The sequence below is a fragment of the Micromesistius poutassou genome (genome assembly GCF_964030765.1).
Source record: "Micromesistius poutassou genome assembly, chromosome: 10".
Lineage (NCBI taxonomy): Eukaryota > Metazoa > Chordata > Actinopteri > Gadiformes > Gadidae > Micromesistius > Micromesistius poutassou.
In genome coordinates, this window is record NC_140280.1 from 3,855,321 (window position 1) to 3,992,333 (window position 137,013).

The 137,013-nt window shown below is 47.8% G+C and overlaps 8 protein-coding genes across 10 annotated transcripts; 3 read left to right on the forward strand and 5 right to left on the reverse strand.

Annotated features, from left to right (window-relative positions):
- Positions 1-1,622: 1,622 nt before the first annotated feature.
- msna (moesin a) lies at positions 1,623-18,925 on the reverse strand. The gene is made up of 13 exons (XM_084474754.1): positions 18,621-18,925; positions 11,539-11,622; positions 10,637-10,732; positions 10,239-10,513; positions 9,870-9,953; positions 9,171-9,317; positions 8,715-8,811; positions 8,166-8,329; positions 7,471-7,601; positions 6,770-6,930; positions 6,329-6,421; positions 4,800-5,027; positions 1,623-4,313 (listed from the first exon to the last, which is right to left on the reverse strand). Exons 1-13 carry the CDS (start codon positions 18,630-18,632, stop codon positions 4,149-4,151), a joined length of 1,737 nt encoding a protein of 578 aa, XP_084330880.1. The 5' UTR covers positions 18,633-18,925; the 3' UTR covers positions 1,623-4,148.
- Positions 18,926-23,174: 4,249 nt separating this feature from the next.
- On the reverse strand, positions 23,175-30,821 carry zc3h12b (zinc finger CCCH-type containing 12B). The gene is made up of 6 exons (XM_084474096.1): positions 30,476-30,821; positions 29,461-29,963; positions 29,209-29,348; positions 28,331-28,565; positions 27,976-28,082; positions 23,175-27,882 (listed from the first exon to the last, which is right to left on the reverse strand). Exons 1-6 carry the CDS (start codon positions 30,614-30,616, stop codon positions 26,420-26,422), a joined length of 2,589 nt encoding a protein of 862 aa, XP_084330222.1. The 5' UTR covers positions 30,617-30,821; the 3' UTR covers positions 23,175-26,419.
- A 6,601-nt stretch (positions 30,822-37,422) lies between these two features.
- On the reverse strand, positions 37,423-42,647 carry LOC311354174 (APC membrane recruitment protein 1-like). Its single transcript, XM_084473974.1, has 2 exons — positions 42,553-42,647; positions 37,423-41,749 (listed from the first exon to the last, which is right to left on the reverse strand). The coding sequence occupies exon 2, from the start codon at positions 41,627-41,629 to the stop codon at positions 38,774-38,776; it is 2,856 nt and encodes a 951-aa protein (XP_084330100.1). The 5' UTR covers positions 41,630-41,749; positions 42,553-42,647; the 3' UTR covers positions 37,423-38,773.
- A 461-nt stretch (positions 42,648-43,108) lies between these two features.
- gab3 (GRB2 associated binding protein 3) lies at positions 43,109-53,839 on the reverse strand. Of its 2 annotated transcripts, none has more exons than XM_084473856.1 (10): positions 53,484-53,839; positions 51,139-51,442; positions 48,764-48,938; positions 47,912-48,342; positions 47,765-47,814; positions 46,910-47,141; positions 45,665-45,752; positions 45,253-45,334; positions 44,798-44,911; positions 43,109-43,625 (listed from the first exon to the last, which is right to left on the reverse strand). In XM_084473856.1, exons 1-10 carry the CDS (start codon positions 53,553-53,555, stop codon positions 43,512-43,514), a joined length of 1,662 nt encoding a protein of 553 aa, XP_084329982.1. In that variant the 5' UTR covers positions 53,556-53,839; the 3' UTR covers positions 43,109-43,511. The 2 variants fall into 2 exon arrangements, with proteins under 2 accessions (XP_084329982.1, XP_084329981.1); XM_084473855.1 differs by having other exon boundaries at positions 43,109-43,628.
- A 1,558-nt stretch (positions 53,840-55,397) lies between these two features.
- On the forward strand, positions 55,398-68,386 carry aifm1 (apoptosis inducing factor mitochondrion associated 1). Its single transcript, XM_084473803.1, has 17 exons — positions 55,398-55,642; positions 56,141-56,277; positions 57,004-57,115; positions 57,393-57,629; positions 61,442-61,560; positions 61,659-61,789; positions 62,282-62,372; positions 62,478-62,562; positions 62,694-62,770; positions 62,862-62,970; positions 63,227-63,334; positions 63,638-63,726; positions 63,841-63,981; positions 65,396-65,538; positions 66,506-66,630; positions 66,950-67,140; positions 67,774-68,386. The coding sequence occupies exons 1-17, from the start codon at positions 55,549-55,551 to the stop codon at positions 67,843-67,845; spliced, it is 2,061 nt and encodes a 686-aa protein (XP_084329929.1). The 5' UTR covers positions 55,398-55,548; the 3' UTR covers positions 67,846-68,386.
- A 992-nt stretch (positions 68,387-69,378) lies between these two features.
- Positions 69,379-81,847, forward strand: glra4b (glycine receptor, alpha 4b; the record flags this gene model as incomplete). Its single annotated transcript, XM_084473661.1, has 10 exons — positions 69,379-69,494; positions 70,133-70,260; positions 71,485-71,552; positions 72,590-72,813; positions 74,761-74,843; positions 75,268-75,405; positions 75,797-76,011; positions 78,164-78,322; positions 80,459-80,554; positions 81,575-81,847. The coding sequence occupies exons 1-10, from the start codon at positions 69,436-69,438 to the stop codon at positions 81,845-81,847; spliced, it is 1,443 nt and encodes a 480-aa protein (XP_084329787.1). The 5' UTR covers positions 69,379-69,435.
- A 6,322-nt stretch (positions 81,848-88,169) lies between these two features.
- On the forward strand, positions 88,170-96,028 carry nufip2 (nuclear FMR1 interacting protein 2). The gene is made up of 4 exons (XM_084474651.1): positions 88,170-88,500; positions 90,609-92,159; positions 92,990-93,022; positions 94,099-96,028. Exons 1-4 carry the CDS (start codon positions 88,347-88,349, stop codon positions 94,149-94,151), a joined length of 1,791 nt encoding a protein of 596 aa, XP_084330777.1. The 5' UTR covers positions 88,170-88,346; the 3' UTR covers positions 94,152-96,028.
- Positions 96,029-108,647: 12,619 nt separating this feature from the next.
- On the reverse strand, positions 108,648-130,256 carry LOC311354823 (uncharacterized protein). 2 transcript variants are annotated; one of them, XM_084474685.1, is made up of 4 exons: positions 128,073-130,256; positions 122,534-122,688; positions 117,986-118,050; positions 108,648-115,502 (listed from the first exon to the last, which is right to left on the reverse strand). In XM_084474685.1, the coding sequence occupies exons 1-3, from the start codon at positions 128,341-128,343 to the stop codon at positions 118,009-118,011; spliced, it is 468 nt and encodes a 155-aa protein (XP_084330811.1). In that variant the 5' UTR covers positions 128,344-130,256; the 3' UTR covers positions 108,648-115,502; positions 117,986-118,008. The 2 variants fall into 2 exon arrangements, with proteins under 2 accessions (XP_084330811.1, XP_084330812.1); XM_084474686.1 differs by lacking the exon at positions 117,986-118,050.
- Positions 130,257-137,013: the final 6,757 nt, after the last annotated feature.

Genomic DNA, 137,013 nt, shown 5'->3' on the forward strand with positions numbered 1-137,013 from the left:
CTAGTCCTGGTTGTCTTATGGACAGTCCAGTTCTCTGAAGATACTGCTCAGATGAACCTTTTTAAGATCAATGGGTCGATGTTCGATTGATTCAATGGGCTGGTTGATTTGACCTCCGGGATCAGGGGCTATGGATCAGTCTGTTGTGTGCAGACCTTAAAACACACGACCACACCGATTTCTCTGAACTTCTTGACCATGATGTGTAATTATAACGGTTTTCCGGCCCCTCCCCTGCGGATTGAGGAAGTGTGAGATAAAGAGGAGCTGCGGTGTTGAGAAAGAGACAAGGTTACAAACCGGGAGTTAATCAATCCCCGCTGGGCGTCCTGCTGATGGACACACCGCTGTTCAGCCTCATCGTGCTAACACCATGCTAATGTCATGCTAACTCCACACTGACACCATGCTAATGTCATGCTAACTCCACTGACACCATGCTAATGTCATGCTAACTCCACGCTGACACCATGCTAATGTCATGCTAACTCCACACTGACACCATGCTAATGTCATGCTAACTCCACGCTGACACCATGCTAATGTCATGCTAACTCCACACTGACACCATGCTAATGTCATGCTAACTCCACACTGACACCATGCTAATGTCATGCTAACTCCACACTGACACCATGCTAATGTCATGCTAACTCCACACTGACACCATGCTAATGTCATGCTAACTCCACACTGACACCATGCTAATGTCATGCTAACTCCACACTGACACCATGCTAATGTCATGCTAACTCCACACTGACACCATGCTAATGTCATGCTAACTCCACACTGACACCATGCTAATGTCATGCTAACTCCACACTGACACCATTCTAAACTCATGGTCTTGATAACACCATGCCAACAACTTGCTAACCTCAGTCTGACATTGATGTTGATCCATGTCAGAATGTTCCGGGTTCGAGCCCCAATTTGGGCCTTAAGCTTGTTAGCGTGTAGCGAGAGTACAGTAGACTCTACTCTACTCTACTCCAAACTTCTCTAAGTTTGGAGTAGAGTACAGTAGAGTTGAGAAGTATAGAATAAAGTATAGTACAATAGAATATAGTAGTGTAGAGTACAGAGTATAGAGTAGTAGAGTAGAGTAGAGTAGTTTGAGTTTTAGTTGTTAGTGTGGGTTATACTCCTTTTTCAAATACTCCAGCAATGTATTCTATAAATGTCTCATAATGCTTTTAAACTTCATGTCCTGATAGCTCACGCTACATTAGGTTATACTGCCACCTAGTGGTTCACCAGGACAGGTTCCTGTTATGACATATTACTACGTCAGGGGTGCTCCTCCATTTGGCCATCAGGTCGTACCTCATTTCAACCTGACCATGTGGGGCCTTGTTGGGTTTGAGACAATTGTGTTGATGACATCATTCTGGTGACCAATGGCAACTTCTACTTCTAAAATAAGCAGTATGAAAGTACATGAAGGCTTAATGTAAAGGACTTTGAGGTCCTTGAGAAAAGTGTTCCATAAATACAGTTAATTGTGTCAAATGTATGACGTGTAGTTTGTGTATTTGGGGTACAGTGGTGGTTGAAGCGTGTTATTTGTGTGTTTTCAGGACAAAAAAAAAAAATTCAGTTGAGAGATGAATTTGCAGTCTTATCAGGAATTGATGTTTATTGAAAGTCTCGACAGTCAACAGTTTAAAGCTTTCATTTGTTTGACATCCCAAAATATACAGTATCCAATTGCAGTCTTCAAAACAAAAATGCAGAAAAAATGAAAACCCTTCTAAAGTCTATTTCTGAGAAGAAATTCTATCTTGATAAAATACAAATATATTATCAAACCATCTCAGATGAATCTCCATACAAATGACCTTTTGACACCTAAAAAATCCAAATTACAAAAATACACAAAAGCAAATACAATATACATTTCAAATATATGTTTTGGAAATACTGCCAGCCTGGCAAATGAGTATATTTTGCTTTGTCTCTTCAGTAAACAAAGCGCAAATATAGTTCTCCAGCACATATTTGAATCCTCATTATACTGTATGTAAGAAATACTGTCTTTTTTTCAATTGGTATTAACCGTAAAAAAAAATGGAAATACTGAAATTAAAATACAACTTTACAATAACTTTGTTAACCTTCATTAAGTAACTACGCCGAAACTCCTTAATGTCTACCACCTCTGTCTCTCTACAGGGGAATTGTATCAGTTCAGAACTAAATGGATTGATTCATTATCGAGAATAATGATTCATAATCCCAATAAAATGAAAAATGGAACGAGCCAATGCACCCTGACAGCCACCAAATCAAACGTCACTCTTTAGAATCCTTCAGATTGATCATTTATTAATATTTAGTTATTTTGGTCATATTTTGGAATCGGGGGTCAAATCAAAGTCACATTAATGTAACATAAAACAGTCAAACCGGTTTCAGTTCCAGTAAAATGTTTACATTAAACTGGTTTCAAACCAGTTTCAGTTCCAGTAGAATGTTTACATCGAACTGGATCAAACCAGTTTCTGTTCCAGTGGAATGTTTACGGCAAACCAGATCAAACCAGTTTCAGTTCCAGTAGAAGTGTTTACATGCAGAGACTTCTCTGTTCTAATTGGTTGTCAGTATTAGCTTGCGAGTTCTAGCTTAGCATTAGTTAGCTGAACCATCTGCTAATGTGGCCTCCCTCCACTTAAAGTGCCATCGGCAGAGGCTGTTATGGAACTAGATGTCTTTAATACTGAATCACATGCTTTGAGTTATTATTTTGGTTTGTTGTTCTAACAGTAAAGAGGTTCAGGAATGTCACATGTGTAAGCACTAAATGCTAATGTTGCTAATACTAATATTGCTTTTTTTTCTTTCTTTGCTTTCTACACCTAACACAGTAAGACAATAGCAAATAATCCTCTAAAACAATGCTACTAATGAGCTATTGCTAGCTTGCTACAATAAATCATGTTGGCGCAATAAGATGCTAACTGAGGCAACTTATTCCTCTTCAATATCCATATTAAAATTGGCAATAACTTTATTGTATTTTGGCCACAGAAATTATTTTATATTAATATTTTATGCTGTGCGTACAAAGAAGTAAGGCAAACTGTTAAATCAAATCAATCAAAGCCAAGAATTCTAAAACAAGATAAATAAATCAGTGAAATATTAACAGAATGTCGGCTACAATTTCCTGGTATAACTGGAAGAAAACAAGATTGTTACACTGGATAAAACTGATGGAATAAAACCGTTGGCATTCAGTAGAAAATCACAATTTTTGCGTTGATTTTAGAATTACTTAGAAGTTGATAATTTGCTACATTAGCTGTTTGAAGCCCAAGTTTGTTTCCGACCAATCAGGCAACCTTTCCTGTGTGACAGGTGGGTAAGTGAGCCAGCCGGGACATTCACATAATTAAACGAAGACAGCTATTACTCGTTCTGCCAGATTTTTAATATTTGAATCAAAAATGTAAAGAAAAAGTAAATGACAGCAAGGTGCGCTTGCTGGTTGGCTGAGGTTAAATTGTAAAAACAGCAGAAAGAAAAGTTGTTTCTTTGTCTCACAGATTGCGAGAATTGGCACTTCACACATGAGGTACATTTTTTGAATTTACTAAATTTGAAGTTGAATTTGCCGCGGTGGTGGTGATGATACATCACATGATGGAAGACATTTTGTTTTCATTTGTTGAAGTTATTAATTGTTAGTCAGCCTGGCCTAGTGGAAAATCCTTCTAGATTCATTCATTCATTCCTACATGCAAATCAGAGTTAAATCGTATTGGGTCATGTTACACAAATGTGACACAAATATCTCAAGAAATTGTAAATGCTGTCTTCAGTTAGCATCAGTTATTGCATAAGCTAGTTATTAAAATACCGAAAAAAAGTATCAAAATGCAAATGTTGACTACATTCTGTCCCTTTTGAAAAAGGTTCATAGGATTTGAACCTGCGACTTGTGGCACTTTCTGTTTGTCATCGTATCTTTTAGCAGTCACTCAAATGTTTGTGTGTTGGCTTTATCTGGGCATGCTCAGAACGCTTGTGTTGGTCTGGGCATGCTCAGTGCCGTTGTGTCGATCTGAGCATGCTCAGAGCGCTTGTGTTGGTCTGAGCGTGCTCAGATGGCTGTGCTCTCAGGGGGCGGGGCCTGTGCCCCCTTACATACATTCAAACTCGTCGATGCGCTGCTTGGTGTTCCCTGAGCGGATCTGGCGCAGCGTCTTGTACTTGTCCCGCCCGGCGCGGACGTTCTCGGCGTGGATCACGTCGTTGACCGTCTTCTTGGTCTCGTCCCGGGCGACGGCGAGCTCCGAGCTCAGCGCCTGCAGGGGCAGAGGGAGCATGTGGACCAATGAGGCACTTGCTCACAACGTGATCCACCAATGAGGATCAAGGATTTAAGACAGCGGTGGTATTCAGATAAGAGTTGTATAAGTGAACGCATGGAGAGTAAATGTCTAATTTTAAGGTGTTTTATAGTTCAGACCTGGTGAGTTTGGGGCTCACCACTCAATGTTCTACTATTAAGACTAGAACTCACCAGCAGGTAGTTTAAACCAGCTCTAGAACCAGCAGGTAGTTTAAACCAGCAGGTAGTTTAAACCAGCTCTAGAACCAGCAGGTAGTTTAAACCAGCAGGTAGTTTAAACCAGCTCTAGAACCAGCAGGTAGTTTAAACCAGCAGGTAGTTTAAACCAGCAGGTAGTTTAAACCAGTAGGTAGTTTAAACCAGCTCTAGAACCAGCAGGTAGTTTAAACCAGCAGGTAGTCTGAACCAGCAGGTAGTCTGAACCGGCCCCAGGACTCACCAGCAGGTGTTTCTGCACTCGCTCGTTCTTGTCCGCCTCAGTCATGCGCTCCTCCTCGCTGCGGTCGTTGGCTCCGGCGCCACCGGCAAACTCGGCGCTGGCCTCGGCGTTGCTCTCGTCGTTCTCGTCGTGCTCGTTCTCCTCGTTCACCGGCTCCTGGATCTGGGCGGCCATCTTGGTCCTGAGCTCGTCTTTGGTCTTCTCCAGGTCCTCCTGCACCAGCTCGGCCTGGGAACAGGGGACAGGGGACCCCAGCTGTTAGGAACCTCGAGGTCACTGATGGAGCTTTAGTGACACCACTAATGGAGCTTTAGTGACATCACTAATGGAGATTTAGTGACATCACTGATGGAGCTTTAGTGACATCACTGATGGAGCTTTAGGGACATCACTGATGGAGTTTATATGCGGCGGTAACATCAGATCTTCATCAAAGTGTTACTCTCGAAGTGTTTCATATTCTAGTCTTGTTATTAGGTTATGTCAGTTCAATGTAGTTAAGTTAAGTTAAATCTTTACTGCTACTTGTTGAGTTAGTTTGTATGGCTGATAGAATTCAGAAAGTTAATGTTTACCTAAAGAATACTTCTTACTGAAATTAACTGAATATCTTTAACTGTAAGCTTTCCCCATCATTTATGCGTTTAGGACATTAAAGTCTTTCCGCTTCACCAAAGACCAGAAAATTTATCTTGGGGTAATTGCTTCAGCATATTTTCCCCCAGCGTTCTGCGGCAGCTCTGCCTACAGAGCCAGTAGAATAAGAGTCAGTTTAGACTGTTTCTCCATAAGACCAGATGTTCACAGAAACCTCCTTCTTACAACCCTGGTCATAACACCCTGTTAATCACACCCTGGTCATCTCACCCTGCACATCCTCACACCCTCAAACCCTCAAAACATTTCATAGGCCGAACATTTTCATGCAATGGCGTTGTTTCCATTTTCTGTGTTTCCGGTGCAATGTGAATAAGGTTTCTTTCCTCTTGAGGCAAACGTAGTTGACAGGATGCACAGGAAACCACAGTGTATACAGAATACATTTAGAAATATTCTTAGCAACAGATGATGATGAGAAGGTCTAGTGCTGAGCCTTGCTTCCTCTGTCAGGTATGGTGTGATATGTGTTGGTCATAGATCATGATGCGTTCAAGTTCATAGCAAGGTGAGGAGCCTAGAGGACCACCAAGTGCACACCGCCCAACCCAAGAACCAACACCCAGCTACAGAACATTGGCCGAGGTCCTCCCAACCATGTGGCCAACACAGAGCCTCCTCCTGCTCCACCTGCCACCAACAGCAGGTACTGGAGCAGGTTGCACTTCCTCCACAACCTCCACCCCCCTGTGGAGACCTCACCTCCACCCCCTCCACTACCTCTACCCACCTGTGGAGACCTCACCTCTACCCCCCTGTGGAGACCTCACCTCCACCACCTCCACCCCCCTGTGGAGACCTCACCTCCACCACCTCTACCCCCCTGTGGAGACCTCACCTCCACCACCTCCACCCCCCTGTGGAGACCTCACCTTGTCCTGCCACTGCTGGGCCTCGTCCTCCTTCTTCTTCTTGGCGTCCTCCAGCAGGGAGATCTTGGAAGTCAGGTCAGCAAGCTCCGTGGCCTGAGGAGAAACCAGCAGAACAGAGCTCAGTGGAGACACCAGCAGAGCAGAGCTCAGTGGCCTGGAACCTGTCTGAGGTTCTAGCGGTAGAACCTGATGGATGTTCTAGCGCTAGAACCTCAGATAAGTTCTAGCGTTGTTTTGTCGGCATAACCATCATGTATTTGTTGGAGGTTTGGACCAGATTAACTTGGTCTAAGAAGTCCTTGGTACTAGTTGTACATTGGACCAGAAGTGCTTGGTACTAGTAGTACTTGGTACTACTACAACTCATTGGTCCCACGATGGTTGGGTACCAGAGGAGCTTGATACCAGTGTTGAGCGAGGAGAGAGGAGCAGCCCACTGACCAGGTGCTCCTGGTTCTTCATCTGGTTCTCCGACTGGTGCAGCAGCGTCAGCCGGGCCTCCTCGGCCGAGCGGAGGTCGCCCTCCAGCAGCTCCGCCGCCTCCTCCGCCTTCTTCCTCTCCTGCTCCAGCTCCAGGGCCTTCTGGGTCTGCTCCTCCAGCTCTGGGGAGGAGAAGGAGGAGGAGGAGGTGGAGGGGGAGGAGAAGGAGGAGGAGGGGGAGGAGATGGAGGAGGAGGAGAAGGGCGAGAAGATGGAGGAGGTGGTGGAAAAGGAGGGGAGGAGATGGAGGAGAAGAAGGAGGTGGTGGAAGAGGAAGGGGAGGAGATGGAGGAAGTGGTGGAGGAGGTGGTGGAGGAGGTGGAGAAGGATGTGGTGGAAGAGGAGATGGAAGGAGAGAAGGAGTTGGCAGAGGAGAATGAAAGGATGGAGGAGGTGGTGGAAGAGGAGATGGAGGAGGATAATGAGTTGACAGAGGAGGAGGTGGATGAAAAGATGGAGAAGGAGAAAAAGAGGAGGTGGAAGAGGAAGAGGAGGATATGGTGGGTGAAGGGGTGACGGTGTGGGAGATGGAGGAGGTGAAAGAGGCAGAGGAGAAGCAGAAGGAGGTGCGTCCACAGGGAGAGAAGAACACATCTTCAAGAACACATTCAAACCTTATGGATGTATTACTGTAAAAAGGAAAGGAAGAGACGCTCCTGTACCTTGTTGGGCCCTCCTGGTCTGCTCCTCAATCTGTCTCAACCGCTCCATCAGCTCCTCCTTCTCCTTCACAATCTTCTCCTTCTCCTTCTCCGCCACCTCTCGTTTCCTCTTCTCGTCCTGCAGCATGGCCCTGAGGAGACGGAGACGAGGGGGAAATATGAATAACAAGATAAATATTCCTCTAGATCTAATTTATAAGGAACTAAATCCAATGCTGGACTAAATCCAGCATTTGGTCTAAAGTGGGGCAGGAGAGTCTAGTGGTGAGGGGGTTTGAATCCCAACCAAAAGGTTCTGGGTTCAAACCCCAATGTCCCATCCTTGAGCAGGACGCCCTAACCCCCACATGCTCCTTGTGTAGCTGAAGTGGCTCTACTTCTCAGGATAAATGAGTCTGCTGAACCTTAACCACTAAATGGTACATCTAAAGAGGGCCTTCTGTGATGCAGCATAATGTCAAAATGTGTATGCTTTCATATTCTCTCATAGAACAAACTCATGTGAACCATAAATCCAGAAGCAGATGTCACTTCCTCCCAAAACAGGAAGTGACCCAGTGTGTCATCAAAAGGAAAATTTTGACATCCAAATTGAGGAAGCGCCGTGTTAAATTTAACCCTTCAGATCCATGAGAACGAGGGGTGGGGTTTCAATCTGGAGTGGTTTCCGTTCCCATGCTCCGACCGCGCCTCACCGCTCCATCTTCTTCTGGTTCTTCTCCTCGCGGGCCTGGGCCTTCATCTGCTGCACCTCGATGGTGTCGGGCTTCCTGCGCCGCATGTACAGCTCGTGGTTCCCCATGCACAGCGCCAGGATGCGCTTGTTGATGCGCAGACGCGGCGCGTAGAACACAAAGTCCTGGGGAGCGGAGAACGAAGCGTTGGTGAACTGAGGAGGGCTTCATGGTACAGAGATGAACTGCATAGCCTCCCCCCTTACCCCCCCCCCCCCCACACCCCTCTAAAGCACTTATTGTGTGTTGTACGTCCTGGCACTTAAAAATAGTACTTAGCATTGTGGTGCATCTTAATCTTATCCTAGCTATCTTTGTTGTATACGGGGAATGGGTTAACATAGCGATTGTTAGTGCTTGGTACTTGTTTCTATGAACATCCTAACTGTACCGACAGAGATATTGTTACTCTTTCTTCTGACAAATGTACTTATTGTGAGTCGCTTTGGATAAAAGCGAACACACAAGAATGAATGTGGTAGTGCAGTAGGAGGGATTTCATTAACGTACGGGCGCTTTCTTGTCTATGGGCTTGATGACAAACTTCTTATCGTTGAAGGAGATGTTTCGGATCTCACTCCAAGGGAATCCAATTTTGGGCGTCATTCTGTTGAAGGGGAGACAAAGAAGAAAACAAAGAGTCAGCTGACTTGTAAAACACTGCTGAGTACTGAGAGCAGTTGTGTTTATGAATACATCACCCTTCAAGCACAGGCCAGTCCATACACCTGACTTGTCAGTATTACACTATAATTGTATATTGGGGACCCCACTTTTTTGACCCCCCAAACCCTCAGCCCTCTACAGAGAGACCTTGAGGAGAACCCAGGAGATGGCCCTCCTCCTAGAGACACTAGGAGGTGATAGAAGCTGGATGTACAGGTGATGTCCACAGATGATGATGGTAGAACTAATCAAAGCAGTAAGTTAGCGTGTCAGTGGTGAACGGAGAGGTCGGCGACCCACTTGTCGTTCTGCTCGTAGATGTTGAGGCCCAGGGCGTCCACACCCAGGAACAGTTCGGAGCCCTTCTTGTTCTTGATGTTGAAGTAGTTCACCCCGTACATCTCCAGGTCCTGGGCGATCTTCAGGTACTCCATCATGGACTCCTCTCTGAGACGTGAATACATGATTCATGTCAACGTTAAACCTGCACTGTGGTACCTTTCTACTGCAAGACATCTGAACTAGCTGTAGCTTTAGCTTCAACTCAAGCAACTAGGGTTATATAGCTGTAGCTCCAACTCAAGCCACTAGGGTTATATAGCTGTAGCTCCAACTCAAGCCACTAGGGTTATATAGCTGTAGCTCCAACTCAAGCCACTAGGGTTATATAGCTGTAGCTCCAACTCAAGCCACTAGGGTTATATAGCTGTAGCTCCAACTCAAGCCACTAGGGTTATATAGCTGTAGCTCCAACTCAAGCCACTAGGGTTATATAGCTGTAGCTCCAACTCAAGCCACTAGGGTTATATAGCTGTAGCTGTAGCTCCAACTGCAGCCACTAGATGTTGCTAATGGGGAAACATATTCCCGGCATTCCAGTAAACCTATCTCTGAACAGGAAGTTGATCTTCCTAGCTTCCTCCAGAGTCAGAGTTTTAGAGAACTCAGGACCTTAGTCATAGAGGACCTGTGTGTGTGTGTGGGCGTGTGTGTGTTCACCTGAGCATGCCCTTGTGTTCTTCGTGCCACACCTGGATCCTCTCTTCCCACTGCTCCTTGTTCAGCTTGTGCTGGTCCAGCACTCTGAGGACACAATGCATCATGGGTAATACAGAACACATGGGATACGCAGCATCATGGGTAATACAGAACACACAGATCCCGAAGTGCATCATGGGTAATACACAACACACAGATCCCGAGGTGCATCATGGGTAATACACAACACAAAGATCCTGAGGTGCATCATGGGTAACAAACAACACACAGATCCCGAGGTGCATCATGGGTAATACACAACAAAACAAGTTCCGCGGTGCATCCCGGGTAGGAGGGGAGGAGCTAGTAGCGAATGTGGGAGGAGCCTACCTCTGTGGGAGGAGCTTGTCCCCGGACAGGTAGCCGGTGGTGTGGGTCTCCTTGTTGTAGTCGGCGTACTTGGCCTGCACGGCGTAGGAGGCCAGCAGCACGGCGGTCTCGGGCGGGCAGTAGATGTCGTCGTTCAGGATGCCCTCCTTCACCTGCAGGAAGAATAGCCGCTGCGTGGCCTCCTGGATCAGCTCCTCAGACACGTCCTCCGGGAAGAACTTGGCCCGGAACTTGAAGAGCAGCGGGCTCTCCTTCCTCACATCCTGGGCCGTCACCTGTTAGCACGTTAGCACAGTAGCCGTTAGCATTCGCACAATAGCATTAGCATGGGTTGTTATGAAGTGGACTTTGGATTTGGAGGCTCGTGGAGCTGAAAATCGGGGGGGGGGGGAAATCACCTTCTTGTTGAGCTTGAGCCACGTGGAGAAGCCTTTGGTGTCCTGGTACTGCAGTCCGAAGTACCACACCTCCCTGAGCCCGATGGTCTTGACCACCTGCAGAACAACCAGATACCTCAGAACGCTGCAGAACAAGGAGAACTCCTCACACCGGTTTGGGTTGGTGAGCGCTGTGGGGCGTTGTTAACAGGTCTGTCTGAGCAGATGACTGCATTGTGTGACGGTTGTAGCTCCGTATATTATATTACCGCGCTGGAGTACAGCATTGTAGTCCAGTATTGTGTCGTGAAGTGCGCTCTAAACAATTAAAGGCACAGGTTAACAAGACTTCTATGAGGTTTATTTACTTTCAACTCTACCCATTCATCGTCATAATACTTTCAAACGTTCTCAAATTTCCAGAACATATGAAATACAATGCGAAGCGGATGACGATGAGATGAGATTAAATTCTGGAGTTACATTACAAGTCTGCTCCAGGCTCTTAAGCTTGAAAATCTCGAAAAGCTCTTTATCAACTTTTTTATTGACAGTTACGTGAACGTTACTCTACAGTCACTTTCACAAATCAAAAACGGTGATGTTTGTGTCCCTCTGCTCATCACTCGTGGATGTATAAAAATAAGTTATCACTACGGTGTTAAGCTAGGAGCTAAGGAGCTAACGTGTCTAGTTGTCATAGCAACAGTAAACAATGCATGGAGAGCAGGGAGATGTTCAGGAGAAGGCTGGTTGTGGTTAAGGGCTCTTATTTACCTCACAGCCACGTGGGCGCCATTTTGGATCTAAATGCTAGCTGGGTGGAGTAGGCAGCATGCGGTTCCTCTACCCAGCTAGCGTTTAGATCCAGGATGGCCATGCGTTGCAGGTGGCCAATGCAGGAGTGTTGACGTCATGGTTACCTGGTCGTACAGCTGCTTCCCCGTGGTGCTGGGCTGGATGGCAAACTCCAGCTCCGCATCCATGGTGGTCACTCTCACGCTAATCTGTAGGGCAGAGAGCATTAGCATTAGCTACACAGCTAATCTGTATGGATGAGAACATTAGCATTAGCTATACAGCTAATCTGTATGGCTGAGATCATTAGCATTAGCAACCCTTCTAATCCATAGGGCTGAGTGCATTAGGATGGGCAACACAGCTAAGGGTTTATCTGTAGAGCAGAACACTAGATATAGCAACACTGCTAACAGCTCATCTGTGGAGCAGAGAGAAATAGCATGAGCACACTGATAACAGCTAATCTGTAGTGCAAAAATTAGCAACACAACTAACGGCTCATCTGTAGAGCTGAACATAAGCATGAGCAACACCAACAATTTGCGATATTAACTCATTTAAACTCTAAAAAAGTAACACGCCAGTGTCACTGTGTTCACACATAGTCTAACACGATACAAATCTGAAATTCGTATTAACAAGGAGTTAAAAGATTGTTAAAAGGTTTGGTTCAATTGTTATGTTGCATTCCTTTCAGCTTGTGAACGTGTTGAAATACAAAGTAGGAAACAAAGGAAACATTAAATATTCGGTTCAAATATTTGTGATGGTGAAACTCCACAGGGAGCTGAATAGATACACAAACACCTACACCTTAGTGACCTCAAACCAAGTCACCCATGACTGACATTTACAAATCCAAAACGACTTACAATAAGTACATTTGTCAGAAGAAAGAGAAGCAACAATATATCGCTGTCAGTACAGTAAGGATGTTCATAGAACCAAGTGCCAAGCACTAACAATCGCTAGGTTAACCCATTCCCCGTATACAACAGAGATAGCTACGATAAGATGCTACACAATGCTTAGTAAGTACTATTTTTAAGGGCCAGGACGTACAACATACAAAACGTTCGTAAGCGGGGTTTGTGGGGGGGGTATGCAGAGTCCAGGTGAACTCTGAACATGACTCTCACAGCTCTGTATCTCTGTCTCTTCTTTATACCTTCATACATGATTCTGAGGTTGTGCCACAGCGACGAGGGTAGAATCTTTCTACAGGAAGTGACCACATCCTCTCTCTGCTCTGCTGCCGAACTCAGAGTGCTACTTCCTGTGTTGCATCAGCATTTAGAGACATCTAGAGACTGGTTCTATTCATCTGTACGGTAATATTAAACTTAATTTGTTAAGCACCAGCGCCTTAGATTACACAATAAAAAAGGATTTCCTATATATTTAATTAATACAATTAAATATAATAAAATAGGATATCACAGCTTTGAAAAATCGATTTCACCGGATAAAAAAAGACAAACAAAATAATAGATAAATACAAATAAATACAAATACAGATTAGAATATAAAGATAAAAAAGTCCACCATCCTCTAAAGGGATCTCCAGGGGCGATCTGGAACCATCCCATAATATGCTCGAGGCGGGAAAACTCCCCGAGAACAGGAAACGCAGGACGTGGAGGGATTCCCCTTTAGCACGGTACGCTAACAATAGTACATATTTTCCACTAAAACTAACTAATTAAGCTAACTCATAAGTACATATTTCCCGTCAACACCGCTAAGCTAACAAACAATAGTACAAATTTCCCATTAAAAACCACTACGCTAACAAACAATAGCACATATTTCCCATTAAAGGCCGCTATCTGACAAACAAAAGTACATATTTCCCATTAAAAACTGCTACGCCAACAAACAATGGTACATATTTCCCATTAAAAATCACAAAATAACCAACAATAGTACATATTTCCCATTAAAAATCGCTAAATAACAAACAATTGTACGTATTTCCCCCCAGGTTTGTTGAGCTAACAACAATAGTACATATTTCCCTTTAAAATCGCTTAACCAACAACAATATAATCTAAGCCAGAGCAGGACCACACAATAGATCTATTCACACTCGATAACTATCAGCAGTACATTAGATATAAGAGGCCTTTAGAAAGACAGCAATGCAACGCTGCAATGAAGTCACACGTTTGATAGGGTGGGGGGGGGGAACCGTACAAACAAATCCTCCAGACAAGACAACCACCCATTGTGCCCCCTCTGCCCTAAGGAAGCCATGTCTTCACTCTGCACTAAACCCAGCAAACTCTCTGCCTGCTGAGACATTTCCCAGCCGCCCAGCACGTCATGGGCCAGCTGGGGAATAACTCCTGCTGCCCAGGCCCACGCCACTCGCCCTCCACCACAATGGGGCGCTTTATCTCCCCTGATTAGACCTGCGTTCTTTCCATGGCTGTCAGCGCAACCCTGTGCAGGGCCCAGGACACATCCTGTCATCACCAGCAGCAGCAATCCTCACAGATAGCCAGCTGGGACCGGCTGGAGGGGGACCAGGGGACTTCTGAGCTACGGGGGGGATTCTACTATTGGCAACAACGTAAAGAGGAAATGTCATTTTCGAAAGAAATTGCTTCAGATGCAGGTTTTTTGTAAATCACAGTCCTGACATAAACTCAGTTTCCGTGAAAGATTTGCTGACAAGTTGAACAATTGACGTCATCTTTCCAAATTGGACCCATGGAGAATGAACTCTGGACTGGACCAATGACATACGTTCATTCAATCCAACGTTTGGGGGAATCTTTCTCAGAAACTCAGATGATGCTGCAGACTCATGTGCTGCCAAACATCTCGGATCTGTGTCGGAGTTGTGTTTGGCCAACTTCAGCCCACATTCTCTAGCTCTGAGTTGGAGTAGGGCAGGGTTCAGAACCTTTATGTATCAAAAATAGCGAGTGGTGCTCCATCGTTTGTACGCCTCCTTCGTTTGCGGCCCACAGACCGACCTCGTCTTTGCCGGCTTCCTTTGTGTTTTGTGTCGGCCTGACCCGCCATACGATGAGGTCATGAGGTTATCTGCGCACGCGCCCGGCTAAGAAGACATTTTGCTGACTTCCTGGCCATGCGGAGACGGAGAGGATTTGAAAGAGAAGTTCACGGCTGCGTAGAGAGGTGATCTAAATAGGTCTGGCTCGGTCGCTCAGGGAGTGAACCCATAAAAACAGGAACCAAGACTATGAATGTTCTGGTCTGGGTGTGTCTGACATGACCAAGCCCTAGGAAACACTAACACACTATTATTAGCCCTCAACTCGCTCGCTCTCTCGTTGGCAGGACCTCCGCTACACAGCCTTGTGTTCCCCTGCAGCTGTCTGTTGCCACACATCTGTTTCTAAACCAGAAAACACCATTTAAAGCAAGCTACACTTCTGGTGTCACGGTCCAATCCAGATTTAGACTTGTTCTTAGTGTGGGAACTCCTTCTGTGAGGATTGTCGCCCCCACCCCCTAAAAAGTAAATGTTTAAACTCCCAGCGACGACCTCAGACATAAACTACAGTCTGTGTTGTAACAGACCGCCTCCATCAAGGTCCCACAGCTCACAGTAGCTATGAGGGGCCCGATGTGCGTGTGGAAGTGTAGGGAAGGGGCCACACAGGGGCCAAAGTCAACGACAATCCGATTGTTACAGTACTTTGTCATATAAATAAAAGTGATGATTGTATTCAGATTGATATGGTTTGTAAGAAACCCACATTACATAGCCTTCACTCAAAGGCAAAAACTTTGAAGTAAGGAGTAAGAAAGTCAGTCCTGTTTTCGGCCAATCACCATCAGCGGCCAGCCTCCCTGCCCTGGGAGGCACTGGGAGCTGGGGAATGTGTACCACAGTAGGAAACATGCTGGAATGTTCTTATCGGGGAGCCTGGTGCTGTCATTCCCTGTTTAAGGCCTATACCTCACCCAGCCTCCGAATCACAGGGTTCCTTCTGCTGCAGTTGCCGTTGGTTACAACCTGCAACACCAAATCTCCCCCCGGCCCCACCCCGATTTCCCTTTAAAAACACTTATGCTAATGCTACATGCTAAAGCTCCTCAGCTGAATGTAGGCAACGAAGGACGGAGAAAAAGCTGAGTTGGGCAAGAATGAAAGAATTAATATAAAGTAGGAAAGTAAATCAAGCTTTGACCACTTTATTTTCCAAACGGAACATATTCAAACCTAAGTACTTTCGTTTGGCTTCCTCTTTCCACTTTCCCTGCTGCAGCACTCAGTAGAACTATTCCACATTTGACTGAACTAGAGTAGCATTGCAGTTTGTATTGGTGAGCGAGTATTGCAGTATTACCTGATTGTAACCAGAATACCTAGGCTATATCTATAGATATATATTGCAATCCATACCCAACGTAGTAAATACCAAGAGATCAAACCACGAATAGTTTCTGGTTGATCTTAGCTCTGCATCGCAGCGGGGATACCCACCCCAGAGCTGGATCAATATGCGATCAGCGATCAATAAGAACAATAGCAACACACTTACTCTCTAGTTCTGTCGGTCGGTTCTGCTCCCAGGCAGTTAGTTCCCAGTAAACGTCCCTCATACGTCTGGACTCCAGGTTGTGGTTGTGTTCTACAAACAGGTTAATCCACTGCGCACCGCGCTCCATCAAGACCCCTAATCCCCCCGGTCCACATACCTCCTGGGTTCCCAGTCCCGTTCCCACCATGTCCTGCAGGACCTCACTTATTTTCGCTTTTCACTTATTAATAAACTGGAGTCAGTCAGGACCCAGCGGGGTGAGTTACACGGCCATGTTTTCTATGGGGTCTTTGTAACGGTTTTGTTATGCATCTTACTGGTTTACCCAAGCCAACCCATGACCACACAAAGGCTGGTTATGTTTGAGTTTCCAACACGGCCTGAGGTGGCATGGAAACCTGGTCATTTTTCTTCTTCCTTTTTCTGGGATTGAATCAAACAAGTCTTTAAATGGTTGTGTTTCTCAGACTCCTTGACATCTTGAATAGTAAAAGAAGTTAGTTTCTCTGATTGTATTGTTGTATTGAAAGCATTTCAATGGAAGGAAAGGTCATGTTTTAGTGAGGACACACTCTCAGCTTAAACGTCTAGACGTTCTGTTCAGACTGAAACACAGCTCTAGCACATCTTTGATACAGTTTAAAACAACATGACTTGTTGACGCGCCAACTAAGATAATGAACAGGGATTAAAGCACAATCACTGTCTTTAATGTGTGGCGAGGGAGAGGGAGGGAGAGAGGGGGAGAGAAAGGGAGAGGGAGATAGAGGGAGTGAGAGAAAGAGGGAGTGAGAGAGAGGGGGAGAGCAGCTGAGGCCTTTTTTGCGTGGGTGAGGAGGGGGACACACAGAGGGCCAGAACGTGATGGGAATCTCCATATAAGGTTGTTGGGCTGCAAACCGCCAGAGAGGAACTGATGTAATAGCAGAAGCCTTGAGTCACAACGCCACTTCCTTAGATACTAGATGCGGCCACCACATAATGACCCCGCCGAAGAATGTGGAGGAAATGTACGGAGACGACATGTTGTCGCGTTACTTTTATTTTTAGCAACATACTTGAAAGATCACTTAAGAAACTTAGGAAATATAACAAAATGCTGTTAGAGGCCTCTAGTGGGTAGAGAGTTGGTTCTAGTGGGTGAACACAGTGACTCTTTACTTTTAGGAGGAGCAGAGGGAGTACAGAAGTCTTTATTTGCCTTGCACCTGTTCTTATGCTTATTGAATTTACTTTATATGTGTTCTCTTGCTCAGTTAAGATACAACTTTACTCATAACCTTAATGATTTCAAGGACTGCCTGTGTGTGATCTCTGGCTCAGATAAGATATTTATTAATAACCTTAACATACGTTTCATAAATAACACACCATCCCACCATTCACACAGAGAGCCAACCCTGACTCTCAAGCTATTTGTTTTACTTGGCAGTAAGAAATCTATGTAGAAATCTATGTGTAAAGTGTAAAGTGTAAATGTAGAAATCTATGCTGTAACTACAACATGTAGTTTTGTCTGCATTGGTCAACAACATAGAAGGTAACATGTTATTAGCAATCTAAGGTTGATTTCATCTGAATTGGGCTGGCCATTTTCTTTAAGCTTAAGAATACTTTAACTTCTCTGTAACACATTAGCAATAGAAGACTAACTATACCACCTACAATAAGCACACACACACACACACACACACACACACACACACACACACACACACACACACACACACACACACACACACACACACATCTGTAACCCACCTGATAACACCTGTGTTATCAGGCCCCATCCATCATTAACCGAGTATCTATTGTCCTCATTGTTCTCGGCCCAACAGAGGAGCTCCGATTTGAGTCTGTCCAGGGATGCTGACCCTGGGATCGGGCTCAGACCTACCCCTGGGATTAACCGAATAGCGGTCGTTAATATTGCAGTATTCCCCGATGTCGGTTTCAAGTGGAGTAATGTGTGATACACAGTACGACCCAGACACTTTGTCTACCCCTCCTCCCTCCTCCTCCACAAACACACGCACGCAACACACACACACACACACACACACACACACACACACACACACACACACACACACACACACACACACACACACACCACATTTCCCCCTCAGAGCCGCTGATCCATTAAAGAAGAATTTATTAATGGGATCCGTCTCGGGATCATGGTTTATCGACTATTGTGACACATTGATGGGTGTAGTTTAGGGTTGTGTAACATTTCCTGCCGGTACCAAATCAGGTCTGGGACCAGTCTGAGAGAGAGAGGGCCCCACGCTGACTCCGCTCCCCGGCCCCTGCCCGCTCTATAACCCATCAGGTCTGGGACCAGTCTGAGAGAGAGAGGGCCCCACGCTGACTCCGCTCCCCGGCCCCTGGCCGCTCTATAAACCAGAATTAAACACTCACTCCCGGACTAAAGTGATCGACACCGATGGGAAATCAAAGGTTATAACTCGTTTAGTGGAGTATAAGCGACCGGTAGAGAAACCGCATTGACGCGCAGAGGGGAGAGAGGAAGGGAACAGGAGACAGAGAGGAAGGGAGAGAGAGGAAGGGAACGAGAAAGAGATAGAGAGGAAGGGAACAAGAGAGCGAGGGAAGGAAAGACAAAAAGAGGGACTGAAACACGTATAAAATCCGGAGAAACAAGAACAGGTCCTTACCGTCTTCGGCATGTTGAGTCCGGTCGTCTGCTAATCTTACACCCGCGAAGTGAATGAACAAGTGAATTATTTAAGCTCCGGTGAAACTTTTGCCCATCAGATCCACAATGGCGCCAAGCGAAGCTCCTTTGTACTTCAAACAGTATTAAGACTGAATGGGATCCTCCTTGTCCGCACCGCGACCAGACGAGAGAGCACTACGCGGTTCGCTGTGGGCTTCTTCCTCGGTTTGGCCGGTGAAAGTAAAAGGATTGCAGAGCTTCGATATCCTCCTAACGGTCCTGTTCAAACCACACCCTAGAACGATGACAGCGCCGCAACTGAAACGGGTTCGGGGAGAGAAGCTCCGCCCGCCGCGTCCATCCCGTAGAGAGAAAGAAGCGTCCATCCCGCAGACTGAATGAAGCGTCCATCCCACAGCCCAGTCTTTTGTCTCTTTCCCTACCCCACATCCCATCCCCATCACAAAGGATTTCCTTTAGACTATTAATATATATCATTTAGTATGAATAGGTATATATTTTTAATGATGTAGTGGCCTAGGAACTAATGTTATAATTTAGCATAATTATTAATTGGCAAATTGGATTTGACATGGAATTAATATTATACTATTACAATTGAGCATGATTATTAATCGGCTTGCCTAAGCAATGCCTATTTAATTCCAATAGAGCCCATAAATTGGATTTATTCCACATAATATGGAACCCCTGTTCCATAAGCTATTCAAATGATACAACATACTGCATCTATTTAAACTAAACGTTTATCTTTGTTTTCTTACAGGCCTAACAGACCAGTGATAAAACGGTTTTCTTAAGGAATAGAAATGATTGAGTAACATTAAAAAGCCATTTTAACTAAAGGTTATGGTACATGTTTCAGGTCTTTGAATGATACATTTAGTATTTAAACATGCACCCCATCCATCTCATAATTGAAAATACTGCAATCTTTCAATGTTCGATGAAGGTAAAAAAAACTACAACTACAAAAACATAAACATATTGAACATGAATAATCAAAGAATGGGTTGAATAATAAGACAGCTTGAAAAGAGTTATACTTTATTTATGGAGGGAAACACATTGTCCTTAAGACTTACATTTTGTTTGAGTTCGAGACCCAAAGAGTCCATTTGATATTTTTGGTCCATAAAAAGTGATTCTGTCCATTCAGTGAGGAGTACAGGATATACACAGCAGCGCATCATAACAATACAACAACAGGCCCATTCCTTTGTCTCGCGTAACATCGCAAACACAATTTACACAACACTTCAAAATTATTCCATGAAGAACGTCAGACCTGGACTTTATTAATTGAAATTCATCACATTTTAATTAGAGTTCACTTTCAAAAACCAAGGACCTTTGTCACGTTGAGTGTTTTTTTTGTTGTTGTTTATACCTGAGTGTTGTCTGTTTTATGTTACTTCAAATTCGGGAGCAATTGGGAATTCGTTTTCATCTCAACTTGGAAATGAAACACATCTGTCTAGTAATCTTTAGTAATCTCTAGTATTCAACCTGACTGCACACCTCTCTCTGTTCTCTCACATGTATGAATATAGAATATTTAATGATTCCAAATGGACATGGAAAAATATATTTGGAAGGCTGCCTGATGAGGTGACCCCCCAGAATAACCATAATACTACGGTTTCATATGGTGTACAACGTTGTCTGTATAAAATTTGTATGTAGTTTTATGAACGTCTGACCAAAATGCCCTTCCATCCCAAAAGGATTTGGGTCAAATATGTGGATCACTAAGTTACATTTCCAGACTATATAAAACGATCGGTGGACAAATCCTCTGTACTGAATTTGAGGAGGAAAATGTGGCTTTTTTTCACACCAAGAGAACCAATCATCCTCTTCTGTTTAATTGTACCGAACTACTAGAATACTGGCAGCACTAAATGTGTAAACTCTGTTTGATGGCGAGTGTGTGCGTCTGTTTAAATAGCCAATATATATATATTTTTTTTATATATTACTGCATTTAGTGTCTGTACAACTTGGTTACACATTAAAAACACTTTGGTTTGGGTCACAGCAACTGGACAATTGACTCGGACCGACAACACACACTCGATAGCAACAAAATTAACTCCAGCTAAAAAGTGTCAATAGTTGACTTTCTGTGAGTAACAGGGTTAAGCAAGACCAGCCAATTAATATATGAACAAGTTAACCACGTTTAGTGAAAGATGCTTGGTAAAAAAAAAACACAGTTCAACACACCTACTTTATCAACGCACAGGGTTATTGTTCATTCAATAAACAGCAGACATTTTTGTGTCCACCATCTCAACCTCAATAGTACAACAAAATATTATTTTGTCCTTCAAAATAGAGTAATCCTTGTGCAGTAAATACAATTCCAAACGTGTTTGACAAAACGTACTGACGATATATCTATACAGAATAAACTTTAGGGTGGAGAGAGCACAATTTAACCCAGGTGCACAGGTTCACATTCAGAACTTCTTACTCACTCATTGGCCCAGAGAACCCTAGCAACGCCCTAGCAACACCCTAGAAACCACCCAGTGCACTCACGGGCTAGCATGTTAGCTTTAGCATGTAAATGTAAGGAAATTCCTGCTAGTGCTCCTTATCATGCAAGTAGGCCTATTGTAGCGTGCTAGTACATTAGCATGCTATCATGTGAAAATGTGCAGGTTAGCATTCTAATGGTAAAGCACGCTATTCCATGGATGTATAAGGCTAGAACATGTGATTGTGTTAATACGCTAGGGGGCTAGCATGTTAGCATTAGCATGTTAGCATGCTAAAAGATAAGCAAATGGATAGCATGTGGTTCTGCGGTACACATGCTATCAATCAATACCTGTTGCATGGCCCTCCAGCTATAACAAGTGATTTTAAAATTTGTTTTACTTTTAAAGTTAAAGGTACTGTGAGAATTTAGTGTCTTCTAGCGGTGAGTTTTCTCAGATTGAGACCAACTGAATACCCCGCCCCCCCCCTCCTTTTTCAGCGACGTAGGAGAAGCTACGGTGCCTTGCACTGATCCAAAACGATGGTCTACGACAGCATCGAGTTGACAAGTGATGAGGTCCCTTGATAGATTTATAAATTGTATCTCGTTATTTAGTTTGTAAAAATATAATACTTAGCAGATGGCGATTACAATTGTTGGTTGTTTCGCATTGCGGTTGCGTTTTATAAAAACGCATCCTCTCTAGAGCCATTTGTCCATTCTTGGCTTCTGTAGAAAGTGCGGTGCAACATGGCGGCCCTTGTGAAAGAGAGTCCGCTCGCTATCAAGATATAAAGGGCTCAATCTAAGGGGAAGAAAACACGACTCGTATTTGAACGGGATTAAACACTAATTAAAACATTCCAATTCTGGCGAGTTTGTTCCACTAGATGCCACTAAATTCCTCACAGTACACCTTTAACTTTGTATACATGTATATACACACACAAGAATATGTACAGAGAGGCCACAGCACGTACTGCTATCTGTGTACACAGGTATCTATGTACTGTGTAGTACTCGTGTAGCACTAGAATGCCCCTTTAAATAACAAACTGTTGTACCCCGAGAGCGTTAGTACATACTAATGGGCTACTCCCAGTGACACATGGTGTCACAAACGTTATGGCGGTTAAGGTTTTCTTCGCTACATTTAAATAAAACTAGCTCTACATTTTACAGTTCTTTTGTTTAGTTTTTTTCAACTTTTTTCTTTTTTAAATGTATTTTACAATCAAGTTATAGATACAATTTGTATCAACAAGCAAAAGTCAATTCTAGACATTTGTGGCTTAGCTGTTTGCGGCCTTTAAAACAAGATGGAGGGTATGGGCGGGCACTGGGCACGCCCCTTTCCCTCCAGGCATACGGTGCGCAACGCAGGGTGCGCGTTGGGTGCATGGCGGAAAAGTGAAGGGAACCTGACAGACTGGCATACCCGGGTCACTAACGTGTGGGTAGCAAATCAAATACATTTTAGCTCTTTATTTTTCTAAATTTTGAATAACCGGGATGCCAACCTGCAAGTTGCTCTTTAAGGGGTGGAGTAGCGCAACATACCGGTGAGCAAGTGCTGCTGTACCAAGGGACAGCTAGCACAAAACTGCCCTCTAGTGGTGAGTCGACGGCTAGTACAAATCACCAGTTTAAATTATTGTTTTAATTAGCTACATATTTTTGTCTATAAAGATCCCTGTCTCATGTATATGTGGGTGCGTTGGGCATTTACAATTATTTAATTAAAATACAATGTAGCACCATGCTACCATGAGGTAAACCATCAAATCAATTTGGTGGCAAGCCTCATTGTGAGGATCCTTCACTAACAAAGGCTAGCACCACACCTTTCTTTTGCTAGGGATATAATGGCCTGAATGGTCTATTACTTCAACACAATGAAGGGAGTGGAGAAGGATGGATGAGGTGGAGAAGGGGGAGAAGAAGGATTAAGTGGAGAAGGATGTAGGATGAAGTGGAGAAGGATGTAGGATGAAGTGGAGAAGGATGGATGAGGTGGAGAAGGATGGATGAGGTGGAGAAGGGAGGAGAAGGATGAAGTGGAGAAGGATGAAGTGGAGAAGGATGTAGATTGAAGTAGAGAAGGATGGATGAGGTGGAAAAGGGAGAAGAGGATGAAGTGGAGAAGGATGTAGAGGAAGAGGAGAAGGAATGGCTCGCAAACCCTAAGCCAAATGCCAGAAACAACCTTGACGGCAGCCTTTGCGATCCAATTGTTTCACAGGAGGAAACATTTAGGCAGTTATGTTCACCTTCTCATGAGTGGATAGGACGCCCCTATCCCACTCCATGAAAAAACTAAGTCCTCAGAACCCAAAAAGTCTTCTGGGGAGAGCAACAATCAAATAAGGGTTTTTTCTTTCCTTCTAACTTCTAAGCACTTTCACACAGCATTAGAGAAATGTACACTTTCTAAGCACGACAAGTCTAGTTTAGGCTTGATTAAAAAACTAGATTAAGACTAATACCACTTTGTTTTGGGAAATGTAGTAGTGTGGCACAACTTTAGATTTGTTAAAAATTACGTTAGTACTGTAGGCTACTTGTATTTGGCCCGACGCCAAAAGTATACTTGGTATTTTAGAGTCTTCATCACATTCACGTACGTCTGTTGATTAGATATCTTAAATTAATTTGATAGCTGAAAATGGTGGCAACTCTCGATTCACTTCCTATACAACAAAACCATGAGGTTATTTTAAGGATTATAAAACCTCCTCACGTGATAGGATTCAGTGGTATTCCTGTCGCCTAGTTAGCCCGGCGTTAAGGCTCTGCTCACTGCGTTCCCGCAGCGGCCCCACCAGAGCCAGACGCCGGCTCGGTCATCCACCAGATACTACGGTGTTGCCCGTAGCAACGCCTCGGGCGACAAGATGCGCCTGTGTGTCAGATACTTGTAAACGCGGTTAAGTACCACCTCCTGTGATTACGAGGTAAACACCTGGTCGCTAAGCAACGCGGACTGGAGCAAGGCACTGATGTCACCAACTGAAACTTCCGAGCGTCTTTACTAATGTGAGCGGTAATAACGTTCACGGCTCTTTAACCGGGCTTTACTCGGACACCGACTATAGCGGACATTTTGGACGATTTAAGATAAACTTCAGGAAAAACCCAAGCATAGTTAGACGGTGAACATGGCGTCGCCATTCTTGTTGCGTACCATTCTTTACATTGATGGTACGATGTCGTGTATGCGGGGCGGGAAAATCGAATACAACCGACTCGGTGACACTACGACAACTATAATGTATATTTAGCACATATTTACATGTATTCAAATGGCACAGACGAAAGCCAACCTTAGAAGCTCAATGTGCTGGATATCAAAGTGCATCACGAGAACCGAGTCAAATGGTACGTCCCTTTGTAAAGCAATAAGGTCCGCAGAGCCAGCGCCATCTTTACGATACGGCTCCGCGCTGACTGGGACACAGGTTGGACCATTGAGTCAAAGTGAAAATGTGTGAGGGTTCTAGACTGCAAGGCCATAAGATTCTTCTTTCTACTTTGTGAACAAGCAGAGAGTAGAAAGCAGTCTTCCCACGTCGAGAAACCTTCTCCGGTCTATGTTTTGAGCAGTTACGTCCACAATCCGAGCCTTGCTTCTGGACACAAGTCCAGAAGCTAGTCAGATAGCATAAAATACTTTTTTACAAACATTTTTTATACGGTTAATATAGTTGCAGACTTCCTTGCAATATCATTTTCCATTGAGGAATATCACTTGATATTCCAACAAAATTATTTCAGGCAAAATCTAAATTGTGCCAACTTTGAGCATCATAGAAACATCTTACAGAAATATATATGTTAGAAAATCCTGAATCTGCAATAAATACACTGGACGGAAATCGACACCAAATGAACTGTTGAAACAACATCAATGATTCAGTTGAACCCTCCGACCCTGGAGAAGAACTCTGGTGCAGGGTGGGGCAGTGGTGCCTGGGGTGTTGGACTCACAACCCTAATGGCACGGGGTTCGATCCCCCATGTCTTCAGACTACCCCTTACGGTGATGCCTACCCCCGCTCCCACCTTCTCCCTGTTGACCTGCTTCCTAAATGAATAGTAGTAAATACACTAAATAGATTCATTTTTTTGGCATTGTTTAGCAGCGTATTAATGTCTGAAATGATGGCTTGGTGTGAATTCTATGTACAAAGACGTGTGCATTCCCGGGTCCGAGCCCTCTTGCCCGGCCTTTTCAGTCCTACCAAAATAGTAGCTTTGTGAGGTGAAACTGAGAAAATAGATCTTTACATGTGGAGGAAGGAGGAGGAGGCAGAGCAGCAGACGAGAGGATGGCTGAAGCATGGGTCGGTGGGAGATAAGGCGTCATGCTGTGAGGTAAGAAGCAGCCTCCCTCGCGCTCCTCTGAGGAAACACGACAACAAATCGGTCACCTCGTGCGTACGTCAAACCTCAGATTCGGAAACAGACTGACACCTAGGGGGACGCGCCGAATCGACTGATTCACGCCTGAATCCGGGTGTCGGATGATGCACTGTATCGAGTGATTCACGCCTGGATCTGGATGTCCGATGAATCCTGCTGCTGAGATGAATCTAGGAGTCGTTACGAGGGCAAGTGTGTGTGCCTCAGCTAGTTAGCTTGTGTCGTCTCATAGGCTAACGTCCTCACTGACGGAGCTGGTGGTCAACAGTAGTTCAGTGGGTAAACGTGAGAGCAGTTGCCCCAGGTAGCCACGTCCAGCACGTGGCATTAATGATCGTTGCAGATATCCTTTTTTATTACTAATTATAAACTGCATTGTGTCGAGCCACAGAGTGGAGAATGGTCAGATTCTTTAAAAGCTTTAAGACATAATGTGGATATATACAATATATAAATGTATATTTAGTATAAAGTTGGATGTTTTCCATGCATGTGCTACGTGGCTGTTATGAAGCACCCCAGGTGTTGTGTGTCAAGGTCCGAGTTTTAAAATGAGGGAATATGAAAATGCACCACAAAAGATATTCCAGTCTTGGTTTTCCCACGTAAAACATCCAAATGTTGGACCAACTTTTACTTAAGGAGTTCTCTGAGTGACGCGTCGCACTGTAGTACTCTCCAGATCCTCTTGAGGGCAGCGTCGCTCACGTTAACACAACACCTGGGAAATGCAGCGGATCTCCAGGTAATCACAACATGGCTCAAAGCGCCACCATCATCCGAAACACAAACAAACCGTCATACACCCAAACCTCCGACCGGCCTCTGGGCATTGTGGGTAATGCGAACAAGTGCGGCGGCGTTCAGTGACATGACCTCAGCTTGGTGACGATCACGGCGGCCAGCTGCTGCGGGTCGCTCAGGTGGGGGTTCTTCTCCATGACAGCGTGCACCACGTATGCCGGGAAGATGTTGCACAGGTTCCGGTACGTCTGGTACCGCTGCTCCGGGGCCACGTGGCGCTCGGCGCTGGGGGGCGGCGGTGGCGTCTCCCACGGCGACTTCCAGATCTGCTCCATCTTGTCGGGCATGCTGCGCACCATGACGCGCTCGCAGCACGGCATGAGGCTGGCGCTCAGCGGGTACGAGTGGTACCCGTATGAGTCGCCCACGCAGGGCAGCGGGTCCCAGCTGGCGTGCTGCTCGCGGCACAGCGGGGGGCGGCCGCGGTGCCGCATGGGGTTGCTCTCGTACAGCCGCGAGTCCGAGATGCTGTCCATGCGCGTCATGCCCAGCGAGCGGGCGGGCTGCGCCGACAGCGGCGGCAGGACGCTCTGCGTCTGGGGGTAGTCCCCAGGGCAGCTGGACCGTGCGCCCACGGGCACGTGCTGGATGTGGGGCGCCAGGTGGCCGCCTCCGCCCGCCGTCCGGGCCCCCAGCTTGGGCTCCTCGGGGCCGTAGCTGTGCACGCGGGTCAGGGAGTCCCGGTGGAACCCGTGGGAAAAGGCGTGGATCTGCGCCTGGCTCAGCGAGGGGGGCCGCGGCCCCTTCAGACTCTCCTCCAGGCTGCCGTCTCCCGAGCCGGGGTAGTGGTCCCCGTAGGAGGAGAAGGAGTCGCTGTTGGAGTGGCTGAGGCAGGACTCGGGGCAGCGGCCCAGGCCCGGGCGCTGGTAGGCCCCGCCCCCGGTGCCGGCGTGCTCGTGCTCCATGCTGCAGAAGCTGTCCACGTTCTGCATGCTGCTCATGCTCATAGTGGAGAAGTCGCTGTGCAGCGAGTAGTAGCCGTGGTCGCTGACCGAGTCGTACTTGGGGAACTGGTCGCTGTAGGTGACCGAGGCCCCGTGGCTGTTGGTCACCAGGATGGGCGGATAGTGCACACTGGACATGTGCTCCAGGGAGCTGTGGGAGAAGTGCATCGAGCCCGGCACAGGGCTGCTGGCCGAGCGCGTGTTCAGGGCACCCGGCGCGTGGCTCTTGGCGGGCTGCATGGTGGGCACGCTCAGTGCCGACACCAGCGAAGGCACGGAGCTCGCCTCCGGCTTGCGGGCGGCGAGGGGCGACGGCATCGTCTCCTCGGGCTCGCAGGCCGGAGAGCGGATGCTCGGGTCTGACTGCCGCTTGGGCGCCACACGCTTGGCCTCCGAGCAGCCGCCCTCCTTGGCGCCGGCCGGGCCCACGCCGCACTTGACCAGCGCGCCCTCGCTCATGGTTTTCACGGCCGACAGCTTGGCAAAGGCGCGCAGCTCGTCTGCCACGGAGCGCTGTGGCTGGTTGACGCGCTCGGGGTGGTAGTACTTACACTTGTGGCCGTACGTGCACTTCTTACCTGCAAAGAGAACCACACATACAGGAGGTGAGTGGGAAGGTGTGGTGTGTGTGGAGGTGTAGCAGCAGAGTAGAGGTAGACCGCGGGTCCTACCATAGGGGCACGGCTGCTTTTTATGCTCTGGGACCACGGGCCGCTTGCGGAGGAAGTTCTCCAGGCTCGGACCGTGTCTCCCCAGGGGGTCGTCAGGTGGCATAAACCTGGAGGAAGACGTTGTTATTCCTTATTTATCCTTTCATCTTCCAGGAAACCCCCCTGACTGTGAGTGATAGACCCGGCTAGGCCCGTGTGTCAGTCATATCATAATTTAATAACATACAGAGGCACCAAGTATTTTCCCAATACAAACAAACAACCTTTGCCTTTTTGCTTAAAATTGCCATTCCAACACACGGGCCTGTGCCTGTACGACGAGGTCATGACCTGTCCATTGACACCTGTCACTCACTTGTCGTTGACGAAGGAGTACATGAGGAGGCGCTCCTCGATGAAGGTCTTCCACTCGGGCTTCTCGTTCTGCAGGTCGCGGTAGTTGTCGTTGGACACAATGATGCCGTCCGAGTCATAGGCCAGCTTGACGATGAAGCGGTCGTCGTAGCAGACCACACGGCGGCCCTGCACGCGCCGCGACGGTGTGAACACCAGCAGCTTCTCCTTCTCCAGCCGCCGCAGGATCTCCTGGTCTGGGGAGAGGGCACAACCTCATCTACTGAGCTAGAGGCTTTATTGGACAGGACTGCTGAGGGAGCCTGTTGGTATGTATAGAATGACATGTTGTTAAAGAGCAGGTAGGGGTTAGACAGTCTATATAGAGTGACGGTAGGGGTTAGACAGTATGTATAGAGGGATGGTAGGGGTTAGACAGTATAGGGACATTTCATTAAAGATCAAGTAGGGGTTAGGGGGCATCTTGCTCAAGCAGCCAACAGGTGAGGCTGTAGATACGGGGTATTGAACCCAGAACCCTCTGGCTGCCAGTCACATTAAGCGGCTCATTTCATCTACAGTCAGCGAACACCGAAGTGAAACAAAATGCTGTCCTTTGTTTCAGTAAATTGAGTTGTTTTGTTCTTTTCAGTGTTGGCAAGCAAATCAATGGAATGATTAAAAGGATTAACTGTTCCGTTTATATATCAGCTCACACAGGGCCTCATCATGTTGACCGTTGTGTGAAAACAAGGAAAACCAACTCTGGTACCAGTAGGACTCGCTGTAGTACACGTATAGTATACGTATTGTGTGGTAGTCTCTGTGGGGGGTACCGGTGATGAGTACTACCTGCTGTGGTATATTGTACACATGGTGGTCTCCGTGGGGGGGGGGTACCTGTGATGAGGGCGTCCGGACGGGACTGCTCCTTCCTCCAGGTGGGGACGAACACGGTGATGTCCCGGTGGCCTTTCTCCAGGAACCACTCGATGGCTAGCTGGATGCCCCGGCAGGAGAACACCTCCTTGTTCCCATGGCTACGGACACACAGGAACCCCGTCTCTATTACGAGGTCTCCTTCACATCACAGACACATCACCCACTGTGACACCCCGTTACCCTCAGTAACGACCAGACCTCCTCTCCTACCTCATGGCCACGTTGGAGCCGTCCACCACGATGGGCCGGAGGTTCTCGCAGGTCTCGCACGGCTCCTCCTCCAGGGAGACCTCGGGGCTGGGGGCCTCTGTGACGCAGGGGGCCCGGGGCCCTGGGGCCCTGGCCGCACTGGCGCCGCCCTTGGCCTCGGGCTCCGGCGTGTTGCCCAGGCGCACCAGCTCAGCCAGCACGTCGTTGATGAGCGCCGCCGCGCCCAGCTTGTGGAGTACCGTGTCCACCTGCACGCCCGAGTAACCCAGCTTCAGGGCGAACTCCATCTTGCTCTGGTAGTCGCGCTCGCCGGCGTGCCGCGCGCCGACCGGCGGAGATGCCGCGGCGGCCGAGTTGTCATCGGTGCGGAGGTCTTGCACGGTGCTGCTCTGGGAGAAGCTGGGCCGGTCCAAGCAGGGTGAGCGGCACAGCTGGCGGTGGGGCTTGGCCACCAGCGGGTCCCGCCGTCGGTAGCCACTCCCGCCACCGCCCCCTGGGGTCACCTGGTGGGGAGCAGTGAGTTAGAAGAGCTCAGTTATAGAGCACCTTCCACAGACAACACAGGCAACACACTCACCAGACCCAGCACACTGCTGGCAGTACGCAAATCCTGTCATTATACAAGGTATCATGACATCATATCAACTGCATTATGTGGCGCTTTTCTAACCAGAGGCCACTCAAAGCGACAGTTATTGCCTAACATTCACCCATTCATACACACATTCACACACCAATGGCGATGTCAACCATGCAAGGCAAAAGCCAGCTCGTCAGGAGCAGTTAGGGTGAGGTGTCTTGCTAAGGGAAACCTCGACACTTGGGGATCGAACTAGCAACCTTCTGGTTGCCAGTCAACCCGCTCTACCTCCTGAGCCACATGCCGCCACTAACAGAAGGAAAGATCTTTTCCCGCCATAGGAGGAGCATTCCAGAGTTTAGCTGCAACCCCTTGGCCATGAGGCGCGGCCAGCTCTAGCTTAACATTAGAGGCAGGGTGAGTCTGGAGACTGACCTGCAGGTGGGCCCCGCCCTGGTCCTCAGGGTCGCTGTCGGAGCTGCTCCCCTCCTCAGACCCCTGGTCCCGGGGCTGGTCCTCCCCCCTGCTGGGCCGTTGCTCCATGTTGATGTGCTCCGCCGTGGACCATGCTGCCATCACGTCCCCCTCACCGTCGCCGCCGCCGCCCTCGCCACGGTCCCGCGCATGCTGCCTCACCTCCAGCACAGCCCCGGGCGCATGTCTCGGCGGTCCGCTCTAGCTGGGGGGAGGAGGAGGGGGGGAGGGGAGGGTGGAGAGAGTGTAGTGGACAGAAGGTTGATGTGGTCTCCCCCGTGATGTGCCGGTCAGGTCAGACGCACCCTGGAACCCTGGAGAGGAACACAGAGAGAAGGTCTGGAGTCATTTAGGAGTTTCATCATACTATTTCCAATAACTATCTGTAGGGAACAGGTAGGGGTTAGAGGGCAGCGTGCTCTAGGATGCCTACAGGAAGGTCTTAGGGCATCAGGGTTTGAACCCAGAACCTTTCCAATGGGAGTGGAACACCCTTACCAGTAGATGATCGTGCCCTCATGTTTTTTGGCCACAGACGTTTATTACCATCTCTGATACATGGAGAAGGGTGCAGGTGTCTGCTGACAGGCAGGCACTTGTAATAATGATCCAGATAATCACTAATTGCAGCCCTTCAATTATTAATGAGACCGAAAGAGCTGATGTTTAGTCATTAGCTGCAGAGAGACATGGAAAAAGGGGCAAGATAGTGTAATGGTTTGTTAGGGTGTTGGATTCCCAGCCGCAATGTTCTGGGTTTGATTTCCGATGTCTGCAGTCTACCTGTAGTCATCCTAGAGGAAAATGCCCCCTGATCACTACCTGCTGCGTAATGACCTGTCTCTATACTGTCCAACCCCTACCTGCTCCTTAATGACCTGTCTCTGTACTGTCTAACCCCTACCTGTTCCTTAATGACCTGTCTCTGTACTGTCTAACCCCTACCTGCTCCTTAACAACCTGTCTCTGTACTGTCTAACCCCTACTTGTTCCTTAATGACCTGTCTCTGTACTGTCTCACCCCAACCTGCTCCTTAATGATCTGTCTCTGTACTGTCTAACCCCTACCTGCTCCTTGTCTATCTAGCTGTAACACGTGCGGGCTGGTAGCTAGCTGTAACACATGCAGGCTGGTAGCTAGCTGCAACACTACCTGGAACACGTGCAGGCTGGTAGCTAGCTGGTAACTAGCTGTAACAAGTGTGGGCTGGTAGCTGGTCGCTGGTAGCAGTGCTGTGGTGGGTGACATGCAGAGAAGCCCAGAACAGCCTGTTCTGAACATTGTCATTTCACACCTCCTTCCAAAACAGTGGCAGGTTTGATGCCTTGCTCAGAAGGAGCATTGGCTGAGCCCAGAGATGTTTTTCACTATTCATAGAGTTCAGTTGCAATTTGTTGTTACTGTTTATTAGTATCAGTAGGCCCCTCCTTATATACATGTATTCCCAATAGTTAAATATAGTCAAGATAGTCAAAATAGTCTAAATAATTGAATACAATTTATCAGAGAATAAAATAGTAATTGAATCATTCAATAGTGAGGGCAGGACAAAAGGGAACTACCTTCAGTTCCAATGTCATTTCAATTTTACCTTAACATGAGCAAAAATATCATGTCCTTATTTACACTCCTAGATATTTCTCACACACACACACACACACACATGAGTGGAGAAGGAGGGCTGTACTGGGGAACACGCATCGTAGCGGTAGCTTCAAACGAGCCTGGTCCATGACACGGGTTGCCTAGCAACACAGCCCTGTCATCAGCCAACTCTTTTTTTACCAGTCACGACTAACACAAACACAACTCATTGTCTCTCCGCTGGCTGCCAGTAAATGCAGAACACCCCAGCCCTGACAGCGCTTTCCCTCCAGCTCACTGACCTGCACTACCTGATCATTATGCATTATTAATGTCTATACATTAATAACACTACCGTCTAATATACATTAATAACACTTAGACCTTCTATACATTAATAATGTCTGCTAAACATTAATAACACTACCTTATTACTATACATTATTAATGTCTTCTACATATTAATAACACTAACACCTTCTATACATTATTAATGTCTACTATACATTAATAACACACACCTTCTGCTATACATTAATAACCCTAACACCTTATATACATTAATAACACTCATACCTTCTACTATACATTAATAACCCTAACACCTTCTATACATTAATAACACTCACACCTTCTATACATTATTAATGTCTACTATACATTAAGACCCTAATACCTTCTTTACATTAATAACACTAACGTCTTCTATACATTAACACTAACAACCAACTAGACTTACTGAGGAATAATAATTGTGATAATCAATAAACTAGCAAAATAATAATTTTCAAATCAACTATTATAAGTGATATGTTGGCAGAAAAAATTATGTATTATGTTACATAAGTAAAACCTGAAACCTGAAAATTGATTTGCATGTCAGCCATACCAAACGTTAAAGGATCTTTAGGGAATCACAAGACGAGAAGAGCAGTGGTTTATGATCAGCTAGCATTGGAGTGGGATGAGTGGTAGCATGGATGCCGCTGAATCAGAGCTATGTTAGCATTAGCACCAGATGCTAAAAACACAGGAGCCGCCGTGTGGAGGTAAATCGATGGCTCTACCTCCTGCGTTCAGACACGATGACACACCATCCCGGCTGTTGGGGCCTAATGACTAGACAGACCAAAAAACAGCAGGGCCTGCAAAACGTGCAACAGCTCGGCGAACAGTTCTGGTTCCATAGCAACAAGTGAAGTGGTTACCTCCAGGCCCGTGTGCACTGGGGCTGGTCCTGCTAAGCATGACGTAAAGGCTGTGGACGTACTGCAGTGAGAAGAACACTTACATGTGTGTCTGTACATCCCTGCCGAGGGAGCAAAACAGCGGCTAGCAGCAGTGCACAGTGTTCTGGCTAAGGTGGATGCCGCTATGCTAGCCAAACTGTTGCCGTTGACAACCACCGCATCCTCTGTTGCAGCTTTTTTTTGAGTGTCAACTCGCATCTTAACTGGGGGCTACTGCTGTGTGTGGAGAGACTTATTAAGAACCAACTGTTGGTTCTGATGACTATGCTTGAGGTGTGTCTACTAGCACTGATGTCTAATAAGGTGTTAAAGGTTAGCCTGATCGAGTGATGGTGAGAACTACAGCCAAGCATTAATCGTGATGTTTGCAGAATCTGAGCATTGAGGGGCGATGAAATGATGATCAGAGTACCGGCCCAGGAAGAGAGCAAATGTTCGATGATCAAATGAGTCCAGTGCTTTGTTCTTTTCATGGTCCATCCCTGAACAAAGAGGTTTGCCCTTAGCTGACCTTGTGGTGTCATGGCTTTTTGTTCAGTTGCCAACCCGCTTACAAATCAGGAGATTACTTTATCGACCGCAATTACACATAACTGCTGCTGTAGCAGAAGCACTGACGACAGTCCTGGTGAGGTCATCCTTTCAGCAGACTTTCTTGACCCTGCTTTAAGGTAATAATACACAACAAAGTATAGTGGAATACTGCACTGTGTAGCTGTGGCGTGTGTTTTATAGGAACAGAGGTGTGACAATCATTTTGTTGTAAACAAACGGCCAAAGGGAAATGCGTTGAGTGTCCCATTAACGTTTTATGGTTTCCTTTGTAACTCAGCCCTCACTGGCTGCCTTCCCAACACACTTGGAAGATGATGTGGAGATTTCCATCCAATCATATAGCGTCCACATCCATCCAGCTCTGTACAGTGCGGATGATAGTGCTGATTTATAACCAGCTGTTGAACACATCTCACAGTGCCAAAGAGCTCCTTCCTTACTTATTAGTCGTGGTCCAGTCATAAAGATGCTGGCTGCTACCGTAGTATACCTGCCTGACTGTCAGCTATTGGTTCTGGTGGAAATATAGCTCACTACTACGCTCACATCCTACTGCGTCAACATACAAACACATTAATGCTTGGCACGCCAGGTCAAATCCACTTGACTGTTAAACTTAATGATTTACCGAAGACTTCATTGCCTTTTCATTCAAATGGCGCACATAACTGTGTGGAACGGGGACAGGAAAGTTTTAGATTGTGCACTTCAGACAAAGAAACGACTCCCTTGGAAGAGATGGAAGGTTGGTTTGGGCTCCCAAAAGTGATTTGGCTCAGAGCCATCGGGAAAAAAAAACAAGGAAACTTGATGAATTGAATATACTTTTGGAAATAAAATATTTTAGTTATTTTAGGACATTGCATTTTGTAAACACTGCACTATATGGATCAATATGCAAACATAGAATACATGCAATGCCATAAGCGTCGTATCTGTTGTAATAAAAGAAAAGTATTGAGGAGGAGCATGCATCGTGCATGTGGAGGTAACCGGTCACCTTGGCTTACATGCACAGACAACCAGTAAGTGTGCTGAGCTACACAGCATCCTATGCAAATAGGGGACACTCAGCATGAAAATAGTGTATAACCTTATTGTACCACATCTATAACCCCACTTGATAGCTGAACAAGACACCAGGAGTCACAAGTGCTGACTCGGACCAATGGCGTCAGGTACCACCACACCGAAGATTGAACACATCAGCATTAAAAGACACTTTCTCCAACTTCTGATCCCGGCCCCGTTCGGTTCGGTTCTGTTATCGGGGCTGATCGATGCTAATCGATCTGACACCCGTTGGCCCCGGACCACAGCGAGCTGATTCTCGCAGAACAGCGAGTTGGTAATTAAGTAAATTCAGCCCTCGGATCGATGGACAGTTGTGTCCATCCGTCATCAGACGGGCTGATGACGGTCAACAGGCTCCCCGTCCCTGCGGGGGGTCGGTGAGGCTAGCGCCCTCACGACAGCCCGGTGGGCAACAAGCTAGGCTTAAAGCGCTGGGAGGGCAGCGGCGGATTGCTAATATCACTTAGCATCGGCGGAACAGGGGTGTTGCTAACGCTCTTTAAAGCCGAAATAGTGTCGGAAGTTGAATTAAAAGTGGACATCTGTTGTGCATTTCAGCACACCGAACAACCGCAGTACGAAAAGCAGGTCTCAGTGGGAAAGGATCCTAAATGATGTAGAGAAGAGAGTGGAGTGGAGAAGGGATCTGCTCACCTTGTTGCTGTCATCTTCCTTCAGTGATGTTGTCGCAGTTCGCCCCGGGTTGCCAGATCGCCATGGGTTGCCAGATTGTACAAGAAAATCAAGTAACTTCAGCAGGCACTACAATGTGTTGCTTTTTAAATTGCTAAACAGTTTCTGTCTATTCTATTTTCTGTATCATCAAATGTGGTGAATTTAGATTAGACAGGCTGTTAATGTCAACAGAATCACACTTAGTTTATGTATCCTCTTCATTTACAGTTCTATTATTACTATCATTTAGTATTTTGTTTATTAAATTAAATGCAAGAATCAGGTAAACCCTACAAAGGAAAGAATATAACATAAAAAAATATAGGCTATAGGCAAGTAATAATCGTTATTCATATAGTATTATGGATGATCTCACTCAACCCTAAAAAGACCAGACACCTGCATGTCTCTCCTCTGCCTTTGGTTTGTAGCTTGAAACCATCAAATCTATTTATTTATCGCTTCCCGTTTAATCATTGGTATCTTGCTTTTTTTAAAACGTTTTTACACCATGGTGATTCAGAACACCAGCCTTTAGAACATCCAACCTCGGATAATAAGCATTCTCCTGTGGACTCCCTGGGTTTCATGGACTTGAGAACCTCTGGCCTCATCTGGATTAGTCTCTGTAATATTGTGGTATGTTATCAGGTATGATCAAATCTGCATATGATGCACGTCCGTAGCACTTGTCTTACTACAAAACCTTTTTCTGAACCTGAGCCACAGCCCGATCCATTGCAACTTTTAACATTCAACTCAACATGGTGATGTTGACTCTCTGATATTCTCCACCAACTTTTGTTGGAGGTGCCCAGGACCAGGCAAAAAAACAGGGGGGACAGAGCCTTTGCGGTGGCAGCTCCCAGACTCTGGAACTGCCTCCCCCTACACATCCGGGCAGCCCAGTCGCTAAATGATTTTAAATCTCAGTTAAAGACCCACCTTTTTTCACTGGCCTTCGATTAGCGTTTCCTTTTTACAAGTGCCAGCAAATAGTGTCCCCTAGTTACCTTTTAAATTTCTCTTCTATTTTTTCTTATTTTAACTCCTAGAGTCTTTGTCTTTTAACCCTTCCTTTTCTTTTATTTTCTTGCGCTTTTTTTGCCTTAGGTTTTTTTTTTTTTTTTTCAATCTGTAATCTGCACTTTCTGTGAAGCACTTTGGTTGCGGCTCAGCCGCATGTAAATTGTGCTATACAAATAAAACTTGACTTGACCATCTTGTCTTTAATCTCCTGTAGACCTTCTTCTGTGCAGAACAAGATGCTCCTCCCCGACACCAGGATCTGAACAGGATGCAGACCTTTAAGGCGGTGTGTTGTGGATGACCACTCTCAAGGTGAATATCCCTGCTCAACGGAACTCATATATAATGGAGAACATCCCTGCAAAGCTGGATATCGACATATCCAGGATATCAGTGTGTCCTATTGTCTCAATGTAACTCATATATAATGGAGAACATCCTTCACATGTTAAAACTACTCTAGAGCCTGGTATGGCTAGATCTTCAACATTACTAATGGATAATAAGAATTCAATCTTTGAGTAACTTATTAATGAATGCTGATGTAGAAAAACAGTGGAACATTACGTCTGTTATGATGTGAACCCACTTCCAGCCCTGGTCATCAGGTAATTGATTAGAAATCGGATGAAAGAATAGTCCAACTTCTTCAAACAAAAAATATATTTAACACACAATGTAGTTCAAAATACACTGTTCAATTACAGGGTTGAGAAGTATAAATACAAATCATATGACAGATGTACAACATCACACTAAACATGACATGTTTGTGACACGCACAAACATGGACACTTCAGATCCTCGTTCGTCACACGGCTCCGTCGCTAACTGGTGGAAATGGGTCAGACCCTGGAAAAACAGGCGAGGGTGTGGTGGAAAAATAGGGCACAAAAAGCTTTATCTACCAAATAGACACGTATTCGCCAGGATTGAAGGTTCAAACGCAGTTTATCTAGAAGTAAAGTGTAAGAATCTTTCTAATGGAAGAAAGATTGATGAGGACTTGGCAGCAGTGGCGGACTCAGTCCGCCACAGACGTCAGCGGTCTCAGAAAGCACATTTTAAATGGTCCATTCTTTTTTAAACATTGCTATGCTGCCTATACTGAACTCACTAAAACTAACAACTAGAGAGTATCTCTGGTAATATTCCTTACAGACATTGTGTCTCATCATGGATGAATTAAGAAGAGTATAGTTCATCTCTGTAGTTACCTAAAAATCCTATTTGGCATGTAGAAAAGAACGAAGCAAGAACGTAGAATACCAACACATAAAGGGATAACCCCCCAAAACAGACGTACAGGCACCCCTGTGCAGCTAAAGATAGCACAAGAACTAGCATTGGCACTTTCAGCTTTAAGCAGAGCGGTGAGGCCCAGCCCACCCACTTTAACTGTGCAAGAGAAGAAGGCTATTCGACAAAGTGAAACTACCGTGATAATGTGGATATTCGGGCTACGTTATGTTAAACACACTTTAACGGCAGCTTGTTTAACGAGTCACAGATGGAGACATTTCAGTGAGGATACATTTCAATGAGGTCTACTTGCGATTAAAGTAAAGTGATTACACAGTGAGCACTAAGCACGTGTAATCAGTGAACTAACAACTTTGGCGGAAAATATAAAAACGTGTATTCCTTTCAAAATGAATCTGCATTCAAAAAGATATGTAGTGACCTAATGCAAGAGGATGAACTGTGAATCCTGGATGCAACAGGCCTTACCCAGCTAATGACAAGATTGGTTTCCATCTTGGATCTAAACCTTAGCTGTGTGGGTGGAACCAAATGAACAATTCCGCATTCAATTCCACCACTGCGCTAGTGTTTCGAACCAAGATAGCCACTAGCTGAATAAGGCCATGACCGGGTTGATCACAGATCACACCTCAGAAACCAAAGATTAAATACAGTAACAGTAAGAATCAGCGTTGGTAAAAACGTCAGGACACCCTCATTATTTGCATGCACACGTTGATCTTCTGTTTATTATGGGATGTTTCTGCAGACGGCAGGGCTGGCTGTACCCTGGGTTACCTGACTGTATTACTAAACCCCCCACTACAGCAGCCTCTCAATGGCCGTCTATTTCTTACCAAGCTGATTAAATGTCTGAACTTTAAAGGCAGGGGCATAAAAAACATCCCCTTCAGCATCCCCCGAGGCCGACACCATGGTCATCAGGTCCGAGCCCGTCATGTCGGGGAACGCAAAGGTGCTGTAGGGGGGGCCCGGCGGCAGGCGAGGGGCACACTGTCTGGTGTCCCGGGACCCCCCGGGGGGGAGCCGGTGGGACGAGCCACTCTTATAGTCCCTGACAGACGGGCGGGCCGCGGCGTGGCGGAGAGCTTTGACGTCACCCTGGTCGTCCGTCGCGGCCGAGCGGCTCGATGGCTGAGCGGGCCACGGGCCGCCGCCGTCGGGGACCTCGAACGCAGACACAGAGTGTACATTCTTCTTATCGTGGGGGGGGTACCCCCGGCTGGAGCCCCTGTTCGCCTGTGGATGGACGAGCCCGGCCGCCGCGTTCCCGGGGTACTCCGAGGTGCTCCGCTCCAGACCCTCCCGGTCCAGCGACCGGCTCCTCCGGTCCGGCGCCGTGGACGGCCCCCCCTTGGCGAGGCCCAGGTGGCGCGGCAGACTGGCGATGGCCCACGCGTTGCCGAACTGATTCTGTTCGTACATGGAGTTCATCATTTGGTAGTCGCACTGGGCGAGGTCCTCCTTCTGGAGGTAGCTGTCCTGGAAGTCGGGGTAGGGCGCGGAGCCGCCGTCCTCCTCCAGGCCCTCCTGCAGCTGGTCGTCGTACTCCCCCTCGTTGTGCATGTCCATCACGTCGAAGGTCACGATGGTGGGCAGCGCCTCCATGTTGGGGGACAGGGAGGAGCTGGAGTCCAGGCCCTCCATGTTGTCCCTCAGGAACTGGGAGTGTTTGGTGTAGTCCACCAGGGCCTGGGAGAAGCAGACCGTTTTCCCTTCGTCTGCGTGGTTGTGTGCCGGGGAACAGGGGTTGCTGTACAAAGAAGGGATGGGTTTGTTTTCATCAGGGGATTCTTTTGTCTCACTGAATGTGGGGGAGAACCTCGTAAAGTCGGGGTCCTCCACGCTGCCGAACGAGTCTGCTTTGATGGATTGAAGCCTCCTCTCGCTGGGCTCCAGTATGTTTCCGTTTTCATGGGATGGATCCAAGTTGATTCGGTTGTTGTTGTTGAAAAACTCCTGGGTTTTAAGATTCAAGTTTGCATTTTCTTGTGGGCGGGAACCAGAGAAACTTTTCGAAAAAGGTGCAAACTCTTTGGATTCGTTGCACATGACCGCGTCGTACACACTCGGAAAGTCCTGATCCTCATAGAGGTTGGACCCCATTTCCAACGGATTCATTTCGGGAAGGAAGGCCGAGTCGGCCATCCCCTCTGATCCCAGCCCGTACCCACAGGACTCGGAGCTGACCAGCCCCGAGCCGTTCTCATAGTGTGGACTGATGAGACTCTCCTCCGGGACAAACAGCTCGTAGAGGGCGTCCCCGCTGTAGCTGTCTCTGGGTATTCTGTCCGTCTGTTCCATCCTGTCCAGCTTCTCCTGGGGATCCTCCGGTCCCGGGGTGGTGGAGTCGTAGTATCCTTCGTCGCTGTTGGGAACCGAGCCCTGATGCTCGCTCTGGGGCGTCAGCTCGTCCGGGGTCAGGGTGGGGGCGTCGGTGGCGCTGGATTGCTGACCGCAGCACTGGGAGCTCGTCAGGTCCGACGTGGGCTCCGTGTTGCTGGAGCAGAACATGTCCTCCTCCGGCGTCTCCCCCCAGAGGTCGCGGAGGCCATCGGCCTCCAGGTCTTCAGGCGAGGCCATCTCCTCGCCGCCGCCCTGGTACGTGAGGCAGCAGGACGACCGCTTGCCGGCGTTGCGGCTGCGTTCCCCCGAGACGGTGCTCTCCGCCAGGCTGTCGTCATCCTGGTCCGCGATGATGTCGCCGCAGCCCGTGAGCGAGTCGAAGCTCTTCAGCGACGCCACGTCCTCGAAGATCAGGTTGAGCTGGTCCGAGGAGCCGGGGGGCCTGGCGGGCTCGGCCTCGGGGGTCAACTCCAGCTGCGGACACGACTCGCTGTGCGCGATGGCACCGTCGGGGTATTCGCCGGACAACTCCGTCGTTGACATGTTCTCGTCCTCGTGGTCGTCGGGGATCTGATCTCTGAAGGACAGAGAGTCCTGGGGTCCTTGCTCCGCAAAGGCCCTCGTATCTCTGTCGTTACATTCAGGTGTGATGGTGACGTCGCTCAGCGTCGCACCGTCAGGCATCTCGGGTGAAGACAAGCTCCCCAGGCACTCGTTTCGGTTGGCGTCCTCCCGCACGACGACGGCAACAACAGCAGCAGCAGCAGGCACCTCTCTCAGAGCAACAGACGAGGGCAGCGTCGTCATCTCGTTGCTCTCCACCTCCACGTTCCTTTGCGCTCTGTGCAGCCTGATGCTGTGGAACAGACCCCTCAGTCCCTTCTTCTGCCGAGGGAATGACTGAGACTTCTGCTCTGCTGCGGGGTAGTAGTCGCTGTTCGTAGCCCTCTGGGCGCCATCTCTCCGACCGAGAGTCCCAAAGCTTCCTCCGGAGGCGCCCTCGCTCCCGGGACTGTCCCCGCAGCCCGCCTTGCTGAGTCCATCGTGGGTTTTGCTCTTACCGACTCTCTTCTTCGTTTGATTCTTGCTCCTCCCGCCAAATATGGCGGGCAAAAGGCAAATACTTTTACGCACGCCAAAGAACCTCAGGGCGGTCCTCCGGAGTTTGCCGGGCGTCTGGGGCTTGGTGGGGGTGGGGGCGGCGGTGATGGGGGTGTTTGGGTCTGGATGGAGGTCTTCCAGGGGGTCATGGAGGCTGCAGACGGACAGTTGCTCGCAGGCCAGAGCCAGATGCTTCGTCTCGCCGTCCTGCTCTTCTACCTCGCGGGACGCCATGGCGGTCTCCTCCGGAGCAACGCGGTCGATCGCTCAGAAGCCCATGGTGGTCGACCAATGGGAATACACTCCGAGCGCAGCTGGAGTCCAGCACTCCGTCAGGTCCATCGAATGAGAGGCCTGAGATTCAGAAGAACAAAATCAGATCGAGTCTCAAATACGACCCACAACATGAGAGGCTCATCGTTTATTCTTATTTCAAAAGGATACGCATTCGGAATCACCCTCGACATTCAGTACTTTCGAAACAATGAAACGGAAAACCTTATTTCAATTTGGTACAGTGAATAGGACGGGTGTTTCAAATATGATCTTGAAGATGTTTGCTACTAAACTGACTAGAAATATTAGTAATGATAATTGCACCTATCATCCTAGAATAAGCAACATTGGAAGTTTCATTGCAAACATTGCATTTCATTCAGGCTACATTGGAGAATGAATCAACAGAGAATTTAAATAGGTGATGTTAATGATTTTGTTATAGGTCAATATTCCCGTCACCGGCGTCACTGTAACCTATTTCAGGAAAATCCTTTCTAACCAATGTCAGGGATGAATCAGATCCTATGCAACTAGTGTCACGGATGTAGTATATCCTTGGTAGCCAATGTCAGGTATATGTATTAGACCCTTTATAACTTGTGTCTGGGATGTACAGGTCTATCTTCCAACTAATCCATCCGGTATTCATCCAGACTTCCCGGTCTGGACCGGAGACCCCTAGCCGGTAGCCCCTTTGTAACTGCGATCAGCTGCAAATCATCCCCAACTTCCCCTGCAGTCCCACACTGGCTCGGTTTGTTTTGGGGCTAAAGGCTAACCGTGCTAACCCTCCCTGGGGCTCTCTGAGCTCGCCTGGGGTCTGATTCCCGCGGGGTCTTAAACGCCCCGGCACTACAAGGTGAACGGGGGCCACTTACTGGATATAACGGTGTGTGGAGGTTACACCTCACCGGGTAGGTCCATCATTACGTCCCAACATCTTTCCTTCTTTTCTTTCTTTTTTCTCCCCATTGGAAAAAAGATTCCCGGCGCTCGGTGATGACGTCACGTCACTAGTCCCCGCCCCCATTCACAACCTAGCGTTTCTTTTTCTTTTTTATTCAGTACTTTCTAAACAATGAAACGGAAAACCCTATTTCAATTTGGTACAGTGAAGAGGACGGGTGTTTGAAATATGATCTTTGAAAATGTTTGCTACTAAACTGACTGAAATATTAGTAATGAATATCCCGCCCATCATCCTAGAATAAGCAACATTGGAAGTTTCATTGCAAACATTGCATTTCATTCATTCGTTTCTTTACTAGTGAAGTAATATTGTCATTCAATAATAGTATTAAATACACAACATAATGTCCACATTATGTCATGTTGTGCGTTTTGAGCAATAGTTTTATCAGATGTTTTATGTTGTTGTGAAATAAACATAACAGAAATAGAAGAAGAAATATAACAAAGTTAGTTAAATAAGAACCCAATTTAATCCATGAGCTCATGATCTCATGTACCTGAGAATATCAAAAATATACACAAAATCGAACAAAAAGAAAACGTCTGACATTACAGAATACATTATAACAGGCAAGGATTGTGGTAAAGTCGGTTTAAAAAACAACAACACTGTAAACACGGTAACAGCTCATTATTAATCAATATTTACATAAATATGAAAAGTATTCTTGCATATCCATACTGCCATTGTATGCAAGAACTCAGAACAGTGGCTTATTTCATCTGTTGAAATGCATTTGACTGAAAAGTTTCGATTAAAGTAGTCGAAACTTCGAGTACGACGAGTATCTTCCTTCATCCGCTGGAGCAAAGTGCATCTGGTCCTCTCTCCCCCAGGCCGGGGCGCGGCTCCTCCTCCCCGCCCTCAGGGCTTCGACTGGCGGACGTCGGTCCACTCGAGCCTGGTGCTCTGCAGGGCCTGGGTTTTCTTCTCGTCCACCTGGACGTAGTCCACCTTGTGCTCGTCGACCATCAGCGCCTTCTGGTGGACAAACCCTTACGTTACACACGACTCTGAAAGACTTTTAATGCCAAGTCGAATTTATCTGATAAATTATTAAGTTAAGTTAGGAGCAATGAGATATACCAAATACAATAATCAAGTAATACAGAATCCCATTAAGTACAATCATTAACCACCGTTTCATTGTGAAAACCCTAAAAGCAACCAGCATGAAGATTAAATAAAGAAACTAAGAAATTAAATATCTCAGATATAAAGTTTGATTTTCAAGGAGCTATGAGTAGCCTAACACATTTACTTTGCTGAATCATAAAATTACCATGATTGCTCCATCATTGCTACAGGCGCTCTGTTCTTGGAAATGTCCATTCGTCTAACCAAAACGTTAATTTTGGTTTTGGATATCTGGACAGGAATTGATTATGGACGGGAATGGACTATTATCCGAGGTGACTCCGCCCACTGCCCATTGTGAGATATGAACATGACGGGACACACACACATAGCGTTCTGGAGCCACAAACGACCTGGATCTACTGAGATCGTACTAGATAATACTTGAAATAACTCTCTCCAATATTGCGACTGCAGTACCGAGTTTGAACGCTCGGTGTCAGTGTTACATAAACTTAATTACACTTAACTCTCTTAACAGGCATTAAATGCGTTTTACATTTTGTAATTAAGCAGATGAAGTTGACGGTAGGATTAGGTTTGTAATTGGCCAGGGCTTTCAAGGCAGCCCATTCGTTGTTTTATTTCAACACATTTTACATTTAGTTGCCTATTGTGTTGACTTTGCTTCCATGCAAGGGCTTGCATTACAATGTATGATAATAATCAGGTATAAGTCATAACAAGTCATTGGCTTTATATACGTCTATCTTTCCAACCGCCCAGTGTCAGTATAGGGTCAGTAGTGGAGTAAACATTGGGATGTACCTTACAAACTCACTCTACTCAGTCCTACAGTATGTACAGCCACTCTGTCAGTGTATGACTCAGAGACTAACCCGGGCGGTGTTGAGTTGTTTATGAGCTGATTCCTATCGGAGGTGTGTTTCACTGATTACAGAGAATTCCGTTCCGGGTGACGACTTATTGTTGTTGTGAGTAACGGTGAATTAGGCTCTGACAGAAGTTGAGAGAACGAGAAACGGAGAGAACGAGAGAATGGGAGAACTCACCTTCTGTACGGGGGAAGGGGAGGCTGAGTTAAAGTCCAGGGAGAGGTAGTCCAGGTTGGATCTCCTGGGCCACGACCCGCTCGCTCCGTCGGAATGATGCAAGAAGTTATATTCCTGTAGGATATGATTACCCATCAAACACCTCATCCATCAACCAAAAGAACTGGAGCAATGCTAATATTAGTGGAACTGAATATTAAAACGCTGCTACTATGTCATTTATTGCTTTTGCCCGAAACAATTTATAGTGGATAATCCTGATACAGGTCATTAAGGAGCAGGTAGAGGTTAGACAGTACAGAGACGGGTCATTAAGGAGCAGGTAGGGGTTAGGGGCCTCTTGTTCTAGGAGGCCTACAGGTAGACTGTGGACATTCGGGTTTCGGGTTATGAACATTTGAAAACACAAAGGTTAATTATGAATACTAATATTTACACAAAGAAGGTTTCATTACCATTGGAGTGTAGCAGCCGTCTGTGTCCAGGTCATCTTCGTTCTCATACGTTGGTCCATTCAGAAAACTGTCCACCATATCTCTGTGTTCACAGCATCACAGGACAAATACACCTCACATCAACGTCTGTAATACTTTAAAGATGCAGTACATCGCCCACGATAGAATGAAAACGATACCTAGAAAGCCGGATTATTTAAAACATGAAATTAGAATCAAGTTTAGTTTTTCTCTGAGCCAAGTCACACAAACATCTTGGACCTAATTTCACGTTTCATCTTGAGATTTGCTTTTGCTTCCTTCCATCAAATGTGGTGGATTGTCCAAAAGATGGAGAAGAACATCTGTTGACTAGTTTACTGTCTGTATGTGTGTGTGTGTGTGTGTGTGTGTGTGTGTGATGGCGTCTCACCCTGATGTCATCGGCAGGCCTGCGAGGGGTCTTGTGGGGAACTCTTTGATGGTGGAGAGACCCCGGAGGTCAAGGGGCGGGGGTCGTGCTGCAGAGGTATGACATCATTGTTAGGTTTGGAGCAAAGGGTTTGAAACTGACAATGAGATAACAACGCTTTAACCTTTAGGCTCATAAGAGGAATGGTATTGCACCTGTTATTTATTGGATTTAACCACCAAAATAAACTCAACAAGGTAGCAGATCTACAGACAATTTCAGGAAAAAAATATTTATTCCAAAATATGATTAGGAAAATGGGCTTGGGATGGATTTATTTCTGGACAGCTGATTTCGGATATGTCTTATAACTCTATAAGCCTATTATATCTGTACTCTACTCTCTACTCTGTACTCTACTCTCTACTCTGGTACCGGTACTCTACACTATAATGGCACATTTCCACCACAGGGTGCGGGTCGTTTCAGTCTGCAAAGGTGCGGCACGGGTCGCGTTTCCACCGCCAAAAGTGGGCGTGACCCGGACTGAGCCGTATTGAGCCGTTCTCGTCTCGCAGTACTACTCCTTTGGGGTACTGAGACGCCTGAAAGGGTCTCGGCAAGTTTGAGCTACACACGCCGTCTGTTGATTGGTCGACAGAATCGTCTCTTCCGCGACAGGGGGATAATAACAAACAAACACAGTACCCGCAAGGTATTTCTGGACAACTCCGAAAGCTTTGTTTATTGAAGAAAATGTTGCACAAAAGTTTGCCATCCTTCTTGGACATCCTACATTGTTGCTCTTTGTTCATTGTGCGCTTTCTTCTTTTTCATGGATTTATTAGCGGTCTACACGGTGTCGGGCTGCTATGAGATCACAATGCTTACGTAGCTGCCGCGGCTATCGCCGTTCGGCTTAAACCCCGCCCACCATAAGGGTACTGGCGGCGGTGGAAACGGGACACGTAACTGAGCTGAGCTATACCACACCTTCACTACTGAGCTGGGTGTGCTGGGTCCGAAGCGTGCCCTGCGGTGGAAATGCGCCATAATCTCTACTCTACTCAGATATCTGTACTCTACCCCTTACTGCACTCAGATATCTGTAGTCTACTCTGATACCTGTACTCTAGGCTCTACTCTACTCTGATATCTGTACTCTCTACTCTACTCTGATACCTGTACTCTCAGCTCTACTCTACTCTACTTTAAAGTGTTCCAGAGCGGCGGCGGCGCTGTGCCCGTCCACCTCGTCTGCCTCACCTCTCTGCCGCGGTTTGAGGTGCCGGTTGATGGGCGGGGGCAGGAGGTCGTCCTGCGGTCCCCACAGGGGGCTGTGGCCCCTGGGGGCCTCCAGACCAGCGCCGGGCCCCCCCAGGGGCCTCATGGGGAGGTAGCCGTCAGAGGTGTCCAGGGAGCAGCGGGTCAGGGAGGCCGACATGGGCACGTAGGCCTCCACTTCACAGCAGGGGGCCGGGCTGGAGAGCTGCAGAGGCTAGAGGAACACGTTACAGAAGGTGAGAGGGTGAGGAACACGTTACAGAAGGTGAGCGGGTGAGGAACACGTTACAGAAGGTGAGCGGGTGAGGAACACGTTACAGAAGGTGAGAGGGTGAGGAACACGTTACAGAAGGTGAGCGGGTGAGGAACACGTTACAGAAGGTGAGAGGGTGAGGAACACGTTACAGAAGGTGAGCGGGTGAGGAACACGTTACAGAAGGTGAGAGGGTGAGGAACACGTTACAGAAGGTGAGAGGGTGAGGAACACGTTACAGAAGGTGAGCGGGTGAGGAACACGTTACAGAAGGTGAGAGGGTGAGGAACACGTTACAGAAGGTGAGCGGGTGAGGAACACGTTACAGAAGGTGAGAGGGTGAGGAACACGTTACAGAAGGTGAGAGGGTGAGGAACACGTTACAGCAGGTGAGAGGGTGAGGAACACGTTACGGAAGGTGAGAGGGTGAGGAACACGTTACAGAAGGTGAGAAGGGTCTTCAATCTGGCCGTCACAGCAGGAAGTAAACGGTAAAAGGACTGCATTTATACCGCGCTTTTCTAACCAGGGGCCACTCAAAGAGCTTAACAATATTGCCTAACATTCAAATGGCCGCCTCTCACCAGGTTGAGACTGAGTCTCTTGTTCCTCAGCGAACAGGAGTCTGCGTGTCCTGCAACAGAAGACAGAGAGCAGCGTTCAGCAGAGTGTCGGGGACAGGACCTCCACCGCAGCCCCGCCCCCAAACGTCCCTTCCCGGGGGGACCCACCTGTCGACGCGTGGTCCATCCCCGAGAACGAGATCCTCCTCGGGATTGGTTGAGAGCGATCGAAGAGCGGTAGCTCATTGGCTGGCCACGGACCGCTGGCGTGTGATTGGTGGCAGGGCTTGGGGGGCAGGCGCGGGGCCGGATGCTGATTGGTGCACAGCGAGGAGGAGGAGGGAAGGGGGAAGGGCCCGTCAAACGGGAAGACGCTGGGGGAGGAGTCTCGCTGCAGGAGGACGGAGGAGCAGGAGGAGAGGAGGAGGCTGGCGGGGTCGAGGGTCATGGTGCAGGGGGCGCTGAGCGGGGGTCTGAAGGCGTGGCCGTGCAGCGGGAGGTTGGAGGGCGGCGTGGAGAAGCTGTAGGAGAGGTTGTCCTCAGGGTCCGAAGACCTCCGCAGCTCCAGAGAGCTGTCAGACGTGGAGAAGCTCTCACACCTGTCAGGGAACAGAGGCTGCTGGTGAGGTTCTGGGTTCTGGGTTACTCTCTCTCTCTCTCTCTCTCTCTCTCTCTCTCTCTCTCTCTCTCTCTCTCTCTCTCTCTCTCTCTCTCTCTCTCTCTCTCTCTCTCTCTCTCTCTCTCTCTCTCTCTCTCTCTCTGAATGTATCTAAAAGTACATTCAGAAGTCGCTTTGGATGAAGGCGTCCGCTGAATGACTCAATAGTGACTAAACAGTAAACAGAGTCTAGACTCCAGGGGAGGACTGGTTCCCTCCCAGTCCAACGCCCTCAGTCTACCGTGGACTGGTTCCCTCCCAGTCCAACGACCCAGTGGTGGCCCCCAGGTGTCCCCCTGCTCCTGCGGGCCCTGGTGGCGGTTGCGTGGCCCTGTGTGTGGAGGTTGCGGACAGACAGGTACCTGCTGATGCAGACGCTGGACCGGCCCGTCTCACACTGGGACAGGAGGAGGTAGTCCAGAGGCTGGCCCGGGTCCTGGAGGTGAGACAGGGGGTCCTGGGGGCCGTGGGGCCCCTGGGGGGCCAAGGGGTCGGAGGGGAGCGTGGGGGTGTGGGGGAAGCCTTCGTCTGAGCTCTCTGAGAGAGAGAGAGAGGGAGAGAAGGGGGGGGGGGGAGAGAGATGGAAAGGAGAGAGAGCGAGGGGGAGAGAGAGAGGTGGTTAAGGTACACTGTGAGTCTCTTCATCACCGTTTAGTGCCCAGAGGTCTTAGCCGTTGGTTAACCCAGCGCTCTCCACATGTGGAGCTACGTCAGATGGACGGTGAATTCGTACTTATTGCTGCGATTTCCAGCTCATTTACGACATCAGTTACGAGTCATCGTCTCCACGTTATATAGATCCACCAGATAATTAATTTGTGACTTCTGGCGACTTTGTTTCATGCAAACGCTGGAGTTAAAACTGACTCCACCTCAGCCTTTAAAGAGAGATAAGGTGAGATAGAAGAGATATTGACATAGAGAAAGAGAGACAGAGGTAGAGAGATGAATAGAGACGGATATAAAGAAAGAGACCATGTCATATAACACTTCTAAATGAGTTACACTCATATGACACTGCTATTCAGCACTTAATTCTCATGAATCATGACGTCACGTGGAACTGCTGTCTGCGTAAGCCCGGCCTCCCTGTTCTACTTTTGGAGCTACTTTCTCAGAACCCGGCGACTTATCTGCTGCCGCTGCAGAATCCACATGTTGCACAAACCACAGCCTTCCTGTGTGTCCGAGCGCTCACATGCACCGCGCGACACTACAACGGCTCGCTGCGACGCGGCCGCTACAACAGACCGACCTGTACCCACTCCTCTCTCCCTCCCTGATGCTCTCTCCCCCGGCTCCTCTCTCTCTCGCCGCTCCTCCCTTCCTCCCCCGTTCCTCCCTCCCTCCCCTGTCTTCTCTCCCTCCCTCCCTGGCTCTGTCTGGAAGGGCTTCTGATTGTGATTCATGTAAACCGTTTAATAAATGACGCATTCCCTGATCCCGACTGAGAGTCGCCCACCAGCTTCCGCAAAAGTCTCAAGACTCACTTGTTCAGAGTTCACCTAGTTTCTGGATAGCCTCCCCCCTTACCCCCTCCTACCTCCTCCCCCCTTACCCCCTACCCCCCCCCCCCCCCCCCCCCCCACTCACCCCTCTTACGCACTTACTGTATGTTGTACGTCCTGGCACTTAATGTGCATACTTATTGTATGTTATATTGTACTTAAAAATAGCATTGGCACTTAGCATTGTGTAGCATGGGTTAACCTAGCAATTGTTAGTGCTTGGTACTTGGTTCTATGAACATCCTTACTGTACCAACAGTGATATATTGTGGTTTCTTTTGCTTCTGACAAATGTACTTATTGTAAGTTGCTTTGGTTAAAAGCTTCTGTTAAATGCCCTGAGAGTTAATGTAAATGTAAATGATGTTATTCCCGCGTGCTGGTTTAGCGGTTTAAGCGCGTCTTTTGGTTGTAAAGTAGATTTGATTCCGTGGAAAGCACAGCGTTTTTATCTGTTCCGTGCAGAGGACAAACGGACGGCTCTTATCTCGACACAGATACCCCACAATGCAGCTCAACTGTAGAAGTCACTTTCTAAATCAACACTCAAACGAAGAGTGACTAGGAGCCAGAGCCAACCATGTGAAAAAGCTTTATCCAGATCAAAATGATGGAACTCATTTCATTCATTGAGTCTGTTCTGGGCTGATGTCTGTGTCACTCTCATCTTTTGGTTGCATTTTGAAATGAGGTGTTACTAGTTGATGCTCCTGTCATGTTTTACTGACTTCTCTACTCTACTGTAGCTATATAATTAGATTCCACTGTACTCTACTCTGATACGTCGATACCACTACTGTCTGACATACCCTTCTGTTAGTCTAATAGACTTTACTCTCCTTATTTTATTATACTATACTCTACTGCACTGTAGTCTGTTCTACTCTAATTTCTCTACTCTACTCTCTACGCTTCTCTAGTACTCCTGTCCCTTCTACTCTATCCTGCTATCTTCTCTTTAATATTACTGTATTCTGATATCTGTACTCTATTACTGTACTCTACTGTATTATGATACCTTTTCTCTATTACTGTACTCTACTGTATTCTGATATCTGTACTCTATTACTGTACTCTACTGTATTCTGATACCTCTACACTCTCTGGATCTCACCGTCTCCCCCCCCAGGTGGGTCCCACAGGATCCCACCCAGGTGGATCTAACAGGATTCCCCCCCGGTATCTAACAGTCTCCCCCCCGGTGGGTCCTCCCTCCCTCCCCCTCCTACCTGCTGCGTCCTTCAGCGCTCCACACTGGCAGATCTGCCCGATGCGGTCGGTCCAGACGTTCATCTCCTGCTCCGTCTTGGCCACCAGGTAGAAGACGCGCGTGGACGTCTTGACGATGAAGGGGAACTTCTGGTGCAGGGACCTCTTGAGCAGCAGCCCGCCGGTCTGCGTGTGCACCTCGCACTCCCGCAGGTCGATGGTGCGGATGGGCTTCCGGGACGTCTTGCTCTGGTAGTACTCCAGCACGTCGGGGTTCCCGCTCATACGGCCGCGCCGCAGCACGAACCAGCGCTTCCTCCAGGTCTGGGGGGCAGGGGGACCGGTGAGGACGACAACAACAACAACAACAACAACAACAACGGTCTGGGGGGCAGGGCTACTGTACTGTACTGACAGTACTAACTGTTAAAACAGGAAGGACAGGTGACTTGCAACATGAGTTGCTCTTTGCTCATTTGGTCAATGTTTTTTTATCTTGCGGTTAACATCCAAACAAATATAAAATGCAGTAGATGTGTCTGCATGGACCATAGGAAGAGGAGGTGGTGATGAGGAGGAGGGGGATGGGAGGTGGTGGAGCAGGAGGAGATGGTGGAGGTGAATGAGGAGATGGAGGAGGAGGTGCAGAATGAGGTGACTGAGGAGATTATCAGTTGACCGCGGAGGTGCTGGTTTCACAACATGTGTTTACATGTCCTCCACACGTCTGTGGCGGCCGCCTCCCTAAGGGATTGGTAGCTCATCTTTACTCACACCCCGCTTAGTCATGGAAAATCACAGGCAGACGGACAGACACCAGCGCCTCCTCATGACCGCTTCACATTCAATTGTCAATGTCATCTGTATCGCCCTTCATCATCGTCCCAGTCTCAAATCCCCCCAGAGAGTCTGTCTGTCCGTCTGTCTGTCTGTCTGTCTGTCTGTCTGTCTGTCTGTCTCTCTCTCTCTCGGTTGGTCTGCTTAGCGGAAACATCTCATGAAGTTTCCCCGAAGAACAGAGAATAGGAAGTTGTCTCTCGTACTCAGTAACCACTGTTTGGTGTGACCGCCCCAACAATCTGCTGGAGTCGACAAAACAAAAACAGAGTGACACACACACACACACACACACACACACACACGGCACCACCCACACACGGCACCACATAGCACCACAGACACACACACACACACACACACACACACACACACACACACACACACACACGGCATCACATAGCACCACAGACACACACACACACACACACACACACACACACGGCACCACATAGCACCACAGACTCACACACACACACACACACACACTCTCTTGAAGCAAGTCTCCCAACTCTGTTGCTTCACTCATTTACATTTCTAAGAAGAACTGTTAAAACAGGAAGGACAGATGAGCATTCTTGGATGTTGACATGCAACATGAGTTGCTTTTTGCTAATTTGGTCATTGTTTTTTTTATCCTGCGGATAACCTCTAAACAAATACCAAATGCAGTAGATGTATTTGCATGTGTTTGTTTGCATATGCAGACTTCTCCATGCAACCGTGTCACTTACAGGTGGAGTTCATGGGCTGGTGTCGCAATCCCATCATAACATGTTCCCCAGAGGTGTCTACCCTGTCTGGCTTTTGCTCTGTGCATGTCTGCAACCCCTTTCTCACCGTACCGTAGCCGTATTGCCCTGTCGTGCCCCAACACAACCTCTCTGTGAATAACAAGCTCCAAAGAGGAAGTAGGAGCAGGCATCACGCAGCGTCGACTATTTATGGTCAGCGCTGACTCCCTCAACAGTTTACCATTTAAAGCAACTTATTTACACAGAGAGAGGGAGAGAGGGAGAGGGACCTCTCAGACCTGTCCATTCACCATATCTGACACGATCCAATTACTTTGTTTGATTAGATGAACTGCAGGGACACGCAAACTATATCTCTATTTCTATAACAGACCTGCCATATCCATAAATACAGGGTTGAATGTGTCTTGATGGCCTGTAGCATGTAGTGTCTGAGGCTGCAGCGTGGAGCGACATGCGCACGTACGTAAACACATCCCCACTGAGACAAGAACGCTGGTTAGCAGCACACCATCGTACCATAACAGCTACTGGGTTCAGAAAAACACACACACACACACACACACACACACACACACACACACACACACAGAAAAACACACACACACACACACACACACACACACACACACACACACACACACACACACACACACACAAGCACACACATTCTCTTTGCCTTGAGACCCCAACATTGTGTCGGTGCTCCCGGGCTAAAGAGAGTTCTGACAGGAAGCCCACCGGCCCGCCGCCCTCCCGGACCCCCTACTCACAAATCTCTTGAGTTTCTTCTCGGGGGGCGATTTGATCAGCCAGCCGGTGCAGACCACGTCTCCGGCGCTCATCCTGTCCGCTCCGAGACCAGCAGCGACTCCTCTGCCACTTCCACCACCACCACCACCACTACTAACACTACTACTAACACCACTACTACTACTAATACTACCACTACGACTAACACCACTACTACTACTAATACTACCACTACTACTACTACTAGTACAACTACTACCCCTACTACTATTACTACTACTGCTATCACTACTACTACTACTACTACTGCTGCTGCTCTCACTACTTCCAATGCTTCCACTACCACTATCAGTGCTGCTGTTACTACTGTTGCTGCTGCTGCTGCTGCTGCTGTTGGAGGAGTGGGCCAGATCAGCACATCCTGTGCTCCCGTATTGTGCTCAGCAACCCCAGAAGAGGAAGTCAAGGCATGGGTTGGTGATATGACGAGAGATAGAGAGAGAGAGAGAGAGGGGGGGAGAGGGGGGGGGAGGAGGAGAGAGAGGGGGAGAGGGAGAGGGAGGGAGGTATAGAGAGAGAGAGGTAGAAAGGTAGAGAGAGGTAGAAAGGTAGAGAGGTAAAGAGAGAGAGATAAGGCTGGGCGAGGGGGAGAGAACGAAAGGAGTGTGGGGGGGGGAGACTTGTGATTGTGTGGCCGATTCTTTTTCGTTTTCTATTGACTATTTCGACCCTTGTGGTTTCAATGGTAGAGTTGCGAGTTAGGCAACATGGTGAAGTGTGAAGTGTTTGCCCTGTGTCTATGTTTACATTAATAGTGTTCACAGCACTGTGACTGAGCTGTTTGGAGCGATGATACTGAGAAGATTAAAATGTTTGATTGGAAACATTACACCTGCCATCTCAAACTGGTAAGACACTGCAATGTGCTGGGAGTTTCCCAGATGGGACATTTGGATGACAGCAGACAGAACAGTTGTAGGATTGAAAAGAAGCCAAATTTACCACCAGATGTGAGCGTGATTAGCCATTACAAACCGTCCAAAAATATGCCCTACCCTCTGACTCAAAAAGGAGATGTACATCTTTAAAAAATAGATCAAATACAAAGACAATATATAATAAAAGTTGTATTTTAAATTTGAGTAGGCCTACATTTGAGATACAAAACAAGTTACAAGTTACAAGAAATACATGTATGGAAAATATGTATATTTACACTATGTACACCGGATAAAAGAAGTGACTCTTAATAAATAAATATAATAAATATTGTAAACTCGAGATCTGCATGTTTTAACTGTCATACCCACTGACGACCACAAGAGGAAAGTGTTACAGCGTTTCAGATGCGCAGGGGCTTCACCGACAGGGGACAGCAGTGAGTCCGCTGCGTCTAAAGTAACTGTAGTACACTATATAGGAGCAGTGTTGCCAGATTGGGCTAGATTACCCGCTGCGGGCTGCAGCCAGATTGGGCCTGTTGCAGACTGGCCCAATATGGCAACGCCGGACAGGAGACGAAGAAGAGGAGCGGTGACGTCAGAGAGCCTGGGAAAGAGCGGTGCCACAGATCATAGGCTTGTAACTTCAAAATAAACGTTTACGTTTTTTTCAGTTTAAACGTCCCACGGGATATAAAGTTATATAAAAAGTTATAAAACAATGTGAAATAGGCCTATACAGCTCAAAGAAATTAGGTAAGTACAAAATAAGTCACATAGTGACGGCTCTGTACACAGTACAGAGCCGTAATCAAAATTCCAATATGAAATACTATATATAAAAAAATATAAAAACAGAATATAATCCGAAAGCAGAATATTTTAAACCGTTTATGATCTAAATTGAACACACGTCTGGCGTCGTGCGCATGCGCAGCTCACGGCGGTTCCTGTCAAGTGGCGAGCCGAGTCTCTGGGATTTTACCCATCATGCACCTCTGTCCAGTGTGACCTGTCTCTGGCCTTGACGCCTGCAAACCCGCAACCCGCTAACCGAAACTTCTCCAACGGACTCAAGTGTCCTGGTTCCAGGTGTTTAGCCCGAGTCGCTTGCGGAACCTCGCCCCGGAGAACCCGGAGAACCATGCTGAAATGTAGGAGTGTGTGGAACAAGCTGGCGCCCCTCGGGAGGTCGTCAGCGGCGGCGGCGTGCCGGCGACCTGCGGCGGGCAGGACGGGTAAGAGAACCCTACCTCTGTCCGCTCTAGGGTCGCGACCCTCCACGGCTGAATGAAGGGTGGTGTGGCAGCACGCGGGGCGGTGTTTGACCCCCCCCTGTGCCGCCTCGCCAGGACGCAGTAAGGTGAACTGTTACATCATAGGGAGCATGGTCGCCGAGTTATTATGTGTGTACTTCTGTTAGAAGTTTACACACGTGTGTGTGTGTGTGTGTGTGTGTGTGTGTGTGTGTGTGTGTGTGTGTGTGTGTGTGTGTGTGTGTGTGTGTGTGTGTGTGTGTGTGTGTGTGTGTGTGTGTGTGTGTGTGTGTGTGTGTGTGTGTGTGTGTGTCCATTTAACCAGTGTGCGTCCTAACATAGTGGAGCTAGTGACGTTTCCTCCCACATCATGAGGTCATCAGACCAGTCTGTGTGTACATAATATTGTATAAGATATTATACAATATTATGTATAATATCTTATACAATATAAATCATGTGTACTTATGTTTACTCCAGGTCTGCAGCAGGGGGGCGTGGCCTGTCGGGTCCCAGCGGCGCCCATGTCTACGAGCGGAGCAGGGGGTGGGGGCGGCGGGCAGAACATGATGTACTTCCTGCTGGTGGGCGCCACGGCCATCGGGGGCGGAGTCTATGTGAGTAGTGATTGGTCGGGGCATCTGAGTGGCGTCTTTAAGTCGCCCCCCTGAACTTAAACACCTGGACGACACCTCACTGGAACCCTATCATGAAGATGAGCGGGTGGTTTTGCCCTGACTGTCTGTCTGACTGACTGTCTATCAATACACAACACTTTATGCTTGTCTGACAGTCTCTGTCTGACTGAGTGTCTGTCTGACTTTCTGTGTCTATCTGCTATCACAAGAAATATCACAAAACAAGTGTCTTACTGTGTCTGTCTGTGTGTCCTTATTTCTCAAGACTCAATAAGGCTGTTCGTTTTTAACATTTGCTCGAAATTTTCACTCCTAATCGATCACTTTATTTTTCTATTAAATAAGTGAATGATGGCAGCTGGCCCTATGTTGCGTCTCCTTGTTCGTTCAGACTCACTAATAATAATAGTAATGCAGTCCTATGAATAGTGTTAGTATCGTACAACACGTTACACTTTACTGTCTGTACAGGTTTTTAAATTATTCAACATTTTCAGTAGCCTACAGCACTGCATATTCAACCATAACTACTTCCTAGTGGTTGTGTTATGGTATTACTATTTCTTGGTGGTTGTATTCTGTGTATTATGGTATATTAATGAGTATTTCCTAGTGGTTGTATTCTGTGTATTATGGTATTAGTATTTCCTGGGGGTTGTATTCTGTGTAATACGGTATCAGTATTAATGAGTGTTGGGTTAACAGACGTACAGTACAGTGCGAGGGGACAGACAGCGCTACGACGAGCGCATCACAGAGATCGCCTCCAGACCCACCAAGTCGCAGCATGACTCGTACATCCAGACCCCAGACGCCGGTGAGTGGGCTGGTTTCACACACTCTGTGGTTCATGGATTTGTACTGTGTCTGTTTTGTGTGTTGTTGTTGTTGTTGTTTTTTTTATTTATAGTTACACATTTATGAACACGTTTAAAGTTACACATTTCTTGAAACGCTGACTGCTATAAAAGATTATTAGTCCAGAACGGTTCACATTATGTGGTGAACTTTCCACTCTGCATACTTTATACAGTAGACATGGTATCAGATAGGATGATACTCAGACACTCTGTTCTACTCTCTCCTTCTATTAGATTCAATAGCTGCAGAACCAGAGACGGACGCCCTCCCATCGGCCCCTGAGGAGGAGACCCCAGCCCCAGTAGAGGAGGCCCCAGTAGAGGAGGCCGCAGTAGAGGTGACCCCAGCCGCAGTAGAGGAGATCCCAGCTGCAGTAGAGGAGATCCCAGCCGTAGTAGAGGAGACCCCAGCAGTAGAGGAGGCCCCGGCAGAGGAGTCCTCGGCCCCCAGCTCCAGTGAAGACAGCCCAGGTAGTCCGTCCCTCTGTCCGTCCCTCTGTCCGTCCCTGCATGTGAGGTGGTCCTGTCTGGGGCTTCATTTGAGGAGGTCCTGTCTCCACCTGCACGAAGGAGGTCCTGTCTGGGGCTTCATGTGGGAGGTCCTGTCTCGGGCTTCATGTGGGAGGTCCTGTCTGGGGCTTCATGTGGGAGGTCCTGTCTGGGGCTTCATGAAGGAGTTCCTGTCTGGGGCTTCATGAAGGAGTTCCTGTCTGGGGCTTCATGAAGGAGTTCCTGTCTGGGGCTTCATGTGGGAGGTCCTGTCTGGGGCTTCATGTGGGAGGTCCTGTGTGGGGCTTCATGTGAGGAGGTCCTGTCCAGGGCTTCATGTGGGAGGTCCTGTGTGGGGCTTCATGTGAGGAGGTCCTGTCCAGGGCTTCATGAAGGAGTTCCTGTCCAGGGCTTCATGTGAGGAGGTCCTGTCCAGGGCTACATGAAGGAGTTCCTCTCTGGGGCTTCATGTGAGGAAGTCCTGTCTGGGGCTTCATGTGGGGAGGTTGGGAGGGATGGTGTATGAACTGTAGAACATGAAAGCTAAACCCTCAGTCAGTGAATGGTTATACTGATTCATTTGGACCACGAGAAGCATCCAGACCAACGGCCTGGTAACAACAGACTTTGTCCATGCATCAAACTGCCCGGACACTGTGATTAAGAAGTTATTTTACCTGGGATACTTTACTTTAAGATATATGGAAGCAGAGTAGAGAGAGTACAATGTTACTTACCAAAGTAGCGTTTCTACAGCTTTTACTTTGAGTTCTTTATACTGTGCTGTATAGGTGTGTGCAAGTTCATACATTTGCAGTGTGGTCTACACGTGAAGCCCCAGTATGTGTTGCATATGCAAACATTGGCGTCCAGCGGACATCATGCATGACCTCATGGAACAGAGTCCTGATCTGTGACCCTTGACCCTAGGACCCTGCCACCATGTGTTGCATGCTGAATTACTTTCTCCCTAACCCTCCCTCCTCCTCCAGACGTTTCTAACAGGTGGTTGTATGTAAACTGTGTTGAAACTCTCCGTTATTTCACCACCGACTTTCACCACACTTTTCTTTCTTCTAGGCCCAGACTATGAACAAAATACTTCTTGGTCTTATCACAGTCTGATAACGTGTGTTTTAAAGATTAAAGACCTTGAGTCCTCACACATCGAGAGCTCGAGACGGAGACTCTAATTAAAAGTTGGGCTGCACCAATGTTAAATGTCTTTGCCCATTCCGTTATTAATAAACTAATATGGGCCGTTAAGATTGAATCGCTAGGGTTCCATACACAGTGATAATTTCCACATGCAAACTCATATTTTAAGATGCATATAAATATATCATTATTTTTTACATGAAACGGTTAAATATTGGCGTTTCATGGCCGACTGGCCGGTGGTGGATGTGTCGTTGGTGGATGTGTCGTTGGTGGATGTGTCGTTGGTGGATGTCTCGTTGGTGGATGTCTCGTTGGGTGGATGTCTCGTTGGGTGGATGTCTCGTTGGGTGGATACATCATTTCATCCCTGATTAACGCCGTCACCCTGAATGTCAAACATCCGTCTTGTCAAAACCCTCCGCTCGTCAAACCCTCTAGAACCTCACACTCCCGGGGACCCAGCCGGTGTGGGTCCCTGATGGCATGCCCGCCGCCGCCGCACTGTGCATGTCAGTACAGCATGTCAGTCGCCGTGGGGTGTTTCTCATGCGGGACGTGGGCAAACATTAACCTAGGTAGCCTAAGTTGTCATAAGCCTAGGTTCCGATAGATTAACTTGGATTCTATTCATACTTTGCGGTCACGTGACTACCTTGGATACCTGGAGGGCAACAAATGCTGGCAAAATGGCGACGAACAACGGCCAACCAGGGGAATTGCAGCCTGATTGGCCAATACAGATTTCCGATACTTAAATAAATAAACTATTTAGACCATTTGTCACAAAATGTTAAAATTAGATACGAAGAGAAGATAAACATACTCAGAACTTGTGATCCATACACAGCACCCGCTGATGTAGGTTATTCATTGCTTTGAAGATGGCAAAGACGCTACCAGACTTGGAGTTTGGAGATATTTACATTTATCTCATAGAGAATCCGTCACGTTATACCGCACAACAATTGAAAGCCTACGGATGGGTTAACAACGCTGTCGTATGAGAGGTGAAAAACAGGAATATCTTCATAATCAAAGCAAAGGTGAATGTTACTATTCCACCATCCACTATGAAATGTCCCCTTTTGTCTGCGATTACATAGCCAATGTGGTCTTATTATAGCCCGATCATTCACTAAAATACACATAGAAAGATTAAAGCATCCAGCATATGATTTCAACAATGTGTGAGGGCAGGGATGATCGCACAGTTGCTGTTACAGAATGCTGCGCGATTTAATCTGCACTGTGTGACTGCTCACAGAATGAGCACTGGGCGGAGATGTTCGCGCATTTCAGAAGCAGGGAGATTCCGTACAAAAATATATGTCTAATTTGTCAGTTTGCCATGTGTATGCCTGGCATAAATGCTCCCGTTGAACTAATCTTTCCATCATGGCGGTATTTGGACTGAGAGGAACCTAAGAACCGTTCGTGTGGTAAAACTGGCGACGTCCTGATTATGTTACTAGGTTTCGTTGCTGGAGTTCTTGCCCGCCAGCCAGTGGTTGTGACGTCACGTGCAAAGTATGAATAGAACTGCAACTCTTTGAGTCCTCTCGAAATGGCCCATACAGCATCGCCGACAAACAATCCCATGATGTAGTCTGATTAACTCCTATTACCTCTGTTGACGTTGTGTCCTAACTTGCTTAACATCTTCCGCTCCTACAAACAGAAAGTGGACCGGAACCGGCTGGAGAACCTGCTACAGTAGAACCTGCTGCTTTTCTAGAACCCGCTGCTCTAGAACCTGAACCCGCTGCTCTAGAACCTGAACCCGCTGCTCTAGATCCTGCTGTAGTGGAACCTGCTGTAGTAGAAGCTGTAGAACCTGCTGCAGTAGAACCAGCTGCAGTAGAACCAGCCGCTCTAGAGCCTGCTGTAGAAGCAGAAGCTGTAGAACCAGCCGCAGTAGAACCTGTCGCTCTAGAACCCACTGCAGTAGAAGCAGCCACTGTAGAACCTGCTGCAGTAGAAGCAGCCGCTGTAGAACCTGCTGCTGTAGAAGCAGCCGCTGTAGAACCTGCTGCAGTAGAAGCAGCCGCTGTAGAACCTGCTGCAGTAGAAGCAGCCGCTGTAGAACCTGCTGCAGTAGAAGCAGCCGCTGTAGAACCTGCTGCAGTAGAAGCAGCCGCTGTAGAACCTGCTGCTGTAGAAGCAGCCGCTGTAGAACCTGCTGCAGTAGAACCAGCCGCTCTAGAACCAGCTGCAGTAGAACCTGCCGCTGTCGGAGCGGATGCCAGCGCCCCAGCAGAGAGTGGTAAGGGCGAGGAGGAGACCTGAACGTCTCGGGGTGAAGCCTGATGTCGCTTTCCTTTCCTTTCCTCCTTTTGTTCTTCCGTTTTGGGTTCTCATTCCCAGCTGTGGACCTAGCCTCTCAACACCTGTTAACGGTTAACGGCTAAGACCTCATCTCCTGCACACTGTGCAGTTCTACTAAACTTGAATCTCACCTTTTTCTTTTCCTTAATTTATATACAATAATTAAACTTGTTCTCTGGTTATTTTCAGGAGTAAAGTGCACGTCTTCATTTGGTCTTCAGCTGGTCATGTTTGGGTCATGGTTCTGCTTCAGCACATGACTCAGGCGTTTGGTTTTCACCCCCTCTGTAACTCTGTCTCCCCCTCAGTGGAACCCGCAGCCAGCCTACCTGTGGTGCCAGGCCACGCCCCCTACCTTCTGATTGGAGGAGGCACCGCGTCCTTTGCCGCCGCCCGCTCCATCCGCGCCCGCGACCCCGGTGCCAAGGTGGGTGATGGTTGCCATGGTAGTGTGGTTACCGGGGGTGAGTGGGTAATGAGGGAGGTGGTGATGGAGGAAGGTAACGGGTGTCCCCGCCCCCCCAGGTCCTGATCGTGACGGACGAGCCGGACCTGCCCTACATGAGGCCCCCGCTCTCCAAGGAGCTGTGGTTCTCAGACGACCCCACCGTCACGGACACACTGCGCTTCAAACAGTGGAACGGGAAGGAGAGGAGGTGGGCCCGCCGCTACGTTTCTCCCCTCGTCTCCTCCTCTTCCTCCTCCTCCTCCTCCCTCACATCCTCCTCGTCTTGCCCTCATCTCCTCCCATCATCCTCGCATCTTCTTAGTCCATCACCTCCTATTCCCCTCCTCCTTCCTCAAACACAACCTCCCTTCCTCCTCCTCCACCCTCCTCCACCCTCTCATCCTCTTTCTACCTCCATCTTCTCCTCTATACACCACCTCCTATTCTCTTCCTCCTCCTCCTTCCTCCCATACAACCTCCCTTCCTCTGCAACCCTCTCATCCTCCTTCTACTTCCATCTTCTCCTCTATACTCCTCCTCCTCTCCTCTTCTCCCTCTTCATCTTCTCCTCTATACACCCCCCCCCCCTCCTCCTCCTCCTCCTCCTCCTCCTCCTTCATGTGACCCTGTGTGTGGCTGATCTGCGGTGACGGGGTGTCTCCATGTGTATTAAGTTTTGTTGTTGTTGTTGTGTTGTCAGCATCTACTTCCAGCCGCCGTCGTTCTACATCAGCCCTGAGGAGCTGGCCGTGGCCCCCAACGGAGGAGTGGCCGTGCTCACAGGCAGGAAGGTCCGTACCGCTGCACCACCTTTTATAAAATAAACTAAACTTTTATAAAATAAAAGTTATGGTCTGTGTTGGTCAGTTTGAGCTAATGCCCTGACTGTCCACCAGGTGGTGCACATGGACGTGAGGGGAAACAAAGTACAGCTGGACGACAACACAGAGATTTCCTACGATAAGTGTTTGATCGCTACAGGTGAGCAGCCGCTTTAAAACGCACTAATTTAGGACCTTCCCCACTCGATGACTCCCACCTCATGTTGACTCCCCAAACCTCGATGACTCCTCCCACCTCATGCTGACTCCTGTTGACTCCTCCCCTTGTAGGCGGAGTCCCGAGGAACATGCAGGTGATCGAGCGGGCCGGAGATGAGGTGATGAACCGGACCACTCTGTTCCGCAAGGTGAGTGAACCGCCACTAGAGGGAAGCATAGTGCCTCTCGGATGGAGACGTTTTGTTCCCTGGTTGTTAACGAGTGGCCCATGTGTTCCAGGTAGAGGACTTCAAGGTACTAGACATGGTTTCCAGAAGTGTGAAGTCCATCACCATCGTGGGCGGAGGGTTCCTGGGCAGCGAGCTGGCCTGCGCCCTGGGCAGGAGATGTAAGAGCAGCCATCACATGACCTGTAACAATGTCATCCTCACCCCCTCACAGGACCCTAAACCCATTCACATGACCTGTAACCTCATCCCCACAGCATCACATGACCTGTAACCTCATCCCCACAGCATCACATGATCTGTAACGATGTAATCATCATGGGTTCACTACAGCAGCGTGTTTAACCTGAAGCCTGTTTGCCATCCGTCTCGTCCTCCTGTCCTGTCCTTTTTCTCCTCCATCTCCTCCTCCTCCAGCTGCTGACTCAGATCTGGAGGTGGTGCAGATCTTCCCGGAGAAGGGCAACATGGGGAAGGTCCTCCCGGAGTACCTCAGCAACTGGACCACCGAGAAGGTCAAGAAAGGTGACCGTCCAATCAGAACAGGACCTCGAGTCGGCATGGGAACGGAGGCTGCTGATCAGTCATCAACGCTTATTTTATTTAGCTAGTTAATACAATGGCAGTGTTTATCATATCTAAAAGATTTGCAGTAAAAAAAACATTGATTATGATCACGAGTTTAATAGGAACAATGTTAGTTAGGTTTTTTTTCGTCTATTTATTTCAAAGTAGTAAAGTGATGTGCTGAATGCACTACAGCGAGCATCAGAGCTGGTGTTCAGCTGACAGCCTGCTAATGGAGCGGTCTCTCCCGGGGGTCTCCAGAGGGGGTGAAGGTGATGCCCGAGGCCCTGGTGAAGTCCGTCAGCTTCAAGGACGAGCAGGTCCACATCCAGCTGAAGGACGGCCGCGTGGTACGTCTCTCCACCCTGGTGGAGCACCTCTGGCCTGGGAGATCTGACTAGTGAGGGAATCCTAACGGCACCATGTTCTCAAAGAGCTCATCCTGTGGTCGCGTCCCCCTGCAGGTGATCACGGACCACCTGGTGGCGGCGGTGGGCCTGGAGCCCAGCGTGGACCTGGCCAAGTCGGCCGGTCTGGAGGTGGACGCGGACTTCGGGGGCTACAGGGTCAACGCAGAGCTGCAGGCGCGCTCCAACATCTGGGTGGTAGGTCCTCCCCAGGGTCCGGTGGGGGTTTCCAGTTCTGTAGCCCACAAAACCTTTAGCGCTCTCCACTTCCGACTCTCTTCCCCTCATCCTCTCTTCTTTCTTTCTTGTCATAGTCTCCTCCTCCACCCTTCTTCGCTTGTCCTCTCCTCCTCCTCCACCCTTCCTCTCGTCCTCTTCTCCCTCACCCTTCCTCTTCTCTCCTCCTCCTCCCTCTCTCGTCCTCCCTCTCTCGTCCTCCTCCCTCTCGTCCTCTTCCCTCCTCCTCCTCCCCCCTCTCTCGTCCTCTTCCTCCTCTCCTCCTCTCCCCCTCCTCCACATGGTTCTAACCCCATCAGATCTCATTGAGCCTCCGTCATCACCCCACTAAGGGAGGAGGAGCTGGCTGCTAGCTACGACTCAACCAGGCTTAGACGGGACCTTTAGGAAATCATTCAAACGTTAAACTTCTGTTACCAATCATACACCATCAATATCTGTAGCGTGACGGTTATATGGTCATCGGAGCCTCTTGGATCCCATACTCTCGGCGAGGGACCCCAGTGTGGTGGCCCCTGCGGTCGTGTGTTTGTGACAAGGTCGTCTTGCTAATTGTGCCCGGGAGCCCCTCCTCCCTTCAGTCATGTTAATGTGCTGCAGGACCGCGCGCAGAGGGCATTGAACCGTCAACCCTGATGTCTATTATGACGTCGCGTGTTAAGTAGGTCATTAGAGAGAGGGTGTCAGAGACGCAGAGGAAGCCGGAGTAAAGAAACTAGTGGGCTAGTTCTGTAGGCGCCGTAGGGTCGTCCTCACCTGCAGCGCTATGCTACGTTATGCTACAAACCCTGTAGGCTCCGCCCCTCACCTGCAGGGCTACGCTATGCTAACCGCTACGCTACTTGTCCTGTAGGCTCCTTACCTGCAGCGCTACACTACGCTACACGCTACGCTATGCTACACACCCTGTAGGGTCGTCCTAATCTGCAGTGCTACGCTATGCTATGCTAGACGCTACGCTACATGTCCTGTACGGTCCATCCTCACCTGCAACGTGCTATGCTATGCTACATGCTACATGCTATGCTACATGCTACTCTACATGTCATGCCCTCGCCTTCAACTCAACCTCCATAAAGTAACCATAGAATACTGTAAAAGCACACGCATCCTGCTGGATGCCTGGTGATTTATTCATAGTGCTCCTCTGCCATGAACATGCTACATGTGCAGAGGAGGGCCTGTCACATAGCATGATGATATCAACATGTGACGCTTGATGGAAGCTTTTACCCCGTCTCCTATTACTGCTAAGTGCACCCATGTTCAGTGGAGTCCATGGTGGAGAAACTATGAGGGGGCTGCACCTGATTTTGTGTGTGTGTGTGTGTGTGTGTGTGTGTGTGTGTGTGTGTGTGTGTGTGTGTGTGTGTAGGCCGGCGACGCAGCGTGCTTCTACGACATCCGGCTGGGCCGCCGGCGGGTGGAGCACCACGACCACGCGGTGGTCAGCGGACGGCTGGCCGGGGAGAACATGACCGGCGCCAACAAGCCCTACTGGCACCAGTCCATGTTCTGGTAGGTCCTCTATGACCGGGGCCAACAAGCCCTACTGGCACCAGTCCATGTTCTGGTAGGTCCTCTATGACCGGGGCCAACAAGCCCTACTGGCACCAGTCCATGTTCTGGTAGGTCCTCTAGGAGCTCCTCAAGGTTGTTGTGGTCGGTCTTCAAGGTTCTGGTCGGTCCTCTAGGTCTAGAAGCTCCCTAATGTTGTTCTAGTGCTCCTCTAGGTTCTCTTGTAGGTTCTCATGTTCATCCATTAGGTTCTAGAAGGTCCTAGTGGGTCCTGAAGGTTCTGGGAGTTCCTCCTGTAGGTCCTAGTGTCCTGAAGGTTCTAGGAGTTCCTCCTGTAGGTCCTAGTGTCCTGAAGGTTCTGGGAGTTCCTCCTGTAGGTTCTAGTGTCCTGAAGGTTCTGGGAGTTCCTCCTGTAGGTCCTAGTGTCCTGAAGGTTCTGGGAGTTCCTCCTGTAGGTCCTAGTGTCCTGAAGGTTCTAGGAGTTCCTCCTGTAGGTCCTAGTGTCCTGAAGGTTCTAGGAGTTCCTCCTGTAGGTCCTAGTGTCCTGAAGGTTCTAGGAGTTCCTCCTGTAGGTCCTAGTGTCCTGAAGGTTCTAGGAGTTCCTCCTGTAGGTCCTAGTGTCCTGAAGGTTCTAGGAGTTCCTCCTGTAGGTCCTAGTGTCCTGAAGGTTCTAGGAGTTCCTCCTGTAGGTCCTAGTGTCCTGAAGGTTCTAGGAGTTCCTCCTGTAGGTCCTAGTGTCCTGAAGGTTCTGGGAGTTCCTCCTGTAGGTCCTAGTGTCCTGAAGGTTCTAGTCCTCCTCTAGGTTCTAGGAGGTCCTAGTCTCCTCACCATCACCCAACTCTAGAAAGTAGGCTGTAAAATCATAGGGTAGAGAGATAGAGAGAGGGGGAACACGGAGCAAGAGGCTGCTGTGGTTCATGCATGTTGACGTGAGGCTGACTCACCATGTGCCCGTGTCATGTGACAGGAGTGACCTGGGCCCGGACGTTGGCTACGAGGCCATCGGCATCGTGGACAGCAGCCTGCCCACCGTCGGGGTCTTCGCCAAGGCAACCGCCAAGGACACGCCCCGCGCCGCCACCGAGAAGTCCGGTACGCCAGACCCCCCCCCCCCCAGACTGTTCTAGCGCACTGAGACCCCCCCACAGACTGTTCTAGAGCACTCAGACCCCCCACAGACTGTTGCAGAGCCATTAGACCAGACTCTGTCACAGAGCCCTTAGACCAGACTCTGTCACAAAGCCCTTAGACCAGACTCTGTCACAAAGCCCTTAGACCAGACTCTGTCACAAAGCCCTTAGACCAGACTCTGTCACAGAGCACTCTCCCTCATTACGTTGTGAGTCCAACAGCCTAACCCCTAGACCATCCCTCCCTCTCCTCACTCGTTGTATCGGTCCTGGTTCCTCAGGGACGGGGATCCGGTCTGAGAGTGAGACGGAGGGGGTGGCCGTGAGCCCGGTGGCCTCCCAGACGGCCCCCCCGCCCAGCCTGCCCCAGAAGGACGACTACGGCAAGGGGGTGATCTTCTACCTGCGGGACAAGGTGGTGGTCGGCATCATCCTGTGGAACGTGTTCAACAGGATGCCCATCGCACGCAAGGTATGACTCCATCAGGACTCTGATTAGCTGGTCACGTACCAGAGTCAGGCAGAGAGACCCTCGGAGAGAGAGTCGGGCACAGCGAGAGAGCGTCAGGCACAGTGAGAGAGAGAGCGTCAGGCACAGCGAGAGAGAGAGTCGGGCACAGCGAGAGAGAGAGTCGGGCACAGCGAGAGAGAGAGTCGGGCACAGCGAGAGAGAGAGTCGGGCACAGCGAGAGAGAGAGTCGGGCACAGCGAGAGAGAGTCACGCTCCTTCCGAGCTCGCTGACGGAGTTCAGAAGGAACTGCATGCTGGGATGAAACTGAGATGTGTTTCTGCTTGCATTGAGTACGTTAGAATCTCTGATGGGGTTTATTCGTCTTACTACTTTCGAGTCATGTTTCAGTTTATAGTTAGTTCAAAACTATGTTTTAATAATTGTATTATTCATATCATGTCGGCAGACTCCTTAAGCTTGTCAGAAACGTAGTTTGATCTATCTACAGACGGGTTCAGTTCCCTCTGAATCGACCTGCTTGAATCTACCGATCCTGAGTAAAGTGTTTATTTGCTCCGTTGGAAGCGAATCGTCACTCTGCGTACGATCTCAGTCCATTAGCACGACTTTACGTGTTTCTGTCTGCCTTCCAGATCATCAAAGACGGAGAGGAACACGCAGATCTGAACGAAGTGGCCAAACTCTTCAACATCCACGAGGATTAGAGCGTGTGTGTGTGTGTCAGGAGTGTGTGTGTTTGGAGTATGTGTGTGTTGAGTGCGGACCGGAGCAGAGCTAATGGTGTGTGAAGGCTGTCGCGGCCGATAAACGTTACGAAGTTTGACGACCGCGCTGGGAGAAACCCGGCTGCTGAACCTCTGCACTGCATCTCACTTCCTGTCGTCTGCACTGCAGCTCACTTCCTGTCCCTGGGAAAAACACACCGGCGTGTATCCGTAATTAAGACGAGCGTTTGGCACTTTTTACGTTCTGAGTTGGTCGTGTGTTTGAACAATCAGTTTGATCCGTCTCATTAGGCCACGCCCACAGGGTGGAATCCATCATCCTCGTCGGGAAAATGTGATTCAAGTATAATTGTCTCTCTCTCTCCATCTATGGTCTCTCTCTCTCTCTCTGTCGGTCTCTCCCTCTCCTCCCACATCGCTCGATCAAGGATTGTATCCTCAGTGTGTCTGTGTGTGAGTGAAGGAGTTGGAAAAAAAGAAAATATGAAATCCGCAATAAAAAAATATTTTTAAAGTGAAACTCGTCTGATTTTTGAGTCGGTTGGTGTTCGTCCCCCTCCTCCGCCCGCGGGTGGAGGCTCCTCCGCCGCCGCGGCGGCCGCCTCCTACATGTAGGGCACATTGTGTTTGCTCCAACACATCTTGTTACTGCTGACACGCTGCCTCGATGTCATCGGAGCGCCGTGGCGGCTCTGGGAGCGCCGAGGAGTAACGAGCAGCCGAGGTTTCCGTCGCATTACACCCGGCCCAGCGCAGCGTGAGCGGCCGCTTCCCGGCATCGCCCGGTCGGACAAACGCAGGGTTTAACAATGCGAGGCCGGCGTGCTTATCTCTGCTTCAGGGGGACGGTGCCTCCGCAAACGATAGACCCTTCATGCTGTCCCGGGTTTATGTCGTTTATGGTGACACGATTTGATCCAAGTCACCGTGGAGACGGATCTCGTTCAGGTGTTTGTCAAACACCGACTGGTCCTTTAGAAGTTACCTTAGACTAGAGGAAAGGTTGTTGCTGCCTTTTATAGAGAAATGTAACGTGTGAATCTTTATTTAATTCACACATTTTAATTGTACAAGGCCATATTCACACTATATTCACACAGCCTACACAAGTGTCTGTGAAAGTAGGCATCAACATTTGAATCCATCATTTCATTCAGTGTTAGGCTACTTTGAGAAATTAACACAGTTTTAAATCAAGGAAGCTTCCATTAAAAGTTAATGTGGACATAAAACATCTTGGAGTCACATGACTTGAAGTAGAAAAAAACAACACACGGAGCTGTCTCTGCAGATGAGCGCAGAGAAACTCCTGGAGCGGAAAGAGACATCGAGCTTCAACTCACACAAGCCCACATACGCTCATAAAGTCCCCGGGATAGGGCAAGGGCAATCCGCTGCAGCGGCAATCCGGATTCACACCTGCAGTGACACCGGATCCGAGGAGAGGAGACCCGGGTTCGAAAGGGTCCCGAAGTGGAGTGAGACCGGATCGGCGGAGAGGAGACCCGGGTCCGACGGGTCAGACCCCCCGCTCCCCGCTCTGGATGTGAGGAGCGATGCTCGGTCACGATGCGTTCCAACACCCGCGTCGCGCTGTTCCTCTGCTGCCTGGTGCTGCTGGAGGGCAGGTCAGAACCCAACTGGGGTTTATTATATTTTATTCAACATTCTTATGTTTTTTTTTCTTTTATAGGTTCGTTTTGGGTGTATGGTCAGTTTGAAGTTTATTAGTGTTATTTATTGTTTTTGTGTGTCAACAGGCTTTGCTTTAGAAATCGCATTTTTCTCAGATATTCTGGCGATAAATTATCGTTTTCCAAACGGTTTGTCTTGATATAAACCTATTGCGTTACTTTACTTTGAAATCGTATATTTCACAAATGATCATTAAAAAAAAAAAAAATGCATCCATATCACATTACTCCCTTTAACTCGATATTAACAATAATTAAAATTTAAGTAGGCCTAATTGTAAATACAAAAAGTGTTTCCTACTATAATTTATACAATACAATTTCACTTTTCTCATTCCACTGGGTTAAGCAGCGGTTGATTAATCGCTGTGGCTAATGAGCGGTGAGATCAGTTAATTGCATGTGTTGTTCTGTTCTGTTGTTCTGTTCATCTGTTTATCTGTTGTTCAGCCCGGTGGTCTTAGTTCAGTTAGGTTGTTTATCTCTCTGTCTCCGGGGTCGGTCCAGTTATAAATCTCTCTCTCTCTCTCTCTCTCTCTCTCTCTCTCTCTCTCTCTCTCTCTCTCTCTCAGGTCGGGGGTGTGTAAGGAGTTGAAGTTCCCGGCCCGGACCCCCAAGCCTCCGTCTCCGTCAGACTTCCTGGACAAGCTGATGGGCCGGACGTCTGGCTACGACGCCCGCATCAGACCCAACTTCAAAGGTAACCACGACGACACGATGGTACCACACTAGAGAGAACCGCTCCCTCCTGGAGGAACCGCTCCCTTCTAGAGGAACCGCTCCCTCCTTAAAGAACCTGAAAGAACCGCTCCCTCCCACCTGAACCTCTTCCCTCCCTCCTGATCCGCTCCCTCTGCTCACCAGGTGTGGAGCGGAGAGCGGCTCCAGTGGGGGAGCACTAATCCCTCTCATCTGGGCGCTGAGCTCCAGAGAGCTGCCTCCAGTCCTCCAGTCTGTGGGGTTAATCAAGCTACTGCTCATTGAAGAGCGTAGCCACAGGTTATTGTATTTATAGACGCTCTAAAGTCCCCTCTGCGCCGCTATCCCCGAGACCCGGTTCACTTCACATGGTTCCTCCGCTTCAGTCCTGACACACTGCCTCCTCCTCCTCCTCCTCCTCGTCCTCGTCTTCCTCCTCCTCTTCCTCCTCGTCCTTCTCTTCCTCCTCGTCCTCCTCTTCCTCCTCTTCTTCCTCCTCCTCCTCGTCCTCCTCCACTTCCTCCTCCTCTTCCTCCTCTCTCTCTCATCACTTCCTCTCTCTCGCCTCTTCCTCCTCCTCCTCCTCTTCCTCTTCCTCGTCCTCCTCATCCTCCTCTTCCTCCTCCTCGTCCTCTTCCTCCTCCTCCTCCTCCTCCACTTCCTCCTCCTCTTCCTCCTCCTCTTCCTCTTCCTCGTCGTCCTCCTCATCCTCCTCTTCCTCCTTGTCCTCCTCCTCCTCCTCCTCGTCCTCCTCTTCCTCCTCACTGGGCTGGAGGAACATGAATATTTCATACCTGGCCCACTTCCCAACGCCGGAGCAGGAATGAAGCCCTCCTGATTATCTATATATACCCTAATGTACCTAAAGGAGCTTCAATAAGTCATGGAGGCGCTTTCTGAAATATTTAACTCTGCTGGATCCACAGATGTGCTGGAAATCACAACAGACCGTTTTAGGCTGTTTACCTCTGCTAAACTGTGTGTGTGTGTGTGTGTGTGTGTGTGTGTGTGTACACGTTTGTGTGTGTGTGTGTGTGTGTGTGTGTGTTTGTGTACATGGGTGGGTGGGTACGTGGGTGGGTACGTGGGTGGTTGGGTGGGTGGGTACGTGGGTACGTGTGTGTGTGTGTGTGTGTGTGTGTGTGTGTGTGTGGTGGTGGTGGTGGTGGTGGTGGTGATGATGATGATGTGACGACTCATCGACACCTAATGTTCTTCCTGGCAGGCCCCCCGGTGAATGTGACGTGTAACATCTTCATCAACAGCTTCGGCTCCATCACGGAGACCACCATGGTGAGACGTCTCCACGTCCCCGCCCCCCCCCCCGGTGACGGCCGATCAGCGAGGCGTGAGCGCCGAGCGATAACTCATCATAACTCACTTTATGAGTGTGGCATTCAGGTCCTGTGCGAGGGGAAGTCTTTCTGTCGGATTTAAAATACTAAAGTAAAAATCCTGAATTTGATCCGACAATGTGGGCGAGGGTCTCTGGTGTTACGGAGCTACACAGAACACACAGACTCAGTCGGGGGCTTAACATAAACCCGTACAGTGCTCTTGAAGAGTTGTATGAATCATTTATTTCCGGGCCGTTTTAGTCCACGCAAACATTTTGCGTTCAGCAGCACGGAGTGTTCTTTGTTTTGGTTGTCAGTTAAAGTCTGGTTTGACTGCGTGAACAGTTAAGAGAACTCCAGACTGAACCCTAATTTGAAGCGTGAAATGTTTAGTCACTACATCAGCCACCAGTCACTGATGTCACTTCGTGGTTTGTGTTAAAACCAAGATGGGACAGGGTTATCTAAACACTACGAGGACAATTTGATAGACATTTTAGAACAGCCTTTAACCTTAGACCTTCATTGAATGATATACTTAAAGTGTACTGTACGTTTGTGTGAAGGGTACTGCATTGTATAGAGTAGTGTGTGGTGGGGCGGCGTGTGGCTCAGGAGGTAGAGCGGGCTGGCTGGTAACCGGACGGTTGCTAGTTAAATCCCCGGCTCCTCCTAGCGTCGAGGTGTCCCTGAGCAAGACCCTTCACCCTGACTGCTCCTGACAAGCTGGCGCTCGCCTTGTGTGGTTGACTGCGCTGTCGGTGTGTGAATGTGTGCATGAATGGGTGAATGTCAGGCAAAATTGCAAAGCCACTGGTTTGAAAATAAATGAAAGTCCATTTACCATTAGTGTACTGGTTTGTATAGAATACGGTGTATTAACATTGTTTAGAGTAGTGTATTGTGTAGAATAGTGCTTTGTATACTGTATTGTATTGTGTGTATATAGACATATGTATTTCAATATAATTCTCATAAGTCTTCCCAACGCAGGACTACCGGCTCAACGTGTTTCTACGACAACAGTGGAACGACCCGCGGCTGGCCTACAAGGAGTACCCCGACGACTCCCTGGACCTGGACCCCTCCATGCTGGACTCCATCTGGAAGCCCGACCTGTTCTTCGCCAACGAGAAGGGCGCCAGCTTCCACGAGGTCACCACCGACAACAAGCTGCTGAGGATCTTCCAGAACGGGAACGTCCTCTACAGCATCAGGTGACCCCCCCCCTCAACGCTCACCACTTCGTCAGGCCCTCACCCCATCATCATCACCTCCTCATCAGCACCGACTCACCCCCTCATCACTCACCACTTCATCAGGCCCTCACCATCATCACTGACTCACCAGTTTCATCACCTCATAAGCACCGACTCACCCCCTCATCAGCCCCTCGACCCCTCATCAGCACCGACTCACCCCCACTTCACCACCGACTCACCACCTCATCAGGCCCTCATCACCTCATCAGCACCGACTCACCTCATCTCTACCGCTTAATTAAATACATTTTGATGAATTGGCTCATACAGAATCGGTTGTAAACCAAGTTTTCTCCAAAACAAGAATTTCCGCCAGAGCCCAGAGCTTTTTCAAGTATTACATCATGGTGAACTTCAACATAGAGTGACACAGAAGCTGCAGTCTGCTCGCAGGGGGAACAAGTTCTCCATTAACAGTCTTAAAACAGATCTGTCAGCATTCTCAGCACAAACCCCACAACATGAAGATCAGTTTACGGACAGAAAGCCACAACTGAGCAACATTTAGAGGCTCCAGGACCGCTGACCCACTTAGGGGTGAGGAGAACGTCTTGACAGCTCAGGGTGGGGGTGGCATCGTGTGTGTGTGTGTGTGTGTGTGTGTGTGTGTGTGTGTGTGTGTGTGTGTGTGTGTGTGTGTGTGTGTGTGTGTGTGTGTGTGTGTGTGTGTGTGTGTGTGTGTGTGTGTGTGTGTGTGTGTGTGTGTGGTACAATGCAGAACCGCTTGAGGAAAACACAGATATGTGTCATCATGTCCTTCCGAACTGATCATAATGTAGGCCACTAGTACCACTTACTCATATATACAAAATACTACATACAGTATATACTCATATATACACACCCTAATATATACATAGTAGCACTTACTGATATAAAAATACTGCATACATACTCGTATACACACACTAATATATACATAGTATATACATACTAGACTAGATATACATACTAATATATACATAGTAGATGATGATAATAAATGATAATACTAATATATAATACACAAGAGAGAATTTTTAACAAAAATGTAGTATTTTGTGAAGCCGTTTTATTGAAGACTTCTCTGAATTATCTCGTTAAGGTTTGTTGCCTAATAAGATAACTGTGTTTGGGCGGTGGTCTTGGATTAAGTGGTCTGTGATGCTGTTTCACGACTCTCTGTTGGCAGTTCATTGTACAGGAAGGATGCTCACTATTAACGAGGCTGAGTCAGTGATGGGAGAAGTTAATTAAATGTAACTAATACAACTATTCCCTGATGTAAATGACTCTAAACCGATTCGGTCTGTGATTCAATTGCGATCTGGGAAATGAATGACTCAACGTTGGGTTATCTGTCGCTAAGCAACATCAAGTACGCACAAGTCACCATTTAATCGTACCAATCGTAATGAGATTCTGACTTTCTGATTTTCATCGCATTGTACTGGTATCACATTGCATTGTATGTCATATATTGTGTTGTAACCATACATTGCATCTGTGCATGGCGTTTTAAAGGCGTGATATTATTATATTATGCCATCAGGTGTGAGTGTGATTAGTCATTACAAGCCATTTGAAAATGTACCTTTTCCTGTGTTTGAGTGACATCACAAGTGGGTTTCCACCTAGATGTATGCTGAATCTACCAGTGGACTCAGTGGACTGTAGCAAATGTTGCTTATCTATCCATCATACATCTAGGTGGACACTCCTCCCCACTTGTGATGTCACTAAAACACAGGAAATGGCAGATTTTCAAACGGCTTGTAATGGCGTAAAGGTGGCCATCAGCCCTCTAAGGCACTGTACGTGCTGTATAGTACAGTGTGTATAGTTTAGTGTTGTATAACACAGTACAGTCGTGTTCTGCGTGGTAACGCTGTCTACTGGGGGTTTGTACCGTCTGATCTCCAGGCTCACGCTCATCCTCTCGTGTCCCATGGATCTGAAGAACTTCCCCATGGACAGCCAGATCTGCACCATGCAGCTGGAGAGCTGTGAGTCACTGTCCAGCTCACTCTGGGTTCAGCTCACTCTGGGTTCAGCTCACTCTGGGTTCAGCTCACGCTCTGTCCAGCTCACTCTGGGTTCATCTAACTCTGGGTTCAGCTCACTCTGGGTTCAGCTCACTCTGTTCCCTCTCTGTTTAGTTCACTCTCAGTATAGCTCACTCTGTTTGGTTCACTCTGTTCCCTCTCTGTTTAGTTCCTTCTCTGTTTAGCTCACTCGCAGTCCATTTCACACTTGAATCAGCCATCAGGTCAGAAAATGTAAAACAGTTCACATAGCTGCTGGCCTCTTACATATTTTAACACAATTGGTTCTTAGCTCACTCTATCTAGATCGCACTCTTTTTAGCTCACTCTCCGGCTAGCTCACACTCTGTCAGCAGTGTTGACAGCACTTCTCTCCCCCACTCAGTCGGCTACACCATGAACGACCTGGTCTTTGACTGGCTGGACATCGGACCGGTGCAGGTGGCAGATGACCTCATGCTCCCTCAGTTTGTGTTGAAGGAGGAGAAGGGACATGGCTACTGCACCAAGCACTACAACACAGGTAGGCTCACCTGTCCTCCCACAATGCACTACAACACAGGTAGCCTCACCTGTCCTCCCACAATGCACTACAACACAGGTAGGCTCACCTGTCCTCCCACAATGCACTACAACACAGGTAGCCTCACCTGTCCTCCCACAATGCACTACAACACAGGTACGCCTCACCTGTCCTCCCACAATGCACTACAACACAGGTAGCCTCACCTGTCCTCCCACAATGCACTACAACACAGGTAGCCTCACCTGTCCTCCCACAATGCACTACAACACAGGTACGCCTCACCTGTCCTCAACATAGAACTACAAAACAGGTAGGCTCACCTGCCCGTCCAGCACTCCCAGCACAACCCATCTCTCTCCCTGACCACCTGGGGGTCACCTGTGCCCAGGTATGTTCACCTGCATCGAGGTGAAGTTCTACCTGGAGCGGCAGATGGGCTACTACCTGATCCAGATGTACATCCCCTCGCTGCTCACCGTCATCCTGTCCTGGGTGTCCTTCTGGATCAACATGGACGCGGCGCCCGCCCGGGTCGGGCTGGGCATCACCACCGTGCTCACCATGACCACCCAGAGCTCCGGCTCCCGCGCATCCCTGCCCAAGGTAGGGCCCAGGGGGGGTAACTGGTGGGTTAACCGGTGGGTTGACCGGTGGGTTGACGTGGAGGTTAACTGTTTGGTTAACCGTTTGGTTAACTGGTGGGTTAACTGTTTGGTTAACTGGTGGGTTAACTGGTGGGTTAACTGTTTGGTTAACTGGTGGGTTAACTGGTGGGTTAACTGTTTGGTTAACTGGTGGGTTAACTGTTTGGTTAACTGGTGGGTTAACTGGTGGGTTAACTGGTGGGTTGACGTGTAGGTTAACTGGTTGGTTAACTGGTGGGTTAACCGGTGGGTTGACGTGGGGGTTAACTGGTTGGTTAATCGGTGGGTTAACTGTTTGGTTAACTGGTTGGCTGGTGTGTTGATTGGTTGGTCGGTTGATTTCCAACACATCTTCTCCCAGCTCTCCAGTGAGGGGAGAGGGATGCTAGAACAACATCACCTTTATCCTTTAGTCTGGATCATGAGAGGCTTACTACAAACCAACCAGGCCCAAGAGCTGAGGTTCGTGGTTTAGAGGTTTCATTCCATGTGTTCTCTTCATGGTGCTGTCTAAAATACAGCGGTTTACAAGCCATCGCCCCGTCGTATGTCGGCCTGATGTCAGCTTAGAAGCCAAGTGTTCATTTCTGAAATACATTTCATTTATTCTGGTTAATTTACCGATGACTTTGCTGTCTCCCACTTGAAGCCTCTCAGCTGAGTGGTCCGGACTCCACTGACCTGAGACTAAACCACAAGGCGTGTCTTTTCTCTTGGGGGACTGAACTCGACATCAGGTGGTAAAGATAAAACAGTTCTCTGCTGACATCCTGAATATTTCACACACATTTTGCTCCACGGTGGCGGCCGCTATAAAACATTTAGGTTTGGAAACTTCCAGACAACACTTTTCAGGAGGGCAAGGTGGTGTAGTGGTTAGAGTGTTTGGCCCCCAGAGGAAAGGTTGTAGGATCAAACCCCAATGCCTGCAGTCTCCCTGTGGGTGAACTAGAAGCCTTAACCCCCTACCTGCACCTGTCTGTGTACTGTCTAACCCTTACCTGCTCCGTAATGACCTGTCTCTGTACTGTCTAACCCCTACTTGCTCTGTAATGACCTGTCTCTGTACTGTCTAACCCCTACCTGCTCCGTAATGACCTGTCTCTGTACTGTCTAACCCCTACCTATGGTTATGGTGCTATGGTCATGTGGAATAAATGTTTTGTCTGTGGACACAGAACCATAGCCCTTCAAGAACATCACAAACTGCTGTGTAGCCATTGTTTACATGAGTGGCAGACCTGCCGTGCCAAATTCTCTTCGGCAGAATCGTTCCAAGAGGTCACTCTGACTCAGGACGGTGCGAACAGAGGATTTAGTGAAGCAGGAGAGACGTCTGCACCTGTTCGCTTCAAGACCGGTGCTGTCCTCTCTGTGTATACATCTCTGACCTCCCTGTGAGTCAGCTTGGATGGAAGCTTCTGCTGAGTTAGGTCGGATTTAGGGCATTTAGCAGACGCTTTTATCCAAAGCGACTTACAATAAGTCCATTTGTCAGAAGAAAGAGAAACAATATATTTCTGTCGGTACAGTAAGGATGTTCATAGAACCAAGTGCCAAGCACTAACAATCACTAGGTTAACCCATTCCCTGTATACAACAAAGATAGCTAGGATAAGAGGCTACAAATGCTACTATTACTATTACTAGTACTATTTTAAGTGCCAGGATGTACAAAATACAATAAGTGTGTGTGAGGTGTGTCTGGGGGTAAGGGGGGAGGCTATGCAGAGTCTAGGTGAACTCTGAACCAGTGAGTCTTGAGTTTTTTGCGGAAGCTGGTGGGCGACTCTGCGGCCCTGACATCGGTAGGAGTTACCTGGGTGCAGGTTTCCTATGAAACCTGCATCAGTTGACCTATGTCAAGGATCTCCTGAGTTACCTGCTCCTGTGACCTACCCAGGTGTCCTACATGATGAAACCTTAAGCTGAGTTACCCTTTCCCTTGTGACCACAGGTGTCCTACGTGATAAAGGTTCTCCATGTTACCACAGGTGTCCTACGTGATAAAGGTTCTCCATGTTACCACAGGTGTCCTACGTGACGAATGATCCCCATGTGACCTGTGCAGGTGTCCTACGTGACAAAGGTTCTCCATGTGACCTACGCAGGTGTCCTACGTGAAGGCCATCGACATCTGGATGGCCGTGTGTCTGCTGTTCGTGTTTGCCGCGCTGCTGGAGTACGCCGCCGTCAACTTCGTCTCCCGGCAACACAAGGAGTTCTTCCGTCTGAGGAAGAGGAGGGCCAGGGAGCAGCAGCGACAGAGCGTGAGTTAGCCCCCCGCCACCCCCCCCTCCCACTGCCCCTCTGCTCACCCCCCTGAGCCCTCGCCCCGGAGTGAGTGAATGGGGTGAACATCGCGTCAGAGCGATGAAGGGATGAGCAGTGGGCTTCTGTTGTTGTTGTTGTTGTTGTTGTGGTGGAAGATGTATGAATGCATAATGTATGAATGTATGCTGTATGAATGTATGAAGTTCACTCAAGCAGCTCCAGGGGTGGATACTGACTTGTATTCAAATTATGTGTTGACAGCATATATCAACATAATTTTGAAAATTTTTATATATTTCTTTGTGTTTCTGGATTCTGAGTTTTGTTTTACATGAATAGAGAAATGGTTATCTAATAGGAAATTATGAAATATGTATGAAATATAAAAGATTTCAAAGCCACCGGGCCATGGGTTATTTATATGCTTTAAGAGTGTGCTCTTAGAGTATTTACTAATGTGTGGTTTAATACTTACAGTGTGTATTTAGTACTTACAGTATGTATTAATGTGTGATTTAATAATTACAGTATGTATTAATGTGTGGTGTAATACATACAGTATGTATTAAATGCTTACGGTATGTATTTAATACTTACCATATGTATTTAATGTGTGGCTTCTGGCTTGATACTTACAGTATTTATGCATACAATGATATAGGTGGTGTCTCTGTAGTGATCGGGTGGTGTTCTGTAGTGACCAGGTGGTGTTCTGTAGTGATACGGTTGGTGTCTCTGTAGTGATCGGGTGGTGTCCTGTAGTGACCAGGTGGTGTTCTGTAGTGACCAGGTGGTGTTCTGTAGTGACCAGGTGGTGTTCTGTAGTGACCGGGTGGTGTTCTGTAGTGACCAGGTGGTGTTCTGTAGTGATGGTGTTCTGTAGTGATACGGTTGGTGTCCTGTAGTGATCGGGTGGTGTTCTGTAGTGATCGGGTGGTGTTCTGTAGTGATCGGGTGGTGTTCTGTAGTGATACGGTTGGTGTTCTGTAGTGATGGTGTTCTGTAGTGATACGGTTGGTGTTCTGTAGTGATGGTGTCCTGTAGTGATCAGGTGGTGTCCTGTAGTGATCGGGTGGTGTTCTGCAGTGATGGTGTTCTGTAGTGATCAGGTGGTGTTCTGTAGTGATACAGGTGGTGTTCTGTAGTGATCGGGTGGTGTTCTGTAGTGATACGGTTGGTGTCTCTGTAGTGATCGGGTGGTGTCCTGTAGTGATCGGGTGGTGTTCTGTAGTGACCAGGTGGTGTTCTGTAGTGATGGTGTTCTGTAGTGATACGGTTGGTGTCCTGTAGTGATCGGGTGGTGTTCTGTAGTGATCGGGTGGTGTTCTGTAGTGATCGGGTGGTGTTCTGTAGTGATACGGTTGGTGTTCTGTAGTGATGGTGTTCTGTAGTGATACGGTTGGTGTTCTGTAGTGATGGTGTCCTGTAGTGATCAGGTGGTGTCCTGTAGTGATCGGGTGGTGTTCTGCAGTGATGGTGTTCTGTAGTGATCAGGTGGTGTTCTGTAGTGATCAGGTGGTGTTCTGTAGTGATCGGGTGGTGTTCTGTAGTGATACGGTTGGTGTCTCTGTAGTGATCGGGTGGTGTTCTGCAGTGATGGTGTTCTGTAGTGATCAGGTGGTGTTCTGTAGTGATCAGGTGGTGTTCTGTAGTGATCAGGTGGTGTTCTGTAGTGATCAGGTGGTGTTCTGTAGTGATACAGGTGGTGTTCTGTAGTGATCGGGTGGTGTTCTGTAGTGATCAGGTGGTGTCCTGTAGTGATACAGGTGGTGTTCTGTAGTGATACGGTTGGTGTTCTGTAGTGATCGGGTGGTGTTCTGCAGTGATGGTGTCCTGTAGTGATCAGGTGGTGTTCTGTAGTGATCGGGTGGTGTTCTGTAGTGATGGTGTCCTGTAGTGATCGGGTGGTGTTCTGTAGTGATGGTGTTCTGTAGTGATGGTGTCCTGTAGTGATACAGGTGGTGTTCTGTAGTGATGGTGTCCTGTAGTGATCGGGTGGTGTTCTGTAGTGATACAGGTGGTGTTCTGTAGTGATGGTGTCCTGTAGTGATCGGGTGGTGTTCTGTAGTGACCAGGTGGTGTTCTGTAGTGATGGTGTCCTGTAGTGATCGGGTGGTGTTCTGCTCCCCCAGCAGGGCAGTGTGGACGTGAAGGGGAAGGCCACCAACCGGGTCAGCAGCAGTGCCTCTCAAGGCACCCTGGCCCAGCCCTGCAGCGTGTGTGCCCGGGTACGTACACCTCCCAGGGGCGGGGTAACCCCACCCTAACACAGAGTGGGAGGGGGGGGTGCGAGTGGGGCTTGATGCTCCACTTGCCGTCTTATGACATTTGAATAATACATAAACCACATTGTGATTCATTCATCATTCAGCATACAAATTTGGTATATTTTAAGTATTTCATTATTTAAGTATTTTTAGTATTTAAGTAACACACCAGCCCTGACTGATTGATGCGCTGTATTCATGTATCACCCTTCGATAATATGAGGGCTTTTATTTTGATATCGAACACACTGGTTCACCCTGACATACAGTGGTAGAGGCTGATGGTGTTCACCTAGACATATAGCAGTAGACGCTGATGGTGTCACTGGTTCACCGAGACGTTCAGCAGTAGAAGCTGACCCTGGTGTTCACCGAGACATACGGCAGTAGAAGCTGATGGTGTTCACCTAGATGTACAGCAGTAGAAGCTGACCCTGGTGTCTTCACTGGTTCATCGTGACATACAGTGGTAGAAGCTGATGGTGTCACTGGTTCACCGTGACATACAGCAGTAGAAGCTGATGGTGTGGATCAGTGCTCGATTGGCCAGGCTGGGCTCTGCCCTCGGTCTCCTGGGCCATCTTTTGGCGGTAGCGCTCAGAGACATACAGCGGTAGAAGCTGACCCTGGTGTCTTCACTGGTTTACCGTGACATACAGCAATAGAAGCTGATCTGGTGTCTTCACATGACATACAGCAGTAGAAGCTAATGGTGTCACTGGTTCACAGTGACATACAGCAGTAGAAGCTGTTGCTGTCACCTAGACGTACAGCAGTAGACGTTGATAGTGTCTACCTAGACATACAGCAGTAGAAGCTGATACTGTCTACCTAGACATACAGCAGTAGAAGCTCATAGTGTCTACCTAGACATACAGCAGTAGAAGCTCATAGTGTCTACCTAGACATACAGCAGTAGAAGCTCATAGTGTCTACCTAGACATACAGCAGTAGAAGCTGACCCTGGTGTCTGTCCCCCAGGAGGAGGAGCTGGCCCAGCAGGGCTTGTTCTTCAACAGCTTCGGCCTCTCCATGGCGACGGCGGCCGTGCCGGAGATGGATGCCACGCCCGTCTTCGCCGACCTGCCGCCGGGGCTCGGGTTCTACGAGATCCGCCGGCGCTTCGTGGACCGGGCCAAGCGCATCGACACGGTGTCGCGCGCCGCCTTCCCGCTCAGCTTCCTCATGTTCAACGTCCTGTACTGGCTCACCTACAAGGTGCTGCGGCACGAGGACATGATGCTGAAGCACTGACAGCCCCCGCCCTCCAGGGACCCCCGAGACGCCGGGACCAGAGACACCGGGACCTGGACTTATACTTCAGTGTGGACTAGCCGTCGTAGCTACGCCGCGCAGAGCCGCGCCGCGGAGAGCTACGCCGCGTAGCTTCCCAACCTGCCGACCTGCCTCCCCAGACTGGGCTGCCCCTACACTGCGGGGAGCTACGCCGCGAGAAGCTACGCCGCGGTTGAGCTACGCCGCGGTTGAGCTACGCCATAGATACGCCACCGGGAGCTACGCTGCGTTTGAGCTACGCCACAGGGAGATATGCCGCGGGGAGCTACGCCATCGTAGCTACACCTTCGTAGCCACGCCTTGAGAGCTACGCCGCCGTAACTACACGCAGAGAGCTAAACCGCCGCGGGAAGCTAGGTCCTGGTGGACCCCGAAGACCCTCTTGCCGTACGTTACGACCACCTGGTGGATGTTTTGTAAGGACTTACCCCCGCCTCCACCCCTTTCTGGCGTGCTACGTTCTCCAGTTCCTTTATAACCGACTAGTTTAGGACGTTCATATTATTATGGTCATTTGTACAAGGCCCTCACATCATAAAGATCTCCGGCTGTAGCTGAGTTAGTGACAATTGGTGGACCCCGGTCAGATTCCCCGACGCAGAACATAAATGCTCACCTAGTAACCCCCCCGGTGACATTGTTTCAGCGGTTATTTGACACAGAAGTATAATTCACTCTGAGCCCTGAGCTGAGGACCTGCGGTGGTTTTCCTCTGCTTGACCTCTACAGACACTGTGGGACTTTGGCAAACTTTGGGTTTTTATTGTTGATGTTGCATGTTGGCGATTGCCCCTGTGTGATCACACTATCATTCAGCTGGCCTTTATGTTCAGTTTCCCATCAGCCCCTTTGCTGTGTGTGCATTTAGATTCAGAACCGTTGATTTTTGGGTTGGAGGCAATGAACGAAAAGCGAGACTGGACCAGAACCTAAATCTGGTTCCCTAGAAGTTTGCCCCAACGGGAGTGTACTTGTCTCTCCACCACACCAGGGATGACACTCCCAGGTTGAGTTTTGTTACCGTGGAGACTCAAACACTGACACAAGGATCCAGAAGAGCGGTCCCTCACGAGACTCTGAGTGAAACGCAAACGTTCTGTCCAGTCCAGTCTGATGTTTGTTCCCCGGGATGGAGCTGAAAAATAGTTTATGGAAGCATGCCCATAGCCAGGTCATTTTTGTAGAGATAAAAATAAATTGAGCCTAAATCCAACTGTATACAGAATCAGCGGTTGAAAAAGTCTCAATGCTTAATTTAGTTGAGACTTGTTACTTTGTGTTTGCCGTGTTTGACATTTGTTGGTGCGTGCGTGAGCCAAGTACAACCCCCTCCCCCCACCATGTCTACGGAGAGCCTTGGCACTCTCTATTGAGCCCCATTGTATCAAACTTGGTTGCAGTTCCATTAGAATTCCACTGGGGGTGATTGCATGAGTGCAGATTGAATGGGGGTCTATGGGGCTAGACGGCTAAATGTATCTCTTTCACCTGCTTGTCGTTGAAATATAGCAGATTTTATTGTAGATTCCGCAAGTTCAATATAGATTATAGTTCAAAAGTCAAATTAATTGATTTTTTACAGTTTGGGCCGTTGTTGGCCGTACACGGCACGCTAGCATTCTGCTAATGGATGCTGATTGGTCAGGGACGGACTTGCGACTAATTAAGACCAGAGACCCCTCTTGATGGCATCTGAAGCTGAAGCAGAATCAGAAACATTATCTTAAGGAGGACTTTCCGTCAGTTAATTGTTCTATATTATATGTATATATATATATATATATATATATACGGAAGTGCCAAAGTGACTCAGAACTTGGTCCTGGTCCTGCCGTAAAGCAGGACCTCTGGCAGTGACGTCTTCGTCCTTTTGAACAGATTTTTAGAGCAGATAAGTGAACTTAAAAAATGCAATATTCAGCTGAGTGTATTATCTTAGCCCCCCTTTTGAATGCAACTCTCAAATTACTTGACAAATAATGACACCCTGAGAAAACTGGAATTTGAGGGTGAAACCCTGTTGACTCCCATTCATTCTGCACTCACCGGTGAGCGCCCTCACATGAACAGAGATGTGTTATCACAACCAGTTCAGAAACAGGAAGTCACCAGAGAGTGCCAGTTCTCTTCATATTAGACATTCTCTGCTATGGCCTTGTATGGAAGTGGTCTTCATGGATAAAAGCATGACCTGGAGCCGCTTCAGTTGTGCATGTGTGTGTAGACGTTTTTAAAGTTTCATTAGAGATGATCCATGACTTTTATTCTTACCTGTTGAGATAAGAGGTCTAGTAACACAAGCTAACCGACTCTCCCTAACCAATCCTACTTAGTCAGTTCAAGTTAAGGGGCCCCTAATACACCACCAGGTGTGATGTTGATTAGTTATTACAAGCCATTTAGAAATCTACCCTTTAGTGAAATCACAAGTGGGAGTGTTCACCTAAATGAATGATGTATAGATCCCCTACCAGTGGGTACAGTCCACAGATTCTTGCAATGTTGGGTTGTATCTTCATTGTTGAATGCACTTATTGTAAGTTGCTTTATAAAAGTGTTGGCAAAATAAATGAAATAAAAATAAATATTTTAGTTTGTAATGGCTAAAAGCCATTGGCTAAAAGCCATTACAAACCTCAGACCGAGCGGTTAAGAGGCCGTATAATAAGATTGTTGTTGAAGAGTAATGGTAGCAGTGTTTGGATTGGACCAGTATTTGATTCTCTACCACACAATGGTGCATTTTCTGTGCTCTGCACTTTCGGAAGACAGAGTTTAATTTTTTTGAAATAATACATTAATAAATAGAGTTCATAAATAACATGTAACTGATTTTTTTTAATTTTCATATGGCCATTTACACCACAGTCAGACATTGTGAAAAGGCAGGCAGTATGTTTTGCAAAATAACTAATTAAAAACCATCATTGTTTGCTGAGTTTTTTAATTGACTCACCTCAAAGAGCCTTTGCCAAATCCATTTAAGACTTCTGTTTCTTTAGGACCAAGGGCCATTGCACATAATACATAACAGAATTAAAAATCGTTTTTTCAGTATCTGCGCCTTCCAGTCCTCACACCTGCGTCTGATGCGCTCTGACTGCCTCTGCGCCGCTTGCTGGCCAGAGGATGTTGTGATGCTGCTCACCGTTCAGGTGTAGCCTGGTCCTACCAGAATCTCGTACTTCATTTCATTTGCACAGAGAGTCTGGCCTTTCTCCATTGACAAACGTTAACTCACTTGAAGGCGGGTGTCTGTTGGAGTTTGAAACTATTAGATCTGCCCAGTGCCACTCTGGATCTGCAATAACCAATCGCTGACGTTTGATTACAACTCAAACTAGCGCACGACCTCAACGTCAATGTTCTCAGCCATTCCCTGTTTGCTGATTGGACGGCCAAAAAATTGGCTACAGAAAACCTGCGAAAATACCAAGTACTAACGGCTGCGGCCTGCGGGAAGGCGGAGTTGGACGTCCAACCACTATGAATGTATTATTGTAGCAAAAGTCTTGAGCATGCGTACACTAAAGTCACAAATGTGTAACAGTAAAGTTGAAGTCGTAAATATTTATGTTGCATGTGTACACTAAAGTCACAAATGTGTAACAGTAAATTTGAAGTCGTAAATATTTTTTCTACCATTGTAAACACAAAATAGGGGCTACGAGTTCACAAGTCCTTTGTTACAGGTGCACAAATCATATCCTGTGCATTACAACTTCAAATAGTCATGCACTTGACACTTTTGCTACAATCATTGCAGCGCGGTTGGTGCAAAACACATTTGCACACCTGTGTTTCATAATCTGAGAACATGCACAACATTTGTGCATTCGTAACCCAAATGTGAACTTATGCATCAGAAGTTGGACATCTGTGAAATATTTCCTCGCAAATAAAATTATATAGATCGCTATGTTCATTGAGCATTTTAACGAGTGAGCACAAGTCCATCGATACAACTGCTCGAATCTGCTGCTACGAGTATCAGCTGTTGTTTTTCCTGCGGGTACTTTTGCAACACGTCTAGGTGGTACATGTGTAGCAAAAGTGATTTGTATCCGTGGGCGGGACAAAACTGCAGCATAAACCAATGAAAGTTGCTGGCAGGGGGTGCACTTTCAAACAACACTGGGACCTATCCAAGCAAACTCTTACTTTCTGGAGTCTTGAAAGAAGAGAAGAGGGCATCCTACACGACGGAGGTGGGTATCTTACATTATTTCAAATGAAATTACTTAGTTAAACTGAATTCCCCACAAATTATTGCATCAACATGCCGCAAGTGTCATTCAATGTATTTTGATGGTCGCCATAATATATAATATGTATAATATATAAGTTCAGAAATGACTCGGATACTGCGCCGCCTGTGTGAAGTTGCCCCTCCCCCCCCGCCCACATTTGGGTTACGAATGCACAAATGTTGTGCACGTTCTCAGATTATGAAACACGGGTGTGCGAATGTGTTTTGCACCAACTGCGCTGCAATGATTGTAGCAAAAGTGTCAAGTGCATGACTATTTGAAGTTGTGATGCACAGGATATGATTTGTGCACCTGTAACAAAGGACTTGTGAACTCGTAGCCCCTATTTTGTGTTTACAAAGGTAGAAAAAATATTTACGACTTCAAATTCACTGTTACACATTTGTGACTTTAGTGTACACATGCAACATAAATATTTACGACTTCAACTTTACTGTTACACATTTGTGACTTTAGTGTACACATGCAACATAAATATTTACGACTTCAACTTTACTGTTACACATTTGTGACTTTAGTGTATGCATGCCCAAGAGTTTTGCTACAATACCTTCATACTGGTCGTTCAGCCACGCCTTCCCGCAGGCCGCAGCCGTTAGCTTCTCGAAAATACCGCAAACCCAGACGTAGTACTGAAGGAAAATGAAAATTGAGCGGAAGTACGGAGGCGGGCGGAGCCAGGCTAGTTCAGGTGCACAGCCACAAGGGCTTTCTCGCTTTCTCCGACTTCAACTGTTTAAATTGATATTACTGGCATCTGGTGGTCAATTCAGGTATTGTTTCATTCATTTCCTCGATTGCAAATTCTTGGTATTGTATAAATAGTATGTTTGTACAGATGGCCGTACAAACATACACAGTGCACTAATAGGTTGTACCCTGGCCTAGATAATGATGTATTTGTATTATTTAGGGACTATATCATTCATTATGTTATAACTGTAAGCTCCAGTCGAAAGAGGATGTGTACATGGAAATGTAGCCTACTGTAAGGGTTGTGTTGATGTGTATTGTGGTCACAACCACACACACTTCTCCGTATCACTCAGTGTTTCCATGTGTTTTTTTCTGCAAAGATGCGTTCAGTGAAAGGTTTGGTTAAACCATGCTCAACATGATGCGACTTGTTGTGAGCCATAGATCAATATTATTTTAGCCTGTAGGCTGTGTGCAATTGACATGTAAGGTTCAGATTAGGAAGATGAAATGCTAAATGGTAAAAAGGCAGTGAAGCCCAGCTGCTCGTGTCCGTGCAGTGAAGAGACGTCACCGCTGCAGAAGTTCACATTCCACAAAGACAGCGACTTGATGCCAGCGAGCAGTTGTACTCATAAATTAGAGCAAGGGAGAGTTTAGGGTTTACCCTCTCCTTATATCAATGGTAACTAATCATTATGATTAATAATAGGCCTGTTATAATAATAATAATAATAATAATAGGCCTGTTGTGGCCTATGTAAAATAGTCACATACAAAATGTATTTTTTATTTAATAAATATAATTTTTACTAGACTCAATTTATCATTGGCCTAATAACGTAAGAAATAGTGGAAATAAGTCACCCACACCCACACAATCCTTCATTTCTCGTCAACAAGAAAAGTAAACATAAAACGTTATACAAACCACTACTTATCTTACTTTAATAGCATATCCTTAACTCACTGTCCTAGGTATTTTCCTAAACACACCCGACCACCACCCACGATCACTACTCGTGTTCTAGAGTTTCATTAACCACATGAAGATCCCTCTGTGTTTCAGTTATTTCCATTTAACAAATTAAACCACAACCACCAAAGATGCCCCGCACGTTGGATTCCCATGTCCCCGGCATGGAGACGTGGCAGCGGCCCTGGTCATATGATCACAGCCCGGGCTCGAACCCCTCCCCGCCTCGGCAGTAGCAGGACTTCCTCTAAAACCAGCCACTTTACCCAGTGTGTGACACAACCTCCACGTCCGACGACTTTCATTTTTTTAAAACCCGCTGTACTTTATTGATTCGCACGGGTTCAGTGTGGTTAGTTTGCAGGGAGGGCGGTGGACGACCCCAGAATAGTCTGCCTTTTGGACTTTACTGCTGACGTTTACACTGGGCTGCAAATAGCTTCCGATTCCCCCCGGCGGTGGTCGGGCAGATCGGGGCTGACTGCTGGCTCAACCCCCGGTACTCTGCTCTCCGATGGAGGAACAGCCCAGAGACCGGCCGCCAGAGAGACACTACCCCCGCCACCAGCACCCCCACGCCGAAGACAGACCCTCAGCGGCGGACCTGAATGGGGTGAAACATGAGCAGATCCACATCCAGCACCAGGAAACGCAGGCGAAGAAAACAGGTCGGAGAAAACATCCAGAAAAGTTAGCTAGCGCGTGAGTTAGCGCGGCTAACGGCTAACGGGCTGAACGACAGCTAGCCGCTAGCTTTAGCGAGCAGGCGAATGTCAACTAGTCGACTGACCGCCGCTAACTAGTTAAGGTCCGCCCGCCGGCTAGATTTGGCACGCTGACTAGCTTATATAAACGAGGCTGATTATCACCCGATGTCAACGAGACCACTAGCTATAGCAGATAACTAGGTAACTAGTTTATGTAGCCGACTAGCCTCATTTAGCTAGCAGCTATCGTGCTAGTTCTAGCTAGCTGGTAGCATTAGCTCCGGCGTGGTTCGGGGGATCGGGAGTGTTCCGCGAGCTACAAGTTGCAAGCGACTAACAATTCGTCCCCCGTATCAAACCAGCGCAGTTAACTTGTTTAAACTGGTACAAAGCCCCCCCCCCCAGACCAGTCGGGTAAACTCAACCCGGACCAGCGGCAGCGGGGAGCGGTGTGGATGCTGGTCAGGGTGACAGTTGGTCGTGGTTCTTTGACAGATCGGGGATTGACCTTCACCCAGACTCCCACTCCCGGTCCGCCGGGTAGTAGTCACACAACCCCCTCGCCTTCAGCGGCACCTTCTCCGGGCGGGACACCGGGGTCACAGTCGACCGGTGCCCTGCTGAAATAGCGTCTATATTAAAAATAGAGCCCGGGGTGGATCGGGTTCGCGTCCACACCGTGTGTGTCCAGTTCGGGAACGCGAGCCGGTTCCGATGGAATGTTCGCGGCTGCCGTTTCCGGTCGGCCATGTTCCCGTTGCTAATGCTAATGCTAAAGAAGTTGCCTCGCTCAGTGGGTGGTGCACCTCAGCTTTGGTAACGAACCCGCCGATTGTCGATGTTTGCGCCGTTCACCGGTTCGTACGGACTGCGCCCCTCGCCATGAGGGACGGCCGTCGTGTGTCATGAAGCATGTTGTTTGTGAAACTTGTAAGTGGCTGACTGAGTGGTCATTAGTGTTAGCATCGGGGCTAGCCCTGTTGCAGGGCCCTGTTGCATGTTGTCCACACAGCGGGCAGCAACGCAGACAGCTGCCCCCCCCACCCCCCCACCCTCACGCTTTGGCCACCGCCTCGGACACCCCCCAGCAGGCCTGCCTGGCCCCTAGTCCCACTAGTCAAGCCAGTGCCACTAGCCCTAGTCATGCACAACCATGACTGTCACAGCTGATATGTCTGATATATCGGCCATACAAACGGTGGTTCCATGTTTCTGTACACTACATGTGGACGAGGTCTGGATGTTTTGGGCTCAGAGTAGCTTGATCTGCTTCAGAATGGGAACATGCATGTGTCAGTCTGTCATGCATGTGTCGGTCTGTCATGCATGGTCTGCCCGGTGGGAGAAAGTGTTTGAAATGCTGTTGATGTGCAGGCAGTTGCAGGACAGCGGGTGTTGGTGAAGTTGATAATGACTGTGCAGTTTGTGAGGAGAATAAACGCCAGCGTTTGTTTAGTACATGTGTATAATGCCCGCTCATCTGCATTATGTTGTTGACTCAATGAATAGCTTGATGGGTTTGAAATATAACCAGTAAGAGGAATATCTAGACAAGATCATAATGCATAGACCAAAATATCCATAGTCTATATATTTTTGACTGTTGAATGAAGTCTCATTTGAGGCAGTGCTATATAAAAGAAAAATACACAAAATACCTGATAGAATGGGAAAGTATCATGATTTTAATTCAATAATTAGTATTACAGTTAAAGGGGTTTGTGTTGACTCATGTCTAGAGGAGCCATGTTATAATGCAACATGTCAGATTCTATCAATATTCACCCGGCCGGTCCGATCGTCCTGCACATCGCTGGTGATCAGCAGGATGTTGTTTTAAACGCCACTTCATTACAATGTAATCAAAGTCAACTAACTATAACTGTTAGTCAACAACTAACTATTGTTCGTAACTAATTCGATAAGATCTGGTTACGTCAGACTAGGTGACATTTATGAATGGATGCCCTCTTTATAAGCGTGACTGGCCGTGGCTGTAGAAACCTTGGAGGTCTTTGGTTCTGCCAGTGTGTGGTGGAAGTGAATGTAAACACTGTTCTCCTCCTTAGGAAGCAGAAGGTTGAACAGTGGATTGGAGCAGGACGCGGAGAAGACCTCAGCCTGCCCGGCGGGCATGTCCCATCCCCACGGTAGCCATGGCAACCGACACGTGATCAACTCCACCCTGAAGCAAGCCCACCCCGGCTCCACCTCCTCGACGCTCACCTCCGCCGCCGTGCCCCCGAAGGCTGCCGGCCGGAACGCCGCCGCAGAGCTCCGGAGGCAGCAGAGCTCCGACCAGCTGAGGCCCGGGAAGGACAAGGAGGCGGGTCAGGGCGAGGCCAAGCACGGGGCGGCGCCGGTCCCCAACGGGCTGACCTGTGGCCCGCTCACCAACGGATACTCCAGCAGCAAGCCGGCCGCAGACGGGCCGGGCGAGGGCGGGTACATCAGCCAGAAGAAGCTGAGGGCCCGCGGCGCCATGGTTCGCAACGCGGAGCACGTGATCCGGGAGGCGGAGAGGGACCCGCGGGGCCCCCCCAGCCCCGACGCCCTCGACAAGGGCCTGTCCTCCCGGCTGGAGGGGCCCCGTGTGGTCCCCCGAGGCGAGGGCCCCGGCGCCGCGGCGGTCGACCCCCAGAGGAAGAACGGCGAGGGGAAGACCGTGGCGGTGTTCGGGAAGAAACCCGAGGAGAAGCACAAAGGCGGCGGTGGCAAGCACTCGTCGTCCCCCTCCAAGGAGGACTCGTGGACGCTATTCAAGCCCCCGCCCGTGTTCCCCGTGGACAACAGCAGTGCCAAGATCGTCCCCAAGATCAGTTATGCAAGTAAGGTCAAGGAGAACCTCAACAAGGAGGCGGCGGCGGCGGCGGCGGTGGCCCCGCCCCCCGCCCCCGTCAGACTGTCCCAGGTGCCCATGTCCGCCATGAAGACCATCTCCTCCGTTAGCTTTACCAACGGGCCCCTCCCGGGGAACGGACCCCCTCTTGGGGGGACGTACTTCGCCCCGGGCGCGGCCCAGGCCTCGTGCCTCCCCACCGGGGAGGCTGTAGCACCGGCAGGCCCTGGCGGCGAGGGGGACGCCTTCGAACTGAAGAAGTGCGCCCTGCTGATCTACCCTTTAAATATGCAACCTGTGCTGCCCAGCGCGCGTCCCCACGACCCGCAGGCCGCGCAGACCAATCAGAAGGCCTTGGGGGAGATCTTCCAGAACCAGTGGGGGCTGTCCTTCATCAACGAGCCTGGCCTTGGGGCCGAGAGCGGGGACAAGGTGGTGGCGGGCCCCCCGGCCCCGGAGCCCGTCACGTTCGCCCCAGACTCTAGAAGGACTTGTGTCCCCCACGGCCGCTCGGCCACCTTCGGGCCCCTCTCCCCCGAGAGGGAGGACGAGGACAAGCCCGGGGTGAGGGGCCCCGATAAGACTCGCCTGGAGCCCAGGGGCCCGACTGGTGGCGGCGGGGCGGTGCAGGCCAGAGAGGGCGGGGCTAAGACTGGCCCTTCCTCCCTGCCGACGCTGACATTCGGGTCGTCCAAGGACCGCAGCCCCCCTGGGGGTCTGGACCGCAGGGCCAGCTGGGGGGCGTTCGACGTCAGAGCTGCTGTCACCTATCACACTAAAGGTACGTTAGACTGGTTGTTAACTGTCAATACTGGAGTGTCACTACTGTTCATAGGGACCAATAGTGTAGCGTACAACATCACTACTGTTATCTTGGCCTTTAACATCACTACTGTTAATACTGACCAATTGTGCAGCGTTTAACATCACTACTGTTATTTTAGCTTTTAGCCTCACTACGGTTAATTCTGACCAAGACTAGAGTTTAGCCTCACTACTGTTAATAGTATAATACTGACCAATAGTGAAGCGATTAACATCACTACTGTTAATACTGACCAATAGTGAAGCGATTAACATCACTACTGTTAATACTGACCAATAGTGAAGCGTTTAACATCACTACTGTTAATACTGACCAATAGTGAAGCCTTTAACATCACTACTGTTAATACTGACCAATAGTGAAGCCTTTAACATCACTATACTGACCAATAGTGAAGCCTTTAACATCACTACTGTTAATACTGACCAGTACTGTCGCTTTTATCATCACTACCGTTTACACTGACCAATAGTGTAGCATTTAACATCACTATTGTTAATAGTGACATATACTGTAGTGTTTTCACTACTGTTAATACTGACCAATAGTGTAGCGTTGTTAAACGCTACTAAACGTAATGATCAATAGTGTAGTGTTCAACAGTGTGTTTATTGATGACCAGTACATAATGTTCTACATAGCTACTGTTTAGTTACCTCCAGTACGGCAGCGTTCAACATCACTTCTGCTAATAACGTCCAATAGCACCGTCATGATTCACTATCTGGGAACATTTCTGTTGTTGGTGCAATGTTGTTGTTCACACTGTTTGTTCTCTTCAACAGAAATCGAATACATTTTCAATCTGCAAAAACAAGGTAAGGCAACTTGTTATTTTCGGTTTTTTTTGTGAATCCTTTAAAATCATCTAAATCTGCGGTCCACTCTAAAACATGAACTTTTGAAACACGATATGAAGAACTAGCAAGCCCAAACTCTAACAACACGCTGCTGTTGTGTTTTGAGGACAGCAAGATGTTTGGATTGGATTAGCCTGTCCTCCATTGAGCCAACCATGTCATCTAATATCCACTTATTAACCCCAGTGGTTGTGTAATGTATACGTTGGGCTATTTCTGTCTCTGTTCACATCTTGCAGGACAGTGTCTGTAAACGTATCAATCGTGTGTGTGTTCATAGCCATCTGTACAAACATGTCGTCATTAATAATTCCTATTTAAGTCTGTTTATAAACTGTTAATGTTGCAAAAGACTAGTTCAGAGTTCACCTAGACTGCATAGCCCCCCCCCCCCCCCTCTTACACACTTATTGTATGTTGTACGTCGCTACACTTAAAAATATTACTTAGCGTTGTGTAACATCTTATCCTAGCTATCTGTGTTGTGTACGTGGAATGGGTTAACCTAGTGATTGTTAGAGCTTGGCACTTGGTTCTATGAACATCCTTACTGTACCGACAGCGATATATATTGTTTCTCTTTCTTCTGACAAATGTACTTATTCTAAGTCGCTTTGGATGAAAGCGTCTGCTAAACTGCCCTAAATGTAAAATCCTGGAAATCCAGAGTTCTCGCAAGAGCACAATTTGAATTTGCTCAGAAAATCACTCTGGGAACGAGCAATATAATCCCTCCCCGATGCCCCGCACCCAGCACATTAACCAATCACATCGGTGTATCTGATCTAGGCGGGCCAAAAGCGTTGCTGTTTTACAGATCGGATACGGCAAGTCTTATCTATTGGTTAGCTCCGCTGGTCTGGATACGTCACCCCTTGTATTCTTCTGATTGGTCGTAGTGTTATCCAATTGCGTGCAGTGATATTTTTATATGCATGCGAGTCGGGCCATTTTCATTACTCGTTGCCAGACCCTACAGCAGTCTGGATTTCCAGGCTAGGGTTGAACGTTGTCTCCTCTTCCTCCCGGTCCAGATCCAAAAAGGGTGGTGGTGTACAAGGAGAGCCATGACGGAGCCCACCAGTGAGCCGTCTACTCTGGGCCAGCCTCACCTGGGGACGGCCTCACCTGGAGCTGCGGCCTCCAACGTCCTGACGTCCGGACTCCTGTGGGACGACAACAACACCGGTTGTGAGAGCGAGAGCGAGGGGTGATGGTGGGACTCCACTGCAGTGCTCGGGGCGTGGGGCGGAGGGGCCCGTAACATTTAGAAACCAACGACTTTGGGGGCGTCCCCGGGCATGAACCCTGGGAGGGGAGCGACGCTTCGCCGGACGTCCATCTCACGGCTTCCTCGGACTCCCGTCGAGGGGAGGGGCCAGTGTAGCGAGGCCACACCCATCTATTCCCCCCCCCCCCCCCCCTTATCCCGTCGGCCAATGAACTGTGGCGACCGCCAGTCTTGCTCTGGGACGGTCCGTGGTCGCTGTGTGGGGGAATTCTTTGTGCATTGAGAGTGGAGAGAGGGAGAGGTGACGGTGGAACACTTAAAAAAAAAAAAAAAAACGAAAAAAACCCACAAAAAACCGTGAGGAAGAGCCGAGCGCCTTGATTGGCCGCTTGGTCTTCGCACGCGCTTAGACACGCCCCCGAAGTGACGAGGGAAAACTTGTCTTAAATACAGGACGTGAGAACCCATGGATATTTTATTTTTTGACGGCCATGTTGTTGAAACCATGATTCAGTGTTAGCTGAAGCCGGAGCTCGGACACGCGTCTATCCAGCGATGAAACAACGCTTCTCTATGAGATCCTAACTTTATCCACGGCCGAGTTGCCGGGTTATTTTTTTTCCGTGGTAGGGTCTTTGTCTGTGTCCGATTTGAAAACGTTTTAATCTTTGCACATTTCATGTGTTTGGTTCAGAGGGATGTGTGTGTGTGTCTGTCTCTGTCTGTCTATGTGTGTCTGTCCTGTCGCCTTCTCAGTGGTGTGACGTTGAGAAGGGGAGGAGACTGAGGTGAAAGGTTGAGGGAGAGAGATACTAGGGGGGTTTTCTGTTCTGCGGCGATCTGTTATGCTGAAAGACTCAAGATGTTTCAATCTGTTTTTTGCCCCCCCCCTCCATTTTCTGTTTTTCTGGAGAAATATATTTTTTTCGGTTCGCTGATTGTTATTTCTTTTTCATCACAGTTTAGATGATTTTCTTTTGCTTGCTCTGCTTGTAGTTTTCAGGTTTATGCTTGGCCATGGCATTGTGTGTCTGTGTGTGTGTGTGTGTGTGTGCGTGCGTGTGTGTGTTTCTTTTTGCATGTGACCTAGTGGAGGTGACTGATTGGGGGGGTGGGGGAGGACAGGCTATCGGCCCCCTGGTTTTTCTGTCTTTAATGTGAAGAAAGACAGCTACGTTTTACTGTGGATAAACTAAAAAAAACTAAAAAAAAGTGTGCAAACTAGTGTGCAATAAGGGCCATGTACCACCAGGTCCAGGGGTCTGTAGTACCCCTACCACCCGGTCCAGAGACCATGGGGCCTGTATTCCCGGCATGGGGCACAGGGGTACAGTGGTCTAGTACCCTACCGCCCGATCCAGGAACCCAGGAGTTTAGTACTCTACCCCCCGGTCTGGTCCAGAGGCCCCGGAGTCTAGTACTCTACCCTCTGGTTTGGTCCAGAGACCCAGGAGTCTAGTACTCTACCCCCTGGTCCAGCCCAGAGACCCAGGAGTCTGTAGTACTCTACCCTCTGGTCTGGTCCAGAGACCCGGGCTCTGTAGTACTCTACCCCCGGTCCCGAGGCCCAGGAGTCTGTAGTACTCGTACTGTAGTACTTTAGTAACTTATTTCTGTGTCCAAAACGTCTTCACATGGGTTTTAACGTAACTACAAAAACTCTTAGCAAACTCTAAACCAGAATGAAAGTGATCCTACTGGAGGTCCCCCCCCCCCCCCCCCCGTGACGAGGAGACCCCCCCCCCCCCCTCACCTCCTAGTCGTCCGGTCAGAAGCCCGACCCGGCAGACGGCGCAGCCCGCTTTGTGTGTGTGTAAGACTAGCACTTTATGTACAACTAATTGCTTTTGTCTATTAATTACTAGAGTTCTATAAATGTACTGAGGGGAGCGAGGGAGCAGAGCAAGGTGACGGATCCAGAGTCCTCAAACGTAACTCAGGTAGTGTTAATGAAGCCATGAGGATTATTATTATTATTATCTAGTATTTGATCTACCAGACGCTCGTGTCCTCGCTCAAACAAAACGCTTGGTTGGAGTTATAGCGGAGGCTGTGGTGGCGAGGAACGATGTGATTTGTCTTCCGAGTGTGCAAGGTGGTGTTGATGTACGCACACAATCTCCTCCTCACCGCCCCTTTAAACGTAGAAGCACAGCCCCCCCCCCCCCCCCCCCCCCATTTTCGTCAATTTCGTATTCTGTGATTCGTCTTTAAACGCGTAGTGAAGTCTCTCCTTTAGTTTAACGAGACGCATGCTACATGTTCACTAGGAGTCCTTACTGAGGGGGCCAGAGTGGTAGCCTGTACCTGGGCGACAAGCAGGCAGACAGGCAGGCAGGCAGACAGACAGACAGACAGGAGCTGGAGTGATGGTTGCCATCACGTTCTGCCTTTATCTGGTAACCTGCTAGCCCTGGGAGGGGGGGGGGGGTGCCTCCACGGCTTATTGAGACGCTTCGGAGCAGCGCTGGAAGTCTTCTCTAGGAGGGGGGAAAGCGCAGGTCCTCAGTGTGGGGACATCAGTGTGTGTGTGTGTGTGTGTGTGTGTGTGTGTCAGTGTGGGGATGGATCGCCCCTACTGGTTCCCCTGTTCCTTTTCCTTTCATTGTCCTCCTCCTGGTCCGTGGACAACCTGAGCTGATGCTTCCTAAGCTTCTGAGCAGAAGGGCCGCGCCAGGTCGACGTTTAAAGAGCGTGTTTTGTGGTCCACGGTAAAGTGGACCACTCCTCCTCATCTTTACCTTTTTGTATTTGTGTCCCACGGCGAAGTACCCCCTTCTTCTTGTTCTTGTGCTCTGAGAGAGGATCGACGCGATCCCCCCCCCCTCCCCAACGAGCACTTACTGCAGCCGGCAGCGTCCACGACATGCATCCAAACAGCGCCGTCGCCCAGCATAGACAGCCAACCAAAAGCTGCTTCCTGTTGAGGAGTGGCGTCCACTCACTGTGAGGAGGAGGAGGGGGGGGGGGCGTCTCTGTGTCGGATCTGTACAGCCCGCCACCCTCCCAGGACCAGCGTGCACGTCCAGCGTGCATGTGCCGGCTCACCTTCTGTGGAAGAGCCGGAGCAGGATGGCCTTTGCGGTGTGTGCGTGTCTGCACGTGTCTGTGTCTGTGTGTGTGTGTGTGTGTGTGTGTGTGTGTGTGTGTGTGTAGAGAGAGTTCTTAACTATTATATGCAAGCCCCCGCCCCTCCCTGCTCTCCGTCTGGTTGTCATGGTGACGGCGGTGGTGTTCTGATTATGGTCTGCTTCCAGTCTGAGCCGTCCGCTCTGCTCTGTCATTCTCCTTGTGCTCAACACTTTTCTCTGCTTTTGTTTTAGAGATGTTTTTGCTTTTTTTTCCTCTTTTCACACAGAAGCGTTTTCTAAAAGATGTTGAATGACTTGAGGGTCACGTGACCTGAGGGTCTAGAACGGGGGTTTAGATGGATCCTGAGTCTGAATTGATCGTGTATTGATCCTGTATAGATTCTGTATATTGACAGCTGGTAGCGGTCGCGTGCACACGTTTTAAATTATGCTTTGAGGTAGCAGGTTTTTTTTTTTTTTCTTTTGTTGACCTAATTTAACAAATTAATATTCTAACATTGTTTTAACAGAAATAAATTGTTATCTAATAGGTGAGAAAAATAGAATTTAAAAGGCTTACACGAGAAATATAGTGAGACACAAATTGGTTAATGATTTTGGTTTTTAGAGTTAGATTTTCGAAGACTTGTTCCCCTGTGGTTAGGGTTAGGCGCTGTGTTGTGTGAGTCGACGCGCGTCTCGACACTAGAGGGTGCCAGAGAGCATCGAATTGCATTATGTTGCGTCAGAAATACAATTTTAACATGTAAGAAAAAGAAGAGAATAAACGGGCATCCTGATGTGGTGGAGAGGGGGGTGGGGGGTGGATGTGTGGAAACCCAGAAACGGATTCTGCTTTTTGCCAAAGGTACAGCGTTCATCTGTTCAGTGTCTGTGTCCCACAGACACCTTGACACACCTGTCCACGTGACAATCCAGGCCACGTCACTTCCTGTTGTGTGACATCACTTCCTGTAGCAGCCCACGGTTCCTTATATGGGCGTGATACCAAGTGAGGGGAAGGAGAGGGAGGAAAGGGAGGGAGGGAAGGGGGGAGGGAGGGCGGGAGGGAGGGAGGGAGAGGGCATCCAGATGAAATCAATACCTAAAGTGCTGCTTTCTTTTCATCCACTAATCAATCGTCTGTCTGTGGGGGGGGGGGGGGGGGGGGGGGGGGGGGGTGCCAGGCCTTTAGTGTTTAACGCTCCGTAAAATACCACCCCGCCCCTCAGCCCGGACCTGTCTCACCTCCCTGGAGGAGCCCAGGCTCCGGGGGTGGGTGGGTGGGGGGGGGGGGTCAGAGGTGGGCTCTGTTGTGGTTCTGAGGTGCATGAGAGGGTAAACGGTGTAAGATCACAGAGCCTGTGGAGGGGGGGCTAGGGGTCGTGGTGCCCCCCCCCCCCCTCCAGGGCGGAGCAGGCGGGTGCTTGGAGGCTGCTCCGTCACCCTGTCCCCCCCCAGGAGAGGAGAGGCGACGCACGGTTCCTCTAAATGTCTCACCACCGGCGGACTTTCACAACATCCAGTGTGCTGGTTTTTATTTTTATTTTAATTTAACAAATGTCACGTTACAAATGTCCCCCTTTCCACTTTTTTTTTTAAGCATGATAACCCTCAGATTACCGACAATGTAATAGATTCAACTAAATTGTTCACAATTTTAGTTTCCATTAAAATGTCAAATTTTCATCAAGATTTTGCTGAGAGTGTGCACTTTATTCTTTGCTGTTTCTGTTGCGGTGTCTCGAGGTCTAATGAGAGGAGCTGTTCACTAATGTTTTTCCTTATGAACCACATATGCCCTTCCGGCTACTTTAACCCAAGGTCAGAGTCGGCTCTGAGCCAGCGCTCACCGTTCAAAGCGGCTGAAGGATATGCAATGCTGCCCTCTTGTGGCCGTAGTAGTGTATAGCTACGTCACTAACTAATACTAACTTATTATCAAACCGTCCGTTTGTTTTACAAACTAACGGAAACAAACGTATACACCATGCGATGTATACGTTAAACTATGACCAGCTAGTATTGGTTTGCTCTGCAGATCATGACTATAGTTTAGCCACTTAATCACATTAGTTAGGCCAAGCATTTAGTAGTTGAAGTCCAAGGAGTCAGGATTAGATAATTGAGAAAAGTGTATTGATTTTCATTTAAATAATCACAGCATATTTTCGTCTTCAAACTCAAGTTTCAAAGGCCTATGCATTGCATCGGTAAGTACCAATGTAGGCCTATTTATACCTGTGGGGTATACTACGAACCTCGCTGAACATACCCAGGCTTTCTTGGGAAAACCTGGATCGACAGAGACGCAACTCGCGATCAGAGTTAAATGGTACTACGAGCCAGGTTTTCCGCTTTAGGTTCAACGCGCGTTCACGTGAAAGGGGTGTTTATCGCGTCATTTTACTCACCTTAACAAAATCGATGGCGCAAGAGCAGTCTATTTCACTCAAGAGGAACAGATTGTCATAATTAACTTCTGAGGAGTTCAATCTGATAACAGCTATAGGGGCAACACAATTGCACATAGGCTAGGGAGGCGTGCTGGTAAAAAATAGTGACAATTCGATCGTGTAAATTCGTATTGTGAAAGGATTCTGCATATAGTCTATAAAATAACTATGCCAAATGATGAATTGTTCGCCATTAATCCCAATAGAGTGATGATGATTTCAAAATGCATGAGCAACGTCCAACCTGCCTTGTTCTATAATTTAGGGAATTCACTTTAAATACACCCTTCGTAAGAAATGCCTATTGCATATGTTTTCGACAGCTGTGAGGTAGCGGCGGCGTAGTGGATTATTAAAATACCCGAGCGCCAAGCTTCACACAAATGCGCATCACTTGGGAGACCAACACCGCACGCAGAAATTCAAGACTGACGCTCTACCTCCACTCTACCACTCTCTCACGGGGACACACTGCGCAACAGCAAGTATTGTCTACATAAGGTCCAACAAGGACGATAAAGTAGCGAATACCCTCTGATGAGAATCTGTATCTCTCATAAAGAATATTTGCAGGCAATGCCAAGGGATCGGATCTGTCCCAAAAGACCCTCTGTCTCCGGAGAGACCCCTGTACGATACGGGCTTCGAGGTCTACGGGGAAACCCACAAATGGTGACGTCATTGTCAACGGAGGGGCGAGGAAGCTGCGCTTATCTTAGCTCTTAGCTGAAAACCTGCTCCCGTCTAGTGATGGGAATTTCGGCTCTTTTTAGTGAGCCGGATCTCTTGGAACGGCTCACCAACAAGAGCTGGCTCTTTCGGCTCCCAAACGGCTCTTCATGTGAGCCGTGTTGACCTTTGTGTTCTCACACTGATCAAAATGCATCCAAATGCTGCTTCTTTTCCTTGTCTCATTCATCTTGTACTCACACGCTCGCTGTCTCTGTCCTTTTTTCCTCCTGTCAGTCACAGGCAACGTGTATCTCGCATCGAAATCCCCCGCCCCTCGCTGCTTGTTCTCGTGATTGGTTGCTGGCTGCCATGCATGCGCCGTGACACAAGCCATAGCAGGCTTTGAGGGCAACATACCTCGCTAACCCACTAATCGACGTTCGTAGTACAGGGCACTGGTCTTGGTAAGGCCTGTGTTTACTTAGTCCTGGTAAGTATGCCTCTGTAGGCCTTTATACTTCATCCTGTAGGCCTCATCCTGCTAAGTAGGCCTATGTATACTGTGTCTTGATAAGTAGGCCTCTGTTTACCAAGTCCTGGTAAGTATTACCATTGTGTTTACCTCATGCTGGTTAGTAGACCTATGTAGGCCTGTGTTAACTCAGTCCTGGTTTTTAGACCTTCGTAGACCTGTGTTAACTTAGTCATGGTTAGTAGTCCTGTGTTAACTTAGTCCTGGTTAGTAGGCCTGTGTTCAATTAGTCATGGTTAGTAGACCTGTGTTAACTTAAGTCCTGGTTAGTGGACGTTTACGACCACATTATTTCTCACCGCTGCTTCTTTTTGTTATTGTGTGACTCTGGTCTTATCAGTCGTATTTATATTCCTCCGTCATTAATAAACGACCTCTGGCCGGGCGGCAACATGTTGTTTGTTGGCAGAATGAATGGCTGGTATTTATCCGGGGGGCATTCTCCCCGATGCGGACCATTACCTTTCAATTCCTCAGGAAACAATGAGATGCTTTCACAGCCTCCACCGGCGGGATTGGGGATCAAATTGTGCATACAGTTCGTGGCTGACGCGGGCCGGGCTAATCTCAAAACATTTGTTGAGCAAATTGATTTCTCTGTCGTCGTTCTTATTACGAGGTATATGATACGATTGTGTTTCGGCATCGAGAACAAAACCAGCACTCGATACAAAGAAATGTGCCCTCTCCAGAGTTGCTACTGGTAACGGGTAATTGCAGAGAGATTTCAGAAGGCATCTAAAGGCTTTATGGCGATGTCCTTAAAGAAATGACAGCGATAAATAGCTTTTCATGGCGTGTTGTTCAGACGCAATTATGATTTGGGGGGGGAATGAGGGCTTGAAATCATACATAATTGGCATTGGGTCAGAGCAGCGCTGCAGGAAAATAGCCTTTCAGTCTTCGGTCATTCAGTGAAGTCTAGAATGTACAAATTTCAGATATTGCACTGATGCATCGGATAGTATAGTGAATTATCAATGCATTTGTTCTGTCACTGAGGAGCCTAATCCTATTAAAATGAACAATTTCCCTCTGTCCATTATATATCCTCTGCTCTCTCACAGCCAGGGCTGTTAGAAAGACGTCACTGGGATCATCTGTCCATAAAAATGAATGCTTATGTTTTTTAAATCTCTCGCTCTCTCTCTCTCTCTCTCTCTCTCTCTCTCTCTCTGTGTTTCACGCTCTGAGAAATACTCGTTCATGCAGCCTCTCCAAATGATCCCGTGGTCATCCATTAGAGGAAGAGATCTCATGTTTCAACATTTTAATAGATCTGTAAACTTTTCCCGATGGAACCGGGAAATTGATGAATCTGACATATTTAACAAACAATGAAGAATATTAAACTGGTGAACCCGATTCAATCAAAAATGTAATTATTGAAGTAGCAACTTACTGATTCCATTGAGTAGGCTACTGTTAGCTCTTGTGAGGCACAGACTTGAGTGCTTGATCATTACAGTAGGTGCACCGCTAGGAATTGAACCAGGAATCTTGCCCTTGTTAATGAGTTCCACAAGCAAACCATCATTCCTAGTAATCTAATTGTGTGTGTGTGTGTGTGTGTGTGTGTGTGTGTGTGTGTGTGTGTGTGTGTGTGTGTGTGTGTGTGTGTGTGTGTGTGTGTGTGTGTGTGTGTGTGTGTGTGTGTGTGTGTGTGTGTGGCTGTGTCCGATGATTCCTGTGATCCGGTAAGGACAAACATCAGAAGAATACAACGTATTTATCGGCATGTACAACAAATATGGAGTAATAATAACCCACAAAAACATTATTTATATTTATGATTTAAAAAAATAAAGTTGATTTCTGAAGTTTTATATATTCCCTTTCCACACAATTCCACACACAAGCCAAACTTTATTCACAAGTCTGATATGTTGGACCACAGCTCTATCGTAGTCTCATCAGTGTTTTCATCACTTGTTTACGTGGGGAGTAAATCTCATTATATCCCATCAAAACGCGGCTGACACCATGACCTAAAGACGCAAGTCGTTCACATTTTAACGAGAGAAAACAAAATGGAACCCAATTAGACCCAACCACAACTCACAAACACAGTCCATGGGTTAATATCGGAGGAAGAGTTTAATTGACTCAGAGATAAGCAATTATGTTATGGAAAAAGGATGTAATATTAGTCAATCAAAAACCATAATTACAATTACTTAATTGTAATGAACGTATTAAAAGCGTAATGTATTTTTAATTAATAAGGACTATAATATGAAGAGAAACGATAGCTCATTGTGTCATAATGCGTCTACCTTTTCCTCAGTACTGACACTTTTATTGTGAAAATATTTTATGATAAATGGGTTCCTTTATTGCCAATAATGTGTGCACTGGCAGAGACATCTTGGATAAAAAAAAAAACATGGTACCTTTTACTATACTTTAATCAATAAAAAGTAAGAAGTACCAAGAATAGACACAGTTTAACACATAGACACCCACACTCTATACACGTTATATTCTAGATAAAGTAGACATTCACACATAGACTTTAGAACATAGACATCCACACACAGGCACTATAGAGTAGACATCCACACATAGACTTCATAACAGAAATCCATGCATAGAGTGCATAACATAGAGATCCACACTTCAGACTCTATAGACATCCAAATAGACTGTATATCATAGACATACTCTATACAGTATACATTTCACACATATACATATATATATAACACAGACTGTCTATCATAGATATCAACACACAGTCTATAAAGACTTCCACAGTAGACTGAATAATGTCCACATCCACTCAGTATAACATCCACACCCACAGGCTGTGTAGAGTAGACATTCACACATAGACTTTATAACGTAGACTGCATAACATAGACCTCCACCCATAGACTGTGAAGACCTCCACAGTCGACTGTATAACATCCACTCAGTATAACATCCCCACATCGGCTGTGAGCCACACACGAGGCAGAGCAGCGCTTCTGTTCTTGGGCAAAGCAGCAGTCCTTTGGCAGTGGTCGAAGGTCATTTGGCTAATGCATATTTTAGTTTTCATGGGCCCTTAACTAGTTTTTAATCAGCCAATCATTAGTGGATTGGAAGGTGCCGCAGCCCAGCGCATTAGTCCCAGACTGCGACAGAGTGCCCATCAATGTCACGTCAATTACCGGGTGCAGAGACCCACCTGGGTGCCGGCCCCCCCCTCCCCCCTCCTCCCCCACCTCCCCCCTCCTCACAATCAACTATTGACTCTATCACGGAAATCTGTCAAAACAATTTTCTGCTTGGGAAGAACGGCGGCCATTACATGGCTACGCATGAAGATAATTCTGTTGCGCCGCGCGCGTAAAATTAAGTGCACATCCTGCTGAAAAGAGGCCGTTATTATTTCACTTGAATTGCTGAAATACTCGACCAGTCGAGAGTAGAATCCTGTTCTGGGCTTTTATTATTTTATTTGATTATTCATTTTTGTCACATTTAGTTTAATTCCCTTAAAGTGTGAGCTGTGGTCACCCCTATTTACACCTTCCCGCAGTGTTTACCTTGTTGTGTTACCGACCGAGCCGCCTACAGCCAGCCTATCTGTACGCCTAATTGGCAATTAAAATGCCATCAGCGCAGAGTGGCTCTTAATTACTGTTAATGAAGGCTGAGTGGCCCCAAGGTCTTCAGGAGCCTCTGCTAACCAGTGCCGCCCGTAGCCCGCACCGTACCGGACCCCGCCGCCAGGAGCCTGGTGGGGCCGGCCGACGCAGGCCAGGCGGGTTACAGCCCCAGCGAGGCACCCCAGTCCCGCTTGGAGTCTTCTTCTGAGCCCGGCTGGAGTGGCTGAGCGTGTCCTGACGTCTGTCTGTCGGTGCGTGCGGCCCTGATGTCTGTCTGACGTCTGTCTGTCGCTGCAGCCCTGATGTCTGTCTGATGTCTGTCTGTCGCTGTGGTCCTGATGTCTGTCTGTCGCTGCGGCCCTGATGTCTGTCTGACGTCTGTCTGTCGCTGCAGCCCTGATGTCTGCCTGACGTCTGTATCGCTGTGGCCCTGATGTCTGCCTGACGTCTGTCTGTCGCTGCAGCCCTGACGTCGGTCTGTCGCTGCGGTCCTGGCATCTGTCTGACATCTGTGTGTTGCTGCGGTCCTGACTTCTGTCTGTCTGTCGTCTGTCTGTTGCTGCAGTCCTGGCGTCTGTCTGTCTGTCTGTCTGTCTGTCGCTCGCTCCGGTCCTGAAGTCTGTCCCCTAACCCTAACCCTAGAACTGAAAACGGACTAAGGCCTCTTATAATAATAATAATGCCCCTTATAAAGGCAGTGTCTTCATGGTGCAGTCGACATTTGCTGGTGATTGTCCCTGGAGCCCTGGGTTCAATTCCAACAGAGGGTCTTATCAATGGAAGGATGTCATGTGAAGTACATTATAACCTTTGACCAGTTGAAGCCAGCGTCTTGGTGGTCCAGTGGAAAGCCATTCATCATGACTGCAGACTGAGTATCCAGATCGCTAATACAGTTTTTCACAATTGTTTAAGCACATTAATTGGAACATCAGACACAATGTGCACAACCTGAAACTTATGTACCAACTGCAAAACCAATTCTGATGAACTCCAAGCACATTTTCTGCTTTAGACTCTAGACTTTAGATTCCCATTCCAAACCACACATTTTTCAGAACACAGCACACAATTCTCTATATCTTGCACACTCTTCCTGAATTCCCTCTCTTTGTGTTCACACAGAACACACTGCCAATCACATAAACTCCAAAGGCTGTTGTGAAATAAGCAATCTGCAATTTGCTATAGAAAGGTCACAGAAGAAAGACATGATACTAAAGTACAGACATTGAGTAGTATCACTCTATGAGAATGTTGATGATGGTGATGATGATGATGAACATTGTTATTCTCATTATGATTATCATCATTTTTTAGGATTTTATCCATCTTATGGTGGAAATGTACTGGATATAAGTATTGACCCTTATTGGTATGTGTAGGCGTGTATGTATGTATGTATTTATGTAGGTAAGTGTATGCATGTATATGCAAACACACTGTATGTATGACATTTGTTTGTTACTCTTACATAAAATGTGAGAAGGGGGGCTTGATATAAGCTGAAGCTTCTGCCCCTACCCTTTGGTTACGACCAATAAAAACGCATTAATTCGATCATTCATTCATTCAGATGTTTTGTTTACAGTATTGCCTATTTTCTGTTATCTCTTTCATATCATCCTGTTTTCATCCGGTTTGCTGTGATTTACAGTAGACTGCACATTTTGGGTACAAATACAGTATTTGCTGTTACTGTAAAGTTTTGTGTGTTGTTTTCTATTTGAGTATATGTAAAAACATTATATGGTAATATTCTACATCCAACAGGTGACAGTGTAACACTGAACATGCAACAGCATAATACTGATGAAGCATTCATATAGTGTTTTCCATTCTGCACACCAGTGTTCAATGGGTGCTTAGAAATGTCTACTCATATGATGTATGTGTTTGTCATTTGAAAAGAAAATACCATTTAGTGAAGAGTTAACACTGTTTTGAGGGCAAAGTGTGCTTTTGCAAGAGAAGTGTAGGATTTAGCATTTTGTGTGTGAGTTTTGAGATTTGTGTTTAGGGTTTTGGGAAAGTGAGGTAATCTATCAGGAAATGTGTTTAAGCAATTGTGAAAAACTGTAACCGGCATCTTCGTGTCACAGCGGTTCGTGCCCGAGGGTTGTTGGCTCTCATCTCTGGAAACCTCGGTTCGACTCCTGCCCATGGTGGTCTCAAAGCCATCTTCATTCTGGATCGTAACCATGTCGTGTGAACTGTAATGTCAATTTAAACCCCTGACCGATTCGTTGCTGGCGTCCTGGTGGCACAGTGGCTAGAGCGGTTGGTGTTCAGGTTTGGAGACGTGGGTTCAATTCCCCCATGTCATCCTAGCATCCGAACATCTAATAGCCAGCGTCTCGTTGGTCCGGTGGGGACAGCTGCTTTATCCCCGTGGCTAGTGGGTGATCAGCTTCCAAACGCGCCCATCCTCAGCTTTGTGTAATTTCCCTCTTTATTTCTGTGTGTCTAAACCTAATATACCTTCGGAAGCGTTACAATGTCATGAGAACTGTAGCGTCAATTAAACCCTCTGACCGCTTTCCAGCAAGTCTTCGAGGTGCTGCTTATCAGCGCTGCACTCATAGGTTCAGGTCCCGTGAAGAAGACCCCCATGGCAGCCAAATGAAATATTGCAAACAGTGTCATGTGAATTGTAATGTCAATCATAAACTGAGTTCAGATCACAGCCCACCCTCCCAGTGGCCCGTTTGAGAGTTGGTTATCAGTTCTGGAGACGTTGGTTCAATCCCCACAGACGTCTTTCTCCAAAGAAATCCCCTTTTAGAAACGGAATGATTTCCTGTGATTGTATTGTCAATTATAATTCATGTTACAATTCACATTGCACCAACACCTCTGAAACTAGATTTCCATGGGGAGTTGAACCCATGCCTCCTGAAGCAGGAATCCTTATCTCGCTGTTCTGCACCACCGGGTCAACCAATATGAAAAGCTCTGAAATTTCACTTGACGTTACAATTAAGACTACATCGTTCTTTAAGTTCCCAAAGTGAGCATTCCTGGTAGGACTCAAACCCATGTCTGCAGCGGGGACACACTTCAGCTCTCTCCAACCGACCAACGGGACAGGGATATTGCCATGGTTTGAAGTTATAATTAACATTAAAATTCACTTTGAATTGTTTCGAAAATGGCATTTGTTTTCCAAGGAAACCTTTTTTTGGCAGGACTTGAACTGAGGTCTGCAATGCTGATAAGCAGCAGCTTTGCTCACTGGACCAGCGCTTCTGAGACATGGTTGGAGAAACCATTGATATAAACTGCAGCGTCTCCATCCCACGACGAGAGAGTGGCAACAACCAGGGCGGAGGTTTCAGCTGACCTTATAATCCACGTGACATCATTCCTGTGTCATTATGTTTTCAGAGACAGCAGTCTTGGGGGGACTTGAACACATCTGCAGTGACGATGACTGAAGCTCTCTCTCCGCTGGACCATCCAGAGACCAGACATGAGGTAGGAGGTTATAATTTACATTAACCTTAAACCCTAAACTCGACCCATTGGAACCCCGAACCCCAGCTAAAAATAAAACCCTCAAACCCAACCTATTGGATCCCCTAACCCTAACCCTAGAACCAAAAACCAAACCCTTAAACCGACCATAGAACACAGAAGCTTGAGGGCCAGGTGGAACAAGGAGTTTGATTGTGAAAAACGTCTTTATTTATCTGCTTTCTAGACTCACTGTGTTACGTGAGATTGCGTTTGTATTTCAGTATCTTGTATTTCTTCTACTTTCTAGCATTTTCATATTACACTTTCTGATTCCGGTTTTACATTTTTTTTAATAAACAGTTCAATATTACAGTAAAAAGTGTATAGCCATTAGTGTAGCTATTTAACCCCATAAAAGCAGCAAACAATTATTCTTTGCAGAAATATAGTCTGAAAACATCGGCACTTCGGCACACAGTAATGAATCCAAGGAAACACGAGGAACAAGGAATATAACAATTCATTTTATTGATTTTTTTTTCCAGACAGACACATCAATTTCTGGACCACAGTAGAGGATGGAAACCTTTCACAAACATTTTTGTCGTTATTATTGTTATTATTATTTTTTGAAAATACAAATATAAAATTAGACTTTCCACATTTGAAATATGAGACCCCCATATCCACTTCCAGTATATTTTAATAACGGCGTGAGATCGCTGCTCGGGGCCCCTGGGAGATGCTTCCAGGGCCCGCTCTCGCCATAAAAAGTTGCTTGACATAATAATAATAATAATCCAAATGAAATAAAACGGGGGTGAGTTGTTGAGATGGACAAGGCAAATCAGGAGCCCACTGAGGAGAGCTGTGAGGGGGCTCACAGCAGGAGGCGACAACGCACACACACACACACACACACACACACACACACACACACACACACACACACACACACACACACACACACACACACACACACACACACACACACACACACAGGGTAATGACTGTTGATCACCAACCCGCCGCCCCGGCCAAGCCACTACGACGGCGGAGCCACACGGTATGTTCCCACTCGGACCGTGACAGCGGGGACCGGGTGAAATGTGTGTGTGTGCGTGTGCGAGCGCTTGGGTATGCGTGTTTGTGTGCGTGAAACATAAACTGTTGAGGTCCTTTATTTCTTTTTTAAAAGTGATGAACATGGGGTGGATGGTGTGATGTTGGGATGGGGGATGGAGGTGGTTGGAGGATGAGGGGAGTAGGCATGGTGCTGGAGGATGCTGGGATGCCTATTCTGCTTGGATGGACATAAAGAAGTCTTATCGGATACACCTTGAAACAAGAGCCCAGGCTTCAGTTGTGGTACAATATCGGATGGGTTTTGCTGCGAGCGCACGTATTATCGTTATTATCTTCTATATTTAATGACTAGCACCAATGTCAACAACATGTTTGCTTGGGGGTTCACTGCTACAAAAGAACCGATAGATCTTGTCTGCCTGTCTGTCTGTCTCTGTTGTTCATCAGAACAGATGAAAACCTTTGTCAGATGCATTGGTTGAGAGGCAGATACGAGTGCAATATGATGCAACGTGAAGGGATTTTGGTTTGAGGAGGGGACACCCTATCTGTTTGTGGGGTACACTGTTGGGCCGAGCACTAAGGGCCGAGCACTTGCCTAAGATTCAAGTTTAAGTGGATTAAGTGGTCGGCTGCCGTCCGCGTGGCCGTACCTCCCCTTTTGATAACGTCATTAGACCAACTACACCCTCCTCTAAATGGATAAACTAGCCTAGTAAGATGTATCACATTCATTAGCTGTGTGTCACTGTCAACACAAAACACGATTACTGCCACGGAGCCATGCTACCTTAAAGACCGCGCTACCACACAACGGAAACACAAATAGAAACCATTCATCAATAGAAAAGATGGAATGGAACAAACATTACATGATGTCCAGATTCTCCAACTTTTGTTTTTTTGTATATTTCATGAGGCATTATCATAAATCTATTTGTTACGTTACTTTATTTAATGGTAATCTCTATTATTTCTATGCTATATGAAACTATGAAAGTGAAGGAGCTACACTAGAATGTGTGTGATTATAATACAGCGTCTAACGCGATAATATCATTTCACGATAAACCAGTGAAGGATAAGGCGAAAGCTGAAGAAGACAAAGTTTCTAACATAAAGTTCAAATAAAATCCTCTCTCAATGACTCTCAATACATCTATATATTTAGTTATAGATTTTGCTCTAAATAAAACAGACATTTGTATTTAGCATTGTAATTACCTTACTAATTTCTCTAAAACTATGAATAGTATTGATGAAGTTCAATGTGATATAGTCATGAAGTTTTCATGACATTTGAACAGTTTTTGGTTGTTGTCATGTTTGTTATAAACAGTTTATTAAAGTAATGAATTTCAGTACATGAAATGTTTTCCTTTCATCCATTTATTGCTTTTCTGCGTAAGTGCTAACCTAATTTTAATACATTTTCCTAACTAACAAATTAACATTTCATAGTGGATGAGGTTTGAGTTGAATACAGTATCAACACATCTTTTGAATGAATTAAAGGGATATTTGCCAAACATTTAAACAACTATATCTATTTAACACATACACATATACCCTCATAGCAACAACCGTTGTTGGTTTGTTTTCCCTGCACCATGGGCGGACTAAGGTGTTCTGGCCCTGGGGTGAAATGCACTACGGGGCCCCAATGATGCTAACAGCCCCAAAACGGCTAACAGTGGAAAACTGAAACAATGTACAATCCCAACTTCTTAACTCTGGTTAAGAAAAGCTGTGCCAATATTTTTGCGCAATCCTGAAACCAAACAGCGTCCGTTGTGCTTGAGGAACGCCAGCCAGGTTAGCTGTGTAGCAAATTGTTTTAATTCTGTTAATTTGATTAACCGCAAATTAGTCGAGGCACGTGAACCGTGACATCCACTGAAGCGAAGGAGTCGAGATACCCTCCTTGGAACAGGGGAAGGGGCCGGCGCCGTCAACACGGGCTTCTGTTGCTGTTGTTTTTATTAGCTATATTTACCTAAGAATTAGCATTTTAACCAAATATAATAAAAGGCTCCCGCTGTGAACCTTTTGGCCTGCGGTCGCCCAGTGGGCGATTACGCCCTCCAGCCTCCTCTCTGGGGGACATTAGGGCTGAGATCTCTCTGCCGTCTCGCCGCCGCAGGGTTGGTGCCACTTTTATGACACCATAATGGCATCAGATTTTATTGTCACTCAATTTTCGACGCAGCCCGTTTTATATTCCTAATGCTCGTGTGATTCGCCCCCCGCTCTGCAGTGCTGTCCCCTGTGTCTGCGGAGATGTTATGTTTGAGTCAAACTTGGTAAAAACCCTCCAATAATCAGCTTGGATAAAGATGGTGCCATACGATGGTAAAACGACAGCTAATGTTTGTGTTTGTCATGAAAAAGGCGGTTTGCGTTATGGTAATGGCCCCCATTAGTCTTACAACGTCTGCTCTTTATGAATAATGTCTACAACCGAAATCAAATGGTGTTTCCAAGGAGCTAATATTAACATACGTCCATAGTAATAAAAACAAAACCCCCAGATTAAAATAGTTTAGTGTGTAGAATGAGTATCAAAGATTATTCTAACATTACTTTTACTGATAGCGATACTTTTATTATATCTATTAAGGGTATTGATAACTGATATTGAACACTATAACTAATGTGATCATTCTGTGTCTGTGAGAAAAAAAGATAAATGTTCTTTAATGTTACCTACTTATTTGTTTGTTGATAATTATAGCTTGTGTCCCTGGTAAATAAAACAAATACATATTTTGCATATCTAGCGTTAGCTTTTAAGGTAGTATGGCACACCCTTAGGAAAACATTCAAGGGTGGGCATCCAAATAATGCCTTGTGTTCCGGTCCACCTTTACAGCCACAGTCTCCATCCACGAGTACTTTGGTTGATCGGAAACCATTGGGAGATCGGGCGGAAATGTGCGCAGTTCGGACACTAAAACCTACTTCTAGCAAATTAGCTTTTTTTGTGGTTGTTTTGTTGCCAGTATTAAACATGACCCATAGGGGAACTTCTATCTACTACTGCAGTTACTATGATATTATTAAGACACACACGACACCCAGGGGTGATCACCGGGGAAGGGAAACAGCCAGCCGGGTGATAAAAGGTGAGAGAAACGAGGTAGCACTCAGCACTCTGTTTACAAGGTGATGCGACTTCTTTACACGCCATGAAGAACAAAAAACATTCGTTTTTTTTTGGGGTGATGTGGAATGGAAAGAGGGAAATAAATAGATGTGCAGTACAATTTAATAGTATATTACAATTATTAATATTAACCACAAAGTATCAATAATCAGTTTGATTAAAATTGAAATCAGCAAAGAAGCATCTCTTTCTTTTTTTTTTTTATAGTTTTGTATTTCTTTTCTTTTTTTTACATTTGAACATTACAAGGGTAATTTCTTATTTAAATTATTACTTGATCACACCTTTATATCACTGACTGTAAAAGCATCCAGCATATTATTATTATTATTATTAAATCTTTTTTTTACCTGGTTTTTCGGAACAAAAGAGCAAGTAAGACAAAACTGGGTAAAATTGAACAACAGATACATATGCAACAGGTAGCGTATTGGAGTACATACCATTCATTTCACCAACATGTTTAAAAAAAACCCACTGCACCCTGGAGCATATTATTAAAAGTCCCTCAATGGTTCGATCGAAAACCAGTACCAACATATCGTGTAGAAATTAGCAACTTAGAAACAGCAAAAAGAATCAGTGTCTTGTATTGGTTTTGTATAAATATCTTAGATGGGTCGTACATATAATGGAATTTAAAGGCATTACCTCAATACACTGCTATATATTACGCACTAGTTAACACGCTATTTACCCACCTCAAAGCTCTGAAGAGCATGTCTTGTTGAGGGTAAACTACCCCAAATCCTCGGTGACATACCCATAGCACAGGACCGTTGTAAAAAGCCAACATATACATGTGCAAATAGAAATTGGCCTGTACTTTACTACTCACAGTGCAATGATTACCCACTTGAACTTTCAATGTCTCGGTACGTTTCCGCGCAAGAATAAATTAATCAATTTCTGCGCTAGAATAAGTTAATCCTGCCAATGATTCCACAGCTGTACTCACAGGTCTTGAGGTATGGTATCAAAATGGTGACGTTCCTAATTCATTCAGAAGGAAGTGAGGGAGAGATCGCCCGGGGAAGAACCTAGCACGCAGCCTGGGTGTTGTGTCCAACAGGAGCAAATGATAACATGGGACAAACGATACAGCGTTCTCCCTCCAGAGTATAAAAGGATGCAGAGAGCACTGTGAAACGCCTGCTGCTGCTTCAAGTTCAAATGGTCATAACTACAGGCCGTATTTACCAGGAAGCACGTGCCAAATTCTACTGTGCACCTTTTGAGAGTGTAGCTTCCCAGTTAACTGGCGGGTTTAAGTGATGTGTGCGCGTTTATTTTACTTTGTGTAACAAACTGCGAAGATTAGCTAACTGCAAAGAGGAGAATAGAATGTGGAACATTAACTCAAATAGTAATTTGCTGGACGGTTTTCGCTATCTACACGTTCTAATGGAGGAGGTAGCCAAAAACGATTATAAATAGGCTGTATTCTTCTGCTCGGAAAATATTGCTGAAAGGTCTGATGTAAAATGGAACAAAGAATTATGGCCATTTGTTCTTACATCCCTCTCACGTGATAGAAAATGTGGAAGAGAGAAACCTCTTTTTTAATAAACAATGTCACGGTCATTGTCAAAGATGTGCACAAATAAATAATCGAAACATATTTGACGAGAGTATACATGTGAAATATAGTAGGCTATAGGTACGTTTTTGGATGGTTAAAACACATACAATTTATATACTATGAATCGTAACAAATACCAAAGGAACAAATGTAATAAAACAAACAAAAACATAGACCTATTTTAAACGGCCACAACACAGTTCAGCAAAACAACCTCGGTGGCGGCTAATTTGAACAAACACATTTTTCACATCACTCCGGCGCTCTGACTAACGGCCATCTTTACCCGATGTCCTAACGACATCCGGCACTTACACCCGCCTGGCGGCCGCCATTTTGCATTTTACGCAGAATTGTGCACACATACGGGTGGATCAGCAGTGCTTTCATCTGACACGCAAACGCTCTAGCGGCTCAGCAAACTGTTGAGTAAATACGGCCCAAGGAACGGTGTGCTTTGGATTCAATCTTTTTTTTTTTCATCTTTGAAATGATATCTTTAACAGTGAGACCAAAGATGCCAGCGAGGAACCTTTCGTCGTCAAAACTGCGCTTGCTTTGCTTTACTCACCATTTGAAAATTTGCTGGTATGACACTTGTAAAATTATTCAGCAGAGTATATACACAGAGCTCGTGTTCTGTCGCACTGGCTTCCGTTTTCCAGCAGTAGGACGATAATTGTTTACGGATTTTCTTTTTTTTTTTCTATTCACACGCTATAACATTTTCTTTGACACACCATCACAAAAATATGCTATTCTCTCATTAAGTTGGTTATATGCAGTGACTGGAATAATATGTACAGCTACATTTCTTTTCTTCAAGTTTGAATTCACAATGTAGTTATATGAAATTTGTTATAGCATATATATATATTTTCTAATCAACAAAACAACACTTATAAAAAAGGACCATAAAAATATTGGAGTCCTCTTTGTATTGCCCGAAAATAGGTAATTATGGTTAACAATGAGACGTCACAAGAATTAAAACCGCTACTTAGAATTATGACTAAGAGACCCTCTGCAATTTCTTTGAATTTCATTGAATTTAAAATTAAATAATTTTCAGTCTTTTCACTCAAAATTGGCTTTTTGTGCATATACACAACATTTCTCCAATTATTATTTTTTTCCTTACTAGAATCGATACAAAAGTGAAGACGTGACTTTGCAAATATTCTTGTCTATAACCCCCGCCCCCCCCCCACCCCCGAATTCAAACAAAACCCATTTCCACAAGTATACTATCAGGTCAAAGAAAATGACACGAGAAACGATAGATCAACTGAAACGACTCTCTAACAACAGGTCCGAACAGAAGGAAGGAAGTAGGTGAGTGAAGTCGATTGGAAACATACCAAACCAGGTTAGCTTCTAGAGGTTTATAGTACAGCAGGTGTTCCTTTTTTTCTGAGATGACTAACTTTTTTTTTTCTTTTCTTTTCGTTTCTTCGTACGGTTGGGTTCCCCGGGGTCTTCTGGTGGGGGGGGGAGGGGGTGCGGCGGGGCCGAGGTGTTGGGTGGCCCCCGACATTAAGACCACTACACACCTCAGCTCGTCTTCCTCACCACACCAGACACGCTCTGCCGACAAAACAGACACACAATTAGGACCCGATCAGGTTGAATCCCTAAAAAAAAAAGAAACAAAAAATTACGAAATGTTTTTTTGAAACATAATTTTTTTTTTTTTTACCAGTTTTGATAAATTGTGGTTTGATTAAGTCTCATGGTTCTCATGCTCAAACCAATACATGAGAACCATGAGACTAAATCAAAACACAATTACATCAACACAAAGTGGGGCAGGCAGAAATGGTGGATTATTGGTGGGGCATTTCTTGGTTCTTACAGATTATAGTATAGAGTCAGTATTAATAGTAGTAGTAATAATAATTAGCTAGTACTATGAGAGTGCGATGATAGAACAATGAAGGTTATAAAGTTAACTATTTTGACCAAACATCATCGCTATCAAACAAGGCTAGTTCTCAGGTCAAGCTCCGCCTATCAGCTGACCATCACGGTCCAATCAGACGCCCTGATAGGAGGTCAATCTAAGACCTTCCATCGTTAAGTGAGCTGAGCGGGTTTCCCCCCCACCACCCCACCGCCCCCCCCCCCCCCCCCCCAGCCTCCACACACTCCCGCTGGGCTCTGTGTGTCACCTTCACCAGGGGTCCAGAGATCTGACGGACCCCTGGGGAGATCCTAAGTGCTCCTGCCCGTCACGTTGTGGAACGCTGACATCCCGGAGCAGGGCACTGCTACGAGAGGGCGACCGCACCAACACAAAAATACGTTTTGCCTGTCAATTATGGCACCCACTGCGTTTCTTCTCAAGATATCTTCCTTGCTGATTAATGGAGATTTTTCTTGCCCTTGTGGGGGCTTGGGTTAGGGGGGGTGTCATAAATATTTGCCTTGCTTTGAGACTGTAATGGTGATGAAGGGCTACACAAATAAAGTTGAATTGAATTGAATTGAAGTGTGTTACCGTTCCATGCACTACATGGATATGTCCGTGACATGGATGACTTCTGACAGACGTACGCAGAGACACGGTATCTGCCTCCTAGGTGCCGACCGCAGGACGCTTCAGTGATTTATTTTCATCGAGTAGAGCAGACTTGTTAAACTAACTGAGGAAGATTGCCAGCAATCTTGCACGGTACTACATTTCAGCTCAGATATTTGAACATCAAATATCAAGGGCACATTCTGCTGTGTCTCTATTAATGTTTCCATAAGTCGTGCATTTCCCTGGAGTACATTAGCGTGTACATTTTGTGCGCGTCTTCCACACACACCAGCTTGCAGCTAAAAGTAGAATTAGTAAAAAAGTAAATTAAAACAAGAAAGGCATGGAAATGAAATTAAAGGCAATCAAAAATAGAAGGACTAAATGTTGACCTCTTTAAATGTAAATGATTTGCGCACATTTCTAACGTAGGTTAGCTTTGCACAGACTTGAAGCTTGTTAGTATAAAGCTAGGGAATTTTCAAAATATATTTATAATAATAATACTACAATAATGTTAGTAACGCAGATTGTAAGTGTGGTTTGAATATTAATAAAGTAAGTATGGAAACCCGTCCAACTAGAAAGTTGACCTTGGTTCAAACCGGTTCAGATCAGCTTAACCGGTTCAGAACGCATCGGGCTTGGATGAACCAGACCACATAGGACTGGGCTAGGGGATTGGGCTCAGGGACTGGGGGGTCCCAGAGTAGGGAGTGGGGGGTCCCAGAGTAGTGGGACCGTATCTCCATCCCTATGCCAGGGTCTCGTTTAAACTGAAGAGTCCGGTTTAATTAATGTGCTGAACAGCTTAGTGCTGGATGTTAAGTAGGTGCTGAGGAAACTATGGCAATGTTTAGCATATTATCTGCACATTATTTGCATATTAAGTAGGGGAGCAAAACCCCTTGCACCACAAGCCGTCAGTGGACATGCACATAGAAACACATGTTGGTACCAGGTAATGTTAACGCCAGGTAATGTTAACACCAGGTAATGTTAATACCAGGTAATGCTTAAACTAGGTAATGTTAATACCAGGTAATGTTAACACCAGGTACTATTAATACCAGATGATGTCAACACCAGGTAATGTTAACACCAGGTAATGTTAAAGGGGTGATATTATGCCACCAGGTGTGAGTGTGATTAGCAATTACATGTGTTTTAGTGACATCACAAGTTGGCGTGTCCACCTAGATATACGCTGGATAGATCAGTCTACCAGCCTACCCAGTGGACTGTAGTAAACGTTGCTGATCTACCCATCATACATCTAGGTGGACGCTCCCACTTGCGATGTCACAAAAACAAAGGAAAAGGCCGATTTTCAAAGGGCTTGTAATGGCTAATCACACTCACACCCGGTGGCATGACATCAGCCCTTTAATGCAGTGTGTGCACGCATACGGTGGAGGTGTTAGAGTCAACAGGGTGGAGAGAGGCTCTTCAGGAGGTAAACAGGGCTGAGTTAAAGGAGGATGAGGAGGGGCAGAAGGCAGCGCTGATACTGGGAGTGTGTGCGGTAATTAAATGAATGAAATACCTCTGGTGCGACCAAGCGACGGCTCAGTGGTATCCGTTTGTGAAAGCTGTCGCAATCAACGGGCCCTAAAAGTGTAGAGTTAGTAAGGGGTCAGTAACATTCAGAGGAATACTGTTAGTGCACAACATCACTTTGAACCAGGCCGGCATGAATGGGTACTTCTTATCGATGCGACTGTTCGAGTTAAGGCGTTGGAGCAGAGCTCTTTGAAGACGTATTGTCTTTAGATATGTGTGTTTGGATCTCTGAACTACAGGTAGCCGATACTATTGTGTTATTCGAATTAAACCAATTAGACCTGATGTTTTCAGTTTTGCTGCAGCCTCGTGTGATACCCATTCATGCCGACGCAGCAGTCATCATTTCAATTCAAACGAAGCAGAGTTTCCCGAACAGCTGTTGTTATGATCCTGTTGTTCTTTCGCTGTGTGATCAATATGTTTATGTAGGTCAGTGATCAGACATTCCGCTGAAGGGAGACATGAACACCCGAGACAAAACTACCCACTGGTTTTAGTGGTTTGCTATTGGTCAACCTAAACAGAATTATAAATCTGTTGAAGGTTTTCAAAAACAGATATAAACCATAGAGATTAACCCAAAACTCGTCTTCATCAAGAGATCAATAAATTGTCCATGACTGAGGTGATAATGATATTGGGTAACAATAATATTAATATTATAATACTGACCCCTATTAATATTATAATGTTACTGACCCCTATAATATAATTATTATTATAATAATAATAATAATATTATAAAGGCCTTCATCAGGAGATGCTTTTATCAAACGCGACAAACAGAGCTTATCGATTAACCTCAGATCCTCAGAAGGGGTCAGTGGTCGGCCGTCAGGGGTCAGGGGTCAAAGGTCAAGGGGCGTCTTGCTTAGGGACATTTTCAGGAATGTTCAAACGAGACATTCTTCTCAGAGCTGTACTCGGGGTCCAAAAGAGAAAATGTTTTTTTTTTTGACAGACGCCAGTGTGGCAGACATGAAAAATGAGGTAGGAACGAGAGGACAGAAGAGATGCTAAGTGCATGCTAAGTGCATACTAAGTGCATGCTAAGTACATGCTAAGTACATGCTAAGTACATGCTAAGTACATGCCAATTAGGACAGAGCGTGTGAGAAGTGTGTTGAAGGAACCCTTCAGAGCACAAACAGCACAACCGATGTGCATCGCTTTTGTGAATCATTTAGACGTCGTTCTTGTCGATAATTGTGGAAAAAAAACAAAATGTGTCATCTAAATGAAAAATGAAAAGAAATTGTGTCACATGCTGCAAACGATCGAGTCCAAGATGATGAGTTGTCAAGTATAAAAATGACAAACAAGAAATGAAGGCATGAATATGAAGTAAAGCAATTGGTGGTTTGATAGGAAGGGGAAGAAGTAGAGATGGAGGCTCAGAGGGAAGGCACAGGCCTGGTCTAATCTAAAACCATCTCGCACAAGTAGAACATCACCATCAACAGACATACAGACAAACAGACAGACGGTAGCGGCAGGGAGCAGGAGATAGGTGAATGGTGTCGGGTTCTCATAAACGCTCGTGTTATTTACAGAGCCGTTGTCTATTACCGGCGTTTCGTTTACCGGCGAATGGGTGAGCCTCCATTAGATGCCACGGAGGCGGCCATTTTCACCGACAAAGGGTAATGGAATGTCCGATACGATACGCAATAACATGTCACATCGTTTGTGTTGCTTTCCTTCGGCGGCGGTTTGTACATGATTGGCTGCTGTTGTGTGTGCCGGGACTATTCTGTACTATGGGCGGCATTTCTTATAATGTTGTTTTAAAAAGACGTTTGTATTGATTAAACCATGAAAACATGCGGGTGAGATGAAGCGTGTTTTGATCTGGAGTGGGCTGTTGTCAACAGCTGTACGTCGGAGCCTTTCTGCTTTTGATTTACATATCAAGCACAGGCTTTGATCCTGAGAGAGGGACAGCAAACACACGTCACTGAGGAGCCACTAGGGGCAATAAGGCACCACTAGGGGCAGTAAGGAGCCACTAGGGGCAGTAAGGCACCACTAGGGGCAGTAAGGCGCCACTAGGGGCAATAAGGCACCACTAGGGGCAATAAGGAGCCACTAGGGGCAGTAAGGAGCCACTAGGGGCAGTAAGGCGCCACTAGGGGCAGTAAGGAGCCACTAGGGGCAGTAAGGCGCCACTAGGGGCAATAAGGAGCCACTAGGGGCAGTAAGGAGCCACTAGGGGCAGTAAGGAGCCACTAGGTGCAATAAGGAGCCACTAGGGGCAGTAAGGCGCCACTAGGGGCAGTAAGGAGCCACTAGGGGCAGTAAGGCGCCACTAGGGGCAGTAAGGAGCCACTAGGGGCAGTAAGGCGCCACTAGGGGCAGTAAGGAGCCACTAGGGGCAATAAGGCGCCACTAGGGGCAGTAAGGAGCCACTAGGGGCAATAAGGAGCCACTGGGGGCAGTAAGGAGCTGCTGGTGGCTAGGGCCAGCCAAACTCTGGGCTCCACTGTTGGGCTGAATCCGTTCAACCATCCGGTGCTAACCGAGGACGCTAAAGCAGTCCTTGTCGCTCTGCAAACGTGTAGAAGAATGCAACAGATTGGGAGTAAATACATAGAGCAGAAATACATTTCCTTGTTTCTATACCGTGTGAGAGAATGTTTGAGTTCCGACGATTCGTTCCAGAAATGTTTTTTCCCTCTAACAACTCCCGGCTGATAGCCACAGTCTTCCACATAATGCAGCGGCAATTAAAGTACAGCTGGAAACGCAGAGTGCACAGAATCTCCCGACACTGGCTGCGCCGCACAAAGAGCTCGGCTGGCAGCGCTACACGAGTGATTGCGGTTGACGACGAGGATCACGGATTACACAGGAGCTGGCAGCACGAGTTTGCTGTTTTTACGAATGTCGCAATGAAAGTAAAACAGACGACAACGGCGAAAGAGATGCAGAGAAAGCCAGCGCTGCAGCTGCCAATCCATCCCAGGTCTGGGCTGCGGCGGCGGAGGGGGGGGGGGGAGAGACGCTAGGAGCACCGGGCTAACCACGTCCGCTCTCCCATCGCCTCGGGGGTGGGGGGGGGGTGGGGAGGCAGAGGAGGGAGTCGGCAGCAAAGCTATTATTGACATCTAAGTCGAGTTTAAAGCTTTATCACGTCGGGCCAGATTGAAGGTTTCCTTTTCTGGGCAGTGGCTCAGCGCCAGGCCTCTCCTCCGCGGGAACTTTAATTTGAGCCACAGGGTCTGATAACAGAAAGAGATGAGTCCTTTGGTCTTTCATTCCCCACCACCCCAGGATGTGGCGGGAGATGACCTCTCCTCCAAGGGTAGGACGCCTGTCAGGGAGAGTAAGTGGCCCCCGAACCGAACCGCGAGCCCACTTCAGCCCAGAGGACCCACCGCCTGGCCCGACCGACCCGGGGACCGGCAAGGCCATGTAAACACCGATCTTCTTGGCGATTTAAAAAAAAAGAAGCATTTTGACTTTCGGAAAATGTTTTTGTAAACGACTTCCCGTAAAAAAAAAACCTCAGAAACTGCAGCCTCGCTTGTTCAAGGCACTAACACGGAACCGTCAATATTTGCACAGAAATAATTAATTCAATAGTTGTTTGTCGTATTTAGTCATGGCTACATCTGTACGCAATTAGTGTGGTGGTTGGTGGGCCAATCAATCATCGAAGCTGTGCCAATCTGTGCATGCTAAGCTATCTGGTGCTGTAGCATGTAGCGACCTCCAGCATGACTCCATCAGGTTGAGGGGATGAGAGTGATGGTGAGTGGATGGTGAAGAAGAGGAGGATGGAGAGAGAGAGAGAGAGAGAGAGAGAGAGAGAGAGAGAGAGAGAGAGAGAGAGAGAGAGAGAGAGAGAGAGAGAGAGAGAGAGAGAGAGAGAGAGAGAGAGAGAGAGAGAGTGTTTTAAAGCAGGGCTCCCTGACTCTTTTTAAGCCTGTCACTGCATTATTAGGATGGGATATTTCTGTTCTTATATTCTCACGCATCTGTTTCTGCAGACAGAGCAGCTGCCGGTGGCTCCGGTGTTCCAGGGAACTTCTGCGCGTCACAGAAACACGCTCGGGGTCTGACGTCGACTGCCTGAGTGGGACCGGGCTCAGCCTGAATCTGAACTCAGCCCATCAGAGCACTGTGGGCGGGACGGGGGGGAAATATATACGCTGACGGAATCCGTGGGACGGATTCCGTAGCGCGACAGAGAAACAACACAGCGACGCCCGCAGCGAAGGACTTTGATCCTGCCTTTGAATCATCTCGGATGCTACGGATTCTGCAGTTAAACGTCCAGAAATATCCACTTAGAAACAAGCCACAGAGAGTAACGTCACTTGCACTATTGCTATCCACTTAGTGATTGTTTTAGCTGGAATCAGCCCTGCCCAGTGTCTGGAACGGCAAAGACTCCTAACCAGTATGTATTTATGATAAGCCGGCTAGTTCTAAGCCTACTCACAGTGATGCTGGGGCCGAAGCCGGATCAGACTCCTAACCAGTATGTATTTATATTAAGCCGGCTAGTTCTAAGCCTACTCACAGTGATGCTGGGGCCGAAGCCGGCTCCAGGCTGGGGGCTGGCCGCGCTGATGTAGTTCCCCACAGCGGACTCCTGGCTGCTGGGTCCGTACAGGTCGGCTACGGGGCCGGGGCTGTTGGCCCCTGGGAACCCTCCGGGTCGGGAGGGGTTACCGCCTGGGGGGGAGGGGGGGGAGGGAGGGGGGGAGGGGAGGGAGGAGGGAGGGGGGGGGGAGGGAGACAGGAGATGCTCAGGTTCTCTGTATACACACTGCTGAGCTACACACTGCTGGAATTCACACTGAACTACACACTTTACTACACACTTTACTACACACGGAACTACACACTGCTGAACTACACACTGCTGAACTACACACATGTTGAACTACAAACATGTTGAACTACACACATGTGGTTGCACTACAGACATGTTACATGTTGATGAACTACACATGTTTACCACACACATGTTGTTGAACTACACATGTTGTTGTTGAACTACTCATGTTTTTGTTGATGTTGTCTACACACATCACTAGTTTCATAAAGCACATCAACAGAAACAGAAAAATGCTTCATTGTTTTACGGCACTTTGTGCCTTCGCTTGCAAAGTGATTCATAAATAAATTGCATTATTAGTATTAGTATCAGTATTAATATTATCATTACAGTCAGGTGAGGGGGACATGTTTGAGCCACCAGGGTTAGGGTCAGGGGAACATGGACCCAGGGGTCTTCAGAGAAGCACATGCTCAGAAACATTCCTTCTACAGACTCATGCACACGAGACAGGCAGGCAGCTAGAAATACTTCCACCATGCTTACAGGCCAAAGGTTGCAAACCGGTGTCATGCATGGAGAGAACCTGCTTTCTTCTTTTTGGCCTCGCCTATCCAATCGCCTAGTTTAGTCTGACATGACTTCTGGGTTCTGTTCCCTCAAACACAGTTGGATGTATATTTGTGTGTGAATGTGAGTCGTTCATTAGACCTGAGATTTGCACCAGCATATTATCTGAGGTGAGATATTGAATTTTCTAGTAATATATATATATGCCAGGAATGATTCTCAAACAGAGAATAAGGAAGATGGAAGAGAGAGGGACTTAGAGAGAGAGAGATACAGAGAGGGAGAGACAAAGATAAATGGAGTTAAAGACCAAGGAGACCGGAGGGAGGGATGAGAGAGAGAGAGATGAGAGAGAGAGGGATGACAGAGAGACAGAGATGACAGACGGAGAGAGATGACAGACAGAGAGAGAGAGATATCAGATAGAGAGAGATTAGAGACAGAGAGAGAGAGAGAGAGCGATGACAGAGAGAGAGAGAGAGAGAGAGAGAGAGAGAGAGAGAGAGAGAGAGAGAGAGAGAGATAGATAGTATAAGTGAGGGGGGAACCCGAGAGAGAGATGCCAGACACAGTGTGGGTAGAGGTGGAGCATTAAAAGCAGAACATGACCACTCGACATCAGATGATGAGCAGGTCCTGCTGAAGATGAAACAGGGGGGCCTGCCACACCAGCCCCCTGACAGACACTAATAAGAGGTGTGTGGCGGTCCAGCCCGCCCCCATCCTCAGAGCCCCCGCATGGAGACCAGGACATCCTCCAACAGCAACAGCAACAGCAGAACGTTAGCTAACCTTCCTCCAAACCAAACCCACTCCTCCTCCTCTTCCTCCAAACCAAACCCACTCCTCCTCCTCTTCCTCCAGACCAAATTACCTCCACCTCCTCTTCCTCTTCCTCCAAACCAAACCAACTCCTCCTCCAAAAAGGAAGTGAGTTACAACTTTTATGACGCCATGTCAAAATTGAAATGGAAAGAAACCCAAATCAAAACAAAGGGTTTGGATGTGCTAACGCTAATGCTGCGCTAATGCCAGGATGCTACGCTAATGCCAAGAGGCTACACTAATGCCAGGATGCTACGCTAATGCCAGTTATGCCACGCTAATGCCAGTTATGCCACGCTAATGCCAGGCATAAGAGCTGCCTGCTAATGCACTACATTCACATGCCGAGCATAGCGACGATGGCTACACTGCTTCTGAACTGAACAGGTCTCTCTCCACAGCACAGGAGGGTTAGCGATAGCTTAGCGACCACTACGTAGCGACCGCGGCGCATCGCTCTTATCTCGCCCACCCAGCCTTCTTATTAAGTAATTAAAGCTATTTTCAGTTGAAACGACAATTCCACATTACAAATGATTGGTGGCCCCCATTAGTGTTGAGCTGGCAGCCGTTCTCTCTGTGTGAGGCTAGCTTTATACCGCTACCTCCTCTACACCTCCTCCCTCTGCTCCTCCTACTCTCCACTTCAACTCCTCTCATCTTCAACTCCTTCTCTCCTCTCCGCGTCATCGTCACCTCCTCCTCTCTTCACCTTCTCTCCTCTCCCCCTCATCTTCACCTCCCTCTCGCCTCTCCTCCTCATCCTCCACACATCTCCTCAGCCACTCCTACACACCACTCCTCCTCCCCTCCACCTCTCCTCTCCCCCCACACCTCTCCTCCTCTCCCCCCACACCTCTCCTCCTCTCCCCCACCTCTCCTCCTCTCCCCCACCTCTCCTCCTCCTCTCCCTCTACACCTCTCCTCCTCCTCTCCTGTACCCCCACCTCCTCCTGAACGTACGTCCTGTGCAGTTTAGTGGATCCTAGCCGTCCAGGCTAACAATAAGTCCTGCTCATTAGCTCGGTGTGCGGCTCTCTAAGCGTGTACCCTGTGTGACAGGCAGCCACCTCACCAGAACCCCCTGCATTCTCCCGTGCTCTCCATTCACTGCCTACAGCTGCTCTCCTTATTTTAAACCCGGCTTGACTCGGCGCATTCTCCTCATCCCGCTCCCCCAGAATGCTTTGCTCTGCGACAGATGCCAGCCTGACGACAAAGACGACACGAGCGCATCGCCGAGGGGAACTCTGGAGGCTTTTTATGGTGCTTAGTGGCAGACCTGCCAGCGTGTATAACTACCGTCAGGAAGTCTGCACACAGTCCATAGGTATTATACCGGCGCTGTCGCTGTTCACCGCGGGGAACATTTAGGTCTGTTCTGTTTCCCCTCGCCGCAATGATTCTTCCTGGTTCTTGTTTGTTGGCTGTTATGTGTCTCCACCCCACCTCCCCTCCCTCCCCCCCCAGCTTGCTCCTCTCCCCCGTCGAGTGCTGAAATCCTCCCTTCAGGATTAGAATCCTCCTCATCTCTTCCAGCTAATAAACCTCCTGCAAACGCACCGAGGCCCTCATCGCGCTAGACCCCCCCGACGGTCGCTCGCCTTATGTAACTGACCCCCCACCCCCCCCCCCCCACCCCCTCCAAAGGGCCGCCTCTCTCCTCAGGCTCGAGGCCTCACGCCCCTCCCCTACGGCCTCACGCCCCCACGCCTACCCGGCGACGCTACGTAGCTACCAGCTAGTCAGCTAGCTAGCTGGCAGACGCTTCGATCCAACGCTGCTTACTGTGAGGGTTCAGTCAGAGACAGAGTCAGTAAGGAGCAGGTAGGGGTTAGACAGTACAGAGACAGGTAGGGGTTAGACAGTAGTGAGACAGGCAGGGGTTAGACAGTACAGAGACAGGTCATTAAGGAGCAGGTAGGGGTGAGACAGTACAGAGACGGTTTATTAAAGAGAAGGTAAGGGTTAGACAGTACAGAGAGGTCATTAAGTAGCAGGTAGGGGTTAGAGGGCATCTTGGTAGACTGGTAGACTCTGACCCAGAAGCTTTCAGCTGGGAGTCAAACACCAGCAGTACCCAACTGAGCTGTTTAATAAGAGATATCCCACACTACAACATAGAGAGAGAGAGAGAGAGAGAGAGAGCAAGAGTGAGCGAGAGAGAAAGTGAAAGATAGAGAGAGAGAGAGAGAGAGAGTGAGACAGAGAGAGAGAGAGAGTACTGTTTGTGGAGCATCTCCTCCTACATGTGTAGGCAGATTGCCAGACAAGGGGGGGGTGCTGTGTAAACCCCCCCCCCCCCCCCCCGGTGTTTGCAGTGTGGAATAAGAGTGGAGGTGACACCCTAGTCTGTTAAGGAGCCTGTCTGCCCGAGGCGGCCGGTCGGATCCGGTTTGAGCCAGCAGGGGGAGTGGCGGTCCCGTCGGCCAGCCTGCCCGCGCCGGGAGCTGTCAGCTGCAGCTGCGCTAGCCTAGCGTTAGCCTAGCGGTAGCCTCGCCGCTGAGCCGCACTCACTTTGAGCGGGAAAACGGAGGGGAGAGGGCATACGTGCTAAGATTAATGTGTGTGTGTGTGTGTGTGTGTGTGTGTGTGTGTGTATGCATGTCTATGTGTGTGTGTGCGTGGTTGTGTGTGTGTGTGTATGTGTCTGTGTGTGTGCGTGCGTGCATGCATGTATGTGCATGTGTGTGTGTGTGTGTGTGTGTGTGTGTGTGTGCGCATGTGCATATGTGTGTGTGTGTGTGTGTAAGGACGGTTCATCAACGGTGATGTGAAGACAAACCCTGCTACAGTCACCGGGAAAATCAGCCGCTTGCGTCTGATCTGATGACATTCAGGTTTATAAATAAACACTCATGATGTCATCCCCATGTGACTCTACCGATTACATCATCGTCGTCGTCATCATCATCATCATCATCATCATCATCATTATCATCATCATCACCACACCTAAGTCATCCCTTGAGTCATTTCTTTTTTTACCAGCAGTACCACAGCGCTCTCTCTCCCTGAACCACAGCGTCTAACGGAGCCGTCTGTGTCGTGATGATGTGCATGCACAGAGGAAAACACACGGTGGACAGCATTCTGCTCATAGTGCTGCTCAGCAAACGCTCGCCCGCGGGGGGACGGGGGGACGGGGGGACGGGGGGATGGGGGGGGGTAATCAAGCAGTTCTTCGGAGTATTGCAGGCAAAGAGGAGAGAGGGATCATTCCAGGAGTGTGCGTTCCTCTCGGAGCGCTACGGAGCGCTGTGTGTGACGGGAGAGGCAGACTACAGATCAGACTACAGATGTTAAGACGTGCGCCCGTGACGCGGCTTCACGTGCACGTGCACGAGCGAACCGCCGAGCGTCCCTCCCCCCCCCCCTCCCCCGGACCCTCGCCTGCGTCCCCCCCTCGCTCGCCATCGCTTTGCATCGCTAAAGGAGCAGGAGGGGAGGACTGATAGCCGTGGCGACGGACCAGCGACCGGGGGCCTGCCGTCGCGAGGCCAGAGCACATGCAGATGAGGCAAAGCAGTGTCTAGAGAGAGGTGGGTGGGTGGGGGGGGGGGGGGGGGTTGGGGGTCTCTGGTCTGTGTGCAAGCAGGGGGGAGGGAGGGAGGGAGGGAGGGGAAGGGGGCGAGGAGGCTCTGAAACATCACAGGAGAACATGAAAGCTACACACACACATCAAAAGAGGATCTCTCTAAACAGACGACAGCATGCAGCGTCGGGCCGTTGTTCTGGGGTGGGGGGGGGGGTGGGGGGGGGCGCTGTCTCATGCTTGGCCGCGGTCACACCCGCTTTATGTATCATATCAAACAATAAATCATCAATAGAAGTAGTAAAAGAGTCCGACAAGTGGACAAGACAGATGCAGGAGGATACGAACCTGGGCTCTTAAAGGGGTCCGGACTGTGGATGTGTTGGAGAGGGGAGTTGCAGGCCGAGGTTGCATGCTCAGTGTGTAGCATCTGAGCAGCCTGCCCCAGGGAGCCATAGTCAGCAAAGGAGCAGGGGCCCCCCCTCTGGTCACTGGGCGTGGAGTAAAAACCATAATCGGGGAGGCCTGGGAGATACAGGGTGGGGGGGAGGAGGAGGGAGGAGGAGGGGGAGGAGGGGGAGGAGGAGGGAGGAGGGGAGGGGGGAGGCGACTCCATCATTGTGAATATCAACTTGATTATGGCTCACAGTTAATGAGTTAATTAGTTACTGGTCCGGATTGGGTGGCGTTTGGTGGGTCACAGGGCGGCGCCGCAGAAACGCCAACGCTCTGAGGTTCAGCGTTTTTTGTTTTGTTTGCTCGATCCGTCCTTCTTGCTCGCTCTCTTTGTCTCTCTCTTTGTCTCTCTCTCGGTCTTTCTCTCTCTCTCTCTCTGTCTCTCTCTCTCACTGTCTCTCTCTCTCTCTCTCATCCCCACGCAAGCAGCCGAGATCCACTTGCTTCACCTGGTTACACCTTTCTTTGCCTGGTTACACCTGATAACAGCTGGTTACACCCGGTTACAACTGGTTACACCTGGACAGACCTGGTTACACCTTCCTTCACCTGGTTACAACTCGCTTCACCTGGTTACAACTCGCTTCACCTGGTTACAACTCGCTTCACCTGGTTACAACAGGCCTCAGCTAGAGAGGACACACCTGGCCTGTAAGGTCAGTGTCTGACGTCCAGAACTCTGTTTAGAAACCAAACCGCCCGACCACGTCCTCCCCTCGCTGTACAATAGAACAGAAACACGCGGTAACAACGTTTGCTTTTGCACACGGCTGCTTTTCTTCCAAACGCGTTCACCAATGCACGTTATATCTGCGGCTCTCCTCCCCTAAGTGCTCACAGGAGCAGCTGTTGGGCTTAAGCAGTGCAGCTGGATCACAAAAACAAAACGCTGCCATTCAGGCTCCGGTCGCACACCGCCATGAGATTCAACATGCAACACTTGTCTAAATAAGATAACAGAGATATGCTAATGAGTATTGATGTTAGGCATATGGAGCGACTCCCAGTGATCCTCGCTCAGGAGGAATGGCATCTTTAAACGAGCCCGTCCCTGACACAGATGGCAGATTATCAACAGTTTAGAAATGTCATTCAGACATAAGTTCTCCTGACATTTATTGCTTGTCCTCTTCATTTGAGACAAGCCTCTCCAATAAAGAGCGCAATTAAGTAAGTTCATCCAGGGTGGTAGATTGCGCCCTTGGCATTCTGCTGGAGTCGATTCCTTAAGGAGTGTACACACTGTCACTTCTTAATCTTTACGTTTTCCTATCGGTTCAGCGGCGCTCTCCGTCCAATCATTCCGGTTCCCGAGACGACGTCAGCAGCAGCTTTGTTGAGGGAATAATTAAATCTTTTTAGACCAGCGACCGCACCGCTTGTAGGCTGCATATTCACGCCCATCAAATTACAGACTCCAAAAATGGCAGGCTTCCCACGCGGCCGCGGTCGGCCTCCCGCGGCGCCCGGAGCCGCGGCGAGGAGCGGGAACGTTTACCTCTGAGGGAAATGTCACCGGGGATCGATGGGCCCTGGCAACGAGGGGGACGCATGCACACACACACACACACACGCACGCACGCACGCACGCACGCGCACGCACACACACACACACACACGCACGCACGCACGCACGCACGCACGCACGCACGCACGCACGCACGCACCACACACACGCACGCCAGCAGTGTTCTGAGTAATAACTGCTGTCCCGATCAATAAGGGAATGTTGGAAAATCATTTGACAATGGCACAATCAATATTGTGTACTTGGAATTAAGTTGGAATATACAGTTCATAGGAATGCTGGGGAGCAGCGGCGGTGCCAAATACCACCCGGTAAAATATCACTCAGGGGCCGCCTGCAACGCTGCCAACGCTCGTAGATTGAATCATAACACAGGTTTAAAGTGCAGTGAAAGTACAGTAAAATGTAATCAAGCACAGTTAATGTATTTTAAATGTAAAGGTGATTGTGCATTAGTGTAGTGATGACCTTAGTGTAGTGATGAATGCCAGACGATTTAAACCATATCTCTGATATTAAGCCGGCAAAGTTGTTGTAATCAGAGAAGCCTTTTCAAGGACCGAAAACTATAATGCAGAAACTTGTAAATATATATATCTATATATATATATAGATATATATATATATGTATATATGAGAAAGTACCAATCAACGTAAGGTAAATATTACAATAGCAGGTTATTAAAATGCAATGATGACAAAGAGTATATTGTACTACTTCTACTGTGTTGCATGCAGTAGCTTTAGTGTTTTTTCAGAAAGCAGTCTTAAAAAATATATAATTTACAATTGTGGCAATTATGCTCTGGACGGCTATAACGCCCCCCCACCCCCCCTCCCCCCCACCCGCTGCACAGAATTCAACACAGCGGTGTTTACAATTATACCTCAATCCTTTTATAGGCTTGTTTGCTTATGTCAATTAAATAATGGAAAGACTTAAGAAGGCAACAGGGAGGGCTGTGGGGCAGTGGGAGCCGAGGTAAGACTGAGCAGACTCTGTTCACAAACAATACTGATGTTGAACTTGACGCCAGCAGAGAGAACACACCCAGAGTTTCTGAAGGACGCGGGTTCAAAACACGTCGACTGGAGTCCCTTCATCTCAGCGGTGCTTTTAATCCGAGACATCTTAGAATACTCAGACAGTTCATCTCCCGGTAGCTAGGGTTCATATTTTATATTTCTTCCTGTTGCTATCCAGTGATGTTATTTGATTTCACTTTTTTTTTTCTTCTTGTTTTCATTGAATATTATTGTCTGTAATGTAGGCTATATCACTGACTACATCGTTCTAGTTCTCATTAAATGTTATTGTCTGTAATAGTCTATATGTAGGCTATATCACTGACTACATCGTTCTTGTTGTCATTAAATATTACTGTCTGTAATAGACTATATGTAGGCTATATCACTGACTACATCATTCTTGTTGTCATTAAATGTTATTCTACTGATAATATTTCTACTCTCTGAACTAACGGACTCAAACCATCGCTAAACAGTAACTAAACCATCACTAAACTGTAACTAATCCTACCGAACCACCGGATTGTAAGTGGATGGTTTAGGCAGAGCCACGGAGACACAAGCGGGCTGATTCCCAAGCGTCAAGTCAGGACAGCTGTTTCCATGGAAGCCCTTTTACGGGGGAAATGGATGCTTCGAGAACAGGAAGGGGAAGTAGGGAACAGGAATAGCAGGAAGTTAAGTTGCTATTTTCTCGGCGCAGCCCTAAAGCAAAGCATGGCCATTATTAATGGCTGTGTGAATAATAAAGTCTTAATTAGTGGAAATTATGAAAACGTAATTATTACATAAAAAATAAGGAAAGAAATATGGAGTGCTATTCTTCACTAACTGATGATTATTCTACAGTTCTTCAATTACCTATGAACAGTAAGCACCGATGGCCCAGAGACGACCTGAGAATTGTTATAATCAAATAAGAACATTCATCAAACTGGCAAGCATTAAATATTTGAAATGCTTTTATTACAAAGTACAACCACGGAAGATTATGCCGTGTTCCGTCCATTAATTCCCGTTAATTTCATTGCACTTTTTCAAATCTTCAACACCAATCTTCATTGCAAATCTTTTTTGAGGATATGAGAAAACGTTTGCAGGGAGACAGAAAGCTACGACGCAGAAGTCCATCTGACCGAGTGTCTACGCAGCGCCTCTGAATAAAAGATCCCTTTGATTGCTCCTCCTCGCTCCACAACAACTCTTAACACAACACACTCCTCTGCTCCCGCCCAGGAGAAGTTTCCATGCTCTCACCAAACAACGCTCTCCAAGCTAAGTGACTAAATCATTTTCTCAGGTCTGCGCTGAAGTGCTTGTTGCTCTTCTAACAGCTTCCGTTAAAGCAGAACACAATTTCAGTCTGTGTTCTCGGCAGGAAGTGAAAATAAAGATCTACGTTTGCATGATGGAATAAAAAGGTTATTGTTGCCGCACACAACGTCTCCGGTTAAAAATGTTCCACAACAAACCCTTCCCCTCCCCGAAGCCTCACGTTGCATCAACAACGTCCTCGTCCTTCCACTGGAGGAAGGGTCGGACCCAGATGCCACGCAGATCTCCATAAAGCTCCCGGCCAATCGCGCACCGCCGCACCGCGATGCACTGCAACACACTGTGATGCAACGTGATGCACTGCAACACACTGTGATGCAACGTGATGCACTGTGATGCACTGTGATGCACCGTGATGCACCGTGATGCACCGTGATGCACTGTTATGCACCGTGATGCACTGTGATGCACCGTGATGCACCGTGATGCACTGTTATGCACCGTGATGCACCGTGATGCACTGTTATGCACCGTGATGCACCGTGATGCACCGTGATGCACTGTTATGCACCGTGATGCACCGTGATGCACCGTGATGCACTGTTATGCACCGTGATGCACCGTTATGCACTGTTATGCACAGTGATGCACTGTGATGCACTGCGATGCACCGCGATGCATGACATGCATAATCGCATGACAGCCTCTGGATTGCAGTGGATTCCAGCAGCTGGATGAGAGCTGAACATTCACCAACACACACACACACACACACACACACACACACACACACACACGCTCATCGGCCCATATATCCTCATCAGCAGCCACTGGACGGGCCCCGGGCCCCTGTGCGTGGCGGCCCTGGCCGGCCCACAGCTGCATCAGGACCGCTGACGGTATCGCCGTGTGCGGCCGTGCGGCCCGCTATTAATATTCACAACAGAACCCACCCAGAACAATGGGCCTGGACGTGGCCCCCCCCCCCCCCCCTCCCCGCCCCCTCGTCCTAATTGGATGTAATTACTCATCTACAAAACAAATGAGCCTGTTGAGGTTGCCTGGAGACCGGCCCGAGAGGCCCGGCGGAGCACATCGTTCACAGGCCTCCATTTATACTGATAATTATCCACCTCTCTACATCTTCTCCCCTCCAGTGACCAGACCTCCGCCTCGTGGCTCCGCCCACCAGGAGGAGGGGAGGAGGGGGGGGGGGGGGTGGGGGGGGTTCTCTTCATGTCAGCTCTCAGTGACATCATGGCATCGGCTCCTGCTAATTGGACTAATGTGGCGGTGTCGCAGCGGTGTGCCAGGTGACTGCCCATGAAGGAGAACTTTTATCTACCTTGTTAGTTATCACCTTTCTCTCCCTTTTCTCCTCCTCCTCACCTCCGGTTGCAGGGACCTGCAGACTATCCAACCGCCCGCCCGCAGGTGTGGAGTGAAAGACGGCTGATTTAAATTCACGCTCTGGCACACAAAGGGAAGCCGGGACGGAAAGAACCGAACCGAAGTGCACACATGAATAAAAAACACGCGCGCGCACACGCGTTAAACTCGCACACACGCTAAACAAATGCGAAAGGGAAAAACCGACTAAAACATGCACACGTATGAATAAGCACACAACAACACACACACAAACACACACACTAGGGCCTTTCTTACGCCGCCTCATTCTGAATAATTCCTCCCAGTTGCCAGTCAAATTCCCCGGAGGCCGTGAAGCGCGCGCCACTGTGCAGAGGTTGTCAATAAGCCTTACTTCCCAAATTAGCTCTGAGTTCCAGAACCACTATAATTAGTCAGAGCATTCCCAACGACGGGACGGAAAAAGAGTGAAAGGGGAGCAGCTCCCTCGCTCTCTCTCCCTCGCCCTCCCTCGCCTTCGCGCACTCGCTCCTCGTTTGAAACGATCCTTTCTGAATGAATAGCTAACTAATTAACAGCACTAGACATCCTTTTCAGGAAGCGCCGCCATTTTTATAAATAATACATATTTAATGTCTTGTCATTTTGTGTTCAGAGAGGCCTGCCTAATGAATTTGAACAGATGATTTTCTTCTCTGCGCTCAGCAGCCCGTACGGTCTTGTTGTTGGCTTTCATACTTCCCCACTTTCCAATTCCTGATTTCCCTTTCTTTCGCAGAACAAAACGGGGGGAGTCGACAATGGGCCACGGCAACCGGGGGAAAATCAGCCGACCGCGGCTCCCCTCCGGTGGGACAGAGCGGCCGCCGCAGAAAGCCCCGCTTCCATTTACTGCGAACGGGGAAGCAATAAGCAGACGCTTTCTCCCAGAGTGGGTTCAGAACCCATTAGGGGCAGGTAGGGGCGAGGGGTCTGGACCGCAGGGGGGCCGCGGACATCAGCGCCGGAGCCCAGAGTGCGGTCCAGAGTGCAACGTTCGGTTTAAGTTCTGACGTTTTTTTTTTGCGACCCCGATTTCTGACTTTTTTTTTTTTTTTTTTTGTGCATCTGCTCCCAGAAACATAATTCTCAGCCAATCAACATCTGCCCTTAATACCAATGCCCCAGTGAGCGTGTGCATCACGGCACGCTGAACAGCACATTAATAGTCGTTTGCTCGTGGCTACGAATCATTAGGCCGTCTGCTGCTGTGCGCAGGCCCTTTATGAGGCCTTTCAAACCTTTAAATGAATTACTTTTAATCAAAAGTGAATCATTAAATATCTCTGGCCTGTAAGTCTTCCATCTCCCACGACCCTGTATGCAAATGAGGAGAGGGGGGGGGGGGGGGGGGCGAGGGAGAGCTCCTGACCCCCCAGGTTGGTAAACAGGGTACTGACCTGTCCTGTCCCCCCCCCACCACCCCCCACACACACACACACACACACACACACAGACAGACAGACACAATCACACAAATGTACTCATGCACACAGAGACACATGCATACACGGACAGACAGACAGACAGACAGACAGACATTCAGACACACACACACGCACACATGCACACACACACACACACACACACACACACACACACACAGACAAACACACACACACACACACACACACACAGACAAACACACACACAAACACACAGACAAACACACAGACACACTCACAGACGCATGCACACAAACACACACACACACAGACGCATGCCTGCGACACACACACACACACACACACACACACAGACAGTTAGACATACAGACACACACACACACAGACTGCCATACACCTTGCCTTCCCAGTGACCCCACTGGGCCCCAGTGGGCCCGCTGTACGACATGCAGTCCCTTCAGCTCTGCTTTGTAAGCAGACAGCGGGAGTGAACTTTGTGAGTTAGTTGTGCGGCTGTCTGCTAAAGGTTAGCCGCCGGGCCCAGAGGACGGGGCCCAGAGGACGGGGCCCAGAGGACGGCCCCCGTACAGCTGCTCCCACAGCTGTGAGCCCCGCCTCCCTCGGGAAGGAGAGGACACGCCACCCTCCCTGGTGGCCGGGCTCTGGACTGAGCACGCACAGACACACACACACACACACACACACACACACACACACAGGCACGCAAATGTGTTCATACACACATACATGCACACACACACATGTACATACGCACACTCACACGCACACACACACACACACATACACACGCACACACACACACACACATGCACGCACGCGTACATAGACACACGCACACATGCACACACACGTGTATATTAACACATAAACACCCACACACATGTACATACGCACTCACTCACACACACACACACACACAACGTACGTACACACATACACATACACACATGTACAATAACGCATAAACACTCACACACACACACTCACACACACTTTTGTTTTGCTCTTTCGGGGCCTTCTGGCAGATTCAGCAGAGCAGCACCTGGGGACGTAGCATGCTAGCATCTAGCCTCAGGAGAAGCTTAGCACGCTAGCATCTAGCCTCAGGAGTAGCTAAGCACGCTAGCATCTAGCCTCAGGAGTAGCTAAGCAAGCTAGCATCTAGCCTCAGGAGAAGCTTAGCACGCTAGCATCTAGCCTCAGGAGGAGCTTAGCATGCTAGCAATCTAGCCTCAGGAGGGGCTTAGCATGCTAGCATCTAGCCTCAGGAGGAGCTTAGCATGCTAGCATCTAGCCTCAGGAGGAGCTTAGCATGCTAGCATCTAGCCTCAGGAGTAGCTTGCACGCTAGCAGCCAGACTGATATGTGATCATCACTTCTCCTGCAACATCTCAAATATTACAGCGCCTGGAAGAACACGGATAACAATATAAATTCCAATATAATTCCGGAAAACAAATGTTGCAAACAAGTCGTGTTTCCAGTGATACAGAAACCACGAGTAAATAGAAATAGTTTCGGAGGAGAAGTTGTTTTGAGCGAATTAAGAAGTAGCTTCCCGAGCTGTGCACATAATCCGATTAACAAACACATCGGTGCGAAGGGAGAACGGGGGCGAGGGACAACCGGTGATAGAGTAGCACCAGAGAGAGAGAGAGCGAGAGAGAGAGAGAGAGAGAGAGAGAGAGAGAGAGAGAGAGAGAGAGAGACGAGATTGGAAAAGGATGTAGTACAAGTGCGAAAAAGAATTACAGTTATGTGACAATAATTGCAGAAGAATGACTAAGCAAAACCAAGAAGAGGAGAAAAGCAATAAAGCGCAGGCTGCAGGGAGGCAGGGAGAGCCATAACCAGAGGAATTATAACCCCGACGCCAACCCCACCACCGGACTAACCAGACGCCCTAAATCTCCTGTCTGTACAACGCCACCCCCCCCCCCCCCCCCCCCCCTCCACGCCACCACCACAGACCCAGAGAGAGGGCCCCACCGGGGTTAGTCCACAAGGACCCCCGTCTGGCTCTCTCTCGTCTTAACGCTGAATAAAAACGGTCGACTCTGAGTCGCTCTGTCGCCCGTCGTTGAACGCAGAGTTCCCAGAATTAAAACTCTCCCCCTAGCGACCTCTTCGGTGTTTGTTCATTTTTTAACCCGGCACAAATTGG

What these genes read in the sequence shown, in the direction of transcription:
- msna (XM_084474754.1), bottom strand. An exon ending in GAACACAAGGGCATGCTCAG is followed by an intron (nt 9,318 to 9,869) that starts GTGAACACACAC and finishes TTCACGTCTCAG; the next exon opens with AGAGGAGTCCATGATGGAGT. An exon ending in CCCAGCAGTGGCAGGACAAG is followed by an intron (nt 5,028 to 6,328) that starts GTGAGGTCTCCA and finishes CCCTGTTCCCAG; the next exon opens with GCCGAGCTGGTGCAGGAGGA.
- zc3h12b (XM_084474096.1), bottom strand. Translation starts at nt 30,616, where the DNA reads ATGGCAGCATGGTCCACGGCGGAGCACATCAACATGGAGCAACGGCCC. An exon ending in GGCTCCAACGTGGCCATGAG is followed by an intron (nt 29,349 to 29,460) that starts GTAGGAGAGGAG and finishes GTGTGTCCGTAG; the next exon opens with CCATGGGAACAAGGAGGTGT. An exon ending in AAAGCAGCCGTGCCCCTATG is followed by an intron (nt 27,883 to 27,975) that starts GTAGGACCCGCG and finishes TTCTCTTTGCAG; the next exon opens with GTAAGAAGTGCACGTACGGC.
- LOC311354174 (XM_084473974.1), bottom strand. Translation starts at nt 41,629, where the DNA reads ATGGCGTCCCGCGAGGTAGAAGAGCAGGACGGCGAGACGAAGCATCTG.
- gab3 (XM_084473855.1), bottom strand. Translation starts at nt 53,555, where the DNA reads ATGAGCGCCGGAGACGTGGTCTGCACCGGCTGGCTGATCAAATCGCCC. An exon ending in AGAAGAAACTCAAGAGATTT is followed by an intron (nt 51,443 to 53,483) that starts GTGAGTAGGGGG and finishes CCTGCCCCCCAG; the next exon opens with ACCTGGAGGAAGCGCTGGTT. An exon ending in CCCCTTCCCCCGTACAGAAG is followed by an intron (nt 43,629 to 44,797) that starts GTGAGTTCTCCC and finishes TTTGTCCACCAG; the next exon opens with AAGGCGCTGATGGTCGACGA.
- aifm1 (XM_084473803.1), top strand. Translation starts at nt 55,549, where the DNA reads ATGCTGAAATGTAGGAGTGTGTGGAACAAGCTGGCGCCCCTCGGGAGG. An exon ending in CATCCAGACCCCAGACGCCG is followed by an intron (nt 57,116 to 57,392) that starts GTGAGTGGGCTG and finishes TCCTTCTATTAG; the next exon opens with ATTCAATAGCTGCAGAACCA. An exon ending in CGCCGCCACCGAGAAGTCCG is followed by an intron (nt 66,631 to 66,949) that starts GTACGCCAGACC and finishes CTGGTTCCTCAG; the next exon opens with GGACGGGGATCCGGTCTGAG.
- nufip2 (XM_084474651.1), top strand. Translation starts at nt 88,347, where the DNA reads ATGGAGGAACAGCCCAGAGACCGGCCGCCAGAGAGACACTACCCCCGC. An exon ending in AACGCAGGCGAAGAAAACAG is followed by an intron (nt 88,501 to 90,608) that starts GTCGGAGAAAAC and finishes TCTCCTCCTTAG; the next exon opens with GAAGCAGAAGGTTGAACAGT. An exon ending in TGTCACCTATCACACTAAAG is followed by an intron (nt 92,160 to 92,989) that starts GTACGTTAGACT and finishes TCTCTTCAACAG; the next exon opens with AAATCGAATACATTTTCAAT.
- LOC311354823 (XM_084474685.1), bottom strand. Translation starts at nt 128,343, where the DNA reads ATGATGGAGTCGCCTCCCCCCTCCCCTCCTCCCTCCTCCTCCCCCTCC. An exon ending in GGACCCCTTTAAGAGCCCAG is followed by an intron (nt 122,689 to 128,072) that starts GTTCGTATCCTC and finishes CCTCCCCCCCAG; the next exon opens with GCGGTAACCCCTCCCGACCC. An exon ending in GCTTCGGCCCCAGCATCACT is followed by an intron (nt 118,051 to 122,533) that starts GTGAGTAGGCTT and finishes CTACACTTTTAG; the next exon opens with GGCCCGTTGATTGCGACAGC.